We start from the raw sequence: 144,179 nt of genomic DNA on the forward strand, positions 1-144,179 counted from the left end.
ACTGTGATGTTGTCTATCATCACCGCTATTAGGACCGTTGACATCGGGAGTCCTCAACGCCTTTTAATAAATTGGTTGAAATATGTCGTGGCTTTGGATTGATTTGGGACGATTTTTGGGGACATCATCGATTGGTTGAAATCTTTCGCTATTGCTTTGCAATCGGTGGAATACTCGCTGTTTTCTCCCGATCTTGGGATTCTTGATGGAATAGATGAAGCAAATTATCATTGTTGTCTATCATACTTGCTTCCCTTCATCTATTTGTTTCGCAAGTCCGCATTATGCTCCTTTTCCTTCTAAGTTTGTTCTGTGAGCTTTCGAGTCATTTCTTCATCACCGCGGTATGTCGTTATCATTTTGGATCTGCAACCATATTTTCATCTCAGATCCGGATCCGGATCTCGGATGCGCATCCTGGCGAATTAGTATCATTAGAGGAGAAGATATCGGAGCCCTGTGACCTTGGAAATTTAGATCCGCTTACCGCCTTTGGCACCGAAGCAACAAAGGTGGAGCTTGTTGGTTTGATGCAACTTGATCGACACGAACTTGACATTTTGTTGATTGTTTCCCCTCGATGGTTGTGCTTTTGCCTCGCTTGTTTGCTAGAGATCTTGTTATAGTAGCCATTAACAAAGATCGAGAGAGAGATCGTGGAAGAGAACGCGTTAACAAGAACCATGAGACGGGCGCCCAATTATGTTTGGGTAAGAATTCACCCGCACACACCATATGAATCTGCAAGGGGAGATGTTGTATAAAGAATGAAGGCGTGCCTTAATGGCTGCCTATTATCCGGAATATGTATCCGTAATCAAGTCTCTAAAAACGTAGTTCTTTGTTAAGTGGAGAGTCCTATTTATAGAGAAAATAAGAGTCCCCGACAAAGACAAGGACTCTTTACTAGATAGGACGGGTTAACTGAACATGTGACCGCTCAAGTGTGGGATGGGCCGTCCGATGTCTACTTCTTCATGCGAGCCGCCCAAGTAGCTAACTAAAGCGTGAGCCGTCCGGTGGCTAAGTGGACATATGAGCCATCCAAGTGGCTAAGTGGACATGTGAGCCGTCCAGGTAGCCGAGGATCGGTCACTTAGACTTACTATAAAGACTAAGTCCCTAATGAGTTCGTTAGCCAGGGTACGAATGTGGACGTACGTACAATCATATCGAGCTCTAAGTTATTGGCTCATTACTAGAGGAACCAGACAATCTTCAACAAGTTCAACATTGGCAAAATGATTTCCACCAACATGTGTGTTACCCAATACTTTTTTCACTCTCTCAGGATTTGCTTGAGTTCTCAGTGGCATAATAAGAAAGCACTGACGAGCTCCTAAATGCAGGAGGACAATATTAAATCTTGAAACAAATAGGTATCCAACAAAGGGCATGCTCATCCACTTATTTAAAGGTGCGTAACCTTCTTCATGTAGGATTATTTTCATCACATAAACAACCTCATTTTGAGTGTACAAAGTACAATAAAGGGGGAGGTGGTTAATAAGCCCTTGGTACAAGTCCTTTCTTATCTGTGGCAAGTCTTCTTGACTTCTTCCTAATGTAATGCACAAAGCTCTATAACCGCAGTTTTGCCATCGCATGCGGGGGTCATCGACTCTAACAATGTATTTGTGCATTTTTCAGGAATATCTAACCCGTAATCGTTGGGACCCCTCGTCTTTCCAAAGTCTAACCCATCTTTCACATTTTGTGGTGTGGCTGTTTTAGGAGAAGCCTTATTTCTTGGTGTGGTTGTTTTTTTAGAAAACTTCTTTCTTAGTGTGATGTGGGTGTTTTGGGTTTGTATTTTTGGAGAAGGTTTCTTTCTTGGTGTGGTGTGGATGTTTTGGGTGGGCGTAGTGTTTGGTTGTGATGATATCCACTCCTCATGGTCACGTTGAGAATATTTAAAATGAGATGAATCTCGCTTTGAAGAGTTCTCATCTCAAGTTGGAAGCTTTCTCCTGCAGCTACTTTTCAGTCGACCTTTGGTTTTTGCTTCCTCACGAGGCGGTACTAGCCATGTACTTTATGGTACGGCAATCTCCATAAACTTCCTAATCATAACCGTCGCTTCTTCGTAAACAATTGCAAACCTTTTCATGAACAAGTCGATCGAAGGTGTAACATCGGGACCAACACCCACCGACACATTGGGAGAAGCAAACAATATTTTCCAAAGGGGGGTCGGCGGTAGTACCAAAGGAATGGACCACTCTTACTCTTCAAACTCAATTAATTCATGAACACATGACAATCCATGGCTCGCTCGTAACAAATAACACCAACACCGATCTCTCCATCTTTAACACGCTTTTACGAGGTATCTATTTCTTCATATAGTAAGTCCAAACACTTGCGTGAGACAAGACCTCTCGAAGTTCATGAAACAAAAGAATCTCGGTGGTGGTGAAGTTACAATCATACTCCTCTCTCGAGGTAGCTCTAATCTCGGACACATCGGATCTCTAAAATCGGGTGGATTAAGCTAAACATACTCAAAAAAATCATGGCAGTTTGCATTTTCTAGTACACACTTCACCGAAAGCATGAGACCCTTCAACTCTATTGGTCGTTGTACTCCCCCAAAGTGAATGTGTTGGTTAGTCCAACAACATATGAATCGATCCCCCGTGAGAAAACCAAGTCTCTCGCGAAATAACTAACACAATCGAGTACTCAATCCTCGTAATATTTTTCCAAAGCATCTCATCTATGCTGGAAAATAATCTCTGTATTCGATTTGACTACAGTGTTCCATGAGAACTGGGCCTTGTCTACACGTTCTGTGGTTGGAAAAATATCGTAACATTTGAAAGGACGCACGTAGCGATATGCCATCTACATAGATGTTTGTGTGCATTAGGAAAATCTTTGTCAGCGGCACTCATCAGGGCCAAGTTCCTGTCAGACACGATCACGGATGGACTTATGTTACCAAGCAAGCCACTAAACTGATGTAGGGCCCACTCATAGTCGACTATTGTTTCAGACTAAGGGGCCATTTGTTTTTGCCTCTTATAAGACATTGATGTCTTATAACCTCTTATAAGAGGGCATGATGATTTTGGCATTTTTTGTTTTGTTTTTGCCTCTTATAAGAGGCATTCTACTAGAAATGTCTTATAAGAGGCATGATTTCTGTAAGTACCAAAATTGGATCTACTACAATTTTGTAAGTCTTGTAAGCTGGAAAAAGACACAAACGCCCCAAACACACTACCCTTTGCCCTCGTTCTCTCTTCTGCCTTCTCTAAAAACTCATTTCTTCCCAACCCAAACCGCCACACCCATTGCCTCCATTTCTATTGTTTTTCGCTCCCGCGTATGCGTGGCTGTCTTCGCCATTTGCCTCCATTATCGGTGAGATATTTCAAGCATCATAATTTTTTAGTATTATATTTAGTAGTTCAGCACACTATATTATAAGAAGCAACAAGCTGATGGTTCTCGCTATTTTTTTCTGGAAAAATGTTAGAATTTCCCTATTTATTTGATTGATCTGATACTTACCGAACCCCTCAACAGATTTTCTTACTATTTTAAGAGATAGATTGATTGAATATTTTAGTATTTTCTGTTTTTGTCCTTGATTTGCTTTCTTATAACTCAGATACAAGTAAGGGGCTTTTCATTCCAGAACAACAAGATTTTAAGCGGGGCCTTTTGTGATAGCAAACAAACTAGGTCGATTCGCCACGTGTATGTAATAACAAAGTCCGGATAAGAATATCTTCTCGTACTATAATTAAAATTTACCCGAGTGTGGAAAACAGAATCAAGACATATCGCACACAATAGTAGTGTATATACTGACTTCTATTTTCACTTGCTTGTGTAGATTACACACTAATGGAAAGTCTAATGGAAGGTGTCAGGAATAATAAATCCTTAGTGGAGATGAATGTAAAATTGAAATCAGTATCCTTCACTTGTAGCTTTACTAATGGAGAATCAGAGAGTTGAACACTTTGGACTTTTTCTTCCATTGTATTTAATGAACCTCCGATCTTAATTATGCTAAAAGGAAACTATTTCCATGGTAAATCCCCACCAACTGTTATCCTTTTGGTCCCTTTTAGCTACTGGGATGTCAATCGTATTTTATAGAAATTGGTGTAGTTTGTATGTCACCCATTTTCTGGAAATGATTAGATTAGTAATTGATGTTAAGGAATTATTAGATTAGAAATTGGTGGAAAAGTATAATGTTAAGGAATTGACTTGTATAGTTTTATGTGATGGATACATTGAAATGGTTATTCTTTTTATATGTAGGTCTATATGGATTCTTTTAAGTTATCATTGTTGGTGAGTCTTATAGCATTAATAATATTGCTCAAACGTGCAAGAAGAAATACACTCCCAAGGAGAGTCCGTCAAAAGATGTGCATTTCCAAACGTAGTGGAGAAGATTTAGTTAGGGAGACTTTGAATGGTCCATCAAAACAAATTTTCCAATCATTTAGGATGGAAAAAGAATCTTTTCAAGCATTGTGTAGTCATTTTCGAGAGAGAGGGTACTTGGCCAATAGTAAACACCTACTTTTGGAAGAGAAGATGATGATGTTCTTGTTAACACTTAGTCATAACACTCGTATGACACATGTAAGTTGGTTATTCCAACATTCTGGAGAAACAATTCACAAGTACTTTCATGAAGTGTTGAAAGCTATGATTTTGTTTTCCAAAGAGATGATTGTACCACCATCTTGGGATGCCCCAGTTGGAGAACTTAGAAGTTATAAGGAACTTAGAGAAGGAGCATTCAAAGGGGCTGTTGGAGCATTAGATGGCACTCTCATTCATGCGCTTATTCCTCCTAGCAAACAAAGACCCTTACAGGAGGAAGAGGTGGAAAAGATTGTTGGCAAAATGTGTTGGCAATTTGTGACTTTGACATGAAATTCATATATCTTTGGGTTGGATGGGAGGGACTGCCCATGATGCTAGGGTGTTAACTACTTCAAAGTCGCGGAATCCACTTTGGGTTTCCATTACCTCCTCGAGGTAAATGTGTAGTCTTTGTTTTATTGTAATGTTATCTACAAAGTTATTACTTGTATATGTGTACTAAATTGTCATCTATTTCTATTGTATAGATACGTATTATCTATGTGACGCGGCTTACACGCATACCAGGGGCTTTATGGCTCCATATCGTGGTGTACGATATTGGCTTGTCGACTACGCGTCACGCCCCGGGAGTCTTTTAGGACAAAGGAGGAGAAGTTTAACCATAGCCATTCAAAACTAAGGAATGTGATTGAGAGGAGCTTTGGAGTTTTGAAAGCTAGGTTCCCTATTTTGAGCAAGATGTCAGGGTATAAGTTTCCAATTCAGAGGAACATAGTCATTGCTTGTATGGCTCTTCATAACTTCCTTCGTAGAGTTGCCCTCAACGATGTGTTATTCCAAGCATATGGTAATGAGGAACTTCTTGTGAATAATCATATTCCTGTAGACCCAGAAACAAATGATGGTGTTGAGCAAGTTTTCAGGCCACAAGATCAAGCTTATATGGTTAATTTACGATCTCAAGTTGCAGATATCCTTATGGCTAGGCCTAATAATCCCGAGTGATGTTTTTGTTAGTTGTGTTTTATGATGTTTAACTTCTTGTAAACTCTTGTTTGATTTGTTATATTTATGACTTGTAAACTTTATTTTTCTGACATATCATTGATATGAGAATGTTTAGACTTTTTTGCTTGGCGTTTGAGTTTATTATATTGTGACATGTAAACAGGTTGATTAACATGAGATATATAGGCGCGAAAGAAGATCATTTTGTTGAATAATGATTGGAAGTACAAGTTATGTAATGGTATGTAAAACAGGGTTATATTTGTCAAATAACCATCTATAAGATGTTGTGTGTTTGTTTTTTCTTTTTTTATAAGTCCTTATAAGAGGAACTTAAAATGAAAAACAAACCAGTTTATAAGACCCACTTATAAGACCCTCTTATAAGACCATGTCTTATAAGACCCTCTTATAACTTAAACCAAAAAAACAAATAGGCCCTAAAGCAACACCTGACACACGGTGAAAGACTTCCACGTTGAACTCACCCTAACACATTGTACGAAAAGCCACCGATACCTGTTAGTTTTGTAGGTATCGTCTAACATGAAAATTGTTGGAAAAGTCCGAGCCAACTTAACACCTTATGGATGGGCCTATAACAACCCCGTTATCTTCTCGGTATTTTCATCCTCTCTCAACTCCTCAAAATAATGTTCTTTTGCTAACAACTCACGCAATCTCTGTAATTGTGTGAGACTATTTATATCCAATCTCCTCACCTTCTGCCTTACAGTGTAGACTTAGGATATACTATATATGTTTTCATGATACCTATTCTTGATGGAATCCAGAATTTGTTTAGGCTTTATTCCACACTTACTCATCTCTGACAAGTACTCGAACTCTAGAATGGTCAGACGAGTAGCAAATGCATGTCCTTCAAGGGTCTTCGCCAATATATGGTTGTGAATATCATTTCTAACTTCTATTTTCCAACTATCGACAATGCCGCGTTCGAAAACATCTTTTAATTTAAATGGACATCTCAATTTCTTGGTTCCCGCCCTTCTCTTATTAGCCCTCCCTTCGTCTTCCTTCTTGTGTGACCGATACACACCCGAGCACTCGCAAGCCAAATTCAATCTTGCTACTCGGTTTCCCTTAGCATACTCCGACTTTTCAATAACCACAACCACATTAACTTGTTTTTCTCTAGCGGTTGCCCAACCAATTGCCTCGCTACGTGTATGAAAGACCTAAACACATAAAAAATAACAACTATTATTAATACATTAATAAAATTACATTTAGAAAATAAAAAAAATGAAATCAATGCCTACTCCATCATACCTCTTCTTTATTATATCACTTAAAATCGATTGACAATCCACGTTATTCGAGTTTGCAGAGGATTGGTTCTCGGATAGCGACAAAGGATTCTACATATAGAATAAAACAAGAGTCTAAAACAATTTGTGTAATGAGGGATTTCAAAATCACAAAATAAAAATGAACTTCTCACTAAATTTAGTCAAAACTACCCAGTCATGTAGTTCCATAAAGGGTCCAAACGACCCAACTATGTAGTTCCATAGTGGGTCCAAACGACCCATCCATGTAGTTCCAACCCAGCCATATATGTAGTTCCATAGAGGGTCCAAACGATCCAGCCATGTAGTTCCATAGTGTCCCCAAACGACCCAGCCATGTAGTTTTGTAGTGTCCCCAAACGACCCAGGTTGTTTGGGCTTGGGTTTTGAATTCATTCAATCAATCAAGTGATTTGCATTCATTATAATCAATGCTCTCTTGTAGATTCATTCATTCAATCAATCAAGTGTTTTGTATTCATTCTAATCAAGTGTTACCTCATTATTTAGGTTTACTTGTCTTAGCTTTGTCGTTGACGATTTCTCGGCATCTCATTTGCTCGACTAGTCGCATCTTCTATTTCTTCAACTTCTTCACCTTCACCTTCACCTTCAACATTTTGTGCCACTTCTTTACTTTCAATATTTCTTCTATTTTCTCCTTCTCTAATTTGTTGTTGCACCTCAAGCATTACCTCAAATGCTTCTTCTTCATCTTCGTGTTACATTTAGGATTTTGATTGGGTATTCTATGTAGAGAAACTTGAGTATTTTATGTAAAGAGTAAGGATTTTGATAAAAAAAAGAGTAAGAAGTAAATGAGAAACTTAAGTATTATATGTAGAGATATTTGAAATTTTAATATATTTCGAATAATTGAGTGAAATATGTTTGTAAACTCTAAACCCTAAACCCCCAAACTAGTTTATTATTCACAATTGAAAAAAAAAATGGAAAATAACAAGTTTAGATATAAAACAAATTATTGTTTTAGATTTAGATAATTGAGTGAAATATGTTTGAAATTAAATGTTTTTTATGTCGATACGAAATTTGTAAACCCTAAATCCTAAACCTTAAACCCCAAACCCCAAACTAGTTTATGAATCACAATTTGAAAAAGAAAATGAAAAATAACAAGTTTAGAGATAAAACAAATTATTATTTCGAATAATTAAGTGAAATATATTGGTACGAAATTTGTAAACCATAAATCCTGAACCCTAAACCTTAAACCCCAAACCCCAAACTGGTGTATGATTCACAATTTGAAAATAAAAATAAAAAATAACAAGTTTAGATATAAAACAAATTATTGTTTTGAATAATTAAGTGAAATATGTTGGTATGAAATTTGTAAACCCTAAACCCTAAACCCCAAACCCCAAACTAGTTTATGATTCACAATTGAAAAAAAATAAATAAATAACAAGTTTAGATATAAAAGAAATTATTATTTTAGATTTTGGCATGTTTGATTACATGTTTTAACTTTGTTATATAGATACTATGTCATAACAGATAAAGAGTGTTGAGTGCATGTAATTGTGTTGGTGCAACTAATTGTGTTGTTCCTAACCCAATTTTTTAAATCGTATCTCAATTTTGCTAATTCAATTGGGATGTGTTGATCATTGATTATTACTAATTCAATTTTGCAGATCATTGTTTAAATAAATTATTATACAATTATGATCGATTAATGATTTTGTATTATAAGAAAAGTGTTCGGTGTTTATGTATAAGAAAAATGTAATTAGTGTTTATGTAATCAATTTTTATTAGTTAATCGGACTAATTAATTATTTTAGTCCAAACGACTCACACAAGTTACCCCATAGTAGCCCCAAACGACCGAGTCATACCGCTTGCATGTGATACTAAACGATATAATGGTATCGTTATAGTGTATACGCAAACAACATTGAGGTATCGTTTGATTGTATACCCAAACGACATGACACTATCGTTTGAGTGTATACTCAAAAGACATGATGAGGTCGTTATGGTGAGACCGGTTGAATTAGTTGTTAGGCCCGGACTTTGATGGCAAATTTGTATAATATGGCAAATTTGTAATTTTTTTTTTTTTTTGGGTTGCCCAGTCCAATTTGAGTACCCAATTAAACTACCTTAAGAATTTGAAGATCTTAAGACACTAATGCTGTCCATTTGGGTGTTATGGATCCGTTTTTTTTCGTTAGTGAGGCCTGTCATGGATTGACTCTTTTGTTAGTTGTTACCACTTACCACAACAGTAGCCCAATAAAGCTCATTTCTTACTGCAACCACATATATCGAAGGTCACCCAATCCAAGCCCAACGACACAAGACACGAAGTAAAGTCCCGAAATGTGGCTAAACGTAAACCATGTAACCACTGAAAGCAAGATGAGTGTTGGAATATTTGATATGCCGATAAATTAGCCATTGAGGATAGGACACGTACACGAACTGCAAACCACATCCACTCCCTCTAAATTCATTAATTTATTTTTTCCCTCCTCACTTTTGTTTACCATTTTTCATTCAAGGTACGTTAGTCATTCTTTTTCCTATTTTCTAATCAATATTATTCAGTTGTTAGTTATTTTGATTTCCTATTCGTTGTTTGAATTGATGAATTATTAAAACTAGTTGTTAATTTTCTTGTGTTTTTAGAGGATAGATGGCAGTTGCAAACAGTTTATCTGCCTGCAGTAGTAAACATATTTATGGAAGAAATATATCACTTCCCTCACTGGGAAAGGTGTTGAAACCAGGAAAAGTGTTGTTGGATCAGAAACAGCATCAAGGAAGAAGAGGGTTTTTAAAACTATGGCTAGGAAATGTAGGACTTGCAGCTACTGGAAATGCTTATGCAGATGATCAAGGTGTTTCGTCTTCAAGGATGTCTTACTCGAGGTTTTTGGAGTACTTGGACAAGGACAGGGTTACAAAAGTGGATCTCTACGAGAATGGTACCATAGCTATAGTTGAGGCTGTGTCTCCCGAGTTGGGTAACCGACTTCAGCGAGTAAGAGTGCAACTCCCAGGCCTAAGTCAGGAACTTCTTCAGAAGTTTAGAGAGAAGAACATTGATTTTGCAGCACACAATGGTCAAGAGGACTCGGGCTCTGTTTTTGCTAACTTGGTTGGAAACCTGGCTTTCCCTCTACTTCTTATTGGAGGTCTGTTTCTTCTATCAAGGCGTTCATCTGGAGGCATGGGTGGTCCTGGAGGTCCAGGGTTCCCCTTTCCTTTGGCCAATCCAAGGCCAAGTTCCAAATGGAGCCCAACACTGGAGTAACTTTTGATGATGTTGCTGGAGTAGACGAAGCAAAGCAGGATTTCATGGAAGTGGTGGAATTTCTGAAAAAACCTGAGAGGTTCACAGCAGTCGGTGCACGCATTCCTAAAGGTGTTCTACTTATTGGACCTCCTGGTACTGGAAAAACTTTGTTAGCCAAGGCAATTGCAGGGGAAGCTGGTGTCCCTTTTTTCTCTATTTCAGGGTCCGAGTTTGTGGAAATGTTTGTAGGTGTGGGTGCTTCTCGAGTTCGTGATCTTTTCAAGAAGGCTAAAGAGAATGCGCCCTGCATTGTATTTGTTGATGAAATTGATGCTGTTGGTAGGCAAAGAGGAACAGGTATTGGTGGTGGAAATGATGAAAGGGAACAGACCCTTAATCAGCTTTTGACTGAAATGGATGGATTTGAGGGAAACACTGGTGTCATTGTGGTTGCAGCAACTAACCGTCCTGATATTCTTGACTCTGCTTTGTTGAGACCTGGGCGTTTTGACAGACAGGTTGGTGTTCTTCTATATTACTGGTAGCATATGTTGTTCTTACACAGATAAGATTAGGCCCAGTCAAGCTCCATGTACCTTTCTTCTGTTCTTTTATCTCTTCCCCTCGTCCCTCGTCCCTCGTCCCTTGTCTAACAACCCCTTACTTAATGTACAACACTTTCACAGGTATCTGTTGACGTTCCTGATGTACGTGGAAGAACGGAGATCTTGAAGGTGCACGCTGGTAACAAAAAGTTTGAAGGGGATGTTTCTCTTGAGGTGATAGCCATGAGAACCCCTGGTTTTAGTGGAGCAGATCTTGCGAATCTCTTAAATGAGGCAGCAATATTGGCTGGTCGTCGTGGAAGGACAGCGATATCATCAAAAGAAATTGATGATTCTATTGATAGGATTGTTGCTGGAATGGAGGGAACAGTTATGACAGATGGGAAGAGCAAAAGCTTGGTAGCATATCATGAAGTAGGTCATGCGATCTGCGGGTAAGAAATTGTTGATTCTAATTATTTTTAATTTTGTTTTCTAGAATTTTTTTGGACATGAGTCTTTCTGTACTGCCTTTGCTGGCTGTTTGTGTTGCTAACATTTGTTTCAATTTTCGCATTCTTATGTCACCAAACGAATATCTATCATTCTTATCGTAGGAGGTTTCCGTAGTGCATGTCTGGTTTGATGTTATTGATTTGATAGAAAATGATTATCAGATTATGTACTGCAAAAAAGAATTCTTATTCCTGCATGGGGTTAAAGCTTCGATAACCCTTCTTTTGCAATCAGTAAATCAGTTCTTGATTTCATCCATTTTAGTTTCTGTTATCTCTTGTTTTGCATATGGATTTGAAAACAACTATTACAATTCTTGAGGATATTAAAACATTCTAAATCTGAGGCACTGAAAGCCCTGCCCTCATCTATGTGGATTTAGAAGAAAAATTATCCTTAAATATGCAGAGACTAGTCTGCTCTATTAATTACAGAGGGACTGCTTGGCTGTATGAATTGCTGTTTTCTTTATTAGCCTGCGTTACTGCTCTGTACTCAGTCATGGTTTTGGATGCGTAGCTTTAAAAATAAGACACCTTTTGATATATAGTTATATAGAAGGCTGTCACTAGTTCAACTTCAGACCTTTTAGGCAAATTGTATACTTCAACTCCTTCAAGAAGCTAGTTCGTTCTTTTTATGTATTGCCCTAGATCTGAAAGATGATTTTGTGGACTTCTCAAGGTTTCTTTCCAAATTAAAAGTTTACATCCTGAACCCTTCGTTAACATTTTTTTTGTGGGATTAATAAGACTTCTTGAACCCGTCAGATATTATCAATTTATCATTTCTTGTGAGAAAGAAGTTGGTAGTCTTTCTGGTTTTGTTTATAATCAAGTAGCTATTGGAACTTCTATTATTTCTGCCAATAAGGGTGAAATTTTTGAAATAAAGTATCTAATATAAAAAAAAGTAATCTGAACTCTTTTTATTGATGTTTTTATTTGTTTTCTTGTAGGACCTTGACTCCAGGACATGATGCTGTTCAAAAGGTGACACTAATTCCTCGTGGCCAAGCACGTGGTTTAACATGGTTCATTCCTACTGATGACCCAACCCTGATCTCTAAGCAACAACTCTTTGCAAGAATAGTTGGTGGGCTCGGAGGCAGAGCTGCTGAGGAAGTTATCTTTGGTGAGCCTGAGGTTACCACTGGTGCTGTTGGTGACTTGCAACAAATAACTGGTTTGGCCAAACAGGTAACTGAACAACTTCTCGCATCTCTTTCATTAACTTTACTTACTTCTGGCCTTCAGGTTCTTGTGTCATATCCAGGACAGTTTATCTTAATCTTTGCTCTAAGCATCTTAGTTTTCATCTCCTTTGTTTATCGAAATAATACTTTGTGTCAAGATGTGTTGATCAATACACTCATGCTTTGCAGATGGTAACAACATTTGGAATGTCTGACATTGGCCCATGGAATCTGATGGACTCATCAGCCCAAAGTGGAGACATGATCATGAGAATGATGGCCAGGAATTCAATGTCGGAAAAACTTGCTGAGGACATTGATGCTGCTGTTAAACGGCTCACAGACAGTGCATATGAGATTGCATTGAGCCACATAAAGAACAATCGCGAGGCAATGGACAAGATCGTGGACGTTCTCCTCGAAAAGGAAACTATGAGCGGGGATGAGTTCAGAGCTATTCTTTCAGAATTTGTGGAAATTCCTGCAGAAAACAGGGTGGCTCCAGCAGTACCTACTCCAGTCACTGTATAGATTATAGAGGTCAAATTGAGAATGTCTTTAGAGCCATTCATACACTATAAATTGTTTTAAATAGATCCATTGTTCATACGTGAGATGCGTGGATTTACTGTATAATATGTATTATCTTTTTGCCAGTTTAGGTCAGATGTAAGTGCATACCACTAATTTAAATGCAAATGCTGCTTCGTTTATTGAATCGTCGCTATTGCTTCAACATTTTGATAATGCAGAAATACTGATAGAGGTAGTAGTTAGTTCTTATTTTTATTAGCTAGAGTTTCAAAGATCTAATGAAAATTGATGTGGAAAAGGAATATGAAGTTTAGAACTTCGAGATTATGCTTTTTCGAAGTATTTAAAATTTTATTTTATTTTATTTTGAACGTTGTGTATTTTAGATTGAGGGTTGAGGAAGATCCTAATCTGTAAAGATGAATCAAGATCTTGAAGGAGGAACACTAATCAGAGGAAGTTCTGAGGAATTGAAAGAACCAAAATATAGACTCTGTAAACCCTATTACTGCTTCCTATAAATTTTTTTTTTTTTTATTGGCAATGCAAATTTTTTTTGGCTTGGCAGTGCAAATTTACCAAGTAGTTGGTATTGTATTTCAGAATTCAGATTACATTCATAAATTTAATATTAAAATTCTATAAAGTACCAAGTGTATACGTAACATGTGTCTTTGTTTTTATAAAACTGAAAATATCTTGCAAGTTGCAACAGACATTTGGCTGATTTGTTGGCCCTATCACAATAGGAGTTGCTTACTTTTCCATAAACGGTGGTCGCACCTAAAAAGAACAAACACAATTGTTTCAGATGACAGGAACAAACACAATTGTTTCAGATGACAGTGACTAGTATTTGATTAGGAGGGAGGCACTGGTGCAGCCGTGCAGTGCTCTTAGATACAAAACTTACATTGCTTGGTAGCATCTCCGTTGTGCCAATATGTAGTTATATAGGATAAAAATGAGTTGCTTACTCGATCAAGCATTCACCTCATAGAATAAAAATGAATGGAGAAAGTGTTGACCCTAAAGACTAGGTATGGATGTAGTCCCATTTATGTCTCCCAAAACTCATAATATATTAATAGAATTGTCTCTTCACATAAATTCAAATTTATAGAAAAATTGACAATTTAACATAATATAATTGAAAATGTCTCGTCTTTCATCCTGTGTATTTTCAACATGTGACCCCAAAGACTAGGTGTAACTGTGGTTCCACTTATGTCTCCCAAAACTCTTATAATATATTAATAGAATTGACCATTCACATAAGTTTACATAAATTTGGGCCTAAAGAGAAATTAATAATTTAACAAAATAAACCTTAATTATACATATTATGCTAATTCTCAGACTTTTAATTTTAAGTTTCAACTCTCTGCAGCAAGCATTTTTTATTCCAAATGTTATAACTAGAGCAAACAACTTTATAGGACAACTACAAAAGGCAGACCATTGCACATATATAACAAATGAACATTCTACGAGTAGCAAGTGTGGTCTCAAAATTACCGCCCCTAGCAATGGAAGAAATAACCAACAAGATCAGCCCCAGGTTAACTTGAACCAACAAAATATACGCAGTCAAAACCACAAGCTTTAGTCAACAGGAGTTCTTTCCTCATAAGCAGTTCTTGCTTCAAGCACATCCACACAATAGCGTTTCGAGAGAACATCCACTTGGTCTGCAAATGATTTGTTCCTATGCTCACCCAAATGGTTAACCATTCTACACCAACGTTTCCTACACATATCTCCAGGCCTGAGGGAAACATAACCAAAAGTCAAAATAAATAAAACAAAGTGCACAACATCCAAAAGTCAAAATAAAATAAAACAAAGTGCACAACATCTACTCATAAATAGGACTAAATTTTTTAATAGACTTGTGAATAGTATTAAGAATTTGAAATGAAATAGCAAACCAACTATGGAACTTTCCTTGCTAATAAATTGGCAATTCATTCATGCTATATATGGGTATTTGTCATATTACTGAATAGGCCTTCTACACTTCCGAATGGTTTAATGATTCGGAAAAAATTGTGGTTTTTTTAGGCCAAAAGTTCAAACGAAGATCTCCTTATAGAGAAAGAAGGGATGGAAAAGACCCATGGAGAAAAGGAAAAACTGAAATCTCTTTGTTTGCATGAAATCACAAACGGTGATTGCAGATCTGAGACTACAACGTGAAAAGAAGATTAACAAACTGGAACCACAGTTGTAGATTTGTGATCTTGTTGATAGACGATAAACACAAAGACGCGTTTAGAATGTGACTCGAGCTTTTTCTGAGACCCCCTTGCAATTTGGGCTAAAACAAAAGCTTTGGACGATGAGTAAAATGTATATAATGAATTAGGTCAATTTTAGAGGCAAATATTTAAAAGTGATCTGGCATTATCCAACATGGAGAAAACGTTTTGTGAGAGGTCAAGACTGAAAAAGAACACACAAGAGCTTCTAGCTCAATTGGTTGTGTACCCCTCTCCTCATGGGAGAGGTTGCAAGTTCGAATCCCACCAAGTGTTGGTTGGGATTTATTTCTTATGTAATTATGTGATGGGGAGAGGTTGCAAGTTCGAATCCCACCAAGTGTTGGTTGGGATTTATTTCTTATGTAATTATGTGATGGGCCTTTGGATCAAGTGAGCCTTCGGGCTAGGTTCCCTTCGGGGTTGATAACCCTTCGGGCAATGTAAGCGTTCAATGTAACCGGTGTGGGTTTGCCTTAACCTTCTAAATATTTCAAAAAAAAAAACTGAAAAAGAGAAAAAGAAAAACACGCTTCTTTCATCTATCTATTAAAGATTATAACTGAGAATTTATAACAAACATAACGTAATAAGTATCAGCTTTATTAAAATTTACCTATGGTCAAGAAGATCGTCTCCGATCCACCTCTTCTAGTGAACTAAAATCCTTTGTAAGAAGTCTGCAGTAGCAGTACATGGAATTATTTCACAATGAAGAGCAAAGAAAAAGTTATAGAAAAGGATGCAAATTGATACTAAAGTATGCAGTTTTAAAATAAAAATAATCTTCACGGGAATCACGGGATTTGTAAATTGTAATGATTTGGTGGTGGAAACACCCACCAAGTCCTTGACTCATATCCCCTTTTCAAATTAACTGGAAAAATTTCCAAACTTGCAGGGATAACACAGCTTATTTATGTAAATTAGAAATTGCGAGTTGTCATTATTTAGAGAATTGAGAATCAGAGTTGTTTCATATCGGCATTTCCTATTTCGAATCAAACTATATCAAAATTCACTAAAGAAACAGCTTTTATGCTTTCAACATGCATATTGGGTGCAGGTGCCGACTAGCAAAGTCGGTAAAACCTTTGGGTGATAATACTAGAGGTCTGGGGCTCGAACCCCGCCAACATCAAAGAGTTACTGATCTCATTTAAAACAGGCTACCAATCAAAAAATAAATAAATAAATAAATAAAAACATGCATATTGGGTCAAAAGTCATGATGGAAAAACTAGGCTGTCTAGTCTTTCTTCGAACCCAAATGATCTCCTTCGTCCAAGCCATGAGTACCGTATCTGATGTAGAACATGAAGTCGTTGTTGTGAAGTTAAGGGTGTGCGCCCTTGTTTTCAATTGATATTAAGGGCGTGCGCCACTTGTTTCAATCCAAGCCCACAAGTTGCTTATGTGGCCCTTTTATGTTTTCTTTTAGTTGGTTGTGACACGTGTTGTGTTACTATTGGTTTATGATTTCTAGGTTTAGTATAAATATAAAGGCTTGTAATTAGGGTTCGTCAGTGTTGAAGTTTATGAGTTGTGAGATTCAATAAAAGAGTTGTCTTTTGTTTGATTAATTCAAGTGTAGATTGTTAAACTGAAGCTTCCGCCAGTAAAATCTACATCAGTATCCATGCATCATCATGTGCAAAAATGGCACCTCCCCCCCCTCACACACTACGTGTACACACAGCTTAAGAAAAATGAGGAGGCAGAAAAAGGAGGAAATCGAGTAGCAGTATACTCCTTTTGTCAAAAAAGGATTAAAAACAGGAGAAAAGGGAAGAGCCTTACTCATCCAGCAACCGTATGTCATCTGAACTAGCCCATTTATCTTCCCTTACCAACCGTGACTCCAGTTGTTCATACCTGAAAAGTATAAGAAAGCATCCAGATAACAATCATAAACTACAATCAAAATTCTACAGGACCTTTACCAAACAAAATACCAATCTTTATGAAAATAAACGCTTGAATTTCAACCAAATTGTACCACAAGGATTCATTAGCAAGCGTGACTTGTTTTTAAGTTAGGAAATCAAAGGATCAAATATAGATGGAATCAAAGAGAATGTTTCTTGAAGGGGATGCTGTGTTTAGTATCTACCTTCTATTGGATGTTGTATACAAAAAACTTTTTTTAGCCTTCATACTAGTATTGCCTCATATATATAAAACACATCTTAAAATTGCAGAATGCTTCAGCAATTACTTAATGTCGTCGATTGCTTGCTCCCATATTCTTTGAATTTAACTGAATTGAGTTACTCTTGAAATGACCATCTAGGTCACTAAAAGACCACAATTTGCACAAGAAGAAAAAGAGAGTTGAAAGGCTTCAATCTATGGCTTTGTGTTTGATAGGGAATTCATAGTGTTAAGGTGACTAGTTATGCACCCTGTGAACTGTGCTGATACACTTTCCTCTATTTTCTTTATTTTTCTCATTTTATCGGACAATTGTAGGCCCATTTACTTTCTATTTACATGGCTCCACTCTTAGTATATTTTTTTTCCCTATACAAAGAGTGTGTTGTGGGAAAGGAGGGGGTTTGTTCTGTGATAGCTATGGGTACATGCTATGCCATGGACAATTGAATTGCCCACCAAATGCATCTTATTCAAGGATATTCTTACAAACCTACAAAAAGATAAAACGATACGAAAAGCAATACGGGAATTAAGAAGATGCATAAACTCCAAGATGAAGAAGAACTTATATACCATTTCCTGCAGCAAGCCATAAAATGATCGAGTGGACAATTTGGAACTAATTGCTCCCCAAGCAATATTATCTCGTAACTGTCCAGTGAGATTTAAGACAAAATTAGAATATTACAATGAATAGCACACAAGAGATAAGTAGTAATATATACAAATCAATGGTGGGCAGCACACCATACAAGACCCTCTCACCAAACCCGCTAAACACAGATCAGAACGTGCATCCTCTCAAGAACTACCACTCTGGTACCATGTTAACTACCACTTCACTCCAAGAACCCGAGGTGCCCAAGGCAAATATAGCAAGGAAGTGGTCTTCAGTATAAGACAGGGTAGGCAAACACCTAATAACAAGCTAACAACCCATACGGTGGGAATACTCCAACAAAAAATATAATACCTAAAATTATTACAGAAGAGGAGAGCCGCAATCCCAAATCAAAGTACGTACACAGAAGAATATACTCACCATGCCATGCTTGGATTTCTTTTCCTCAGAAATTTTCATCCGCAAATCCATATTTACCAAATCAAATAACTGTTGGTACTCATCCTGAGACCAGCGCCCTAGATCAGAGAGAGATGCAAGTGAAATACACCATTTAGACAAGAAAATACAACTTAATTTTTTTCTTTTAAAAATGAACTATCACTAATTGTAAGTTTGGATGCCATCCATGTCCAAGGAAATCCTAGCAAATGTGTTAATTTCGATGTAATAGACAAAACGAACCAAAGGGAGTTACGTAACCTAAACAAAAGAAAAAGAAAAAAGGATCCGAAATTGAAACCCTGGTTACTATACAATAGATAAATTTTTGAGTTGGGTAAGTATGTATGTCAAGTTTATCAAATATAGTCTCTTCATTACCCATCCAAGCAAATCACAAACAAAGTCCACTTTCTCTTTGTGACTCCCTCTATCACACATTTTTTCAAAAAAAAGGAAAAAAAAATCTTCAATCTGAGTGGAGCAAAAGAACCCGTATATATAATCAGAAATCACCCAATTGAGGTAAACTCAGAAATGTTCTGAGTAGTCCACTTCTAGAACTATTTGATGGCCTCCTCCCTTAAATATACATGGCAATCATATTTAAAACTCGAACACTAGTAGAATACCTTTTTTCACGTTGGGTAGGCACATCCTGCGCCATGCATCCTTCACATGAATCCTATACTTGCCAAGTTCATCAGCCAGTATTCTCCAATCTGGTCCATTCTTTGCATGGGACCTAAAGTTTACAGAACCCCAAATACTCAGAAATATGCACATAACTAATTGAATTCCTGTATCTTACAAATAGATGTAGCTACTTACCTATGTTGGGTAGGGATGGGCAGATGGCAATGGGGGTTTTACATTTGTACATATCAGGTCGAGTCAATTGAAAATTTGCCAAATGGTAAACCCAAACCCATCCCATTGTCATCCCTAAAATGGGGAGGCAATATACTTGCAAGGAGTTTGGTTTCAATTTTCAACGAATACACAATCCAGAAACTACATTGGTCGACCAAAGTCAAGTAGGAACCAGTCATGTTTATGGCATATCAGCAATGAGAGGCAGGCTGTGTTTGGCTAAGCTGAAACTATAAAATGCAATATGGATAAACCACCTTACATTAATTTGTGCTACTTAAGAGGTCAGGCTTATGTAACTTTCCGTCCTTGTAAGCTATAGCAGAAACAGTCCCCGAAAGCCAAAAGCAGTTCCCAAAGTTATGTCTCTAAACTCAGTGATAAAACTAATATGCTATAGTGTCTACAAGGGAAGTAATAATTTCAGCTCCAGTCTGGCCTGACCTTGGGCTAACAGGCTCGACATCCTAAAATTTGAGTTATATACAGCGACAAGACAACTAAAGTATTGCAAAGGTAATAGACACAATTTCGGCCTGACTTTGTCTAGGCACACCTCATTATAAAACTGGATGAAGATACTGGGTCATGATACCAAGTGATATAGGGTCCAAACTCTAGAAACCCTTTTCCTAGTAACTCTACTCTAGATACCCAATTAAGAATTAATTGAAAAAGCAACATCTAATAGTTAAAATTCAGTAGCAAAGAACAAACTTTTTGATAGTTTCTAACTCTTCAGGAGTCCATTTACGTTTCCCATCGCTTTCGAACAGAAGATGTGCTCGGTTATATATGCTCTCTTTCGTTCTCCAAGGCATGGAAGTACCTGCAATAGAAGCAACATACAATTAGAACATATGCAATTTTGTAATATGAGTATCCACATCATGCTTTTGCAAAACAGGTTCTCATAAAAAAAAATTAAAAAATTAAAAATAAATAGAAAAAAAGGACTCCGGAAAATCAATTGGCAATAATCCTTAAATATGAGCATTTGCCCATGAAAACCTCTCCAACCATTTCGTACACATTAAGATTCACTTCGGCTGCAAATTATTTTCAAATGCAGTGAAATGTTGAATAAAGATAATACCAGTGGAGAACTGCACAAGCATACTGAGCCAACTACACTGTTCGGGTGTCAGGCATTGCATACTCTCATATATGTAGTAGAATTGTTGGATATGATAGAAGGCAGTCTGAAAACATACTCATGGCATACAATAAAACAGGGAAGACAGAATTCATTTGCAGATATGGATGCTTACTTATCTCCACCCAACAGTTTCTGGTTTCTGGATAATTCTTACAGCGCAGAACCATTTCTATCCCATCATCACCCAAATCATGTTCCTAAAGACACAATACAGTGAACCAATTTCAGGGAATGCTAGAACTTAACTAGAAATTAATGGAGGGTAACAAATGTAAGCATTTACAATAAAGAAATAAATGGAAAAAGTAGTGACACGTTACCTCACAAAATCTAATCAGTTTCAACATATGCAAATTAATGTATACAATTGGTCCACAAAGCATGGCAGACTACAGCTTAATTAAGACAAGATAATTCGTTCCTGTATGGGGGTTCATCAATTCATCTTTAAAACAAATTATTCAACACATCCAAATGGCAAAGTTTTTTCTAGATTAAAAAAAAAATGAGAGCAAACCATTACCCCACCCCATGGGTGTGTGTAAGGAGGGGTCAGGGGGTGTCGAAGGGGATTAATTTGTGACCATTGCGAAAAACATAGTGCATATTTGTAAATCTAGATTGTCTTAAAACCATATTCTAAATTTTCACAGAACCATTTACCTTTATAAACTTAAAAACAGCATCTTTTATGATCACGTCTTCTTCTAGTGAGAACCGCTTACCGCGCACCAAACCCTTTTCCTTATTTTCCTTCTCAATATCGGTGACATCAAGTAAAGGGAAAACTTCTACTTTCTCTGAAAATTTCACCCTCTTAGATGATTTTCTAGTTTCTGTATTTTCAGCACCATCAGCACTTCCAGTCTTTTTCTTTCTTCTGGTTTCTCCTTTATTAATATTTTTTCCCGGAAGCGCTTCCTTCTCCCGACTCCTCTTCCTCTTCCTCTTAGCAACTGAACCAGAATGACCTTCATTGGAATTGGGATCATTATCACAAAGTGGGGTTTTTTCTATATCCGATGAATTTTCAAGGATTTCTCTTGGAAAGTTCTTTTTCTTCTTCTTTTTCTTTTTCTTTTTCTCCGTGTCTAAAGTATTCCCCTCCTCAACCTCCACATCAACAGATCTATCGTCCTTTTCATTGCTTTCCTTGGCAGAGAGATTGTTAGAATTGTTCATCATAAGAGGTTCAATATCGCCGCCCTTCTTCTTTTTCTTCTTCTTGTCCTTTCCCTTTCTCTCCTCAAGCGAAGTATATCCCTTATCAGAAGAATTACCTTCCTCTCTATTGCTCTCAGTAACTAAATTGTTTTCCTTCTCTTCATCGTTTAGTATTTCTTCCGAAGACAAAGTCATACTCCCGTCTTTACTTTTGTCTCTTTTCTCCTTCTTCCTCTTCTTGTCCTTTTTAACTTCCAACTCAACATCATGATCTGATTCCCTCTCATCCTTGCTCAAACCCAAACTCTCCTTGTCCTTATGACTCTTTTTGCCGTGGACTCCATCATTACTTTTGCTCCGTTTCTTCTTCTTCTTCTTCTTTTCCTTCCCCTCAACGTCTACAGAATTATTTTCCTCCTCTTTACTTTTGTTCCTCTTCTTCTCCTTTTGTACCTCTTTACCATCACAACCTTTCTTCTCTTCCCCGTTGACTACCTCCTTAGATTTATGTTTCCTCTTTTTCTCCTCTTTTCGTCCAACAGCATCGTTCTTGCTTACTAACATCTCTCCCTTATTTTTCTTATCTTCCTTCTTCGACTTCACTTCAACTTGTCCAGCATTTTCATTCTTACTCTTTTTCTCCCTCGTCTTCCTTTTCTGCCAAGCCCGTCGTCACAAAACCTGTAAATAGTCAATAAAATTCAAAGAGTTTGAAGTAGAAATTTATTGAAACATCTATCTAACGTGATGTATATGTTAGAGATGAACTAATAAGAAAAACTTATGAATTGAAATTGAAAATTTACTAGTTGGGAAATCTGTTAATTTATTACGCCGTCTTTTAATATTTTCCCCAAGTACAACCACCTCCACTCTCATCGTTTCAAGCTTCCCTACTATTTTTCTTTTTTCTTTTTCTATTTCACTGTCAAATTACGTAAATGTCTTTATATATCTTTAATATATAGAAAAACTAGCCTCATGCACGTACTCGCGCACGTTGTATTAAACAGACAGAGATACTACCAAACAAAATAGGGACCCAACAAAATAAGATCCAAATAATGGGAATTGGATCATTACTGCATTTCTTCCTCAAGATAGCGAAGGAGGCCTAGCAAATTTTATGTACCGTTTCTTCTAAAATTCTAGCATAATTCTTTGGCCATTGCACGCAATCACGCTCACACTCAACTTCGTATTAATAATCAAACTTTCAAAAGATTTTATTTATAATGCATCCCTTGCTTCGTCTTTTCTTACTAAATTTGGTGCCAATGCTTATGCTTGAATCATGTAAGCATATCTTTACTTTATAGAAAAATATAGGAGTCGGTGAACAGTAGATTAACATACGTCACAGTGGGTATGCTTGAATCACGCAAGCATATTTGATACATAGCAATCATGTGTCATGGAGTTAGTATGAGATAACGGCTAGAATGTTCATCCATACACTATAATGATGTGAATGCTATTGTTGACAAACTTCAAGGTTTTACTTGTTGATAAATTAACTAATTGGAGGAGTGCTATCCGCCATCTCAATGAGTTGCATAGATTTCACCTGAGTAAAAACAACACTTTTCATCAAGAGATTCCAATAAATTACCTAGTATTTCGAATTTCAAGACAAAAAGTGTCATTTACTTTAGGTATGTATCTCACAATGTGGGTTGTCCAAGTTTTCTAGGACGCTTGTCAACAAAAAGTTTAAGCAAGACTAAGATTTCTAACTTAACTATATACTTAGGAAGAAGCTCATTAATTTCTTGCACCTATTAACACGTACAACCCTTATTTTCTAACTGAATTTTTAATGGTGGCTGGGAATTCAGTACTATACACATAACGACAAAAAGAAAAAGAAAAATAAATATAATAACAATTGAACATTTGAAACATAGCAATAAATATAAGAACCAAAAAGCCTTATTGTGGGCAAGTTTAACTGCAAGAATGGTACAATTAGGAATCCCCGTTAAACTAAGGTAGCAATAAGTTCAAGTCAACTAAAGTCTAAAACAACTTATTAGAAGCGATGGATGACAATGATGAAATCATTTAAATCTATTAACGAAGGCACCCCAAATATACTTTAGACAACCAGGATGTACTTTGAAATATATCAATTATTTGCTTGCAAAAAATTATCTAGGACTTTTAGTTATATTTGTTTTAACTATCAAATCTTAAAGAGAACTTATACAAACCCCAAAAGCTTCTCCAATTCGAGCAAGATTTATTCCACGCCCTTGCTCCTTGAATTTTACATATCTCTGGTGGTTCAAGATAAGTATATAAAAACAAATGGAAGATAAGCATATCTCAGTACCGGAAAAGCCTTTGCAACAAATCTTATTCCTATGTATACGTAAAATGGTAAAGTTTTCGGGTCGTAGGAGTTACTCACTCCAGGGCATCACACTTTGCACCTTTACTACAATAACACACTAAAACAGAATTTACAATAAAATAAATAACAAACAATGGAATGCAGATCGAATAATATCCTTACGCCACAAAATAGGTTGGTGACTCAAGAAACATATATAACTCTACTTCGTAAGATCTAATGCACAACTCGGTATGTTAAAATATTAAATTAGCTAACTGGCTTAGGTCCGCTGAGTTAGATATACGGATACCCACAAATGTTGTCAAGTTGCATACTTTAGGCTCTTTTGGGATAAACTATTTAGCGGAAAGGGCCAAAATTCAATATCATATATTCATAAAAGTCCATTAAGGATATGCATATAGGCTAATCTAGTTCTCCCATGACAATTCATACGTGCTAGGACAATTCTAGTGAACTGTACTTCTCCAACTTATCTTTAACATGAAACCAAAGTTGCAACTTAATTACAACAATCATTGACTTTTTTGCATACAAACAATATAAGGAAATTCTAAATTGAAGAAGTGCATCTAACCGATAGTTACCGTTCACGCCTTTGAAATTGGAATGCTAAGACAATATGGTTCTTTCTATCTTGGAAATGATTCGCAATCAAAGACACCTAGAACCAACCCAAAAAAAAAAAAAAACATTATTAGCTTATCAATGATCACATATGCTAAAAAAAAACTTTGGATCCTAAATTGAAAAGGTGTAAAAGCTTATGTTCAAGTAAGTAAGTACCCCGCTGGCACATGAATCCAAGTAAAAAAATGTTGAAATGCAAACTAATTCACTCGTAAAAAACAAATAGATAAATGCAAGCTGAACTTGAAATGCAAGCCAATTCACTCGCCCTAATTAACAGTTCTTACTTCTTAGTATGACGGGGCTGATTGACTACCCATTCCAATTGATTAACCAAAAACTTTGATTGCTAGTAGGTCACATGCATGTTAGTATGGGGATGGAGAAAAAATGACCTTGCATGACTTGTGGATTCAATGGTGTGCAAAAAAGAATTCAGCAAAGCGGTATCATTTGGTTCTGCTAGTAAATCTCCTACTCATAAGACAAAATGAAAAAAATCAGTCAAGCTATTCCATGTTTGTCAACACCCTTATGCAATTTTATTATTGTTTATTTTCATTGTTCTATAATTTATAGATCACAAAGATTCTACACATAGATATCTAGACCAAACTAATACCATAAAAAGTAGATGAACTGCCAATTCTTTTAATAACTGAATTAAATAGAACTTCATTGCTGCAATTGCCTAGAAAATATCACTCCATGACATAACTACAAACAACAAAAACTGAGTAATTGAACCATACATACTACAGGTTTCACTTTGTTGCTCTAGCCCTATCCAACGGGGTAACATAGCATATTACAACTATTTCATAGAAAGAGGATTGCTAGAGTTCCTGAAAACACCAAATCAGATTAACCATTGAAATATACTTGGGTTCCTAAGGAAGAAGAAGTGAAATATAAATGGAAAGAACATAAGAAATTCGTATTTTTACCCAATTACTTTCAGCGAATATATGGAGAAGGAAAAAAAATGGTACCTGATGTTTCAAGATCGAGCTTGGCAATGTGTCAATTTTGTCTCGCCCAATGCTTATTTGAATTGGCGTTACTAATAATAGCAAAAATAGAAACATCTTGGAAGCTAGGTAGTGAAGAACTATAGAGTCGATCGAAGAAAAAAATACAAATGGCTATTAGAGCAGATTGATAGAGATGGCGAGGAAAATTTGAAGCTTTAGAGAGAGGGGAGACGAAGAGAGACTGAATAACAGTGTTTTGGTGTACGTCCTAGGGGTAATTTGGTAATTTTCATATTTTTTGTTTTTTTAGGAGTAAAATAGTAACTTAACGTTTATAATTTTTTTTTAAACTCAGTGGAGCCCACGTGGGTACCACATTCGTCTTTTATAATATATCAATTTCAATTAAAGAATTTGCACTAAATAAGTTAGTGGATATAGTTAATTGACTGTGAGATAGTTAAATTAGTCAAAATTAATTTGTTGTTAAGTTATTAGAGACAAACTATATGTTGAAATTAGTAAATTTGTTGAGATTATAGAACATGATGTTAAGCAATACAAAATTGTTTAAAGTGATTAACTCAGTGGGATGATAGAAAGCTTTAAGATATTTTGAAGTTTTGAGGATAAAAAGGTTTCATATTTGTTATCGTTTGAAATATATGTTATGTGGATCATTCGAGATTTCGTATAATTATAACATTTTTTTTTTAGATTCCTATTACGGCCAGACCCCATATTGTGTTGGGCAGACCCCGAGTCGAGCGGGGGTCTGCCCATTGTGTTGGGCGCAACTTCGAATTATACACCCCCCAACCAAATACCCAAGAAACCGAAAACCATTTACCACCCTTCGTCCTTCAAACCCTCGATTTCTACTCGACCTAAAACCCACAAAATCAAACTCTCGATCTCGATTCTTTGTTTCAATTCTTTGTTTCCATCAAACTCTCGATTCTTTATCTCGATCTCGATCAAACCCACCCAATTACTACTCGATCTCGATTCTAATTCATCGATCAACTAAACAGTGTTTTACTAAAACCACCATTAGTAAGTTCGGTGAGTATCTGAAACCACCTCAAGCTCTTCTATTTGGTTCCTCACATGTAAACACGCTTCAACACCAATTTCAAAGTGAGTTTTTTGCTTTCAAAGTGAGTTTTTTTATGCATTGTAGTTTGTAAAATGTTAAGTTTGTATGAAGTGTATGTAAATTGTATTAAGTTTGTATAAAGTGTTGTGATCTTTGTGCGACATTGTTGCTTGTAATTTGCTAGACTAATTTGACGTTATAGATTGTGTTTCTATTAATATCTTTGTGCGGCATTATTGGGCGTTAATTGAATTGAGTTAATATTTGTATCGGGTTAATCATTAATTGATGATATATTAGGTGGAAGTTTTTCTTGTGGTTTCCCATTGACATTAATTGAATGTGCATTATTAAGTCCTAGATTATGTGTAATGCTTCCATTTAAGAGTTGAGTTTGAATTTTGAATAGTGCGGCATTGTTGGCTTATTTTGGTATATATGTTGAGAAATGACCTTGTACTAATTTTGAGAGCTAAGTTGAGTTATTGTTATTTTATCTCGAGACGTTATACTAAGTTCTTTATCTCGAGATGTTATACTAATGTAGTTTTTCGTTTTAATTTTGATAGCACCCCATGGTCGATGAAATTTCTCGCTTGCTCAATCAAGGCATGCAATTGGGTGGGACTGTGATTCCAGACGATGCACAGAACGAGTTCATGGAGGCATACAATTTGACCCGGTGCAAGTTCATTGGTGGATGATATCGTGAAGGAGCATAAGTGAATAAGCAGCTTGAGCATTGATCTCAACTTTGGAGTTCTAGTAGTATAGGGCTGTTTAGATTGCTTTTGTTGTAAATAGTGATGTTGTGATATCTGTACCCAAATACTTGATTTTGTCGTATGTTATTTCAAAATATTATTTGATGTTATGTGAATTTGGTTTTGATGTTATGCGATTCTATTTTATGTGTTTGCGATTCCATTTTATTTCAAAATACTTGAATTTGATGTTGCGATTCCATTTTATGTGTTTGGTTTTGAATTTGGAAGTGTTAGAATTGTTGGAAGTTGAATATGAAAGTTAAGAAAAAAAAATCGAGGTTCGGCAAATTTCAGTCCCAAACGACATGGCCACACCGGTCAAGAGGCAAAAAAACAGAAGTTTGGGATTTTTCAAAGTTCAAATCCCAAACGACATGGCCACACTGTTGGGGACTTAGTCCAAACGGTGTGGCCATGTCGTTTGGCCTAAGTCCCAAACGGTGTGGCCATGTCATTTGGGATTTGAACTTTGAAAAATCCCAAACTTTTGTTTTTTGCCTCTTGACTGGTGTGGCCACACCGTTTGGCCTAAGTCCCAAACGACACTGTTTGGGACTTAGTCCAAATAGTGTGGCCAAGTCGTTTGGGATTTGAACTTGGAACAACATAGAGTTATGTTTTTTTGCCTCTTGATCGGTGTGGCCACACCGTTTGGACAAAGTTCCAAACGACATGGCCACGCCACACCGTTTGGACAAAGTTCCAAACGACATGGCCACGCCACACCGTTTGGACTAAGTTCCAAACGACATGGCCTTACACCGTTTAGGCCCAAACGGTGTGGCCATGTCGTTTGGAACTTAGTCCAAACAGTGTGGCGTGGCCATGTCGTTTGGAACTTAGTCCAAACGGTGTGGCCAAGTCGTTTGGGATTTGAACTTGTTCTACATTTTCTTCTTGAATGGGATCACTTGGAACTTGTTCTACATTTTTTTCTTAAATGGGATCACTTGTAACTTGTTCTACATTTTCTTCTTGAATGGGGTCACTTGGAACTTGTTCTACATTTTCTTCTTGAATGGGGTCATAATGTATTACATTTTCTTCTTCATCTTCATGTTCTAAAATGGGGTTGGGCTCTTCCATTAGTGTTTAGTGTTAATGTTAGGATATAGTTTTCTTGAGGGTTTAAGGGTTTAAGGGTTTAAGGGTTTAAGGTTCTTTATTGTGGAAGAGAAGAGATCGAATAGAAGAGAAGGGTTGAAAAGGTTGCAACAAGTCAAATTCACTTTGGTTTGGGAGGCTCCCAACATAAAACAACTTTTGGGGCCAATGACACATTTGTAATAATTGTTTTTATTTTTGGGGTCTGCCCAACACAATATGGGGTCCGGCAGTAACAAACACCTTTTTTTAATGGAGTAATCTAAATTGGTTGAACTTGTGTAGTATTAACGAAACAATGCTGGATAGACATTTTTTTTTAATATTTTTTTAATAGAGGTTACACAATGTTGGATGTATAGTTAGATGAACCTGTTGTTAGGAGTACATCAATTCTCTTGGAAGATGTGGATCTTGTCCATGGCTGAATGCATGTTTGTAAGTCTGGGACAACGTATTGGGCTTACTGTATTTGGGAGTTTTTCTTTGTCATAAAGGTATCCAAAGGAAAACAAAAATTGAAAGTCCCATTCGAGTTGAAAAGGCAACAACAATGTTGAAAAAACAATAAAATTATATTCCTCTATTTTTTGGAAAAAAACGAAACAAAAATGTATAGCTTGGTAGATTTTGCATAAGATCTATTGAAATTCAGTGCCGGTGCTGATGTAGTGAGGCTATATGGAGTAAAAATCAATTCAATAACCGGGTTGCTTACCATTTATGACCGTTAATGTAAAGGTCAGTATGTAACAGCTTTAATTGAATGAGGTACAGTAGAAGTATGATGAGCAATAACTTTTGAAAGTGTACAATGAGGAAACCATATTTTGTGCAAGAGAGGTCTTCAAGATCCATTTCAATTGCGCTAGTTTAAAAATAATTTGAATGAGAATATGTGAGTGGCAACGTCTGAATTATAAAGTGTAGATTATATTATCCCCACGACAGCAAGTATCAAAACCTTACGAAAAGAAGCACTTTAAAAAATCAAATGGGAACTCTCATAGCCCTTTTTGTTTAATAAAAATATGAAGACCAGCTCAAGAGCACGCTAATTAACACCTTATAAGGGAGTAAATAGTTGTGGTTGGGTTTTTTTGCTGTCGTTGAATATATATCGAGTAACCTTGAAATGCATGTTTGGGATTGCAGAGCCCACATGGAATACAACAACTAAGTTGTCTCTTTTTTTTTGTTATATATCAAGTTCTTTTTTATAAGTGCTGACTATTATTTATAAGAGCTTGCTATTTATAAGTTTATGTAAGTAAAGCTTTGCTACTTACACTTGTGATACTTATAAATAGTAAATATCTATCATAAAAAGGGTCTGCCACGTAAATATAAGTTGCTGGAAAAAAAAAACCAAAAATAGTAGTCAACCACTTACAATTAGAATAAGTAATCAGCACTGACAAATACGCCATAATCCTGCATGTCCTAACTTATAGTCTATCAAACTGGAGTTGTTAAATTTAATATAAAGATTTTTTGGAACAAATTCAATAATAACTCAGAATTTCATCAGTTTACACGTCGAGAAAAATGGGTCAACATAATAGTAACGTCCATTTTACAATAGCATTAATAATGTAAGATGCATGATAAGTTGTCACTTATTTTTCACCTTTTCTTTTTGTTATTATACATCCATACTTTGAAAACATGTTTCTTAACTCCAATTTCCCAACAAAACTGACTAAGAGTAGTATCATCACATTTATGTGTTCGATCTCCAACCTAATATATAAGCAAACTGTATCATTCTATTCTGCTGCATCTTTGTAAACTTTGTTCTAAACCGTTTGCTCTTCACACTATTATAATCACCACTCCCACCGAATTCTTATAACATTTGATCATCAAGTTCTTCTAACAGTGGTGCTTGATTACTTCCAACTGGACCAGAGAGCTCTTGACGGTGAAAATTCCTATGGCACCCACACACGGTACATTTAAGATAAAAATCTCTATTTTCAACAATACGACCACCATGACTTATAGGTATGTAGTGACCACATCCATCTTTAGCATGCCCGCCAATTGAAGCAGCATGATTTCTCATGCACTCTTTATAACTCACAACCTTGTGTTCTGATGTAACGAACGATCCACTGTTGTTTGACGCAGTTGTTGTATTCGTGAACGAAACTATGCTTAATTCTAGAACCCCCTCTTTCATGATCTTCAAAGATAAATGAAATTTTTTTGATGGGGAAAAAAAGTGTCTATGATGAAATGAAATATCCTCATTTTATAGCCATAACATGGTAGGGTTTTAAAAGCTGAACCCACATTACTTTATTATAGTGATATATCTACCAACAATTCTAATTATTTGTATACATCAACGATCTAATTTTTTTAACACAAAAACGTCAATCTGTCAAATAAATATTTTATTTTCATGAGGCACATAAAGGGAAACTTTTGTCTATAGCCTTTAAGTGCTAGGTATAGGTCCCATTTTGTCAATTGCTGGAGAAAAAAACTACATTGAGTGTTTCACTTTTTCCCTTATATGGGCCCCATTGTACGCTTACTTGAGCCCAACACAATCCTATCTCTAGTCTAACGGAATGAAGTTGAAGTTTCTTTCCTTGCGTCAGATAACATTGAAACCCAAATTTCAAATAATGAAATATGTATTATTGTTTAAGTAAATTATGTTAACTTAATTAATGTTACATGAGAAAAGTAAATAATAATTAATAGTTAATAGTAATTATATAATAACAAAATAAAATATCCTCTTCATTATGACATGTTTTTTTTGGGTTGGTTTAATATAGAATTTGGATGTAGAGAATTGAATGTGTGCATCCGTTAAAAAATGTCATGGGTCAGAGACTCATGGTTCCATTTTATTAAAATATTTTGGTCCCTCGGGGTGACATAGTGGTCATAGGTATTAAATACACTTTCACGCCGTAACCTTTTTAAATTCCGCCAAAGACATTCAACATTCTTCTCACCTTAAAAATAGCTTTCTACTCTAGCTAGCATCTGCCGATCGAGTTCCATCTATTAGAACAATATATTCTTCCAACTATTCTACATAATTAAGTATATTTTTTTAAATCTTTTGATAATCAAAAAAATTAGGTGATTATATATTTTGTTTTCAAAGTCTTAATGCAAGAGATGGGATGATACACTATTTTGATATGCTACTGTGATGTTGGCTAAGTTCAGTCAAACATGGCATATATCAATGTATGGAGAAAAATGATATAGTTATTCTGATTGAGCCGCGTCAATATCTTGGTAATCTTTCTTCACAAACCTTTTTTTTTTCTTGGAAATGTAATTTGAAAAATATAACGCGATAATTTGTAAGTTAGTTGAAAGCTGAATCACATTGACGTAGAAATATGACGTGGTTTTATAGTAACTAACACGTACGATTCCATGAGAGCTTTAATTATTTATGACATGCGTTGAACGAATGGATGTTAACATGTAAGTTTTAAAGAGGATCTTTTCTCCGAAATCATGCACTATACTGTAACAACAAATGAATATAAACTACATCACAAATGCAATAATCCAATTATTATTCATTTGTCTTTTGCAAATGACTTGATGACTTTCATGCAGGGGGATGCCCAAACAGCCACAAAGCTCAAAGAAAATTTGAATACTTTCAAAGCTTGCACCGGATTAGAAGTGAATGTACAAAAAAGCCAGATATTTTTTGCTGGAGTGGACAGCACATGTACAGAGATTGAGGGGATACTACAATTCCCAAAAGGAGAGTTGCCAGTGAAATATTTGGGACTCCCCTTAATTACGACAAGATTGAGATCACCAGATTGTAGTCCTTTACTCACAAAGGTTACAAACAGGATACAGAGCTGGAAGGGAAAGGCTTTGTCATATGCAGGGAGATTGCAGTTGGTTAAAGCAGTTTTTAACAACCTGAGTGTATACTGGTTTGCACCGTTTATTATGCCACAGAAGATCATTGATGGTATAAATAGGTTGTGTAAAAACTTCTTATGGACAGGGCTGACTGTCACCAAGCACATGCTTTAATTGGATGGGAGGATTTGTGCTACCCATATGAGGAGGGAGGGCTAGGATTGAGGAATTTGGCAAAGGTGAATCAAGCAGCTAACATGAAGCATATATGGAAAGTAGTAACAAAGGCAGATACACTATGGGTGGATTGGGTACACAGGAACTTGATCAAAGGCAGGAACTTCTGGCAGATCAAAGTACCAAATGACTGTTCTTGGAGTTGACGAAATCTGTTAAAGGAGAGAAAGGAAGCAACTCAGGTGGCTATACACCAAATAGGAGACGGAAGCAACACAAATTTCTGGCTCGATCCTTGGCATCTGAGTGGAATACTGAAAGATAAGTTCCGCAAGTATTTACTTATGACTCCACATGCCACATAAATGCTAAGGTAGCTAAATTCATTGTACAAGGAGAATGGCACTTCCCAGATCATATAAAGGTTCACATAAGAGAGATAGTGGAGCAAATTGATTATGAAACAGAAATAATGGGGGGAAGAGATAGGTTGGTATGGACTGCATCTATTAATGGAGACTATAGCTTGAGAGACACCTATGAAGGATTGAGAGGGATAAAACAACTAGTGTCATGGCATCAGCTGATCTGGTTTTCAAATCGAATTCCGAGACATTCCTTTATCAGTTGGATGGCAATAAAAGGAGGACTCAAAACACTAGAGAAGATGAAGGAATGGAAGAAAGTCACTAATGATACATGCATATTGTGTTGGAAAGAGGTGGAGACGGCAGAAGACCTTTTTCATGGCTGTGATTTCTCAAAGGAAGTTTGGCGGATGATGCTAGAGAAAATGGGATACAACAGAGTACAGGCAAATACATGGCAAACAGAAATTGAATAGGTACAGAGGAAGTCAGTGAGGAAAGGGCCGAAACAAGATGCAATTAGATTAGGATGGAATGGGTACATCTACTGGATATGGCGATCACGAAATGAAAAGATTTTTGAGAACAAGCAGACACTAGCAACTCAGGTGGTGTGTAGAATTCTTAGTGATGTCAGAACGAAGTTGCAAGCAATGGATATAAAGATGGATGACGGCCCTAAGAAGCAGCAGTTAAGAGAAAGGTGGAATGTGGTGTGAGTTCAAACTTAAAGAAGACGAAGTACTGCAAGTGGGATAAAGCAGATGAGGGAATCCAAAACTTAAACGCGGACGGTACTCTACAGGGGCCTTTAGCTGGATGGGACACGGATATAAGAAATAAATAGGGCCAAGTAACAGTAGCAAGTAAAAGGAGGTCCAACAAGCAGACTATAGCTTTAATAGAACTACAAGATGTCGAACAAGGGATGAAAATGGCTATTTCGCAGGGAATCAGGAAGCTCAGGGTGCAAACAGACTCAGCAAATGTTATATCTTTTTTCAAGATAGAAAAGCAATACCCATGGCAAGCAGAACAGATGATGAAGAATATCACCCAGATAAGAGAGAAACTAGAAATGTTCACCATCACTCATGTATATCGAGAAGCTAACAAACTTGCAGATGCATTGGCAAGTAATATTCCAACATCTAGCTATGTAGAATTAGTACCTAGTTCTTTCTCGGAGGATATAAAGAAAATAATATATGACGATGCAGTAGGCAAACTTTATATCTTATTGTAGATGTTATGTTTACTGGACAATGACTTGATGATCTGATTGGTAGGGAATGGCTGCACTCTTCTTGGGATAAGAGTTGCCTACGTATCAAGTTTCTTAGGGTAAACTTGAATCAAGTCTTACGTAGTTCATCTCTCTCTATTTATAGATGTTTGAGCCGACCTTCCATACTTGCTTTGGACCGTTATGAAGTGTAGATCCACCTTGTGTGCTATCTTGATGATTCGCCATTATTATGCTGTTACAAAGTTAATGTCTCCTTGATTGTGGCGTTGATTGAGCTCCGAGGTTGTGCTAGTGGATTTGCTTCCATAAATGCCTGTAACTAATGCTGTGGATGACCTGGGTGTTGGGTCGTGGATACGATCTGATGGTGTGAGATGAGCTGAAGGTGGACGACCTGATATATAGACACGTGCACTGTAGTGTGGAACGGAGGGTACTTACACCGATTGTAACAAGCTAATCATAATTTCTTTTTATTAATGAAAAGGGGTAGGGGACCTCTATAAAAACCTCGCTTTCCCATAAAAAAAAAGTTTTAAAGAGGCGTTTTACAGTAGTTGCAATAAGTTAGTAAGCAAAATGTTTATATCCACAGAATAATATAAGAAAATTATCAATAATAATAAAAAAAAAAAAAAATTAACTAAATCTATTAACATGATACAATTTATGTATTTAAAAAAAAATTAAAACAAAATCGACGTTCGTTGAACATTTACATACATTTATTTAGGTCTAGACACCTAATGTTACCTTCCATAATAGTAAAACAACACAAATAAATATAGTTAATATGACGACCCTTTTTGCATCTTCGATCTCCTTTGCATAATAAATATCAACTTCGTAGCACATGGTTGATGTTAACTATTTATTTAAATAGTTACCAATATAAAATCATTAATGTGTCTAATTGTTCACATAAAAAAAACAAATAAAAAAATAAAAAAATCACACAATACAACAAATAAAGGAACAACATAATAATCTTGTATAATAAGCACTCAGGATTGGAATCAAAGGAATTACTTTAAACAATTGGGAAAATAAAAATAAAACAACTTATTCATTTTTTTTAGCAACTATGAAGACCTACAATATCCAAATTTGTTATATATATATTGGAGGTCTCTTAAAAATGATATATACCAGAAATATTGTTTTTTATTGGAAATATCCATATTTATTGGTTACCAATGCAGATATATTTTTGCACTAACATTTATTAGAAGATATTTTATATATTGCAACATTATATTGTCATAGTCCAAAATTATCATAAATACTCCAAAAAAAATAGTTCAAGTTAAACGATATATATTGAAAACTTGATATATATAATGGATTTGAAATGATTTAATATTCAGCACTGATTTAACGCATTTATTCATATTAGGTAGATGATTTTCCTATATATACTAAGTATATTAATAAGAGCAAGTCCAATGGGGGCAATATGGGCTGCTAAAGGCAAATATAGCACCCCAACCACAAAAATATTATTCTAATGGGGCTGCTAAAAGGGTATTAAATTTGGAAGGAGTCAAAAACCCAGCCAAAGTTAAGACATTCGCCAACAGCTGCTACAATAAGTTTGGGAGACAAACGACATAGTTTCTGCCGTCCGTGTATTAAATTTCAACAGATGGCAGAAACTGTGCCGTCCGTTCAAAAAAAATTCAAAAATAATGGACGGACGGCATAAACTATGTCGTCCGTATCATTTTAGCACTTCAAAATAGAAAACGTAGTTGGATTGGTTTTTTTTATTTTTGGGTGCCAAATTTGGTTGGGCAAGCTAAAAAGCCTATGTGGTGCCTAAGTGACACCTTTTAGCAGCTCTCCATTGGACTTGCTCTAAGTAGTTAAAGAAATTACATTTAACATTTGGAACAAACTAAAACATACGACTCATTATTACTATTGTTTTTCATTTGTTTGTTTGTTTGTTTGTTTGTTTGTTTTGTTTGTTTGTTTTTTTTTTTTAATTGTTTTTGTAACTATAAAGGCTTAAAATATCTAAATTCAAATTAGCCCAAAATGGGAAATATATAAATAAGACAAAAGAGTGAAAAGAATGATACATAAACTGAGAAAAATTAGATCATGAAGGAGAAGTAAACAATAACCTGATGGGGCTGACGGTTGCTTGTAGTCGAAGAGATGCAAGAAATAAACCTAGTTGTTCAGGAGCTTTTGAAGAAAATCAGGAATTGGAGAGAGCATCTGAGCAGAGATGGGAGGGAGAGAACAGGCGTAGAAGACAAAGCAGATAATACATTTTTCTTTAGGTGTTATTGGGCCTTCTTATGTTTTGCCTATAATCAACTTAAATATTTTAGATTTAACTTTTGCAATTAACTTAACCATTTAAGAGTTTAAGCTAGCTTTTATTTTGAACAAAAAAAAAACATTTGTAATCATTCACTGTTAAATTCAATAAATATATGAAATGTTAGATGTATCTCATTGCATCAAAATTTTCTTAACATTAAGGTATATATCCCAACTAATTATATATGAAAATAATCCAGCTTTATGAAGTTGTTTTTGTTGGTTTATCTTTTTTGAAAGAATAAACTTAACTAACTGCGAAAGATGTAAGGGTCAAATGCAAATCCACTGTTGTTGTAATGAAAGCTCTATAGATGTGTAATAAACACCATATGTCTTTTCCAATTGTCTAGAATTGAAGCAGAGAAATCAATTGTATAAAGCTCAACTTACCATTTTTTTAACGGATATAATCAATTGTTTTCAATAAACTAACAAAATTAGAATTTTGGATAAGTAAAAAAAAAATGGTGGTGTAATTAAAAAATGTAAAATAATAACATAATATTCAATTTTGTCAATTAACTTATTACTTTTGGTTTTTGGATATGGAAAAGAAAAATGCCAAGACATAAAAAATAAATTTAACTCATAAACTTAATAGGTTGTACAATTGTTAATGGGTGGCAAAATTCTTTGAATAATTACTGGTAAAAAGCGAGTTTTTTTCTAGAAGGGATGCTTTTCCAACTTCGATTTTCATTACCGTCTTAATGAGCAAAGGAACAGAGTCATTTGTATGTTTAACACCGCTTTTCATGGTTGCCACATTCGAAACTCCAAACTCATGATAAAAAAGAATGATGGGTTTTATAAAGTTGAGTGTTTGATGAAGGGGTGGTGGAAAAAAATATTGGGTGGGGGGGAAGGATAGATCCAAGGATACATGTGGGGTTGCTGTGAATAGGATATGCTAATTATGTTTCAAATGTTGAGAGTGGAAGGAAATATGCACTTGGTTGTGACCGAATATAATATGGTTTTTCTTGAATTATTTGCTAACTTTGTATATAAAGAGTAATGCAAGAAGACAGACATTTGTAACCGAGACCAATCGATAAGTTCTGCAGCAACACTATTTTCAGTCACATGTCGTGTATTCTATACACAACGCAAAGTCAAAGATAATAATAACTATTTAACACACTATTTTGCACAGGGCTTAGGGGTTGATTTTTGTATATTAATTAAAATTTAACAAATTGAACTAAATTAGTCAGTATAAATAGTTGGTTGATTATAAGACGGTTAAGTGTATCGAGAGATGGTTTTTTTTTAATAGAGTCCCTTTTTTTTGTTTAATATTTACTTTCACTTGGATGACGTAGGAAATTTGATACCGCACGATAATGTGTTTTGAATTTTAAATGATCAACATATTTGATGTGTTTGAGGTAGTGGGGAGGCAGAATTAGTTAGGTGTGTAATTGATGTTAATGATAAAATCTATCAGAATCAAAGAACTTTAAACAGTTGTCCGACCGAATTGGCTATTAAAGTAAATATAGAATGTTAAAATCAAAAGTGATATATATAAATGTTTTGTTAAGAAATTGTTGGGGCCAAACACTATTTGCCTATATTTTATTTATTTAATAATAACACAGTTGGGTATCCTTTTCATTCCGAAGGATGGTTCACATATTATTTATATGTGTTGTGCGTCAGGAAAATTGTATTATTTTTGAGTTGCCTTGGTAGTTCTAAAATGGATCTTCCTGATGTAGTCAGGTCAGTTTCTCTTGACAACGATGAAGTTATGGGTAATGTTGGTGCGCTGGCTGATGACACTGTTATTGTTCAAACCGATGCAGTAACATCTGCTGTTACGGAGAAAGACAAGTGTAAATATATTGATAAGTCTAAGAAGCGAAAGGCCATTGAAGAGGTTCTCACATGTTTTCAGTGTACCTGCGTCGGTAGTAGGTGTGGTCAAAGTAGTATATCTGCTTTGGAATCAAACATCAATCAAGAGAGGATGTTATTTACTAATGGAGTTGGTGTGGGGCATGGAGCAAGCGCTGATAATGTTATTTTGAAATTTGTTGATGCTCTTAGTGGATTAAGCCTTGTAAGTTTAATTTAAATGTCTATTTTTTTTTTAAATATTTTTCTGATGAGAAATGATTTTATTTTCCGTTGATTACCAATTTTATTTAGGTGCAACTGATTCTTCATGGTGTGGATCGTCTTTATAAAGAATCGTCAGATTTTCGGAGTGACTGGCTTGTTAGTTTAAAGACTGAAAACAAAATGTTGGATGTCAAAACCAATGTTTGTAGCACCATTACGAAAGAAACTGAAGAAACGGCCACGAAAGATTCCAAAGAAGAGGCAACACTGATGGTTGAAGATGCTGATTTGGAGGAGATAAATCGTCGCATGGCTAAGTTAGAGGAAGCACTAGCTCATCATCACATGCGTGTGGAGGAGATGGAAGAAGTTTTGACGACTATGAAAGCTGAGACTGAGGCACATGAGTATGATCTCAGATGGTATGATGGATATCACTCACGGGGCGAAGAGCAGATTCATAAATTGGAGTCAGAGATAGGGTGGTTAGAGGCTGAGATAGTCCACCATATCTTAAGGGATAGTATGATCTCTCAGTTGCTCGGCTGGGGAACAAAGATATCGAGGTTGTTACAGGCTTGAAGCAATTGGAAAAATTAAAGGCAAGCAGGAATCGTACCATTGTGACATACAAACACTATTTGAGTTGTACCGGAAAAATATGGGGATGGATCTAGACGGTTTTGCCCCAATTATTGTTAATGGCAAAAACGATCAATGACTATTTGTTAACAGTTAACATGATGTTTTTGTACAAAGGGAAGCACTGAACTAATATATATATATATATATATATATATATATATATATATATATATATATATATATATATATATATATATATATATATATATATATATATCTTGATATATAGAAATTTTATTGGTTCTAACTCAATCCACATGGAAACCAAGATTTTGACAATAAAATTCCAAACTTATAATATGATAAAAATATGTGACTAACAATAACCATATAATATCATGTATCCATCTAATACGTTGAGATGTATGACTTTGATAATTTTTTAAAGCATAATGTGCAATGTTTGAAGCGCTTTTCATTCAAAAATATATATTGTATAAGTCTGTATCATAATCATGTGTGTTTGTGTTTTAAATTTGGGCACCGTAATAGTGGTGTCTTGTACTATAGCTAATAAGGAAGATTTGTCAACTATCCAAAGAGCAAATAGTAGTTAAAATATTTCATTCTAAAAAATATACTTTATCATTTGTGTTACAATTCAACTTTGTCAACACACTGTTCATTTGGTTGCAAACTATTGTCACGTGGGGTTATGATGCGACGTTTGTAAATTCTATATTGTTAAACCTAACATTCACTTTATAGAAATTGTATTTATGTTATGGTTACTTTAGTTGAATTATATATTGATTGCTATTAAGATAATACTTAAGTATGGCAATTGTTTAGATTATAGCCAAAATTACCTTATGAAGTTCTACAAATTGGAGATAACTTTTATTTTTGAACAACTTATAATAGGGCATAATACAATTTAACGGCAATGAAAATACAGTACATTGGAAGGATGATTTATGTTTGTGTAGCCAACAGTTGGGCATAATATTATTTTACAGTTCAAAAACCATATTCTAGTTGCGCACAATAGCAGCATTGTTGGTTGATGATATCTATCACTTTGCGGTCTAAAGATATGAAATCTCGTTTTCGTTCGGTGTAGACTCAAGTCCTTACTCACGTATTCGTGCGTTTAGCTTGAGTAGGGATTTGAACCAACCTAAATTCTAGGACAGCATACAACTTTCTTATACTCTAAGTAGGGAAACTAGTTAGTAAGATTCATTTTGGATTACTAGCTAAGTTTAGTTTTGTTATTTAAATCCTAACAGACGCTTAAACATGCGAAATACAACAAAAACGGTAAAAATCTAAGATTTTTCCTAAGATATTCAAAGAGAAAAAAAAAATGGAAGATCATTCTACTCATGCGAGGTCTTATTAACTTCTCTTGAAATCGGATTACTACATTTTCTAAGATGTTTAGGGTTCATTATCAAACCCGAATTGGCTTGAGCGTCGATCCCTAGCGAAATGGACTCATCTCTAAGTCCAATTCCCTAGCATAAGAAGTTGAATTGGAATTTCATCTCTAAAACTCCATCTCAACTCCTAGACTCACACAACATATTCCTATCAAGTATGGAAACAAGGAGTTAAATAAGACGCACACGCGCGCCTATCCCAGGCATAAAAAAGGAGGCGCACGCGAGTCCTTCTTCACTTCCAGACCTCAAGTTTGGCCGGACACTACCATTTTGGGGTAGTATGTTACATGTGTCCTTAAGTCTGGGCAGTGACTCCTACTTCCGATCTAAGAAATTATACGAATCCTCTCATGAGCTTCATTAATCCTCCACCTTGGAGGATTTTAGGTCATGATCCTTGAATTGTTTCAAGGCTACAAGGTATATAAGTTAAAGAGAAATAGAAAGAAGAAAGGAATGAAAAACAACCTGATTTACCCAAGGAAGAAAGAAGATTTTATTTAAGACTAGTAAGTTTTCCACCATTAAAATGTTACAAGCTTTCTTACATAAAACTCCAAACTAACTAACTAATCAACAAGGAATGGAAAAAGGAAATTAAAAGTCAAGGGAGTAAATGGAGTGAATGCCCTTGTTTTGTTTTCTTGCTCTATATCAGAGCATTCTCCTCCCATCCCACGTGAAACACACACACCATTTATTTCTTTCTTATCTTCACAATTAAAACAAAGTGACACCTTGCTTTCTTTTTACTATTAGCACCTAATCCTATCTAACCTCATCAATTACATGCAAGGTGTCACTTTTGCACCAATTATTTGCTCCTTTTGTCTTTTCTTGCATGATAACTCGTCAACTCTTGTGGGTCCATGTGCTGTGTCTAGTGGCGATTCGGTCTTTTGATATTTTTGCAACTTCCTGCCTATGCGTAGAGTTCATTGTACTGATTGTCTGAGCAGCTCACTTGTCACATTCAGAGTCCTGGTTCAAGAGATATGAGCTTCGGCAGTTTGATGCTTCTGTGCACGTAATCCCGTTTCTGACTGGATTCTGTACTGTTTGAGTCTTTGGGCTTTAGTCCGGATTTGGTGGGCTTCACATGGGCTTGATCGGAAAGCTTATGTATACTCCCTATTCCGTGCTTAAATGCTGGCCTTATCATTATTTTTACGTTAATTGCTCCAACCTGCAAAAGCACGAAAATGCGATTATTTCATGATTATTAAACACAAAATTAACCAAAATGTTACGTCTCTATAGGGTTTTATAATACAGTTTTGGGTGCTTATCAGTCGACGCCTTGCTTTATTGGCAGATTCTCCTTTGATGCATCCATAACGTATCATTTCTGCTTATGGGAAAAATGGTATATTAGGAATTTGGTTAGTGGCAAAAATGAAATATGTATTACACATACCAAGTGGCTCAATTGTGTCAGATTAATTTGATTTTCCATCATCAAATGCCGATGTGTTTTTGGATCCATATGAGGATGGCTGCACAGTGCTCTGAAAGTTTTACATATATAAGTGTTAGATTACATAAAAGTTTAGAAAATTAGGATTAATTTGGAACTTACGTTTTCAACCTCGGGCAACACTTTTGAAAGTTAGGTATTTGTTTTTCTGTCGTTTGTTGAAGTCTGTGACTTTGATTTGAAATGTAGCTTTATATCCTACTATTTTGTCAAAAACTTGTAACACTTTTTTTGTACCATTTTCCTGCACGTGTGATGCACGTCTTAACAATACATCCACAACAATAAAAATCTTAACAATATAGGCGTTAAGATTAACTCTGTAGCAATAGAAAATAAAAAGTAATCTTGTTAAACTTCTTGACAGTTCATCAATATTGTTTACTCACAAAAAATGGAAGAGGGAAAAGTCAGGAAATTAACTAAGGTAGGGGACAACAACTCAGTAGAAGCACACTTTACACACAAAGATTGTACTGCATATCAAAAGTGAGAAAAAAGAAGTCATATATTGCTCTTCACAACAGCAAGAACACATTACCCTCTTGAACCTCAAAGATTAGGAGGGAACAAAAATAAATTACACGTGAAGTTCTAAATTACAAATCTAGATTAGGACCTTGCAACAAAATCTATCATTTAATATATGGTTCAAACTAACAAAACTTATCCTGTTTGGGCAATGGTCATATCCATTCCACTTTCTATCAACTCCATACACAAACTCTACATTTATCTTCGACATAAAATTTAGACAGCAGAATTGGCATCTGTGCATACATTCTTGCTGGGGCTTATTGAAAAATCTATTGCGGGTGCTACCAACTATCTATGGGTAGTGAACTGAAAACCACAATTGCGAACATATGTGAAATTGCATTATGATGTTTCTATAAGCATATGAAATCAATCGAGAAAAGTACATAATTTTAAGATTATAGAAAATTATCTTAGCTCTGTCTCCCAATAGTGTTAGTTTGCTCAATCAAGGGAATACGGTGTAAAAAGACCGGAGCACTCGCAAAACTACCAATAAAAATTTCTGCAACTTCCCTGTAGGTCCTCTAAGCTAAAAACATTACTAATTTTTCCTTTTTAGCTTGCTTGACGTTGCTAGAGGCTCGAGCATATGCAATCCCCTGATCATTCCGAAGAAAAGAATTATCAGTGTTTACATTGCAAAATAAATATATTAAATTTTGTTGCCTCCAAAAGTCCTTTTTTACATCACATGACACATACGTACAAAAACTTATACCTACAACAATTCATGCATGGAGGCATAAGTATTTCCAATGTCAACTTCCACTTTAGGCGATTTCTTTGTTTTCTGGGTGAGCAAACAGAAATTTCACATATTAGTAATTCTCATTATAAACATAATCTTAGCAATCGTTTTTAAGTTTCTTATACTCCGAGAATTATTTTCTATTACATGGATTTGCAGATATAATTTCCTTACCTTGGAAATGTTTTGTAGTTGGGCATATATCCATAGCCCACCGAGGACAGGAAGTGCGGCATCACGAGTAAAAAGAAAAACAGAAGTATCTGCGCATAGTATTTGGTACATAGGCGTCAAACTTATGCAGAGAATCAGATTGGCATTTAAAAAAAATGAATCCCCTCAGCTGACTATGATGTGTATAAACATAGTAAATCGGTTGGAGGTGCTAGCAAAGGAAGACTGACCTACCTATTAAGACAACAAAGACTGCTAGTCTCAGAAGGAAATAATTTTATTTCGCAGTGATGGCACGTCTTGAAATTTTGGAGTTGAAAGGGTTCAAAGTAAGAAGTGTCCAAAAAATCCCTCGCATAGTTGTGGTATGAACACAACATAGTCTTTTTTATTTTGGAGTTAGATCTTGTCCCAACAATGGATGAAGCTCTATCACGATTTTGTTCAGTTGTTAGAAATATAATAAATGATTAGACAAAAAAAAAATCAATGAGAAGAAGGCGTGTTGATCATACAAATTCATAAGATACTTGTACCTGTAGGTGTAGGTATCTCTGGGGTAGGAATGTAATCACTGTTCTTCAGACATGTATTGCGTCAGTTTCTTTCTCGCCATTGATGTTCCCGACAAATGTCGTTGCTATCATCAACTATAGTAGAGTCCGGTAGGGAAGTATCATCCATGATCGACATCTTGAAATAATTGGTGGTCGAGCAAGAGATCGAATACATACAATTAGAAATTAGAACACTCTCCGGTAGGGAAGAGTCGTCCATGATCAACATCTTGAATTAATCGGTGGGCAATAGAATCCGTACAATTAGAAATTAGAACAGTAAAAACACACACACAATTGAATAATTAAATAATTAAACAATCAACTACACACTTAAAACAAATGGATGCATGGGTAATATAATGAAAAAATACGAATAGTTATTAACAACATCAAAACAATGAACAGTTTAAATAACTCAAAAATTCACTGTGTTGTTTGTCAGAGTTCTGGGTGTTCATGAAACAAATGCAATACCACTGCCCAGGTATAATTACATCGATACAATTATTTAAGATTCCACTTCAAAACTACAAATTCTATTAAGCGTTGTCCATGATTGGCAAGAGAATGCTCCAATTATATTAGTTACAATTACATACTTAAGTAAATTAATGAGTAAGTATAAATAAAACGAAATGGAACCTTGTGAACAGTTGACGAAGTATAAACAATTTTATAGAGAGATTCACACTGTTGAGCACCAGAGTTTTGGATATCCAATTCTATTTCAAGATTCACATGAAAAAACCACAATTCCACTAAAAAAACGAGAATAAGCTGAGAGAGAGAGAGAGAAAGGGTGGGAGACTCGAAGCTTGAGAAGAGAGGCGAAATGAGGAGACCAGGAGTGAGAGAAACCGAGAGGAAAAATCGAGAAATGTGTAGAAATTTTTTTAAGTGACGAATTGACGATTATGCCCCTGTGACGGACACAAATGTGACACCAAATCACTGTTACACATACCCCATATTTTTCTAATATATATATATATATATATATATATATATATATATAGTTGTTTAATTGATGGAGGAGTATAAATTATGCATTGGAAGCATATGAAAAAATGATTGTACCTCCAAATCTATATTAATCAGTTCTTGCGCGAGTAGTTGCAATAGTAATGTTGCCTCTCGATCCAGTGCAATAACGCGTGCAAACATGTATCATCTTCTATTTCCATCATTAGTTGATACCTACACACATTATATAATTTAAAATCTGTAAGTTAACTTGTCAAGAAATATTTGGTCTGTAACAGATTTAACCTTTTATTTGGGTCGACAGCGCCGTGTTTTGCACATTCGTAGTTGTTCTCCTCGGTTATTTTTCTTTGGCAATGTGGACATGCATCGTAGTACCACCCATAGTCATGAAGCACGATGGAAATTGTTGCTTTGCAAGTAAACTTAATCACCTGTAAGTATACATACGTGAAAGTTACATGTAGGGTGTTCAATAATTGAGATGGAAGAGCTGGAAATAATTTTTTAAAAAAACATTATACTTGTGAGGAAATTTCGTTTGTTGCCGCAAGAATTTCAGACAAACTTTTCCTATTTATGTCTGACACTTCTTCAATGCTTTGCAGGTCCCTTTCTGTGGCATCTCGTAATCTAATTGCATTTTGAATTGGACTGTTGATAAAAAAATCGTTATTAACAATGTTTGTTGTTTCACATATTTGGATGTTTTTGTACAACTTTTTTTTCGTTGAGTGTTACTGTTTCGGCAATAAACTGCTTCAACACAACGAGAGCAATGGTGACGAACGCACTAAGAAACAGAGGATTTTGATGTTGGGGGAGATGAAACTGAACCAAATAATGGCTGCCTACGTACCCAAGATCTATTCTCTAGGGATCAAGTTTCCACGTAGTTCATTGTTGTCCTGCGTGATGACGCATAAGAAAATGAAGCAATGGAGCGGCCGTAGAAGAAGCCAGAATGTTTTTTATGAATTGGTATTTATATAGGTAGAGTAAAGAGTCCTTGTAGCTCAAGTAATCTTGTATCTTGAGTAATTGTGATAGAGTATAACTGTCAACTGATAACTATCTCTTTGATAAGAAATGAATATGGACATAAATCAATGTATATTTGAGTTAATGGGCCTGTACATTGATCCATGATATTGCGAATTGGGCTTTAGCCCTGTTGATTAAATGAATAAAATAGAGACCCCTACTAATGGACGTTTGCCACGTAGGTGGGGGTCGAAACAGTTACCTGTTTAGAACATCCAACACTTCTAGAATTTGAAGATTTAGATAAATTCTTGTAGCAGCTGTCGATGAAATTGTGTCTTCAACTGTAGCGTAGTTTTTTTTTTAATTATTATATTGAAAATGGTTCAAACATAAGGAATAATGTCAAATTTTTTTTTCTTAAATAATCATATACCATTAAAACTTTTGACAGTTGCAGACGTCACGATGAGGACTGTCTTGTTGACATAATTGTTGATCGTTTGGTCATCGAATTGTATCACACAATTTCTCCATAAGGTCACTTTCAGGACGTAGCCCCTATAAAATTTCGAAAATCAATTGCGTATATCAAAAGTAAGGGCATTTAAAAATAAGTGGTATATTTTAACTCACTCTTCATCTTGGAGCTCCATTTATCTTAATTCAGTTTCTTTTCCGTTTTTCTTCATTACATTTCGTAGTTTGCTACATGCGTAGAGACGCCCGACGACATCTAGGAAACAATATTTACAAAAGACAAACAAACGTATGTAAAAGGATTTGAAATAAGAGTTAATGAATTCTTTGTAAACAGTCGAGTATGTTGTTACCTGTGAGGTACTTGTTATCGACTCTCGTTGACAATTGACTGGAATTGGTAAATGAAAATCCAAATTTTGGAAATTTGATGCATCCGAATTCTACAATTTTTAGCATTGTGCTCCATTATTTGAAGTAAATGATATAGCCATGAGATGTTAGGCCATATATTCCTTTAAATTTGGATGGAGAAAATCGTTCAATTTGATAAATCTTCATCTCTACTAACTGCCGACTGAATTTTGATATCAATTGTTTAGGCACTCTTGCATGTATTTGATGTCCCTATTATACACAACAATCTTAGTGACTAAAAAATTGTTATGAATCATCTAAGAACTACAAAAGTTTTGTGATATGCGATATATATTGATGTGTTGGTCGATGAGTAACATGTCTAAAGACTTTAATTCATCTGTGGAGTAATTAGTTACTTCCCATATTCTACTTACCCTAACAATAATTTTCCAACTTCCATCAATGGCAGTAATGTTGTTAATACAATGTCGTGGAACCGTTGCCATTTGTGCGGTCACTTGAGGTTTATACCGTCTGTATAAGCGTGGGGGAAATGTGCTGAAATTGTAGAAATGATGATATGTAATTGTTTAAATAGATAGTAAGAGTCATTGGAAGGCTGAATCTTTTCCATAGAAGAAGTTTTTTTATATTTACCACTTTGACCCTCTTATTTTTTATTAAATTATACAACATAAATCACAAATAGACTAATTTAATTCAATTAATTAAGAGTCCTATTACTGACAGACCCTATATTGTGTTGGGCAGACCCAAAAAAAAACAATTATTACAAGTGTGTCATTGGTCCCAAAAAGTCCAAAAAAACAAATATTACAAGTGTGCCATTGGTCCCAAAAAATTGAATTTGAAAATCTCAAACTTAAACGACCCGGCTAGGTCGTTCATTGTGCAAACCCAACGATGTGGCCACACCGTTTGGACTGAGTCCCCAACGATGTGGCCACATCGTTTGGACTAAGTCCCAAACGACTTGGCCACATCGTTTGAAACTTAGTCCAAACAAAGTGTGGCCACACCTGTCAAGAGGCCAAAAAACAGAACTTTATATTTTTTCAAAGTTCAAATAAACAGTGTGGCCATATCGTTGGGGACTTAGTCCAAACGGTGTGGCCATATCGTTGGGGACTTAGTTCAAATAGTGTGGCCACACCGTTTGGGATTTGAACTTTGAAAAAATATAAAATTCTATTTCTTGGCGTCTTGACCGGCATGGTATATCATTTGGACTAAGTCCCAAACGGTGTGGCCACACCGTTTGGACTAAGTCCCCAACGATGTGGTCACACTGTTTGAGACTTAGTCCAAACGGTGTGGCCATATCGTTGGGGACTCAGTCCAAACGGTGTGACCACATCGTTGGGTTTGCACAATGAACAACCTAGCCGGGTCGTTTAAGCTTGGGGTTTTCGAATTCAATTTTTTGGGACCAATGACACACTTGTAATATTTGTTTTTTTTGGACTTTTTGGGACCAATGGCACACTTGTAATAATTGTTTTTTTTTTGTCTGCCCAACACAATATAGGATCTGTCAATAACAATTACCTTAATTAATGGCAAGGTCAAAAAAAAAAAAAATCTCACAATTGACTTCTTAAACTATCCCCAGCCAAATATGCAAATAGTCATCTAAGAAATATTATGTTTTCCAAAGTCAATTTCATTATTAAATCTAAAAACCCCACTAACACCAAAGGCACAACATTAAATTGCATTTAAAAAATGGAGACATAGGCAACACGACTCAACTGGGTGTGATCATCAAAAGGAGAAAAAGTAGTCTTCAAAATTTGCTATTTTAATTTTTATGAATATATGTGTGTTAAAAGCTAAAGAAATGAAAAACAAGTGGACAAAAAATAAACACTTCTTTCGATGTTATCTAATTCTCTTGTTTCTCAATCTGGTTGTTTCTCACTATGCTCTCATTAACCACTTTATTTATGTCAGCATCTTTTGCGTTCGTAGAAGCCATAATCCATAAATGGAATTTGTTTCAATAATTGCATAAGGGATTAAACCTAAAAAACAAAATTTGCAAGTTCTAAAATGAGGTTTTGCATACCTTTAATTATTTATAAAATGATATGGAAATCTTGCTTTTTGAATTATATGGAAACCTTGGTAGGAGGGATAAGGCAGTATTTATAGCCGGATAAAACTGCAGCGAGAAATCGAGTTGGAAAGAGTGGGGTCTAATATGGAAGATGTTCCAAATGACACCGGGCGACTTCTGTCTTCTTCCCTGTCAACTACTCTGCAAGTGGGAACAGAGTAATTGAAAAGTTTATCTTCTCCCTATAGTATGTAAAATCAGGAAGCCTATGCACCTTTCTTTTCACTACCGATTGTTCTGCCCTAAAGTCTAATATGGACCATGTTCCAAATGACATAGGGGACCCTATCTTCTTTCCTATCAACCACTCTCCAAGTGGGAACAAAGCAATTTAAAAAATTATCTTCTCCATATACAATGCAATATCATATCAAAAAGCCTGTGCGCTTTTCTTTGTACAATCTATTGTTCTCCTGGACAACTATCATTGCAGAAAAATGAGGGCACTACGTGTTTAACTTATAATTAATCTCAAACACATTTGTGGCTCTCAACTAATATTCAATTTGCTATTTATATAGTTAACTAAATTTTGTCATCCGAAGATTTGAATTACTTTCTTTGTAAATGTTGAGTTTGCCAGACAATGAGTTATTTCATAACAGTGTCATTTTTTTTTTATGTGTATTGATTTGTACTATTTTCTTTTCATATCAATAGTGGGCACAACTTTTCATACAGTTAGTTTGACTATTAACTTTAGAATTTGAATTCTTTTGATGTTTTCTAATTCTCTTGTTTCTCGATCTGGTTGCTTCTAACTATTCTCTCATTAACCACTTTATATATGTCAGCGTCTTTTCTGTTCATAGAAATGGTAATCCATACATGATATTGGTTTCAATTATTGCAGAAGCAATTAAACCTAAAAAGCAAAACTCGCAAGTTCTAAAATGGGGTTTTGCATACCTTCAATTAATTATAAAATGATATGGAAATCTTGGTTTTTGAATTATATGGGAACCTTGGTAGGAGGGATAAGGCAGTATTTGTAGCAATGCAAAACTGCAGCGAGAAATCAAGTTAAAAAGAGTTGGGTCTAATATGAAAGATGTTCCAAATGACATAGGATGTCTTATTTCGTCTTTCCTGTCAACCACTATCCAAGTGGGAACACAATAATTGAAAAGATTATCTTCTCCCTATACAATGTAATATCAGGAAGCCTGTGCACATTTCTTTTCACTACCGATTGTTCTCCCGTACAGTTTGGACCATGTTCCAAATGACGTAGGACACCCCCTATCTTATTTACTGTGAAGAACTCTCCAAGTGGGAACAAAGCAATTCTAAAAATTATCGCCTCCGTATACAATGAAATATCAAGAAGACTATTCGCTTTTCTTTGCACAATCTATTGTTCTCCCCGACCACTATCATTGCAGGAAAATGAAAGCACTATATATGTGTTTAAGTTATAATTAATCTCAAACACATTTGTGTTTCTCAACTAATATTGAAGTTGCTATTTCTATAGTTAACCAAGTTTTGTCATTCGAAGAATTCGATGGGTTTGTTTGTAAATTTTGAGTTTGTTAGACAATGGGTTATATCATAACAGGGTTAGTTGTTTTTAATGTGTATTGATTTGTACTATTTTCTTTTAATATCATTATTAAGCGTAACTTTTTTGTACAGTTAGTTTGACTATTAACTTTAGAATTTGAATTTATTGATAATCGAAAAAAAGTGGCGGGGTAGTAAACAAAATTCATTGTATATAAATCTCAAACACATTGGTGTATCTCAACTAATATTCAATATACTATTTATATAGTAAACCAAGCTTTGTCATTTGAAGAATTGAATGGACTTCTTTGTAAATATTGAGTTTAGTCAGATAATGGGTTATATCATAACAATGTCAATTGTTTTTCATGCGTATTGATTTGTATTTTTTTTATATATCAATAGTGAGTGCAACTTTTTCGTACAGTTAGTTTGACTATTAAATTTAGATGTTGAATTTTTTGATAACCGAAAAAAAGTGGTGGGGTAGTCAACAAAATACATTGTATATAAAGGCTTTCTTGTGTATTGTTCTGTACTCTTTTCTTTTAATTTGATATCAATAGTGAACATAACTTTTCCGTACAGTTAGTTTGACTATTAACTTTAGAATTTGAATTTATTGATAACCGAAACAAAGTGGTAGAGTCGTAAAGAAAATTCGTTGTATATAAAGGCAATAGTATACATACTTATGGTGGGGTTGGATGAACGACGATGACAAAATTTCAAATGCCTTCTACAGAGAAAGGTTGTATAATTTTATTTTATTTTGCATCTTATCCTCAATTATTTGGTCGAGCATATGAGTATGAGAATAAGATATACATTTTTCGGATTGTACTGGGTAACTTGGGTGGTGTTATTTATTTTGGAAGAGAGAGGCTCAAGAAAATTATCGGGATGACATGAGAAAAATGGGTTGGTGTTAGGCTTTCGGGAGTTAGAGAATTGTCAGTCCTGGTTGGCTCGTTGTGAATTTCATTTTTGATTTCTTTAATATACAAAGTGTTGATTTGAAGATTGTTAACCTGAAAATAGTTTGAAAATTGAAGAAAGTGAAAATGGCATTAGAAGACGTGCCCAGAAAAAGTTAAGCATTGTAGTCCTATCAGGGCATAGTGCAAGCATTGATTAATGCGACAACCAATATGTTGTAGTTCTTACTCAAAGACCAGAGGTTCAAGAAACAAAGTAGGCCTAGTTACTTTGCAAGTGAGAAACTAATAATAATTTTAGATGAATAGATACTCATTTCGAGAAACAACGTTAGCTTGAAAAACAATCTAAGGACACATGTAGGAATTCACTTATTTTGTTTGGGAGTTTGTACATTTTCTTAAAGCAGGTTGTTGTGTTTTTTGTTTTTTTCCTCAACAATAATTGGATATCAGAAGTCCACTTGAAACATTAGGCCTAGCAGTCCATACTGCAAGAAAGCCATAATTGATTTGAAGATTGTTGACCTGAAAATAGTTTGAAAATTGAAGAAAGCGAAAATAACATTAAAAGACGTGCCCAGAAAACATTAAGCATTGTAGTCCTATCAGGGCATAGTGCAAGCATTGATTAATGCGACAACCAATATGATGTAGTTCTTACTCAAAGACCAGATGTTCAAGAAACAAAGTAGGCCTACTTTGCAAGTAAGAAATTAATAATAATTTTAGATGAATAGATACTCATTTTGAGAAACAACGTTAGCTTGAGAAACAATCTAAGGACACATGTAGGAATTCACTTTTTTTGCTTGGGAGTTTGTACATTTTCTTAAAGCAGGTTGTTTTGTTTTTTGTTTTGCTCCTCAACAATAATGGGATATCATAAGTCCACTTGAAAAATTAGGCCTAGCATTTCGTATTGCAAGAAAACCATAGTTGTTTAATTGACCGGTGTAAAAAGACGGTACGGACAGATTTATTTTAACGTTGAAGACTGGAAAACAGTTTTAAAACTTTAACAAAGCTTTAGAAGGGGCGCAAAGGAAACGTCAAGCACATTTATTTATGTTTTAAAATGTAAATATATTTAACATCATGCCAAATTACAAAGAGCTCAAGCATTTTAAAAAAACATGACCATAAGAAATTATTTAAGCACATCTATTCGATTTGTTATACATGCAATTATATTTAACAATCATGTATGTTTAATCGGAAGATTTATCAGTTGACTCTGTTCATGAACGAACAACAAAAGTATAACGCTCACAACATTCAAAGTACAATATTTCCCTAAAGTTGTCACATATACAATATAATTTTCCTTTGTAATAAATGTGCATGTTCATCCAACGGTCAAAAAATGTTTGCCGTTGGGGGTTGTCTCAGTTGTTGTACTATAAGAGTTCAATCAAAAAATTTATTATTGAATAAGTTTCTTTGTACATGTACCTTCCAAACTTGTTTATCACTTAAGCAAAAATGGGTGGAGCTTCTGTCCGAACATTTGTAGCACCAAAGGTAATAGAAAAACTTAATTCCAAAATCGATCATAGGAAAAAAACTAAGTCATACCAAACCCAAATTTACCCATTTAAAGGAAAAGATTCATCCTTAATGATGATATTATGACATGTACTGATTTGTAACATTTTCTCAACGTGCTTTTCTTTTACAACGTGCTTTTCTCGACGTGCTTTTCTTTTACAGATTTGTCAGCTATGTGAGCAAGAAGGACACACATGTCTAACTTGTCCCTACCTTAATCGAAGATGTAGGGAGGAAAATTGCAGAGGCATTATGTATTTGGTCAAAGTTTGGGATCGATCAGGCAAAGTAGTTGAAATGTGGCTCAAATGCGATTGGGTTGGATGTTTTAGTAAGGAAATGCAATATACTGATTGCAACCAACATATGCTTCCTAATGAGAAGAAGATCACACTTGTCCTAGATTGTTGTCTGTATGGTAATGAATGTTGTTGTGTTGTTAACTATCTTAAGTGAAGTTTTATATGTCTTAGGGGTGATGTCAATGCTAAATGTATTGTTGTCAACGTGAGGTAGGTGCGAAATAAAAGTTATTAGTACTCACATAAAGATCACATACAACAATTGAAAGTTTAAATTTATGTCATAAAAATATGACACCACTTCGAAATTGCATAACTAACAGTAACTTTGCAATAGGCAGTTGTCAATTTTTAACTTGACGCAGAATCAGATGATGAAGGAGCTCGTGGACAATGATGACGGGTAGTTTAATTTGAAGAATCAAAGTAGTCACAATAGCTTGTAGTTCATCGATATATTGTAGCACCTGCTGCGAAGGTCTCCCTGGTTCTCAAAAATTTGTCTCTGGTTCCCGACAATCTGGGTGTGGTTTTCTAAAACATGGGCTTGATTATGCAAGAACTGTAACTGTTCTTCACCATACACCTCCACATGATCTTGCAAATTCATCAATTGTGCATGAATGAAGCCCTGGCGTTCGTATATTGCTCTCATAACCTGGTAAAGAAAACGGATACCAACTGTAGGATTAACTATGTCCCTCAATGCATTTTCAGCAAAGTAATCTACTTGGGTTGGAGGTGAGTCCTCTTGCTCATGTTGAGTATTTCGCATCTCACCAGGAGTCTAAAAACCCGCAGCGCAAGTTCTGTAGCTACCGACGTTGCTTGACTTTGAAATTTTGAGCCTAGAAAAACCAATATAAAAACCCCAGCATAACATGATTTTTGTGATTAAAGTTGGTAGGGGAGCAGAATTCTTTCGAGCCTGTGTAATTGTGTCCAAAGAAACTGCACCATACAAAATTCGTCTTTTGTGTTCTGCAAAACCCATAGTAGGTGCAGTATGGTCTTTGTAATGTCACATGCTTTTGATGTACCGACTACATTGTGAGCCAACCACTGTGTCACTGCTAGTTGGTTTCGCCTTAGGGAGCTTTGGTAAACACAACGTGATCCTTGGTTGAATTCGCCATTAATGACGGTGTCAATCATCAATGTTTTGATAGTATCGTATTGTGACTTTTGGAGTGTTAGTACATTGTCCTTCATTGCAATGTGTGTACTCTCGGAAACCAATTGCTGAGTGAACTCAAACTCGCGTTCATTCGAAAACAACCGTTTTCGAATCTACCATTATTGTAAAACATTAAAACTAATTCCGGTGAATATGCAGCATCGGGGTGATGTAAAAGAGGTAACCAACCTCTACGTTGTAGTTCGATATAAAAAAAAAAGGTTGGAACAGGCCTTGATTGTAATTGTGTAAAAAATTTTGCTCAGGAACAATTCCTCTGTTTTAGGCCATTGATAAGTTAGGTTTCTGATAAGAAAGAGAAATGAGCATGGATGTAGGAAAATAAATATTGTTTTAGGGCGTAAAACTCCTGGGGGTGGATGTGTGTGTGTATAAGTGATTGGAGTTTCTTTTAGAGAGGGAGAGAGATAAGAAAATGGGGGGTTTTTTTTTATATTGTTACAAATTGCTCGCAAACCCTTTTGGTATAATAGGGAGGGTTTGTCTAAAATCACCTCCAAGAACAACAGTTATTCCATCGAATGGATTTAGATTATCCCTGATATCTCGAAGTGTCCTTTCGACAGCTTCCACACAATGTCTATGTTGCATCGGCACTTCATCCCAAATTATTAAGCTTGTCTCTTTGAAAAGATCAGCATGTATTGAGTTCTTGGTAAAACTGCAGAATGTTTCATCCATCACATTTAAAGGATTTTAAAAGTCGAATGTCCCGTTCTTCCGCTAGACAACAACAATACTGCAATTCCAGATGAAGCAACCGTTATTACTATATGGCCAAGACTGCGGCAAGTTGCAGCAATTGTGTTGTACACAAATGTTTTACCACTCCCTGCTGCTCCATCCAAGAAAAAAACTTCTCCCCGGTTGTTTACCACTGAATCTGTTACCTTGGTATGGGCGTCACACTGTTCGTCATTCAGCCGCAAGACATTCGAGGTGGCCTCTGCGTGGAGCCCATCATGCTGGAGCTGTCTTTGCTTCCAAATGAGTTTGTTATCTGTAACTTCATCCCAGTTTCTTTTGGGTTTAGGCATGTCTAGGAAATCATATAATGTTCTTCCTGCTTCAAAAAGCAATTGGTTCAACAAATATAACCCATAATCAGCTACTTGTTCTTCGGTTGGGTCAGGAATTGGGAAGGTGTTACGTATTTTCATTGCAAGGTCATCACATATACTTGTTGCAAATTCATTCCACAATAGTACAAGACTTGTGGGGGAATATTCCAAAAGCATAATGCTGAACAACCTTTGCAGTTGATAGCCAATGTTGATTATAGGCGCCTCTTGTAGACATTGCCTCCATTCATCGTCATCTTCTAACAAACCACATGCAACACATGCCGCTTTAAATGTACTATATTCAGATCCGTTGACAATACGAAGATCTGAAAGGGATGTAGGACCTCTGACCACTGTCAAGAGTAAGCGGAGGTAGAAATGTTCTCCAACATTTGGATTTACAAAGTGCATTCTCCCAATAGCGCAACACTGATCTCGCTTCTTCCAAAAAAAAATTGTTTTTTTTCCACACATAGTGTTGTAGGAATTCCTGATAAGTAAATGCACATGCCTCTACATCTCGAGCACACTGTTGTTCAAAAAAAGCTGTTAGAGTTGATTTCTGCTCTAGCAACAACTGCAGCCCTGGTGTCTCTTGCATTGAAAATGGCATGATGCATTCCTTCAAGATGAACTGCTAATCTTTCAACTTTTGGGTACTCTCTGTGCAAAGGAAATTCAAGCAAACGCCATGCTGCCTCTGGTGCTCCCACATACCTTGCATCAATGTACTGTTGGATCTCGTCATCAGTGCCAAGTATCACCATATTTGCCTTGTCGTGACCTTTGTAGATGTATTTAACGGCATAGATTGATGAACATACTTCAATGTTTATATGGCAATCAAATATTTTTTATAAGAAGCGGTTGTAAGGCACTACATCCCTGTTATCAACTTTATAATCCCGAACTTCGTACTCCTTACCAGTATTGCGCCTACGGTAAATAGGATACCCAACTTGATCCACTGTTGTTTCATCGATGAATGCACGTGGATAATAGTTCGTACACTTTCCATTCTCCATGCATGGGGCCTGCCGATTCTTGGCGCCACAGGGTTCGTGAACCATACACCACTTTACAGTTTCAAAAAGTGTTGGTTGGGAGACAAGGTCGGGGAATTCTGTGCACACTATCTTATCCACCTATTTTGCGTTGCATACCTTATTAGGCTGTTTGAGAAAGATGAGGGCATGCATGTGTAGCAAACCTCATTTCTGGAATTCAATTGTATATGCATGTGCAACTGCTTCACCGAACACACCATTTCTGAGTATTTTTTCCATAATGGCTTTCCTTTTCAACTCGAATACACGTGCGACCACGGGGGGATGGTGCGAGGCGGTTTAGTCTTTGCTTGAGTGCTCTTCTAATCTCTGGCCAGTTTGGGTTTGCCGTAGCAGTAAGAAACACATCCGATGTTTATTGTAACGCGTTATGGCCATGGAGTCCAGGTAAAATTTGTACATTTGTCTTGGTCTCCCTGTATGACTCGACGGGAGAATGTAACGATGGCTGATATCTTCTAGAGGCAATCCTTTCATGGAAATGTCTGTCAAACACTTATACAAATCCGCACAAATGTTGTCTTGATTCATCCGAACATAATGTAAACTATTCTGTTCAGTTGCAGCCCAGGCATCCACTATCCACTGTTGAAATAGAGAACCTTCCCTTAAAAAGTTAAAATAGATGAGTATTATGTGGGCCGATCAAATAAACGATAAGCATAATATTGTACTTGAGTCAAACGGGCTTCACCTATACAATTTTTAGCAATATCCCATTGACGCAGATCTGGTGCCCAACCAAGGTCTTCTCTAGGGAAAAGTAGCACATAATGTATAGGTGAATATGCTGGGTGACACTCACTTATCCTTTCCAGTCCACCTTCTTTATAATGCAGAATGATGTCTCGTAACATATCACACTTACTTTCATCCCCAGGCAACACAACGGCAATTTCAGAAGTCGATGGAAGATTGTACCGACGTCGATCAGTACCCGGCGTGTATTGTATGTATGCTAGAATATTATTGTCTGCAGTTGCATTTGACCTTAAGGTGTCATTTGCATTTTTTTAAAACTTGGACCATGCATTCACTTGAATAAGCACCCCCTGAATAATACTTAACACCTCTGTTAACAAATGTGGATTGCATTGCCTTCTATATTCCAGAGCGGCACTTGCATCGTAAATGTATAGTTGTGTGTATTTCGGGTCAGCATTACCATTTGGTAATATAATAGTGATCTAATTTTATGGCACAATTCTCCATGTATAGTAAATGATTTTGGACCACGGCCTGTGAGGACACAATCATTTGCTTTAACACCCAGGCTTGTAAAAGCATTGCATGTGTTGTACCCTCGAATGTTTTTACGGAAATCTTTTGCTAGCCAATCACCACCTTCGAATAGTGATTCAAGGGGTCAGGGTAAAGGTCGAAGGCAAAGGACTTTTATTTTTCCTTGTAGACAACACGACCTAAATAAAGGTTTCTTCTTCGTAGACCTAGTCAATTGCTCAGCTCTCCAATGGAGGGCAGAGGAAGACTGACATTGGACGTTCATTCACCAAGATCATGGTGTACATATAGAACAACAGGCAGAGCCTCAAATGGGTTCCCAAGCTCAAATACATCATAATCTTCTTCGTTGGACGTTTATGCGTCGCCTTCAGAGGTTTGGTTAAAGTCCACCTCCTTTTGAGAATGTATTAAGTCTATATCAGACATACTCATAAGAGTAGTATCAACTGATCTGAAATTCAAAATATAACCAATCAGATTTTACTGACCACAAGATACCAAAACAAAAAGTTTCCAATAGTAAATATATATCAGACTTATTGGCCATTATGCAATGAAGAAGATCCAAGTTGGAAAGCAGAAGCGAGATTACGTGTAGAACGCGGAGAATGGCGAAACATATTTTCGGTGCCAGAATGTGATGCAAACAATTGTCTGACAAATTGCCTATCATTTGGACGTTGTAAAATCGGTGTTTCATCATCAACAACATTTTTACCTTTGTCGCTTTGTCGAGACGGGGTCAATATAGAATGTTAGGAACCTCTGAAAACATTGTCTATAGTGGATGAAGAAATAACACTTGGCACTTGAGAAACGCTCTGCAATCGTAAAGTTCTTTCCCTCTCTCTATGCGCACATTGAGCCAGTGCATATCGATTGGGTTGTTCAATTATGTTTGAACGATTGACCATCACGACTTGATGTAGGCCTTGATGGTTTTCATCACAATTCATATCTTTTTGAGAATGTAAGTCTATCTTAGACGTACTCACAAGAGTAGTATTAACTAATCTGAAATTCAAAATAGAGGTACTAATGAGGTTTTAATCACCATAGAATGACAATATGAAAAGTTTATAGGAGTAATATTAGACTTACTGGATGCTTTGCAAGGGAGATGATCCAAGTTGGAGGCCGAAGGTAAAACTACGTGTCGATACTGGAGAAGTGTGGTGCAAGTCTTCGCAAGGAGAATGTAATGGTGACAATTGATTGCCAAATTGCATATCATTTGGACACTGTGATATCAGCATGGGATCATGTGTGGAACCTCCTAAAACATAGTTTGTAACTAACGAAGGAACAAAAGTTCCAACTGGATAAGTGAGCTGCAATCGCAAAGCTCATTCCCTTTCTCTACGTGCACGTTGAGCTAGTTCATATCGATTTGGTCGTTCAATAATAAAAGCATGATTTACGGTGACAACCTCAAGTGGCAGTGGATGTTCTGTTGTTGGGCGTAATGTTGGAGTTACAATCTTCTCTGCTCTTTGACGTCATATTTGCAATTGGGGTGTTTGATAAAACATAAAATGATATAGTTTTCCTACGAAATGAACGATGAACTCAAAACGTAAGTAAACTAAAACTATCTATGTGTCTATTATTTTATCAAAGTTTCTACTCTCAATTCTATCGAAATAGAGTGGAGTAACAAATTCGTTCCACTCCTAGTGCTCTAACATGGAATGTTTTCTAGTCTAATTAGTCGGTCTTAAGTCTAATGAGAGTTTTACGAGGGGGAATTATACTACGATGCAATATGAAATTGATTATTTGAATTTAAACTACGAATGCTATAGAAATATGATTGTTTTTGAATCTAGATAAGAATTAGAGGGGAATTGAATCCACCTCGAATCCAACTTAATAACCTAGCATAGATTGTTGTATCTCGATTCTTACGTTCTTACGGCAAGAGTTTCGAGTTCTAATCCCTAGTGTTCATGGCATTTCTACCAAGTACTAACTAGCATGTGAGGTCGTTCACCCATTCTCATGGCGAATCACGACTTTCTAGAGTGGAATAGATTCTACAATGCTTCTACACTATACAACTAAGTTTTCATCAAGGCTTAATCAACCCCTCTAATGGAGGTTTTAGCCTTGATTCATCAAACTAACATTTCCCATTGAATCTAAACTAAACATAATGTAAAGAATTGAAATTTACTTAATTAAACAATAATGAAATCTAATTTAATTACTAAAATGAAATAAGGACAGGAATTGAAATTAGATCTAGAAATGGAAATGACAAAAATCGAAATTGATAAAAATACTACTTTATTGATCTAATCAAAATGAAGAACAAGATTCAAAGGTTTAATCTAATACAATAATTGAAATGGAACTAAACTTAATTAATCTATATGAAAAACTAGATCTAGAATTCATTAATGGAGGCTAACTAATCTAAATCTAATCTAGGTCTAACTATCTACCATTAACAAAGAGTGAAGCTTTGGTTTTTATACATTCAGATCCAAAAATCGTGCATGGGCTTGGAGCCATGTTTTGGGCCAGAGAATCAGGCCCAAAACCCAATTCTTTCAGTCCAAAAACGCCTCTTCAGCTGCAGTTGGCTTCAACAGACTTTTCGTTCACGTCTGCTCCTCTGATTGGGTCAAGGCTTAGACCATTGGAAAGCTCTTTCTGAGCCGGTCGTTTTGACATAAGGTAGGCCCCATTCCGAGGTCTGAATCCAAAGATACGGCCTTCGAAAGTTCTCACGACTTGTGTCTTTGTTTACGCCCGGCGTCGACTTTTCAGCTTTTGACCGGGCTTTAGAAAGGCTTTATCTTCTTGAATCTTGGCCTTTAATCACGGAACTCCTTAGTAACCGACCTTTGCTCCTTTATCTCGCTAAAGTGGCATATTTCTGCACATAATGGACTTTGAAGCCTGAAATGCATAAAAACACGTAATCAGTGTTAACTCTTAATTATTACTCACATAATTGGTCTAAAAGTATGATTATTAAGGGGTTAAAACTACAGTTTTGGGCTCTTATCAGTGTTCTTCGATGACAAAGTTACTATGAAATAGAACCATGAAGAATCTATAGTAGCAGTAGCTTTAAAATCAGTATGATTTTATTTCACCTGAATTGAAGGTATACAAAGGAAAACTAAGTTTTGATAGTGGGTTGACCTCAACTTGTGCTGATGTTTGCGTTCGAATGTACTCTTGCACTATTTCTCGATTCACTGGCGCTAGTGCTTCACAATCCATGTTTAACTTATGGAGTAAATTTGAATCAATTTGTGTTATTGTTTGAATCAGCATACTGAAAGCTAATATAAGGTTATATTAGATATACATTGGAAGTTAGACTGTATGTTGAGACAAAAACAATAAGGATTAACTCTTGAATGAACATTGAGTCAGGGAATCTTACCACCGCACGGCCGACTGTTTGTGGTACCTTATACCTGAAACTCAATAAAGTTGTTATCTTGAAACTAAAAAACCAAGCAAGGGAAAACATCGTGATATACTAAATCCGTTAAATCCATTCTGTCTGAACTCAAAACATGCTTAAAAAAAAACTAACCTTGTATCTTCAATGGAAGACATCATCACAAAACAACACTGACCATTGTTGAGGCAATCAATTTTTTTTTTGTTTCTTTATGTATTTTTTTCCCAATGAAAATTGACATGTCATGCTGAAAATTGAGGCGAGGAGTAACAGAAAATAGTTTTGTAAAGTAATGAATTACATACCAACAACGAAAGGAGCAATTAGAGGAGAGAATATGTACACAAAAAAGGTGGGGTTGAATTTTTTTCCCAATGGACTATGGTGGTTGAGGTATACAATTTGAGGTAGGGACTATGGTGGGGTATACAATTTGAATAGAGACACAGAAAAAAGTCCGACTTATGTAAATAGTTTTTCTACTAACTTTCATTTTTGGAACTATGCATTGTTTATAGAATGCACGAAATGTGGCTCAAAACAGAATCATGTGCATTGAAGAGCTATTATTTGTTTTTATTTTAGGTTTCTTTACTGGTAGGAACATGGTGTTCGTGGAGTTGATACGAAACATCTGTGAAATAATTTCTTTATACATTAGTGACTGTTGGATGATCTGACATTTATTGCATAGTACTTTCTTTATAGATTAGTAATTGTGGCATGATCTGACATCTGTGAAATAATTTATTTATACATTAGTGACTATTGGATGATCTGACATTTGTTGCATAGTACTTTCTTTATAGATTAGTAACTGTGGCATGATCTGACATATGTTGTACAGTGAAAATCATGATGTGTTTTATTATATAGATAGATGGGGTGGGGAATTCTCCATTCGGCTATTAGTTAATAAAAAAAACCTGGAAGTCACTTATAGTAACGTCTGTGTAACTTTAAAACTCAAATGTCACTTCAACTCACGTTTGAAATTTTATTTTTCTATTTGCGACGGTCTAAGTCTGTCGCTTAGTGAATTATAACTCCCCTTCCCTTTTTTTTTTCCAAAGATTGGTTTTTCATCGCTTAGCGCTTGTGCTGAGGAAGAGAGTGTTCCTTCATAGCTGCTCTAGCAAGCACCCTTTTAGGAAGCTCAATTTGCCCTAAAATGTTTAGCTAAACCTGCATGCTTTTTAGTCCTTTCTTGAGGCAATCCCTAAATGAAATGAGCTCTCTCGGTGAAGTTGGAAGGTTCAATGAGCTACGTGAAGGGAAGATCGTTGAATCTTTAGTCTTATATTGATTCTAAAAAAAGTCATTGTGAAACTGTACCCGACTAGGGATGGACGTAAACTCGTATGCTACCGAGAGTAGGGATACCGATGAACCATTTCAATAGTATAAGTGTTGCCGTGCCACGAGGCACGACCATGGAAGTAATGAAAAAGAATAAGTTCATTTTCTCTACCCCTTCTTACCCTGAAAAAGCAAGGTCTCGCTTAAATATTCATGATAATCCCCCTAAAACCAAATGCCCCTCTCTGATATGGAAAGATACATAAAAACTAAATTTCCCTAAGTCCCATGTCTCGTAGACCCACACACAATCAATATGGGAGACCCGCATGTACGTACGGTTTTTAGGGGGATCTGGCCGAAAGACAGAACACGGACGTTGTTTTAAGTGTCGTATGAAAGTGAACCATTATTTGTTTTAAGCCTTTGCGGCGGACCAAACCCGTCATTTTTTATTATTTTGAATGGTCTATGACAGTTTAAGTCCGTTGTTATCTCTTTTTACACATTTGCCCCCACCTACCATTAGAATAACCACAAATAGTAAATATATACTTTATACATTTAAGAGTTAGATAGTGTATAATCCTAATGACGCCTGTGTAGAGGTGGATTTTTACACTCTCCATTGAAAATGCCATAATAGTAATCTATATAACAAATTAGGGAAGGGTGGGCCCCCAAAAACAATCTCTAACCTTTAGATCTACTTATGACGTGGCGGATCTAAAGGCTTATGGGGTGTGGATCTACTTATGATGTGGCGGATCTAAAGACTTACCGGGTGTGGACAAGATAATAAGAGGCAACAAGAGTACGTAGTGGATCATTACTGAAGTCAACAAAGGCTGCTGGATTTTTGGTGGGCAGTTGGGCTTTTTTAGTCGGGCTTCTGCTGGGTGGGCTTTGGTTAGGCTAGGGGGGAGTGTCGTACGGCACGGGCAAAATCTAGTGTAATAATTTCGATTTTAGGACAAAACTTCATTAATAATTTCGGCTCAAGGACAAACCAGGCTAACGTCATCATATGTCAATATAAAATTACACATTTTTTTTTTACCCTATGTAAATTTACACATTATTTTACATATGACAATTTACATTTACAAGTGGAAATTTAGTTTTACACAATATTTTTTGCAATTGAAAAAGTCTATAAAATTATATTTACATAGTTGTCTTGTGTAAATTTAAATTTTCATATGTAAATATAAATTTATATTCTGAGTCATCCTATGTTTTTGCCTTAAATCCGTAATTAAAATTCAGGATGGACTTGAGGCGAAAAAAAATTGGAAAATTGGGCTCTCATCCCAATTACTTGTACATCAACCAATGGTAGGCCCAATTTCAAATTAAAACAATTCTATATGGCAAACTTTTTTGGGAACCACCCAGAAAACCATATCCAATATTAGAATAGCCCACTAAACCATATTTCAAATAAAAATAGCCCACCAAGAATATAGAGGAGCAACTTTTACATGGTGTAACAACCAACAAGGATGCAAAAGAGTACTTAAACAACTTGATTGAGGTCTGTGTAATTCTTCATGGCGAAGTTTATTTCCAAATGCACATGTTACTCACGTACCTACATTGGATTTGGATCATAAGGTATTGCTATTAGATTGTGCTCCACAACTTCGAAAATTTTGAAAACCTTTTCGATTCGAAATCATGTGGCTTTCAGATCCAACCTGCACTGATGTAGTAAAGGACGCAATGCAATCAAATTTTCATGGATCTCCTTCTTATACACTGTGCAGAACTTTGGCCAATTGTAGGAAAAAGTTACAGACATGGAATTCCAAGCATTTTGGTAACATACATCATCAAATATCATAACTAAGAGTACAAATTCATAAGTTACAGGAGCAACAGTAGTTGGCAGCCAATTCCACTCAAATGGCTAATTATTTCCTTCAACAAGAGGACATTTTACTCACAAGATATAATGTCTTATCAAAGAGAATTCATGTACACTGGGCTCAAAAAGCAAGAGTAGCCAAATTGCTCTATAATGAGTTGAATACCAAGTACTTTCATGCAACTGTCGCGAGAAGGAGACACCGAACATATATTAGTAAAATCTTCGATTCTCAGGGCAACTTACTACAATCTCAAGATTCTATCAGAGCTCACATGGTACATTATTTCCAAAACTTGTTGTCTACTTCGCAACCGACAATGGATGATGACATTCTAGAATTAATTCCTTCTAAGGTCCTCCTACTGAGAATGATAGTCTCATAGCCCCAGTAACTGATGGCGAAATATGGGATGCAATGAAAAGTATTGGTTCCTTCAAATCACCGATGGGTTCCAATCTATTTTTTATAAAAAAATTCTGGAAGAAAGCTGGCCCAAAGGTAATTTATATGGCGAAAGAATTATTTTTGTATAGATCATTTACAAAGGAGATCAATCAGACATATATTATTTTGATTTGAAAGAATGGCAACCCAACTGAAGCAGGACATTTTAGACCCATCGGTCTTACAAATGTCACCTACAAAATCATTTCTAAGATTATGGTGAACATAATACGACCTATATTGCAAGTTCTTAATAGTCCAAATCAAAATGCATTTCTACCGAGAAGATTAATACATGACAACATCCTGCTTGCTCATGAGGCTTTCCATCATATTAGAGCTAAGTCGAATAGAAATCATCATTATTATGCTCTAAAATTTGACATGTAAAAAGCCTATGATCGACTGGAATGAAATTTCATCAAAGAAGTTTTAGTAAGATTTGGCTTCCATGCTCAATGGGTACAACGGATTATGTTCTGTATTAGCACTCCTTGTGCGGTTCTGATTAATGGTACATCATCGGGTTTCTTCACACCCAGTTGTGGCATTCGACAGGGTGATCCTTTATCGCCCTATCTTTTTATCCTATGCGCTGAAGTGCTATCGTTGAAATTACATTAGCTAATGACCATAAAAAAGGTGAGAGGACTCAAATTCACGGCAAATTGTGATCCTTTAAGCTACTTACTGTATGCAAAATGATCTATTAAATTTTGCTAAAGCTAACCTCCAAGAGGCATATGAGATTGATACAACTATTCAATCATATTGCAATATCTCTGGCCAGAAGATTAATAGATCAAAGTCTCAACTCATACATCACAAAAGCCATGCCACGAACTTTGATGCTACAACTACGTGGTCTGCATATATAAGGTGCCTTGTACTACAAAGTTCCCAAATTATTTGGGAGTGCCATCCATTATGGGAAGAGCTTCTATGGATCATTTTGTTCCTTTAGTCAACGTTTTCAATCTCGACTTGCTGGGTGGAAATCATCACTTCTATCAAAGGGAGGTAGACTTACATTAATCAACTCGGTTTTATCTGCTTTACCGACTCATGTGATGTCTTGTATTCGTCTACCAGTGTATATTATTGAAGAATTGGATAGGTACATAAAATGTTTCTTTTGGAATTATGATAGAAAACATCGCAAAATGCACTATTTTTCATGGAATCTGGCATGCAGGCCTACTACCCAAGGTGGTTTGGGCATTAAGGATATTGAAGTTCAAAATGTTGTGCTCTTAGGGAAACAAGCATGGTCTCTTCTACAATCTAAATCTATGTGGGCCACATACATGCAGGCCAAATATTCTCCAAATACAAACTTTCTCAGAGCTCGCTGTCCTAAAAGTGCCTCACTTGTGTGGAAATCCATATATAAATTGAGGCATTTGTTGGCTCATGACATTCGCTAGCAGATTGTGGATGGACTGAAAGTATGAGCATGGGTTAATTCATGGGTACCTGATACCCCAATTCCATTACCCCTTTTATCTCAACCACCTGGATGCAATCTTGATCGAGTTGCTGATTTTATTGATCCAGCTCGTCGTTGTTGGAACCATGAGTTGATTGTAAATCACTGGCCTGAAAACTATGCACGTAGAATCCTATCTCTCCCACTCAGATTTCAACCACACGAAGATACGCGTTTTTGGGCACCTGATAAGCATGGAGTATACACTATCAAGAGCTCATATGCCATTGTCATGAAGTCTATTCGAATTGATGATGTTCATCATGCTTCTTTCTACAAGAGAATTTGGTCCATGAAGGTACCTTATAAGCTTCGTTTCTTCATTTGGCAAGGTACTCAAAATGTTATTCCCACTGCAGATTTTTTGGCAACAAAATTTTTTGTTGTTAATCCTATGTGCTATCTTTGTGCTCAACATGATGAATTACTATTCCATTTATTTGCCGATTGTCCTTTCACTCGAGCGATCTGGTATGGAGCAAATTTATCACAAGCCATCAATTCAGCTCAAAGAGATCAGTTTAAGTCTTGGTTGTTTGATATATACCAATGTGTAAGCCACACAAATGAGGCAGAGTACCTACAAACTCTTTTCACTTCGATTCTATGGTTCATCTGGTTAGAGAGAAACAAATATAGCTTCCAACCCACTTCGAAACCGCCTAATCCACTTGAACTGATTCACATAGCAAAGAAGTTTACAAATGAGCTCATTGGGTTGCATTCACCTGCCACATCAACTATTGCTATTTCTTGGCAATCACCCCCTCCCCCGTTTCTAAAATTTAATGTGGATGGATCATCTTATGGTAATCCGGGACCTTTGGGTGCAGGCGGTGTTCTAAGGAATATTGATGGTGCTTTTCTAGCTACTTGGTTTTGCTACACCAATTTGTAGAGGATCAACCCTACTTGTTGAAACAACCGCTTTGAGAATTGGTTTATACTTACCCCACAAGTTAAATATGTCGAATGTGATTTTTGAAATTGATTCACAATATTTGTACAATTGCATTGTGAAAAATTCTAGGCTCATTCCTTGGGATGTTCAATCAGTAATCACAAATATCAAGGAGCTACTAGCAGCAAACACAAGTTTTAAACTTCACTAGAGCTATAGATTTGGGAGGGATTACCCGAAGCTTTGTCTCCACTGTCTCTGGGATATACATCGTTATGGTGCAATACATCACCTATCACTGTGTCTACTTTATTGCTTAAGGATATAACTATTGTATGCATAATTCGTGTTTAATACCCGTTTTATACATGTTTTATATATTTTTACGTGTAATATGAATAATAAGGCGAACGTTTCAAACCTAGGGATTAATACACAAATTCTATGATCCAGGCTTATAATTGCCGAGTAATAAGGTCCGTATTTTTTAAATGAAAAAAAAAAAAACGTATTATAAAAAGTATGATGCAACTTCAAAATAGAAGGTTTTGAAAATCCACTTAAGTTAGAACCTTCCATACCTAAATAATATCAAAGAACTAAAGTGTTAGCAAGTAAATATAAATGAAAAATTAAGTTATACATATGTAGTTAATAAGCAATTCTGACAAATTATTACATTCTAAACTTGTAATGCGACAAAATATATCCGATTTTTTCCGTATAAAAGATGAATTGTATGTTTGGCGTTTTTTTTTGTCGAATTTTTAAATGTATTATTATTCAAAATTTCCAATTTTTTGCGCATAATTTCCGTATCGATTTTTTGCCATCCACGAATTTATAGTTATGACTGTATTTACATTTAGAACCATAAGATAAATAAATTGCAGTTACTAAATAATAATAATAATAATAATAATAGCCCACCAGGACAAATAATGTTTGACTGTGACTTTTCTTTTTTTTAAGTCCCAATTTACCCTTATATTTTCAAAATTAGAAATATTCACATAACAGTGCGCGATGAGAGATAATAATAATAGGAAGTGGTCGGTGTGCAAAGTGTAAAAGGGGTGGGAAAAGGGTGATTCTCTAAAGATGTTCTTCCACATAGTGTTGGAACGAAATATGCAATTGCATCCTCGCCATTTCGGCCCCAATTTGCGCGAAAAGCTTGTTGCTAAGCTTATGAAAGATGTGGAAGGCACTTGCAGGTATTATTATTATAATTACTACACTAAGCACTAATTGATGCGTAGTAGTTATTGGAAAAGAATAACTTTTTTTTTCTGTATGTGTTTAAAGTGGTCGGCATGGATTTGTGGTAGCGATTACTGGTGTGGATAGCATCGGGAAAGGGCTAATTCGTGATGGAACGGGGTTCGTCACGTTCCCTGTCAAGTACCAATGTGTGGTTTTTCGACCTTTTAAAGGAGAGATTTTGGAAGCTGTGGTTACCATGGTTAATAAGGTACATTCTTTCGTTATTTTCAGTCAAAATTCAGTTTGTATGTTTTTTTGTGTATCACGGTAATTTGTGTATATCTTGAATACTTGCAGATGGGTTTTTTCGCTGAAGCTGGGCCAGTCCAGATATTTGTATCTAATCACGTGAGTGATTTAACAAAGATCATCATTTTTAATAGTTTAACATGTTTATAGTTAAAATGTCCAAGATGTTAAGGAAAGATAATATCATGAAGTATAATTTTATAAAGTTTGGTATTAGATGACAACCAAGATTGGAGGTAGATGTCTAGCTTGCTAGTTTCCCTGTAACGGATGAGCTTAGCAGTTTAGAATGAGTTATGTCCGGCAACCAAAAAAGAAGAAGAAACAGTTAGACTATCTACTGAGGATATTCTGCTCTCCAATCATCATCGCTACTCACCTTGACTATCAACATTATTTTCGAAGTCTCCAAACAACTACAAGCATAGATAGTCTTACTGCATCCTTGGCTACCCTGCAACGTATGAAAACTTGAATCTATTTAATATAAGGACTGGGATACACATAAATACCAAAGATTGTATGCATGATGATGTGTACCATATATGTGGGTGTAATACTTATTTTGTTTCCATTTGTACGTTTTCATTTTTTAGTTGATACCTGACGATATGGAGTTCCAGTCTGGTGATATTCCTAATTACACAACATCAGATGGATCGGTAAGTCTTACTTTTGATATCATTACACAGTTTAATACGTTGTAGTGTACACTGTGCCACTGGAGTTTATCTTTTGGGCTGATTGCAGGTTAAGATACAGAAAGAGAGCGAGGTGCGTTTGAAGATAATTGGAACTCGAGTCGATGCCACAGAAATTGTATGCCTTCAAACACTTTTTCTTTTAGCATGAAATTGCAACTGATGAGTCCAAACCTACTTAGAGTTATACAATGCATGCTGAACCTATGGTCTTTGCTCTACATTTTTGATTGCTTTCGTACTCGCCTCTACATGATCCCTATGATAGAAATTTATTGAAAATACTCTAGATCATTATAACTTGTTTTTTGACATGCCATTTAGAAACTAGATTAGTTATTTAGACGTTCATTATGTCTATTATTCATGTCATTTAGGTATTGGATTGGTGATACAGTAAAAAAGTTCCAATAAAATAAATTAAGTGAAGGTTGTTATCCATATACATTATGATTTCATGATTATTTTTGCTTGAATCTATGTAGATCTGTAGCTGTGTTTACTTGTTTTGCGTAGTAGTAGTATGTCCTGAAGACATTAAGAGGCTAGTTATGGAACTAGAAGTCTGGAAACTGTTTTCAGCTGTAAGGACTATAAGACTATTTAAAGCACATTAGGCCGAGATGGGAATTTTCTTGATTGTGTAGAAAGGACTTCTCACCATTAAACTTTCACTCAAAGATCTTTTGTGACATAAGAGTTGGATGACTTCTCCAACTTTTCATATCCTTCTTCAATATTTTCATATAGTATTGTTTTTTGTTTAATGTATTGCATTGTGTTGCTTGGGAATTGTCTTGATTGTGCTGTACTGTTGTTAGTCATTTTTCACTAATGGTGTAACCTTATAAAAAATAGATACCTGATCAGACTTGGCTACCCGCAATGGACATGCCTGATTCTAATATTTGCAGAGTTCAAACTTTGGTGTACACAATGGAAATCAACGTATTTAGAAGTGAAACTAAGATATCCATCCATTTGTAATTAAGTCGGCTAGATTACAGTTGAAAATTAGTTTCATAAATCATAATATAATAATTATGTTGATTGTGGGTTGAGTTCCTTAATACATATTCTATGTGCCTTGAATTGATTCGGCTTAGTGAGTTCCTTTTAATCTTATGGTGGAATAATCTTGCACGCCGCAGGCACTTATCCGGCTTAGTGAGTTCCTTGTAATGCGCACACCCAATATGCTCTTTATATTATACGGTCACCGTATGTTCAAGTTTCAGGTGAACTTTTGTGATAAGTGAATAAAGAACACACGTTTAGATATCCCTTACCCATAGGTATATTCGTCTCAATATAATCACATAAAAGTGAGAGTGGCGAACCCACGGGTTATTACTAGTTTAAAACATTATGCAAACCTACGTTCCATGATATGAATTCCTTTGATCTAACCGTGCAAATTGCAAACTGTGAGGTTTTCCTTTAAGCTCTGATAGGCCAACTATATATCATATATTTAATTACTCCAGGAGGCAATTATTGCGGTAGGATGGAGCTTAAGTGTTGGTAACGTTTAGACTCCATCCAACCAAACATTGATCTTCTGGTTACCTTCAGCATCTGTGGTCATGAACATGGTTGTTGGCGAAAGTGCTCCCTCGAGGAGTTACTTTCTCCTTTGGTTTGTTCTATATATCATATATTTACAATTTTTATAATTGAATCCTTTTGATTATCATCTGACATTTTGTTATGCCCTTGCAGTTCTGCATTGGTACCATAAAGGATGATTTCTTGGGTGTCATCAATGATCCCGGAGCAGCTGCATAGTGGATCTTTTGGTCAGCCTTTTTTATGTTGCATGGAGTGACAAACTGGCAGGCGTATCTTGTTCCCTAATTTGTATCTTGTACAGTCTCTGAAAAAACAGGCTCCGTCCATTTAGACTTCTTTCCTTTTCCTATCCAAGTGAAATGATGTCGTTGCTCGGTTATATGTTCTGTTAATGGCTATTCAGAAATTGAAACAACTATTTTTTAGCATGTTGACTGAATTCGCTTTAATTTGTTGCTGTTGTGACTTTCCGAATTTGATTTCCTCGTGCCCATACGCTTCATATAGTCAGAACCTTTGTTAACATTATGATTATTTTCAGGAGATACTATACTTAAAATTATTTACACAAACCTTGGTCTGACCGTATTAAGTGTCCATAAGGATTTGTCCGTTTTGATTGATTAGTGATGTGGAAACGGTGGTTGTGTTGATATTGCTGGTAATGCAGTCTATCGAACAATTTACAATAGCACTTGATAAAGTGAGAGATTCAATAGTTCAATGTATACCTTTTTCATTACAACGTACGGCTGTAGTGATTGTTTAGGAAAGCTTCTACGGCATTCTTGTTAATAAAATGTCATTAACCATTCAACAGAAAATTTCATAGATCTGGATTTCGAGATTTAGTTGTTTTAAACGAGGTCGATCTATTGTTTTTGTTTTGATTTCCTGGAATAGATGTGGATCTGATATTGATGCAGTTTTATGTTGTAGATGTGTTTGTATAATCCTATATTTTGGAACTTTGTTAATTAGGTATTGTGTAAATATTGATGATTCATTTGTGTTAGTAATTTTTTTTATGTGATTTATTCCATGGATGGATATTTAATTGCTAACTTTATTTTATTTTTATTATTGTTAGAGGTAACATGATTGAACGAATAATCGTAATATTGACCATTGTAGTAAGATTAGAGATTAAATCTTGTAATAAAAGCGTGGTTTAACGAGGAAATAACTATCGATAACCGGTTTAGACAAGCATGTTTTGGAAATACAAGTGTTTTGAGATATAATAGATTTTGGTTGTGTATTGTAAATGTAGTCGGTAAACCATGTGCAATGCAGCTATGAATTGTATTATTTTGGTAAAAGATTAAATAGTTAGGTACGATTAATGTTTAGTTTATCTTCCCCTCATTTTTGTTTGATTCATGTCTAATGAATTTCTGTGTTGGAATGATAATTGTGAACATAGGGTAATAATTAATGTTGTCGTGTATGCCGATTGGATAAACTTTTGGGCAAGTTAGGATGGGAGGAGGATTTAGAGTTTTGCATTTGGTTAGACCGTTTTTGTCATTTCTGCCAGAGGTTCAGAGTGCTGACCGGAAGGTACCCTTTAGAGAGAAGGTTATATTACTTATATATACTGTGATCTCTCTTTTCATTTTCCTTGTATGCAGTCAGCTACCTCTGTATGGCATACTCTCGACAATGGGTGCAGATCCATTCTATTGGATGCGTGTCATTCTTGCATCCAATTGTGGTACTGTTATGGAACTTGGGATCACTCCTATTGTGACTTCTGGACTTGTTATGCAACTTTTGGCTGGATCAAAAATCATTGAGGTGGACAACAGTTTACATCTTCAGTATACGGTCTGCTGCATTATAGTGTTCAAGTTTGACATTTGCGTATGGTCCTCCAGGAATGGAGCTCAGAAATTGTTGGGAATTTTGATAGCTGTTGGTGAGGCCATCGCCTATGTTCTGTCTGGAATGTATGGCAGTGTCAACCAACTCGGAGTTGGGAATGCTATTCTCATCATTGTTCCGCTTTGCTTTGCCGGTATCATTGTGATTTGTCTTGATGAACTTTTGCAGAAAGGTTATGGCCTTGGTTCTGGTATTTAACTATTTATAGCAACCAATATCTGGTAAGCAATTCTATTTTCCTTATAGCTTTTATGTTTACAAACCTTTGAAGGTTGAGGGTCTCATGTTTTATGATGCTCCTTGTAGTGAAAGCATCATTTGGAAGGCATTCTGCCCGACAACCATAAACAGTGGGAGAGGTGCTGAATTTGAAGGTGCTGTTATTGTTTTGTTCCACCTCCTTATTACTCGGACAGATAAGGTTTGGGTTCTTTGGGATGCTTTCTATCGACAAAACCTTCCAAACGTGACGAATTTGCTTGCCACAGTCTTGATATTTCTGATTGTTATATACTTCCAAGGGTTCCGTGTTGTTTTGCCTGTGAGGTTGAAGAATGCACGTGGACAACAAGGTTCATATCCTATCAAATTGTTCTACACTTCCAACATGCCCATCATTCTACAGTCTGCACTTGTGTCCAATCTATACTTCATTTCCCAGGTATGCAGTTTCGAAACTTGAAGGTAAAATTTCATATTTCCTAAATAGCACAAAATGTTTGATATCATGTTTGTTTGTGCAGCTACTATACAGGAGGTATAGTGGAAATTTCCTTGTTAATCTTCTTGGTAAGTGGAAGGAGTCTGAATATTCAGGTGGCCAGTTCATCCCTGTTGGTGGTATTGCATACTACATAACTGCACCATCTAGGTAACTGAACTCCCCCCCATTCCCTCTCCTGTTTTTTTTTAAATGTTATCCTGTCCTTTAGATGGAAGACGTATGTGCTTATCATCCCGGTTTGGTGGTTGATCTTTTTTATGTTTTTACTCTTCAGCTGGCGGATATGGCAGCAAATCCTTTCCATGTGCTCTTTTTTCTTGTTTTCATGCTGTTAGCTTGTGCTCTGTTCTCAAAAACTTGGTTTGAAGTGTCAGGTTCCTCTGATGTAGCTAATAAGCAGCTCAAGGTATTTTTTTTTCTTAGGTTTCTTACATCCCATTTTTGTTATTTGATATTTTCTGGCACTCTAATGTATGATGTATTTGCTCTACCATAACTTATCAACCGAATTAAAGTTCTAGACAAGGGATCTTCTGTTTGACAAACATCATGTGGTGGTTGGTGAGATATGTTTTGAGAAATAGTTGCTCTTGTAATGTGCAAAGACAGTAGTAATTTGCATCTTCCATGTTGAGTACTGTTTACTTAGTTTGAACATCTTTTTACAGGACTTAGCTATATGAAATTGTTTTATAATATGTATTATGATATGTAAATTATTGATTCTGTCATCCTCCAGTACATGTGTCTGTGTGTGTGTTATGCAAAAGTTTGGATGTAAAGCTTATATTTGTGTATTTGCTTGCTTAAGTTTTTTCCCCAAGGCTTTCTTAGTTATTGAAAGTATGTCCTCAAAACACATTTTTATTATCATCAAAATAAAATTGGTTTGAATTTTTAACATTTTTGGCTGTTGTCTTATTTCCTCCTTTGTTTATCTGCAGGAGCAACAAATGGTGATGCCTGGACACCGAGAGTCAAATTTGCAGAAGGAATTGAACCACTACATACCCACAGCAGCAGCTTTTGGAGGTATGTGTATTGGCGCCTTGACCGTCTTGGCAGACTTCATGGGAGCAATAGGTTCTGGCACAGGAATCCTGCTTGCTGTCACAATCATCTATCAGTGCTTTGAGACATTTGAGAAGGAGAGAGCAAGTGAGACTGTTTATGTGGAACTTTTGATAATGTCAAGCAGCTACCTGGCAGTTTTCGTGAGCTGAGAGGTGTACGTAGATTCCCCATTTAGCACTAATCGTTGGAGATTGCAGGGTAGTTAGCCTTCTTGTGTTTTTGTTCTAGTTCACTTTCTTTTACGGAATTTGGATATGGTAGGAACACTTGGAAACTGATGTGTAGCAGTTTCGGTGAGGAAAAAAAGAAGAAAATTCTATATGATGTTACTTTTTAAGTGTATCTTGAGTTCTAATGCCACGGCTCCATGGTAAATAGGATTGCTTCCCCAATTTGTTATTTTCTTTTTCTACTCAATTAACCAACACCGTGAGTTAAGATTGATGACTTACACTGTGATTCCTTTAATCAGCAAACATTGAAAAACTCATAGCCATGAGCCCACGGTCAATATACTTGTTCGTTAGTCCATGTAATGAGTTTAGTATGTGGCTCTAACTGTAGTCGATGATCTCAAAGAGAGTAAAATATTTGATATGGGATCGGTCTTGCAGTCTTGCTTACTTATCTCAAGACAGAGTAGTAGACACAGACATGTGCAATGGTGATTCCAAACTTGGTTCCTCTGTGCGGACAAATGATAATGCCAGAATTTTGGATAAGTGCGGACAAACGAACTGCGTATAATAGTGTTCTAAAAAAAGCTAGGTGGTAGTCGGGTGGTGGGAGAGCGTCCTAGTGCCTAGATGGGCTAGGTGTTAGGCATTTTTTTCTCCTAATATATTTTATAATATATATAATAATACACACCTATACTACAAGAAATAAAGAAAATTATTTATTATAACTCAAAAAATAAACACAAACAAAAATACTTATTACAAAAATGCGTAATAGTTGAAGTATATCGACTTCATATAAAAACATACTCTTTCTTATAGTAACATATAATTTACATTAGATTTTAGTAATTTAAACTCATTCAAATCTTATGTCTACACGTGCTTTTAATTTTCGACATTTAAAAAAAAGTTTGATTGGACCGCCTAGAGACCGATTAGTCCGCCTAGCCCGCTTAATCGGTCCACCGATTTTTTAAACGAATTAAGCCTAGGCGAGTCAGTTGGACACATCCTAGCGCCTAGACACTGCATACGTGGTATACAAGTGTATAACAGAGTCGATAGAGTGGCCATTGTTAACCATGGGATTTTCTCAAGTCTGAAACTCACAATAAACACACTAAAAAGCACATTTGATGAGAACTGAGAAGCCCAATCCTAGGCTAATCCAGAATGTTCCAGAGTGTTTCCCTCACAAAAATAGATCTGTTTCTTCCGCTACAAGAAACAGTAAAAACCTTTTTACCTTTTCACAAAGAAGAGATAAAAAAACACGGATTGTGATAAAACGCTCGAATTAAAATGCGGAAAGACAACAATGCTCAAATGGAAATGGACGACAAGAATCTTCAATTGAATGACGACCAGATTAACCCCGAATTCTCCATTAATGGTATTTTTTTTCCCCTTGAGTTCGAAGTTTTCATTTTGCTTTTGATTTGACTGGATATTTTTTTCTTTAGTATTTCAATTGTTGAAATCTGCTCAGATGCAGCATGGCTTACGTTCGCGGAGATTATACTCGCTACCGGTATATGATTTACTCGTACATTCTACTTTTCTCAGGAATTTAATAATCTATAAAACGTTACATATTTTCGCTTTTGTAGGAGATATTGCACGGGGCGATTGAGAAGATTGTATAAATCGTTGAAGTTTACTCATGGTCGTGGGAAATATAAACGCAAGGCCATAACGGAGTCGACGATCATTGAAGTGAGGTATATGTTTTTAAGTCTGTGTCATTCCGTGTTCACGAAGTTTTCTCATCACACATTTAAGCTTAGGTGTCGTTTGTTTTACTGAGCCTTATTATTAATGCTGTACTCATAAAAACATGTATGTTTTCTGTCAGAATGACCACCTGATAGGGGTGCAATCGTTTGTTTGGATACTGAGCCTTATTATTAATAGGGCTGGTCAAGTCTAAATCTCAAATCTCGAAAAACAGGGCTTTTGACCTATATATTTTCTTTTTTTTCTGTCATTTATAATGAAAACCTGACCTCCGAATTGAAGGCAATGAATATAAATCATTTAAATTGAAATCATAGACAAATAATTATATTATCATTTTTATTACAAAATTTACATATCTATTAAAACTCAAAGTTCAACCAATGCACATCCATAATCTAATGAATCAAGAACATCGAGAGTTCGAATTTGTTTTTCCTTTACATTTAACATTGAAATACCGTGGAAGTTGTTAAACTATTTGTAATATCATAAATTATTTCTATAATAGATTCAAACAAATATAATATTACCTTTCTTCTAATTTAAATTTTGTATATGGAAATGAAAATATTGGCTTTTGAACAAGTGATGGAGAAAGGTTTGAGATTACAAATGTCAAAAGGGGGTGTTTTTGTTTCTATGTTACAAATGTCTCGTATTTTGCTTTAATGGTGTGGAAGGAAACCTTTAGTTTTAGACTTGGCTTGGATGTGAATAAAAATATAATTTATGAAATAAAGAAAAGAAATTGAGAATAATAAGTTATGGACTTTGATTTGATCAAAGGAATAAAGTCTTATTTTTATTAGGCTAGTGCTTTGTTTTTAAGTTGACAAGTTTTTGTTATATAAAACAAGTTATTTGATAAATTACAAAGGACGATGTTATTTTAATTGAAAATATTTAACAAAAAAAGAGTTGGACAATTATGGTATGTGTATTTATAGTGAAAGATTATGAAACATGGCCGGTTAGGGCTTGGTTAAAGAATCTTAGCCCTAGCCACCGCCCTAAAGGCATTAGTCATGGCAATAGGCCCGACCCTAAGGTCATGAGGGCCATGAGGGCTTTATAGAATCTGAATAGGGGGGTAGGGTTAGGGTCGTTAGGGCCAAATTAAATGACCTCCGAATCAAGGTTTGAATATAAATCATTTAGACATTTTTACCTTTACAATCTATTTTAAACACTAACTTGATTATTTGTAAAACAAAAGAGTTAAAAATAGATTTGACAAAGTTTCTTTTGTTTATTCAACATTTTGACACCTAAAAGACTCAGTATAGTAATATAAGATTTTAAAAAAAATTACTAAAAATATAAACATAAATAATAGTTCAATAACCATAAGGTCATCCATAGAATCTGAATACCAAGTTAAATGACATTACAAGTAACTCCAAAGTGCAGCTTTTGTAAACTTGATCATATATGTCCACTAAACAATTGTTTCGCAATTTGATCACGCAAGTTGACCATGTACTCATGTGCCTCATGTCCAAACAGGGGCGGAGTCAGGAATTCTATCGAGGGGGGCCAAAAATCCCAGTAGTTTACAATATAAAGTAAACAAAAAAAATGTTAATATAGCCAAACCCAAAATCTGTTATTAGCCCAACAGTTTAGATATTACTTACTACAAGCCCAACATGTTTCAGGCCTAAGAAATGAAGATGGATCTGGGCGACCCAAACACTATCATCTCTACCCGCTTGCAAACATCCATCTCCTTCTTTACACTACTATATTTTTTTATCAAAATTTAAGGGGGGGCAGTGGCTCCTGCTCGCCCCCCCTGGGTCCAAATGTGTGATTTATACTTGGTGGTGCTTCTGGTCTGTCAGAGTTAATTGAAGACCTTCCATATCAATAGTAAGGAGAATCTTTGGCATGCGAGTTTGTTTGTTGTTGTTGTTTTTTTTTTTGGGTAAGGTGATAAGTGCTCAAAAAGTATAGTTTAACCATCAGTTATATCTCTTGTTTAGCCATTACTACACCAGAACTGCCATTTTCTAATGGTGCTATTTTTACATTAGTAACGATTATATTTGTTACTAAATCTATCACAAAAATATTCGTTAGTAAATGAAGCAATTGTTAGAAAATATCGTGAATAATAATTTTAATAATTTTGAATAACTTCGTCACGGTTAGTGTGATATTGTATAACGTTTGTATCTATGAGTAAAGTAAAAAACCAATAAAAGAAATAGCAAAACAATATTAAAATAAAAAATAAGAAAAAGAAAATGAAAGAAAAGAATGAAGGCACGCCCATCTCCCCCTTTTGACTCTCTCTCTCTCTCTCTCTCTCAATTGACGGAGATTCGCAATCGAAGCAACCAGTTCCAATTTAACCCCAATTGCAGCAGCATATTAGGTATTAGAGGAGGAAGAATTAATTGAAGACCCCATTGGAATAGTCACATTTTCTTTTTCATATCGCTTGAACAATCGATCATCATCATCAATGGCCACGCAACAGAAAAAATTGTGTAACGCCATGCATGCTTCAACAATTTGAACTCGTGTGCGAAAACTATATGGAGCCATTTTCTTCAATATCTTGAATCTTGCTTTCAAGACACCAAATATTTTCTCAATTACATTTCTTAGTGAAAAATGTGTCTGATTAAATTTTTCTTCTTTGTTTTTAGGACGACCACCGCAATTAAAATCTGCCAACCAATACCTAACATTCCTATAAGGACACATAAAACCCCTAGTATGTGTGTATGCAGCATCACACAAGTAATATATTTTTTCAATAACAAAACACATAAATAAGTATGTAAACCAAAAATATATAGAGGCTTCAGGAGGCAATGGAAATCCATTTTTTTTCAGGCCACCTTAATGTCTTGTTTAATACACGAGCATCATGTGTAATCCCTTCACATCCAACCATCACATAAGTAAATTTAATATAAAAATCACACACACCAAGAACATTTTGGAAACAATCCTTACATTCTCTTCCTCGAAAAGGAATTTACTTATCAAGTAGAATGTGTGCATCTACTAGTGTACCATCCAAAGCTCCAACTGTTCCTTTAAATGACCCTCTCTTAAGATGGCGTTGGTAACGAGATCCTCATTTATGAATAACCCCGTCAAACGGCGGATCAATTATCATCTCTTTTGAGAAATGGAGCATTGCCACTAGCACCTCATGAAAACACTTGCTAATGGTTTGTGTTGAATGTTGAAATCGATCCGCTATTGTTCGATTTCGCTTATTGTGACCAATAGTCATTAAAAACATAGTCATTTTTACCTCTACATCAATATATTTACTATCATGAAGCCACTCCTTTTGCCGAAAGGGATCACATAGCATAATGAAGGCAGACTTCTTCAACCTTAGCATGTTAAACATATGTGTGTTCCATGTAGAAGCTCTTGTACGTATATTTTCCCAGTAAGCGCGGATATGCATATCTTCTGCCTTATACGCTTACGCTTTGTCGAAAGCCTTGTGAATATTATGATATTAAATACACTAATAACTATTGTCGGGGTGTCATTTTCTCTGGAAAAAAAAAAATCAAATGTTAACCTCAAAGTAACAAGTTTAAAGCAATCATAAGCAATCAAGTCAACAAAAATACTCATAAATGTTGAGTCATAATAACCATAATATGACAATAATCCATGTCAAAAAAATGTAAATACGATAGTCATCCAATTAATTAACGCATATTATTTGCAAAGATTATGTCATCCTAGAAGTAATATTATTCAGGAATTGAATCTTAAGCCTATTTTCTTGAAGATTAAGAAGATTCTTGTTATGAGAAGGGTGGAGAGAAAGAGTTTCCAAGGAGTTAAGATAAATAGAATCATCCAGCAAACCCAAAATATATAACTCTTGCACCTGCGCATCATATTCATCCACAAGCTTCTTGTCTTCTATGGTTTCAGTCTTCAGTTCTTCACCATCTCCACAAGCTCCCCAATACTCTTAACAAGAGGATCTGCTGGCTCAATCGAATCTCTCTTATATTCTGTGCATATGTAGGAGATTCTTCGTTATCAGATGGAATATCATAAGAAGGATTATATTGTGTGTCATCCATGGGTACATCCTGTGATGTGTAGGGATCATAGTCCCTACAAATTATGACTAGGGTTGGAAATGGAGCGGTTTTGGGTTGGATTCTCACTCAAAACTCTTTACCATATTTGGATCCATTCGGATTCGGGTCGGATTTCGGATATCCATATCCATTAAAAAACACAAAAAAATACACTATTTTAATGATTTTTATATATAAATTAATTTTTAGGCATCAAAATATAAATCTTGTTAAAATGATTCGGGTTTTCGGATATTTGGGTCGGATTCTAGTCACAAACAATAGAAACCATATCCATTAAAATGGATTCGGATATGGTCGGATTCGGGTTGAATCCCATACCATTTCCAACCCTAATTGTGACGTTAGGGGAAGTAATCAGCTCCATGAATCTGGTTATCCTCATCTCCATCACTTTAAAATATTCTGAACATTTGCAACATGATCATTGGGGGGATTCGTCATTGGAATTGGATGCTTGTGATTAAACATTTCATCGCCAGAAGCTAGGGTGGGCTCAAACAAGGATTCTAACAACTCCGTATTCACCAATGGAGCATGCCTGAATTGACCCGTCAACGGATATTTCTGTTTATAGCAAGAAAAACAATCAAAGTAAACAAATAAAATAATATGCATGTGCTTATATAACTTGTATGAACAAAAAAATGTGGGTTTCTACCTCAATTAAGTTGTCCTAAACTTCATCCGGGAATTCAAAGACACCTCCAACAAAATCGACTCCGTGTCCTATCCGTTTTGATGGTAACCTCCATACCACATATTGCTTTCGGAAATAATCTCATTGGTTCTTGAGTTGCCTTTGTGTGTATGGGACATTGTAATTCTTGCTCATTTTTTCATTAATCTTAGTCCATGACTTTAATTTTAATGAAGTTCCACTAAAACCTTTATTATTAACCTCGTCCAAACACATTTCGATGAAACATTTTTTCCACGTAACATCGGTCTTTAACCTAGGATTTGGAGCAGATTTCTCAACCACTTCATGAGTTGCTTTTTTCTCTTTCTTAACTCTTGGAGTTGATTTTTCCTTCCGGCGACCCATGCCTAATGTCACTCATTAGCTATGTAAATGAATTTAAAGTAATGCACTAATAAAATTAAAAAATACATAAAAAAGACTAATTCATCGAGTCCATTTCCTGATTATGATGCCTTCACCATCTGTTGAATAATAAAAGAAGGACCCAACAGTGAATTGCTAACTGATCTGATCTTTAAACTGTTGGGGACATGTAACTAGCATGTAGGTAGACGAAGAAGGGGGCTGCATAATCGATCCAAAGGATTCAGTTAGTATAGGGTATGGATGTTTATGAATATGAGCGTCCTTGGAGTTAACCAAGTAAGGTCAGAAATGTTTTTAACACTACAGCAGTCATATGAAGTCTGACTTAAGCTTGTATTAAGTTGCAATCATCCTAACAATATTACTGGTACTAACTTCATAACCAGAAATCCTCTAGTCTCCAAACAAAGGGGAAAGCAAACCACTATCCTACCAATAACATTTCAAAATATAATAGTTTCAGGTTCTTCACGACATCACAAGTATTCTTACTATGCAAAAACAATGATAATAACAAACCATCGGTATAAAATAAATCTCACCTCTCTCATGAATCTAATATGAAAATGTAGAAATAGAAAAAAACCTTCCTAATCCATTTTCAAGTGTCTTCTTGGACGTGGGAAATTTTTTGCTTCCTCGTGGTCTGCTCTTTTTATTTTCTTAAGAAATCACTAATTCAATATCTATGTATAGAAGGTAGATGCAAAAAGGATCCAAAGATGCATTTTGAAGCTGACATGACTACTGGAAAAAAAAATCGTCTATGTTCGAAAATGTGACATACACTACCTATACTATATGTTGTTTTTGAACTGAAAAGTCAGATTTTGAAGAGATTCACTCCCCCACATTATGGGTTATGGACACCCGAGTTTGTACTTGAGTTTTATTGCATGTATACAATTCAAGGATGTGAATCTTAACATGAAATTGATATATTGTCATATGAATTTGATGGATGCAAAAGATCCATCCATAAGTAACCATAAACAAAAACCAGAAGGTCATTTTATACAAGTTCTAATACAACATGAAGGATGAAGGACTTTGCCCATTCAGTACGTAAAGCTTTTTACTTTATGATCTATGCTTAACTAGCTAGGTAGTCTTATATAAATAACACTCAACTTTGTACTAGCTGTATGCATCATTCAAAACATGTTGATTAACTAATACATATTCCAATGAAGAAATTGTTTCCAACGCATTCAAATATCTTTGCCAATCAAAATAACAACAAAAACACAAAAACAAACAGATATATAAACGGTACACACAACACATATTAAGAATGGATCAAAGATAAATAGAGTAGAGAAATCGGTATTTGCTGGGAAAAAAATGATAAAACACGACTTTTACGTACCTAGTTATTATAGCGCAGCAACCAAAAGTGGGAGAAGATGAGTTACATTGTGGAAGGGTTATGGAAGGGTAGAGGTGGAAACCTGACTTGAGCGACTCTTTCTTCAGTGTTCAGTGAGAAAAGAAATGCGGAATACTGAAGTCGGTTTGGTATCTTTGAATGTTGAAGACCAATAAAAACAAACAACATACCTTTTGCTGAAGGCTGAAAACTTAGTTAGTTTTCAGTGGTGCAGAATGCTTAAAAATAAAAAAACAAACAACCCCTTAATGTACTTAATCTTTTGAGTTTTGAAATAGGTATCTCCATGTGGTTCTTTATATGGCTGAGAGGGCTTGGAGTCATGCCATGGAGAAAAGACAGTTGCCAGATGGGCCAAATGCACGCCAGTAAAGTGGGCCACTCTTTTTGCGCAGTTGTGTGGCGCCAAAGGGGATTCTAGAACAGCGCTAGAAGCTGAGGTGTTGTGATTCTTCATTTGGTTTTATTTAGCTGCAAACATAGTGATGATTTATAAATGCTTGTGTTTTCCACTTCTAGAGAAGTCGTTATTTTTTAGATATTCAAACACTTTTGGTGGATTAGTTGGTATCTGAACTGGAGAGTTGTTTAGTAAGATAGTGACTTAAGGACTTTATATTAATTATGCAGGCGTATGCGTCCTATATGAAGGGGAGTTTGCTGTTTGAACTAGATGAAAATTGGGACACTGCATTAGATAATTTCAAAAGTGCCAGGTGCTCTATTTACTTATTTGTTTGTTTTTTGTATATCATGAATACATTTGTTACAGTTTACTGAATTGCAAAGCAATTGTCTCTTTACGATCTCTAAAGTGTTGTGCTTTGTAGAACTTACAGCCTTTTATCGTGAGACATCTCTCTGTACCTCTTATTTGCTTAGTTGGGTTGTTAAGATCTACTTTGTAGCTGTTTGACGCATGGTTATAACAGCTGTTAGAGGCATAATGGTGTCTGTGTTGCTCATGGGAGTCGTAGCTGCCTTTTGAAGCACAAAGCTGGCCTTTATGCATTATTGTATTCTCTATTGTATTGGGCGTAGGAGTTGTGTAATGGTTCTACGGTTCTACCAGTAACACCCACTGGGGCGTCGCTGTGATACTGTCTAACTGACCCTTGAAACCATGCAGTTGTCATCAGTTCACCACCATTTAAACATTTTTCTTTTTGAAACCAGATATGATATATTTAGAATCTTTCAGTTCATATTTCTTATCTGATTTAATTCGTATAATAGCTGGATAACACTTTTTAGATTTGTAGGGCTGTCTATGAGGAACTTGGGAAAGATGGAGACATGGAAAATCAAGTTTTGTGCCGTGAGCGAGTTGAAGAGCTGGAACCAAGCATTCGATACTGCCTCCACAAAGTTGGTGAACCAAATCTACAACCTTCCCTCCACAAAGTTGGTGAAACAAATCTACAAACTTCCCTCCACAAAGTTGGTGAACCAAACGTACAAACTGCAGAGCTTTTAGATATTGGTAAAATGGAAGGACTGGCCGTGGACCTATTTGAAGCTAAACTGGAGGTGAAATTGGTTGCTCATTAAGATTAAAAACAAGTGATGATGTGAAAGCATCTATTTGCATTGTTGCAGCGGTTTTTTTATCCGAATTCCTAAATATATCTACTATCTATATACTAAAGTAGAGACCTCTCATGGAGAATTTTTTTTCTCCTATGTGGCACTCTAATATGAGAGTTAGTTTTTTTCTCACCTATGTGGCACTATAATATGAAAGATAATATTTTCTAATAGCCTACAATCCCACGTACATGAAACCTCTTTGGAATTTTCTCTCCTATGACACTCTAATAATATGAGAGTTAGCTTTTTCTATCCTATGTGGCAATGTAATATAAAAGATAGTATTTTCTAATAGCTTTACAATCGTCGCATATATAAACTCTTTGAAGAGTTTGAATGTATTTATAATTCTTATATTTGGAGAGTTTAAGTATATTTTCAATTCTTATATATTTGATTAAATAAAAAAAAATTGCTAAAAAATTAGATGATTTGTATAAGATAATTTCTTATTATGAATAAAACACTTTTAGTGTTCCAATTTTTATTTATTTGATCAAATAAAAAAAATTGCTAAAAAATTGGTGATTTATACAAACTAATTCCCTATTATAAATCATACAATTTTAGTGTCTATAATAAAGCACCAACTTATTTCGAATATATCATTAACACGGCCTCAAAACATAGTTAAAAACAATTATATAAAAAATAACATCACAAAATATATAATAGAAAATAAAAATAAAAAAATAAAAAAATAACGGCAAAGCAATAATGACAAATATTTTAAAATATGTATAATACTAAATGAAACTAACATAAAAAAACAATTAATGGGGAACCAAAAATTGGATGCAAATGTATCAAACTAACCTCAAATAATATTTAACGGAAAATCAGAAACAGGATGCAAATGCAAGCATTAAACTAATCTTAAAAAGTAATTAATAGAAAATTGAAATATGGATACAACTGCATTAAACTAACCTTAAAGAATAATTAACGGAAAATCAAAACTTGGATGCAAATACATCAAACTAACATTAAAAAAATAATTGTCAGAAAATCGAAAACTGGATGCAAATGCATTGAGCTAACCCTCAAAGATTAAATTAACGGGAAATCGGAAACTGGATACAACTGCATTGAACTAACCTAAAAGAAAAATTAATTATAAATTTGAAACATAATACAAATGCGTAGAACTAATCTTAAAAAATAATTAACGGGAAATCGGAAACCGGATGCACCTGCACTGAACTAATCTCAAAAAATACACTGGATGCAAACCCTCAAGAAGTAATTAACGGGAAATCGGAAACTAGTTGCAAATTCATGGAACTAACCTCAAACAATAATTTGCATTTCTTGAATTTGGATTAATATAATAATTAACTGGATGCAAATGCATTGAGGCCCGACCTCGAAGAACAATTACTAGGAAATTAAAAATTGGATGCAAATATATATATTGAACTAACCGAAAAGAATAATTAACGAGAAATCATAAATTTGATGCAACTGCATTGAACTAATCTCAAAAAACAAATAACGGAAATTGGAAATTGGATGCAACTGCATTGAATTAACATCAAAATATAAATAACGAAAAATCATAAATTGGATGCAAATGCATTGAACTAACCTCAAAACATAGTTAGGTTATATGTTGTGGAAATGTCTCGATAAGTATAGTTTTGCATTTAAAATGGCGTTTATCTTATTTCTTTCCGTATGATTGGGATCTCTTTGCTATTCAAGTAGTTTCAATATATATGAATTTCGCCTTATTAGGTAATCTTTTTTTTTTCGATAAAGGCTTATTAGGTAATCTCACAAAACTTCAATCAAACTTATATTATTAAACAACAAAATGAAATTGAAAGGTTTTATCAAAGATGAGTTTTTTTTTTAATGGAAAGTGAGGTTTTCACGTTATAAGAAATTTGGTTGAGTGATCAATATAATTAATATTAATATATAATAGTTCTGCATATTTGCAAATATTTTTCAGAATAATTAATATAACAATACATGTTCGTAGATAATCTTTGAAGATTCCACATAGTGAGCCATGCATAATTTAAATAATAATTAACAGAAAATGGGGAACTGGACAATCTTCGATGATCCCACATAGTAAATTAAGCATAATTTAATTTTTATGCCATGTTTGCAATGTCACTACAGATGGATTAGTAGAAGTTGGTATTACACACCACATTGGATAATTATAAGGAAATCGAAAACTGGATTTAAATACATAACTGAGCTCAAAGAGTAATTAACGGGAAATCGGAAACTTTATGCAAATGCAATAAACTAAACTCAAAAAGTAATTAACTAGAAATCGGAAACTGGCCGGATGCAATTGCATTAAACTAACGTCAGATAATAACTAACGGGAAATTAGAAATTGGATGCAAATCCTTGAAAAATATTTAACGAGAAATCGAAAACGGTATACAAATACATCAAACAAACCTCAAATAATAATTAATGGGAAACCGAAAATTGGATACGAATGCATTGAACTTAACTCAAAAAATAATTAACAGAAAATTAAAAACCGAATGCAACTACATTGAACTAACCTCATAGAATAATTAGTGGGAAATCGGAAACTAAATACAAATGCATTGAAATAACCTCAAATAATAGTTAACTTAAAATAAAAAACCGGATATAATTGTATCGAACTAACCTCAAAGCATAAATAATCAGAAACTAGATGCATATGTATTGAACTAACCTTAAAAAATTATTAACAGGAAATCGAAAACTAGATCCAAATGCAATGAACTAATCTCAAAGACTAATTAATGAAACATTGAAAAATGGATGAAACTACATTGAACTAACCTAAATGAATAATTAACGGAAAATTATAAATTTGATGTAATCGCATTGAACTAACCTCAAAAAAAATAATTAACGGAAAATCGAAACTTGATGCAAATGCATTAATTAAACTAACCTCAAAGAATAATTAACATAAAATCGGAAATTTGATGCAACTACATTGAACTAATCTCAAAGAATAATTAACGGAAAACTAAAAATTGGATGCAACTGCATTAAACTAAAATCAGATATTAACTAACGGAAAATCATAAATTGGATGCAAATACATTGAAATAACCTCAAAAAATAGTTAACTAGAAATCGGAAGTCAGATGTAACTGCATCGCACTGACCTCAAAGTATAAATGTCCACTTTTTTAGCCTTCTCACATGAGTAATTACGAGTAATTAGGAACCCAAAATGAAAGTGAGTTTATAAAAACAGACTCTTACATGTATATAAACTGTATAGAAATTATAAACTATCGAACTAACATAAAAAAATAATTAACAAAAAATCAGAAACTGGATGCATATATATTGAACTAACCTCAAAGAGTAATTAATGGAAGATTGGAACCTGGATGCAAATGCAATGAACTAATATCAAAGACTAATTAATGAAGCATCGAAAACTGGATGCACCTGTACTGAATTAACCTTAATGAATAACTAAAGGGAAATCATAAAGTGGATGTAATTACACTGAACTAACCTCAAATAATAATTAACGGGAAATAAAAAATTTATGCAACTGCATTGAACTAACCTCAAATAATAATTAATGAAAAACTAGAAACTAGATGCAACGTACTACATTAAACTAACCTCAAAGAATAATTAATGAAAAATCAGAAACTTGATGCAAATGCATTGAACTAATAACCCTAAAATATATTTGTATTATATATAGGGAGAATAAATATCTCGAAAAATATAGTTTTGCATTTTAAATAGTGTTTATTATAATTCTTATTTATTGTGATTAGAATGCTTTGCTATTCAAAGAAAGCTTTAATATTATCTTCGCCACATTGGGCATTCTCACAAAACTTCAATCAAACTTCTATTACTAAACCTAACCTAAAAAAAATAAAGTCGATGAGTTTTATCAAGGTTTGGTGCTTCCTTTTATAGAGAGTGGTGCAAGAAATTTAAATGAGTAATTAATATAATTTTCTTATCTCATAGTTATGCATAGTTCTAATATTTTTTTAGAATAATTTAATATAATGGCACCCGTCAGTAGGACACGTTCATGTGATAAATCTTTTCAAAGTGGGAGTAGTGTATTCTTTGAGGATATGGAAACAATCAATCTATTTTAGTTATTTGTACACATTAGTACGTAAGTTTTAGCGGTGATGATTTACCGCTAAATCATTATAAATCTAATAAAACTATTATACAAGCTAGATCGAGTTTAAGATAATTCTATTTAAAAATTACAGATTAATATCCTAAACCACAAAGTGAAGAGTCTATCTCAATTTTATCCCTTAGTTTCCAAGTACTTATACATCATAATCGCTGGTCATTAACGTATTTCGGTTTATTTTCAATAAAAATATATTCTGATTCGAAAATTTGTATAAGACATTTTGTAAAACCTTTTTAGCACACAAAATATTTAATAGATCCCGGGCGTATGCCCGGGTCCAAAATCTAGTTTCCTCTATTTGCCTAAATTTTGCATATTGGTGGTTTCTTATGGAGGCTGTCATGGATGAGGCAAGATCCCAGCAGGCAGCATCAACGACCGAATCTCACTGGCTTGGTCCGAGATTTCTTATTTCTAAATCTAAGACCCGAGTGGCCTTTCTTTTATTATTAGTTTTTACTATTTTGTGTGTGCATTTTTGTACATCCAGTTAAATTCAGGAGAATAGCAAGACAAATGCTTTATGGCAGTAACTTGGAGAGGTCAGATATGGCCATACGGGGATGAAAGTCTTCTGGTGTTCTGGTGCCTTTGCGTTCTCGCAGTGTCTGCTCAATGTCATTTTACTTGTCCACAGATTTAAGTTGGATGACTTTTAATCTTCAATTCTACGTTTGTGTTTATATTATTAATTTTTCTTATAGAAGGTGTTTTTTTTTCTACCATACAAATTGGTGATAGGGTCTCCCCAGAGTCCAAACAACAAAGGTATTATTGCAACAGCACGAGTTAAGTTTGATTACTTGGCTGACTTGGCCTGTGAATCCCATGTTGGCCTGTATGTTGTGGTCCCTCACCATGTGCTCGCACAACCCTGGTTCAGTTTATACAAAGGGCGCACGCCCCAATGCCGTGCACAGTTAGAAGTTCGGTTTTTAGCAGTCAAACGCAAGGCCCAAAATATCGATATCGATCAATATATCGGTGTACCCAAAAACCGATATATATCGGATATATCGGATATTTCGGATATATCCATTTTTTTGGTAACCAGTCCAAACTATTTAAAATATCGGAAATATCGGAAATATAATATCGGAAATATCGGATATATATCGGAAATATATTGGAAATATCGGATTTATATTTTAAAATGGTCAAAAAGTCAACCGATATATATCGATTATATCGGAAATATCGATTATATCGGCGATATAAAGTTTCATATCGGAAATTCCGATATATATCGGAAAAAAAAGAGTTCTATATTCGGTGGATATATGTCGGAAATATCGATGTCGGTGTACCAAAATACCGATATATATCGGCGATATATCGGATATATCGGCGATATTTTGGTCCATGGTCAAACGGAGTTGATATGGAATTTCATTTCACACTGAAATTTTGGAATCCGATATATATATGAATTTCATTTCACACTGAAATTTTGGAATCCGATATCTAAAACCATTATTGCAGTGGGCGAAAATGCTCATCTGCGATTTCAGGAGACCACATCAGCATAATTTTTAAGTAGGTATCCAAAGTTAATTAAAAGTAAGGACAGTATTTTAATTATTTACAATTCAGTCTTTACTAAAAATTATACCAAACGTTGGATTTGCTCGAGATTGGTTATATGTTTTCGAGATCCATAAAATCATGAGAAAACAATTACATGCCCATCAAAATTATGATTCGTGATATATCTACGGAACATTAAAACACACAAAATGATTCAAAAAAAAAAAACCCTATCTCCTCAAACTACGAATCCTCACAAAACGAAAAACCTCCAGCTGAAAATAGAAAACCCTTCCCATCGCCAAGTGTCTTAGTGAATCCGACTGTGTTAAGGTAACACCCCTTTTGTTTCTATAACCAAACAGCTTATTTAGTTGATGAAAATTTGGTATGTTATTGTAGGTTGAAAACAAATCATATAGGGAGTGTTCTGGTGAAAATACGCCATCCATATCCAATATGTTTCCTTTTCCCATTCTTTTGGAGATTTCGGTCGATGGCAAATTCCCATTTTGTTCATTTGTTTCTCATTTACACATATTTACAATGAAGAGACAAAAAACCAATGATGTGGCTCATGTATAAGTTTTACGGCCGTATGTTTGCCACTACAGACAGTTGAAGTAGGCAAAGAGTGACTTTGAGAACTCTTGCTATAAGGATGTCACTGAAATGTTGACTATGAGTGCTTTGTGATTGTATTCATCTGTAATTAGAGGCAGGAGTTTCGAATTTGACAAAGTACATTGTGTGTTTTCATCTATAATCATAAACTAGATATTTAAAAGTTTGTTCGTGGTCGTTGGCCAACCATTTTTACTTCTAGGACTACGTTGGTCACTAATATTTAGATCTAATTTTATTTTATTTTTATAATTTAATCTTTTTCTTTTCTGTTGATTTATAAATAATCGATTGTTGGTTTGCAGATATGGCAGGATTAGCACCGAAGGATCTCATTCGATGGTCGTCGATATGATTCGAAGATGAATGATTTGTATGTTTTACTGGATTTATATATTTGAGCTTTTATTATTGTATGTGGAATATGATATTGTATTTTTGGGTTTTTGATTGGATGTGTGTAGACTCACTGCTGACGGGTTTTGATGCAATGAATTTGCAAGAGAACCTTCTCATGGGAATTTATGCTTATGGTAAGTATCAGTTGCGCCTTTCAATTTTTCATAAGCATGTGAGATATTTTCTTTGGGAGTTTGAGAAATATTCAAATAATATTTTTTTAGCTAGGTACTGGTTGAATTTACAAGGAAAATCGAGTTTGTTGGGTTTTTTGTTGAGTGATTATTTGGCGGTATGTGTTGCATAAGCTGCCTGCTCTCATTGTGTTGGATTATCTGTTGTAAATAGGTGTTTTGCATATTGTACTGCATCATGAGTAGCTCTTGGTTCTCCTAGAAATAAGAATTCCATGTGATTTACTTTTCTTTTTGTTTTTGTAGGTTTTGAGAAGCACTCTGCTATTCAGCAAAGGGGGATTGTACCCTTCTGCAGGGGGCTTGATGTGATCCAACAAGCACAGTCTAGAACAGGAAAGACTGCAGCTCCCTCCGCCCTGATAGCATCAAGATGTTTGTACTGGATGAGGCTGATGAAATGCTCTCCAGTACAAATCCACCAAAGTCCTGTACTATTGTCCATAATTTGAGTAGTATATTAAGTAAGATTCGTCAGTGGTTTTTAACGGATATTATGTAGTTATTATTCCTTTAGATTGTTGAAATGTGAGGTTCGACTGATTTATTTTTTTTATATTTTTTTCAAAAAAATTTCAGATTTCCTTTTTTCTTCATTTTTTAAGCTATAAAGGTTCTCCAATGATCTATCATTCCATCTCACTGTTTTTCTTCCCGTTTTTTACATCCCCATGTCGCCAAAATGGACTAAGCCAGTTAAGTATAGTTGACTCTAATAATTTTATAAAAATTAAGCCTAAAATACAGATAAATCCAAACGTTTAAAGCATACAATGAAACAATCCCGGCATGGCCAGGTGAAATGCTAGTATATATATGAAGTTGGAGTTGTTTACCCATAAATCATACAAGATATACAAGAGAGAAAACCAATTTTGAGAGATAAAACTTATAAAGAGATATTAGTTAAGAGAGATCTAGTAAGTTTGGAGAGACTTGAGAAGAGTAATTATAATTTTCTTTTCCACACTTACAAAAATATTGACTCTTGTGGAAGTAGACATTATTGGTTGGACCACGTTATATCTTGTGTCTCATTGTGGTAAGTTTTGCTTTATATTGCTATTGTTTGTTTGTGATAATTAATTTCATAGCTTAGGTTTGTGGTTGTTGGTTGTAGTGAAAGTTTAGATTTTTCAATTATAATTTAAAGTATTTATATTCAAACTATTTTAGTGGAGATCGATTAGTATCGTTTCCCAACACGGGTTTGATCAGATACAACCTATTTATATAGTGTATATGAGTGCAACTTATTTGCATAATTACCACTGGGTAATCTTAAATACACTCTCCATTTCTAAGAGGGCACTCTCCAACCCGAAATTTGTTATTACATTTGTGTCCCAACTTAAAACCCATGTTTTCTAAGAGGGCACTCCCCCATCAAAAATAGTGGTAACCTCCTATTGCCATTAACTAACTAATTTGCACTGTGCAACTCTATATATTATCAAAATACACTATTTTTCTCCAATTATCTACATCCAATTCAATTTTTCTTGACTCAACTCAACTCAATTTTCTTTGACTCAACTCAACTCAATTTTTCTCTACTTCTCAACTCTCAATACCTCTATATTTTAACTCTCAAATGAAATATGTATCATTATCCAACTCTCAAATGAACGATTTATCGCAATACAAATACCCACATCTCAATGTCGAATAAATTGAAGATTATATGATGTTAGAAGAATCAATTGAACATGAAAAATAAATAAATTTGAGATTAATGTAATTGAAATTGCCTAATAGAATTGAAACTAAATGAATTATGATAGTTTGAATGTTAGATTTCAAAATAAATTTTGTGTAATCTTGATGTATGTGCTATTTTGATGAACGGTAACACATTGTCGTAAAATACCATAAACCACGGTAACGGGTTGTTGAAACAGAACCATAAATTACAGTGTCGGGTTACCATTTACCAAGTAAAGATACAACAAATAGACACCGAAAATTCTTAAACCATTCGGTATCTTGTTGTTGTATTGTCAAATTCCAATATTTAAATATTTCATCATCTATTTGATAATAATTTGATTAATAATTAGCATATTTTAACTTATTTGTAGTTGTTTTAGGTGATAACTTAGTTCCCACAAGTAGAAAACATTTAGGTTATAATTTTTTATTTTTGAATTGGTAGCAATTGTACATGTCTCTAGGGTTTGAATAAATATAGTTCTAACTAGACTTTGAATCTAATATCTAAATTTTTACCAACAAATTAAAATTGAATTATATAATATAATTTAAACCCATTCTCCAATTTACAATAAAATGTTTAGGTTATAATTTTTTTTATTTCGGAAAAAGTTTGAATTAGTACAGTTCTAACTATACTTTAAATCTAATATCTAAATTTTTACCTACATATTAAAATTGGATTAGACGATATAATTATTTAAATTAACCCGTTATCCAATCTATAATAAAACGTTTGGGTTGCAATTTTTTATTTTAGAATTAGTAGCAACTTTACTTATGTTTAGGATTTAAGGTTTGAAACAGTACAGTTCTAACTAGGGGTGGCAATGGGTCGTACGTGTTGGGTCGGGTTTGTGTTGTGTCATATCTGGGTCACGTGTTAGGAGAGCAAACCCAAATCCGACCCAATTATTAATCGTGTCGAGTTTGTTAAACCCAAACCCAACCCGCCTATATAACAGGTTACCCAACAGATGACCCGCTAAGCCAACGGGTCAATTTCAAATCAGTTTCGGATCGGATTCACAGACAACCTATATGCAAAATATTTAGTATTTCACGATTTTATTTATCAAAAAATAATATATATATATATATATATATATATATATATATATATATATATATATATATATATATATATATATATATATTAATTATCAAAAATCATTTATAATTCAATTACATATCAATGAAAATTGAATAACGAAACATATATTTATTGAATGAATCAATATGACGGCTAATCCTTCTCATTTTAGTCGTTTATTTTAAGTTGTTGTGATAGTGAGATTTTAAAAAATAATTCACTTATCTTAAAACAGGTTATACATATCATGGGTTGATGACCCGACCCATTAGACCCGATAACTAATTGGGTCTACCAACAGGTAACTCGAGTTAACATATGTGACCCTAACCCAACCCGTTTATTTGAATCGATTTAACATCTAAATTTTTACTAACAAATTAATGTTTGATTAAATGATATAATTAAACCCATTTTCCATTCCATAATAAAACATTTTGGTTATTATTTATGATTTCAGAATTGATATGTAGCAACTAACCCAACTGTACATGTGTTTGTGGTTTAACCAATACAGTTCTAACAATAATATAACTATATTTCGAAAAAAAAATCAATACAGTTCTAACTATATTTTGAATCTAGTATCTAACATCTAATACATTTTGAAGTTAATATTCATTATCTAATATAATACCTATTTTATTATTATTTTTTCAATTTGTAATGGTATCAAAATTTGAGATTCCTCGATATTCCCAATTTAGAGTTTAGGGTTTAGGGTTTAAGGTTAAACATCTCGATATTTTAATATTTCAATTATTTCGATATCTCAACATCTGAAATTGAGTTTTCATTTCGACCAATTATTTCAATATTTCAAAACAATTTCGATATTTCGACCCATTATTCAATAATTCAATACAATTTCAATATTTTGCCCAATTGTTTTTATGAAATTTTGAAATCAATTTATTCTCTTTTTAGGTTGATTTGAATCTCCCTCTCAAAATCAAACTCAAAACTCATTTTCAACTTTTTTGCTTCCCCCTCAAATTCAAACTGAAATTCAAACCCAAATTTTATCCTTTTTTCTACTCTCTTTCTTTCCCCACCCTCAAATCTACTTCTCTTTAAACACTTCTTCTCTATTCCTAATATAGAAACTTACAAAAACTCAAAACTATAAGAGAAAACTCACCCAATCTACACACTTACAAGGTAATTTGTTTGACTTCTCTTCTCCACTTCAATTATTTTATTTAAGTTGGGTATATGTCTAACTATTTCCTTTTTGTTGAATTTAAGTCTAATTTAAGCATATTGAAAGCTTACATTGGAATTGGAAGTGGAGGTTGACAACATATGTCATGGGTTTGGGACAAAAGTTATTGTGAAAGGGAAGAGAAAAAAAGAGGAATTGTAGAATGTAGAATGTTGTAATCTTCCCAATCTTATGTTAATTTCGGTAACTGGTTACTACTTTATAAATACAATTTTCAGCAACTGAACACCAAAAGTTTGAGAAATTTTCAGCAACTAGATACCATTTATCAAATTAGAATTTGGATACGAAATTGAGTTTTAATTTCGTGGCGGTTACCACTTTACTATTACAATTTTCAAAGAATTGAACACCAAAATTTTGAGCAATTTTTCAAATTAGGAGACCGAAATTGAGTTTTAGTAACTCGGGTTACCGCTTTTACAAATACAATTTTCAGCAACTGAACACCAAAATTTTGAGAAATTTTCAGTAACTAGATATCATTTGTCAAATTAGCAACTGGATACCGAAATTGAGTTTTAATTTCGGTAACTGGTTACCATTTTACTATTACAATTTTCAGCAATTGAACACCAAAATTTTGAGCAATTTTCTCAAATTAGGGAGACCGAAATTGCGTTTTAGTAACTGGTTACCGTTTTACAAATACAAGTTTCAGCAACTAAACACCAAAATTTTGAGCAATTTTGAGCAACTAGATACCATTTGTCAAATTAGCAACTGGATACCGAAATTGAGTTTTAATTTTGGTAACTGGTTACCATTTTACTATTACAATTTTCAGCAATTGAATACCAAAATTTTGAGCAATTTTCTCAAATTAGGGAGACCGAAATTGAGTTTTAGTAACTGGTTACCGTTTTACAAATACAATTTTCAGCAACTGAACACCAAAATTTTGAGAAATTTTCAGCAACTAGATACCATTTGTGAAATTAGTAACTGGATACCGAAATTGAGTTTTAATTTCGGTAACTGGTTACCATTTACTATTACAATTTTCAGCAATTGAATACCAAAATTTTGAGCAACTAAATACCAACATTTTGAGTAATTGTCAGCAACTAAATACCACTTTACTATGCTTTGAACAGTAAATACAATGTCTTCAATTTAGAATCCTTCTTTGCAAATTGAGCTTTCCTTCTTTGCAACCTCTTCTGGTGTCTCTCCTTTATGAATAATCTTAATTGCAACACTCTGGATTTTACTCTTCTATTTGTAGTTAATGTTTAGAATCTCTTCTATTTGTGTGTATCGATCAAGTATTTCTAGGGCGCTTTAATCAAACAAACATATCGCCTGCATAAACCATTTCAAATATGATGAATTACACAACGACTATTTTGTTACTATCAAGTAGGAGAAACTTCCACATAGTTGAATGATTAATTAACTTTCCCATATAACATAATTTTAATAACAGCTGAATCCAAGTTCTTATAACATACATCCATATATCCCACCACATTCAGCAGCAATGATTCCTGTCTTCCACCACCCCCAAAATTTTAAATGCCAATGTTTCTAGATTCCCACCACCCACAGATTCTTGTGAGCACATTAAAGACCAGACTACTTGGTATTTGCTTCTTAGTTCGTCGTACAGGCGACACAAGCCCAACAATGCTAAAAATTTACTGAACTGACCATGGAAGTTTGTATCAAGCAAATAACACATCACACAAAAAAAACCATGACAGAAGTTCTAGGCACCCAAATATCACCTATTAGCTCAAGACAACAAAGTTGGATCCAGTTTCTTACTTCATTGCTTAGGGGTTACACATCCCCATATAGCAATACTAAAACTTGTATGATGAACTAACCAGGGACATTCTGTATTAAGCATATAACACGGAAACTAATACCATCCGTGTCAGAAGTTCCATTTCACACATATTATTTCTCTATCAAGACAACAAAGCTGGAACCGTTGACCTTTTTAATCTTCGAAATTTTCTTTAAAATGTCAGCAAATGCTGCTTTGTCCTGCAATAGTCAAAATATTGAGTGATAATTAAGAAATATCCTGTATACACACTAAGAAAATGTAGAACCAGAGAAGCAGATAGCACTTAGGAGCAACAAATATTTTTTTATGAACAGGCTAAATGTAAAATCAACTTGCCACCTCAAAATTGGGTAAGTTCAAGTTTAAGTACGTACCATCATCAATATTTTGATTGCGTCAGTGCTAAAGCCCTCTGAAAGTACTCCCGCTTTTCCGGAGAAATTTCACCTCCTCCAGAAGACATACCGACTTCTAATAGACGACCAATTTCATTGACAATAGCATTCTGCAAAACATAAATCAAAGTCACTTCTAACCTTAAAATAATCTCAAACAAAAAATAAAATCAAAATTAGTTCAACTACATTTGAACTTACCCAATCACAAGGAGGTGGTCTATATAGGGTAATGTAAGGAGGAGGATCACGAGGGTTAAAGTTCACAAGGTAAGGATGACTGATCGCGTTATACCACTCCAAGTACGTATCCACACAATCCCATGGAGTTTGAGAAAGAGGTACTCTATTATGCATTGGTATAATATAATGATCCCGACACTCCCAGTATTGGGTCACAATTCCCGTACTAATTTTTCCAGTTTTGTTTTTTGATGACAGAGATGGAGACAGTGCTGACGGTATACATTGTTGGATTCCAAATTGACGCAACACCCTTTCTCCAAAATATACCTCGCCTATGTCAAAAAAGCATATACCCCCATTGTAAAATGTAATATCCTCCAACGGGTAGACGTCTCGAACGTTTCCGTATGGATTCCAAATTATCTATCAAGTTCAAAATTAAAATTAACAAACAAGATTTCAAAAACTATGTGTATATAAATAAACTAACAGACTATGCTTACATCATGACGTGTCATCTTATCCATCATCAACCTAAAATGCTTCAATGCCCCCAACGGATCGAGATAGGTTGACATGCCATTTGCCTATCGCATAACACACAGCAATGTATTCACATAATTCATGTTCGGGGGAGGGCTAAACATTGGGAAATGCTCATATATCCATGCCTATAGTTATTGCAAAAAAATTATAGTTTTAGTACACACTTGTGAATGCAAAAACAAATTAACAAAGTAAAAATAAAATAAATATTAATTACCTGCAAAAGAGTCATAAACACTGTACTCTGTCTTTTCTTAGCTTTTGTCGCAGCCCCCAAGGTTCTTGTATATATATGCCAACACTGCTGCGCCCCAAGCAAAATCTCATATATCCTTGAACTGCTTTTCAAAATCCATTGCTACTTTTTTGTTCTTCCTTCGGTTTGAAGCAGTCGGGGGCTTTCTTTTATTTTTTAAAAGCTCTTCATTACTAACCAATTTTAATTTCATCTAATCATTATCTTGTCTGCTGGTTATCTTTGTCATTGCCATTGCTACCAATTCTATAAAATAGCACTAAAAATTAGCAGCATGGTAAAAAATTATTCATATGACTTCAAAAGTGAGAACCACATTTCCACACATTGAGATTAACATAAGCGCTCTTATGCAAAATCGTAATTTAGCAGGACCAAATACAAAATTTAGCTCACATTATTAGTGGACTAAGAAGAAATGTACATACCTTGACAGAGTTCTCTTTTCCTCGGCAAATAACTTCCCTGAAACGAAATGAAACAAGTGAGTGATCAAACACCAAAAAAAAAAAAAAAAAAAAAAAACAAAGTACTCTTGTTTCAGTACTTCTTACAACAAGTTAAAATAGTGAGCACCAACTCAAATTTTGAAATGTACGAGAGTAACATATAGAAATGTATCCATCCATCCTTTTCTTTTGTCTATAATTAGCCAAGTCAAAATGTATCCAGCATATAGAAATGGAAAACATATGAGAATACACAAGCAATTAATTGTGCAAAGTTAGGATTCACGCAGAAACAAGTTAAACAAATGAAACCCTAAATTCCAAACCATTAATCAAGTTAATTAATTGGTTTTTTTTATATCAAGTTCGAAATTTTAATGGGAATGAAGTTCAAACCATTAGCAAACAAATTACTTGAGAAGATGGGTTTGGTGATTGGTGATGTGAAAGAGAAGAAAGTATCGCCTTTTTTTGAGAGAGAGAGGTTACATAATCAAGACAAGAGGAAAATGTGGAAGGAGAGATACAGATCCAAGTTTGTTTGCGAGTTACGATTGTTTTTTTTTTTTTTTTTTTTTTTCCGCGTTGCTATAGATGAGTTACGACTGTTGGTAACCGAGGAAAGAAGTCGCCCAGTTACAAGGAGCGTGCCCTCTAATTTTTTAGTGAACCGGATGTATTTTCTGGTAACAGGAACCGGTTCTGGGTTGGAGAGTGCCCTCTTAGGAACCCTCTTAGGAACCGGGGCGTGTATTTAACAGGACCCTTACCACTTTGCATTAGTGGGCCAAACACCAGTAAATAGGTTGTATCTGATCAAACAAAGCATACAATATGAAATGTTAGGATTATTATTATGACTCTTGGTTAGTGGGCTAAAAACTTTAGTTCTGTCACCAACAACAAATTCTTTCATCCCCTATTAAGACGCTAGAATGGGCCAAGAAAGACGTTTGGGCTTTTCTAAAAGAGGAAAGCCCACTAATTCAGTATAGAAAAAGTAAAAAGTAAAAGGTGTGTAATGTCTTTTAAACCCTAGTAGCCCAATTCTAATTTATTTTTTGTTTAAGCGCTCCAAGGAATCAATAAATGGGGAAAGAAAACAACAATGTGTCAACCCAAATGGAAATCGACGACACAAATATACAAATCACTGATCAGATTAACAACCCCAAATTCTCCATCCATGGTTTTTTTTTTTTTTACGAAATGTATTTTGATTTGATTTTGTTTTTCTTTACAGTTTTGCAATTGCTGAAATCTGCTCAGATGCAGCATGGTTTACGTCACGGGGATTATACTCGTTACAGGTATATGATTTATTACTACATTGTGTTTTTTTTTTGTGACTGAATTATATATTTGTAATTTTATTTAATTTGTAGGAGGTATTGTACGGCTCGATTGAGGAGATTGTATAAATCATTGAAATTTACACATGGTCGTGGGAAATATACAAAGAAGGCTATAACCGAATCGACAATTACCGAAGTGAGGTATATGCTGTGTATCTTTATTTGTGAAATTGGCTTTATGACCGGAATGTAATTTTATTATGGATCATGGAACATAGAGTTAATATTCGTTGGCAATACTTGACATTGATGTAATTAATCTTTTGAGTTTTGAAATAGGTATCTCCATGTCGTTCTTTATATGGCAGAGAGGGCTTGGAGTCATGCCATGGAGAAAAGACAGTTGCCAGATGGGCCAAATGCACGCCAACGCATCTACCTCATTGGTAGACTGAGGAAGGCAGTCAAGTGGGCTACTCTTTTTGCTGATTTGTGTGGTACCAAGGGGGATTCTAGAACATCACTAGAAGCTGAGGTCTGTTGATTCTTCATTTGGGTTTTTTAGATGTACTTGTAGTGTTTATTCTCATTACTAGAAATGGTTCTTACGTAGGACGGTGGAGTAGATGGTATCTGAATTGGAAGGTTATTTAATAAGAGACTAATTTGAGGTCTTTAAAATTAAAATATGCAGGCGTATGCATCTTATATGAAGGGGAGTTTGCTGTTTGAACTAGATAAAAATTGGGAAACTGCGTTAAGGAATTTCCAGAATGCCAGGTGCTCTATTTACTTATTTGTTTCTTTTTAGTACTCATGAATACATGTGTCACGGTCTACAGAACTGCAATGCAATTGACTCTTGATGATCTCTTAAGTGTTTTGGTTCATGGAACTTGCAGCTATGTATTGTGAGATATCTCTTATCTGTATCCCTTATTTGCTAAGTTGAGTTGTTGAGATTTACTTTCAGCTGTTTGACACATTGTTTTAGAGAAGGCCGTTTTGGAACCGTTATAACAGCTGCTATAGGCATAATAGTGGCTGCATTACATCATCCCCCTAAGGCCTAAAATGTCCATTTCTTTTGTACTGCTCGTAGCTTCTCTTTTGAAGCACAAAGATGGCCTTAACGCATTGTGGCGGGTGGTGTCTAAAGACCATCCGTTATAATGGTTCTACCAGTAACACCCAATGGGCGTTGCCTTGAACTGTTTAACTGACCAACCATAGGCTTGATCATCACTATTTAAACAGTTACTTTATGAAACCAGAGATGCTCTATTGAGAATCTTTAGTCCATTTTCTATCTGATTTAATTTGTATATTAGCTGGCTAACATATGTTAGATTTTTAGGAATGTTTATGAGGAACTTGGGAAATATGGAGACTTGGAAAATCAAGTTTTGTGCCGTGAGCGTGTTGAAGAGCTGGAACCAAGCGTTCGATACTGCCTCCACAAAGTTGGTGAAAAAAACATAAAAACTTTGGAGCTTTTAGATATTGGTAAAATGGAAGGACCGGCACTGGACCTATTTAAAGCTAAACTGGAGGTGAGATCGGTTGCTCATTGATGTAAAAAAAAAGTGACATTGTGAAATCTTCTATTTACATTGTTGCAGCCGGTTTTGTAGTATATTTTTTGGTGTCAAAATTTTCATACTTGTGGTCTCATATGCAGGCTGTCATGGATGAGGCAAGATCCCAGCAGGCGGCATCTGTGACTGAATTCCGCTGGCTTGGTCATAGATTTCCTATTTCTAATGCTAAGACCCGAGTGACCATTTTAAAAGGTGTGGTACCCTCCCCCCCTATTCTTTTTGTTGTTTTCTTTTAAATGGAAGTTCATAATTTGGTACTACTTTCTGTTAAATCATGATAAAAGAAAACCGCATAGGGAAAGGGTAGTACTCAATTTTAGTTGAGTTTTCTAATACCATTACCATTATTCATCAAAACAAAAATGAGAAATCGCCGATCTAACAACCCAGAGAATTAAGAGACAACCCATGTAAAGAAGGGAAAATATTGAGTTTCAGTATAGCGCGCACATTGAATGGTGGGTGTTGTTGATATGCATGGGGTTTTCTGTTCTAGTTTGCTAACATATTTAAATAATTGAAACTGTGAAAACTTGTCCCTATTTTCTATGTTTAAATCTTGTCTCACTTGTCTAGGGTTAGATCTTATCCAATTTGACTGATTCGGATGCCTTAAATCATGACAAGTACCTCCTTTGAGGTATCTAGATTAAAAGTTTTTTCTGTCTAAAATAGGATGTATGGGGGGGTCTAAACTTCATAGAGAAGTGGAGTCTTCCAACAGAGATTTTCAACTCAGACGGAAAGTGACACCATGATTAGCTAGGCAATAAGAAAATGTTTAATTCTCCAAGTGGCAGTTATGACCATTGGTTCAAGGACTCAAGGATCCGCAGCCATCTGCTTCCCATGACCCAAGGCACATACTTGCTACTAAAAGACTGAACACACTTGCTCTTTTCTCCATCATGTTAAATTTCATTTACTTTGTTGTTTCTTTTCACACCGTATCTCTCTATGTAGTTTGATAGCTTCTCTAAATTTTGTGGGACTGCAACTTGCAAGGAACAGGCCTGTGATATTGTACCATATATGAGTAATTTTAAATATTTCTAGGACGAGTTGTGAATATCATATTCAAGATTGCAGTTTTGAGCTGAGTCTAACACCATTAAATTGGAGAGGGAGAAGGACGAATTGCAAAACTTTTAAGTTTATATACTACATAAATTTCTTATTGAAATTGACGTTCGGTTCCTTGATTTTGAATTGTGAGATTTGTCCTATATGTTATATCTTGTTTTATTGTGTATCCATCCGTAGACTCCGGTGTGTACTCTTTATAATAAACTGTTTTCGTTGTTATGATCTTTATTTCTTACTTATGATATTGGATCAGCTCAGGAGCTGGAGAAAGAGGTACATGGTTCGGCTGCGGATTCACTTCCTGCGGAGAAAAAGCTTGTTATTTTTGATAAGATTTTTGCTGCATATCATGACGCTAGGAGCTGCATCCGGACAGACTTGGTGAGCACAGTAATATTTGAATGCTGTAATTGGCAATTGTATTATGTGCGGTTTCACTTAGCTGAATTTTGTTAGATTATGGTCTCTTTACTATGTCTTTTACTCTTATATTCTGGTAGAACACTGGCACTGTCTTGTTTTTGACTGGCTGTCTATTTTAGGTCACTGCAGGTAATGCTGAAAACGTAAAGGATGACTTAAACGGTCTTGATAAAGCTGTTAGTGCTGTCTTAGGGCAGCGCACAATAGAAAGGAACCAGCTGCTTGTTAGTATTGCAAAAAGTAAAATTAGTAGGCAACTCGATGACAGGGCAGCTAAAGGCACAAAACCTGAGGGGCTAGTTCGTTTATATGATCTTTTGATTCAGGTATACAATTGTTAGTCTTGCCTTTCTATATCTCTGAACACAGACAGCTTTCGCCCTCTTGCTTTCTCTCTGAAAGTTACCAGACCATTGTTCAGTTTTACTCTAAAAATTGCCATTGAAGAATTTTCCCAGCCTCATTAGTAGACCTGAATACCATTTTATGTGTCTATTATTATTTCTTATAATTGTCTCTTCTAATCCGAGCTTTACATTTATCTTTCCAGAATACAACTGATCTGACGGATTTAGTTAGTTCCGGGCGGGATAGAAAATCCGAAGAAGTGGCATTTGCTGAGGAATATGCTCTTAGGGGTTTGGTTTTTCAGGCAGAAAGGTTTACTTTTACTCCAATCCTGCTTATCTTGAGTAAAATCTCTTTTATTATTTGTTTTACATTTTCAGTTTTTTGTGTCGGTTACGGAAAAAAATAAATGAAAATGAAAAATATTTACAAGTCTGTATATTAAGTGGCATAATGACATTTCGCAACTCTCTAGAGAAGAGGAGTAGGTTTAGAAAACATGAATTGCAGTTAAAAGAAAACAAGGTAAAAATTTACGAATTAGGTTAGACATAGTGGCTGGGTTTCGATTAACCAGGAACCTTTGCAGCAACAAATTTCTACTTCTAAGGTAGTACTTGTGTATAAGCGTCCAGTAGAATCAATTAATATTTTAGCAGTCATATTCAACCTATATTGAACCTTAATAAACTTTAAACTATTAGATATGTTAGTGGTGACCTGTGGGTCGGGGCACGCCACTCCTGACATTCCGGAACGTGTATACCTTTTAAGGTTTTATGTGTTTCAGCTTTGAGTTTCAGTTTTTTTTTCCTTTGTTTTCTTTTCTTTTGTCTTTTTCTTCATTTTCTTTTATTTGTGCATCATGTTATTGCATCTTAACTAAACATCAAGCACTAACAAATTAAGCTAGAAACTTTATTCTGCTTTAATATATGAGCCGGGTTGCATAAAGATTTGGGATTTTCCCTCCAAAACGACCATTTTTTTTTTAGACTTTCTGTAACCTGTGCGTACACCCCACTAATAACATTACCTGTGCCTATATCATGAATGTGACATTACTGAAATCTTTATTCTAATTTGGCTGCACATATCATGAAAGTGGGCACCTCGACTAGGGCCCTCCACGAATTACTTAACTATATACCAGAAATTATCCTGAAACACTATTGAACTTTTATTGATATTTCAACTTATTATGATTGAAAATCTTGTCCAAATTTATTCAGGTGCTTCTACTTGGCAAAATCCTATAGCTTGGCTGGAAAGAGGACGGAGGCTTATGCTTTATACTGTCGTGCTCGAACTATTGTTGATGATGCCCTACAAAAGCTTAAATCCATTAGTAAGCCTGACAAGGTCTGTACATCCTTGAGTATTCTCATTATATTCCCAAGTCATTTTGACTTATCATTATTTCCATGCATAGATCCTTAGGTCTATTGGGTGTCATGGGTTTTTGGTTCTTTACTGAAATTATAAGCATTGATGTAGTTTGTGTAATTATATCAGTATGTTGCGTTTTACTATAAAAAACGGAAGAAGTGATTTATGAGAGTGTAGTATCTTAGGAACATATTTATTGTTACAATCATTGTAGATTTGTTTCTTACCCTTAATAAGTTTAACAGGTCATGATCCAAGAGTTGAAGGTGTTGAACAACAAGTGCAGATCAAACATTTGTATAGAGCATGCAGCAGGAATAATGGAGGAGGTGAAAGCTCCAGAGAAGCTATCAGAAGGAGTCTCTAATATATCCTTGAGTGGAGCTGCTAGGAAGGTCAAATTTACTCTCTTATGGTTAATAATTTGTCTGTCCAGGGTCCCATATCTCTACTGCTCTTAAAGAGCAAACCCGGAGTTGCAACAGTTAATGACTTTCACTCTACTGCCTTTTTTAAAATTATGTCAAAGTTATCACCGAGTCTGGTTTACTATACGACCTTTACGCAAGAAATAACTTTCTTTCTTGATCCTTAAAAGTTAAAATGCAAGCATCTTAAAGAGGATTGTTAACGAGCTTAATGCTATATGCCTATATATAACATGTATGTACAATAATTTGTAAAGACAAACAGTTAAAGGTTGACTTGGGACCCATTACATCTATCCTTCTTTTGTTTACCTAAATTTTAAAAATAAGTTAATAAATGTTAAATGAGAAATAAATCCATAATAGAAGAAAAAGAAGACGAGCGAAGTAGCTTCTTCATTTACTAAGTAGAGATCTAAGTTACACTGATACGGCTAGGTGTGTCCGTCTCTGACACGGATACGAAGAGTCAGAATTGGTGAAATATCAAAACTTGAGGTGTATGATATGTGTCCAACATGGACATGTGGATACGTATCACGGACACGTGATATGTATCCAACATGGATTATTTTTGAAATATGGCGTGTCCATGTTACATAGCTTGAGATCTCTAATAACTTAAAAATCGCAGCCTGAGTTATAGCACAGTGAAAAAATAATTTTTTATGTGAGACTCTTGGTCACTTTTTTCATGACTGTTTTGCCCCTATCAAATAATTTAATCTCCAACAATAATAAACTATATAAAAATGGCAATACAATTTGATATAGGGGCAAATATGTAATTGAGTCAGGTGAGCTGTCAAATCACATCTAGTTTTAATAAACATTCTTTGACAATTTTGCCTGTCCTTTTTTATATATTGACAATTTTACCCCACTTTTTTTTATTACTATTTTGCCCCTCACTTTTTATGACTGTTTTATCCCCTTTTTTTTTACTATATTGACGATTTTACCCCTATTTTTATATTAAAAAAAACGCACAACTTGCGTGCTTCCATCTAGTATATTTAATGGATACTATGTACTTAAAAATACATAATTCAAATTTTATGTTGCTTTGTTATTTGGAGAATCACGTATATGTCCGCCGGTTGACAAAGAAATGAAAATTGTTCTTACATGTGTAAAATTAAGTCGAAACTTTGCGTAAAGAACAGGGGTAATGACCCGTGCACACAACACTAGTGTAGAATAATGTGAATATTATGGGAAAATAGGAAACAGTGTCTTCTTAACTCGAAAATTTAAATATAGTCGAAGCTTTGATGAGAGCCTACTAATGTCATAACGGCTCTAGCCTATAGGGGTCATTGTGGCCCGCTTTTCTTCGATGTTATTGTTGTTTTTCCCCTATTCCCCTATAAGTACCTATATTGAGTTATCTTTTGGTTTTAAATTGTTGCAGCCGGAGAAGTTCCTTCTTGATAAACTTGATGTCTATGAGTCTGCAGTTGGCGACACCAACACAAGAGCAGGTCCTCAGATTGATGCCTTCCCTCCGCCTTTTCAGTCAGTTCCTAACAATCCCATTATTCTGGATCTTGCCTTCGACACGATTGAGTTTCCATCCCTTGAGAACAGGATGAAAAAAGAGAAGAAAGGTTTCATGAGCAGATTCTTTTAGTAGTATTTAGATTTGGAGTTTCCATCCCTTGTCTGACAAAATTTTGTAATCTTTTGAAACAGTTTTTTTTTTTTTTTGATTGGCAAGTTTGTTTTAAATGAGATCAATAACTCTTTGATACTGGCAGAGTTCGAGTCCCAGACCTCTAGTATTATCACCTAAAGGTTTTACCGACTTTGCTAGTCGGCACATACAAACAATATTTTCTTTCTCTACCTTCCCCTTCTAGAGTGTACGGGAAAAAAAAAGTTGTTTATAATGTTTCATTTTATTGGAAAATGCTCTTTCTATTTTGTGGGAGGAAATGTGTATTTCGGAATTCTGGACAAGTTCTCTGTGACAGAGGGACAGACCTGCCTGCATGACATTATTGTCATACACTTCAAAACCCAAATAACCAAGGTATTCGATTTCTATTTTTCAATAGAATATCCCTATAGGGATGAGTGTTCCGAAACCGTTGGATCCGAAATCCAACGGTCTGAAAATCAAAAACAAAAAGAAAGAGAGAGAATATAGATTTGTTTTTTATTTTCAGACCGTTGGATCTCGGATCCAACGGTCTCGGCTGGCGTCCCTAACTCCAAATTTTTTCCCTTGCAAATGTTGACGAGATTGCGAAGTCTGACATGGTATGTGTTCCGAGGGTTAAACCAATAAAAGTTACCAGATTTGTTAAGTAAATGGAAAAGTTACCAGCATTATGAAGTAAGACTCGAAGGACTTTTTGTATTCTCTGTGAGATGTCAGAAGTGCTTCCCAGTTCACTCATTACTCCATTAGGACAATTAGGTTAGGTTATAGTAATAGTCAAATGTGCCCTGAATACGGACTCTTTTATAAAAGGTCAAGTCATTTCTTATGATTTCCTGACACTTTGGTGGATGCCAATGCATTTGTCCGGAATGTCTTCAAAATTCAAATCATAATTTTGGATTCAATACTTTCTGATGGACATTCATGGCAGGAGAAACTAAGAAAAAAGCTGACAGCCATGGATTCCGAATCTCAAAAGCTTGTCTCATCACATCACTCTCTGGCTTTTGAGGGAATAGCCTATCGTCGACAATAGCCGCACCTACAAGTAAGTAGAGTGACAACAACTTGTGATCCTTCGAATGGTTCTAGTCTACTGGCCTGCAGTTTCGGTCTGAAAGCACTTAAACAGTAAACACCAGCAAACGTAATTAACAGAAGTATTTTTCATCAACAACTTAATTCCTTTAGCAATAAATAAAAAATAAAAAACGTATTTGGGAATTAATACTTTTGTAAAAAACGGCAATGTGCTATATATCCCTTCAAATTTAAACTAAATAAATAAAGAGCCTTCGGGCCAGTTCAGAGCGTAGAAGTTAGAACTTAGACATGGACACATGCTTACCAATGTTGTTCATCTGTGAAAATGACAGAATTTAGACATGGAAATGACAGAATTAAATTGCAAACGGTCATTTCCAAATTACATTGGAAAAATCACAAGGTATTTCGCTCATGTAGACTCGTATAGACGTATAGTTGTGTTTCAGAAGTGGATATGCCATTGTTAAATCGTTGTCAACATTTCATTTTTATTGTAAAGACAAATAGCTTCCTGAAGCTAATTCACGTGTGATTTAGGTACGAGAATCTTCTGGACGGCAAATTCAGTCCAATTTTTGGTGGAAGATGAGCCAAAAAATTGGCTTTCTCGTAAAAGTTACACTCTGCTCTTCTAACTTCCAAGTCGAATTCAGAATCTACTCGACGAGGGAACAAATCACATCGATAAGCATGTGTGGATCAATGCTCATAAATACGTTGGTTCGCAATGCAACTATAAATATCAATACAGTAATGATGTCTGGAGTTATAGGTTATAAAACTTATAATCAGCTTGTTATGACTTATGATAAGATATGTTACTAATTACAATTGTACCTGCAAATTTGTTGATTATATTCTAATCATTACAGATTTACAGAAAACTAATACGTCAAGTCACCAATGTGAGGACTGGCTGTATAATTGCAAGTTTGCAATTCAGTAAAGTGTGATCAGGCCATTTACCATTCGATAGCATGCATCACGGTTGGTTATAGGTTTATAGCCTTATATGATATTCGTAATTGTTGGTCTATAAACATTAGTAATCCTTCTTTCTAGTCTAATCTGTACATATACATTATGATTTTGAGCTTCTTACCCCAAAATACCAACCCACAGGTGAGTGGTGACACAAGTGACAAGCCCTTCAGTGCAACCCTTACCCGGTTAAAATCTGGCTGGATAATAAGATGGACTAGTTTTTTTTTTTTTTTTTTTTTTGGTGCAAAGATGGACTAGTTATGGTGTCATGCTCAGTAGTCAATTAGTCATCGTCGTTTTAATATTCGTCTTACACGTTTGCATAGGTGACAGACTGACAGTCTCAAGATTTTTTTGGTTGCCTAATTTGTTCGCAGGCGTCGTGATACATCTTCACTTTTGTGGCCTACGCAAGGTCTTCCTCTGACTTTTGGAGCTCGTTTTGGACGCCAATCCTAAGTAGTCCTATTACTTTATTTATTTATTTATTTTTATTTTTTTTTATAAAGTGACCATATTACAAAACTTTCGTGCCGTGAATAAATGATATTTTGTTGTAAGTTTTTTTAATGCATAGGAACTTATAATTCAAAATTTTTGCAGATTCATAACTCAAAAGTAGCAGCCAAAGTTTAGCCGAACAACCAAATGACATTCCACCATTTTTAAAGAAAATTAAACAATTTATATATTAATTTTTTGATTATTTGTGACAATGTTTAAAATAGTTAGGAGATTATATCTACAAAATATTAGTCTAATCTAAAACTTATAAATGCTCTTACGATTTTGAGTTTGTTTACATGTCAATGTCAAGATAAAATATGTCCCTAAAACCCCTCCTATATATATGGTTTACAAGGGATAAAAAAATGTTTTAACGCCCAACTCATTTTGAGGAGAATGCTTTAAATTAAGGCTAAATCTATGGTGCGCGAGATGTATGGTGCGCCATTACATCTCGGCCACTCATACCAAAGAGTGCGTGTGTATTTAATGACAAAGTACTGATCCAAAAGCCCAATATTACCTGCGCACCATACAACCTGCGCACTGAAGACATGCTCTTAAATTAAAAGCATTTGTGGGTGGATACCAGGGGCGTTTGGCTTGAGCAATTTTATGATTCCGCCTAGTCAAAATTATAAGTATATTTGTTAACACCAGATTAGTCGCTTAATTGGAATCAGTCTTTTACTTGAGTGGGCAGCAGTTTTAATTTGCTTTCGACTTTGAATAAATAAAAAAGAGCAAAAAACCTAGCCAGACCTTTGAAAAAAACACATAACGAGCCTGATACTTTTTTCTCCACTTTTCTTCGTCTTTTCGAAAACATATGTATTAGACTTAATCCAATGGCTCCCTATCCCCTTAAAAGTAAAGCTAAAGTCAACAAATTTTACTCTATATCTTCATTTTACTCTGTATATATACAAATGATTTTACTCTCTATCCTCTTTGACTTTGAATAAATAAAAAAGAGCAAAAAACCTAGCCAGACCTTTGAAAAAAAAACATAACGAGCCCGATACTCTTTTCTCCACTCTCCTTCGTCTTCTCGAAAACATCTGTATTAGGCTTAATCCAATGGCTCCCTATCTCCTTAAAAGTAAAGTTAAAGTCAACAAATTTTACTCTCTATCTTCATTTTACTCTGTATATATACAAAGGATTTTACTCTCTATCCTTATAACACCCCGTATTGTATTTTATTTTTCCTATAATAATAATAAAGATAATAATAATAAAAATAGATAAAACAGATATAGGATATCCAACAGTTACGGATAAAAGCCCGTAAATAAGTAGATAAGTTTCAACCCTTGTTTTTCGGAGGAGGTTTTAAAAACTAGAAAATAGAGTATTCTCACGTAGAGTTTTGAAAAAGAAAAAAAAAACCCCAGCGAGAGTTTTAGAAAAAAAAAGGAGGAGTTTTACTGAAAGAAGAAAGGGTTTTGAACGAGGAAGATCGTCATTTCGCGCAACAATCGACTTTGGTATTTCGGGATTTTTCTTGCTGTTCGGTTTATAAAATGTGAGTAGTACGGAGAAATTCTTTTACATTCTCGTTAACTGCTAATCATATCCGAAATAGTGTTTTCATATTAGATATCTTGTAAACTGCTAATCATATCTGCCGGCTGTTAGATCAAATTCTGAAGTACTACAGTTGTATAAAAATTCTGACAAAAATCTAAATTCATGATTGTTATGCTGTGATGAGGATGAGAATATGTATTAGTAAATACCAACTTCATTGTTTAATTTGATTTGAATAGAATTTTATTACTAGGGTTTTGTTTTACTGCTATTGTTGGTCTGTAGGATTTGGATGGTGATTAGAAGTGTTTTGTGGTAAGGGGATGATCTATATAGGTTGTGTGGGTTGTCGGGGAATGATGGGTAGTGAATGATTGTTGTTTGAGGGCTGTGAAGCTCTGACAGAGTATTAATGGCCGTCAAAACGCGATGGTAAGGAGTGGGGGAAAAAGCAAGTTGATTACACAATATTGTTGGGGTTTTAGTTGGGGATGGAAACCGAGTGGTTTCGGTGTGGTTGGCTAGTGTTTGAATGATGGTGAAGTTGTCACAGGAGCGTTAATGGCGTGAGATGCGATTTTTGAAGTGTGAGGGAATTGAGATTGGAGGGTATTGACATATGGGGTTTTTTGTGAGGGTCAAAACCGAGTGGTTCATTAGTGGTGGCGAGTGGCTGATTGGTGGTGGCTGGAGGTGGTGACGCTGGTGGAGGCGTTGGTGATGAAGATGAACAGTGAAGTTAAATTTTTGTTTTGTTGGGCTTGGGCCCGAATTTCGTGGGTGGGCTTATGTTTAAAATTTTAGATTTTATTTTTTGAATTAAGTTTAGACTATGGGCCTTAGGCTTTGGGCTTTTGGGTTAGATGAGTTTAGGCTTGGTTGACCAATGTTGACTGTTGACCAGAGTTGACTGTTGACCAGGGTTGACTTTGACTAGTTGACCAAAATTTGACTTTTTCCTAAAATTATGATTCGGTCTATTAGGATAAGTCTAGGACTATTAGCATGTTTGACTTAGGCTAAGACCTTTCTAAATATACTTGTGTACGTGTATTTACTGCTTTGTGATTTTTCAGTATTTTACGATACACAACGTTATGACACTTATACATCCCTGAAATTAATAACGCGTAAACCAAAAATAATTGAATCAAGATATTCCTTCATTCTCTGAACTAATATATGCAATAAAGTTCAATAATGCGTAAACAAAATTTACCGCACCCTTTTAGAACTCTCCACGCCTAAAGTTTTGGAATTGAGTTTTATAACTGAAGATGTCATATGATAGGTGGGCATTTATTGAATGTGTCATAAATGGCCCGTTAGCATTATATATGGGTATTCATTGAATGTGTCATGAATGACCCGGGTATTCATTGAATGTGCCATAATGACCAGATTGTTTGGACTGCCCTAACAAGGAACTAAGGTATTCGCTTTGCGGGTTAGTTGTATTCCTTGAGTGTACGAGAATGTAGGATTGGGTATTCCTTGAATGTGGCAGGAATGACCCAGGGCATTCATTGAATGTGCCATGAATGGCCCGTCGATGATATGATAGGTATTCCTTGAATGTGGCGCGGGAATGACCTAAGGTATTCATTGAATGTGCCATGAATGACCCGAGTTTTGTGCCCAATGAGTCGTGAAATCACGTGTATGAAAGCCGAGGTGACTATGATATTGTGGTATTCGGTGGGAGAGAGGCACACATGAATGTGTGATTTGGCAAATGTGTGGAGTGCAAATCGTGGAGTAGGTACTAAAGGGTGGGTGTATAAGAAAAGTAATTGATTAATTGATAAGAGAAATTGATTTGATTATGCGAGTGTGTTTGGGCTTACTTTTGAATACATATAGGATATTTACATATGTTATATACAAGTTATAACTTTCTTTTGCAGGAAGGTAGGACTTAATAATATTTTGTGCAGGTTAAAACGAGTTGTTAGAATGAGTTAATATAATGGAAGTTTTGCTTGGGAAGAAACTATGCCGGTTGAGATGACGGAACTACCTTTCTTCCAAGCTGAGAATGATTAGGTTATGATAGAGTTAAAGTGTTAGTTGGATAAGAAAAAATTTGAAATGTTTAAATGTGGTTAGTCTACTCATTCCAGCAAATTTCATTTTTTGCTAACCCATATATGTTTGCTTGTTTTGGCAACGTGGGTGTGTTCTTGAGAACATAGGTGGAAGGCAGTGGAACCGCGGCGTGTGATTGAGATTCTTGTCTAGAGCAGTCCGTTAGTTTTCTTTTAGGTCTGATTCTTATTGGAAGGATGTAATAACGTAGTTTACTTTTTGCATGACATGAGAACATAGTAGTAAGGACTATTATTCAGAGAGTCTGTTTGATGTTTTGTTTGGACGGGATGATATCTTAATAAAGCAATGGCGGATAATTATTGGGATTCTTTTAATTTAAGTTGATTCTTTTATGACATGGCTGTTAGGGTTTTGTATGTGTAGTATCCCCCGTCATAGTCTGGGTTTTTAAACAAGTGAACCTAGTGATGTTTGAGATATTTATATTTCAAATATTCACTTTGTTATTGTTTAGAAATTCGGGCTGTGACAATCCTCTTCGACTTTGAATAAATAAAAAAGAGCAAAAAACCTAGCCTGACCTTTGAAAAAAAAAACATAACGAGCCCGATACTTTTTTCTCCACTCTCTTTCATCTTCTTGAAAACATCTGTATTAGGCTGAGTCCAATGGTTCCCTATCCCCTTAAAAGTAAAATTAAAGTCAACAAATTTTACTTTCTATCCTCATTTTACTCTGTATATATACAAAGGATTTTACTCTCTATTCTCATTTTACTCTCTATATATAGAGAATAAAATGAAGCTAGAGAGTAAAATCTTTTGTATATATTAATGATATAGAGTAAAATTTGTTGACTTTAACTCTAGTTTTAAGAAGAAATTAATGATAGAGAGTAAAATCTGTTGGCTTTAACTCTATTTTTAAGAAGAAATTAATGATAGAGAGTAAAATCTGTTAATTTTAACTCTATTTTTAAGAGGATAGAGAGCCATTGGACACAGCATTAACAAATAGTTGTTAGTTGCAAATTTGCATTATTTGTAGATATGGCACACCACTTCAACTAGTGCTTTGTACACAATGCACGCCAGTTGGCATACGGGTAGGGCCACTTCAATTGTCGCTACCCTCTAACTCCCCTCTAAGTGGTGCGGGTGTAGGGCTCCTAGTTCATATGTGACTAATATTTATTATCACCTAGAGTCCTAGAGATGGCCCTGTTTGATCACAAAAACAAATTGTTACTACTCTAATTGGGCAAACTTGTTTCACCTAAAAATTCCAAAATTGTTACAACCACGGACCGATATCGATATTTCCCATATATCCCTTTTTTTTTTTAAAACTCTAAAACTTTAAAAGATATAATCGATATAGAATGCAACGCTCCAACCCAATATGTTTCGTTTTACCTAATGCACCTGAATCGATATTTTAAGTTTGGAATAGTGTTTGGATATACGATATTGTCCCGGTTTTGGATACACCGATAATACACCAACATGGGCAACAACCAGAGATAACATAAAAGAGTTGCGTCATATACTCATATCTCCGCTAAGTTTTTAGCTGTTTCCTAAATCCTAAGACGGTCCTAAAACACTTGGAATCTTTCGTACCAAGTCCAAAAACATCAAGAAGATTACAAATGAGCTTCTGATTTTATCGTGAAACACGAACCTATGAACGAATAGCTTAGCTGTGTTTCGTTCTTTTCTTCGTCCTTTTTATTCCATTCCTTCTTTTGTATGTGGGAGTAAAAAGGGGTTGTTTCTTAGCAACGCCAGTACATCATAACGCACCGGGACTTGAACGTAATTGAAACGAAAATCTAAGACCGAAACAGTCATAGAAAAGAGATTACATTTTATATTCCCAATGTCTGCTCTTATTTTTCTCTGTCTCTGTGGGCATTTCGTCTCTTCTTCCCGCTCTAGCACAGTATCATACTCTTTTCTCCACCACCTCTGTATCTCTTAAAAATGACAAGCTAAAAACACACCCTTCTTCAAAAACGCGTTGTTAAGGGTCACTATCTGGTACTTAAATGATGTTTAGTTAAGTAGTGGTCAAACGGTGGAAACTTAAAAGCTTGTGTTTCCATTTAGAGAAACATACAGCTACTCGACTCATAAGTTTAGAACGTTTCCAACTTTGTCGACGTTGCTTTTTTTGTTCTTTTTTCTATGTTAGCAAATGGTTTCTTCTTAAGGTAAGTTAAACTTGTTGTTATATCATTTTCTACTTCATTTCACAACACCCCTTTGTTTGTAGACTACTTGTTTCTTTTCTTCTTTGTATCTTCCAAGCCCAAAAGTTTCATTCTTTTCTAAAAAAAATTTGGATGATGTCTTCATTGTCAACGTGACAACGTTTGTGGATGGGCATGTAAGGAGAGTGAAGGTAATATCATGAAAAAGGGTTTTTTGAGTGGAAATAAGATATTTTTATTACTTCTGTTGAAGTTTTGGAGCAAGAAAAACTTTGGTTCTGATTCTTTTTTGTTTTTTTTTATTAAAATTTATGTTCTTGTCTTCTTTATTCAAGTTTTGAAGTTATTATTCACTGTTTGGTTGAGTTGCAGAAACAGTAGAGGCTAGATAGTCATTGAAGTGGGTTTCTTGAGTTTTACGCCAAACTAAAAAAAATGAAGAAAATGGAAGTGGAAATCGTGATTGCTACTGCTTCTCCTCTGTGTTGAAGGTACGATCATTAAATGGTGATTAATAATGTAATAATTACTGTTAATTTCTTACACAAGCGTTTTTTGGTTTAATTAGTAGAGATGATTAGATAGTACTGGTAGCTAATAATGTACGTGCTACGTGCCGTACACGTACCCCCACCGAATTATCCGGTGGTTTCATTTATCCCAGTTCAAATATTAGTGGGGTTTGGGGGCATAGCTGTAATTATATTGAAACGTTTTTTACGTGTCATGTACTTGGTCCACCAGTTGAACCAAATTTGTTATTTCGCTGCTCCGGGACTAGATATCTATCATAGTCCCTCTCTCAATGACACCATGTCCAAGTGATCAATGGTCACGAAGTTATGCAAGTTTTAAGGTTACAGGAGAATAGCTGAATAGAATACAGCAGGATATCCTGGACTTCTCATATGATACTGACGGATGCTTTGTACATATTAGCTATTCTAGACTGTGTATGTATTAAATGGGTTAGCAGTACAGGAAACTATGCTGCCCATACCTTAGCCAAACAGGGGAGATCTTTACCTATTAATAGAATGGATTACTTACCCACCATAAAACATTCTGGATAGGGAAAGATTTTATGTAAATTTTGCTTTCTAATCTATATATATAATATGCTGATTACCAAAAAAAAAAAAGCTGAATAGGACTCTCACAAACAGCTCCTAGCTGAATTAGTTAAGGTCTCAAGTTTCAGTCTCCTTGGGTGGATCCTAGGTTATTAGGAGATGCATGCATAGTGAGTCCGGTGCGGATTTGTACAGATTAAAGGCCGGTTCCAGCACCTGGGATCGTATCCCCAAGTAGTGTTGCAAGCTAAAAATTGCGTTGCCTGAGGATTTAGCGGACCTCAGAATTAAGACCATCTGATTATTTAATTCAGTGAGTATAGACAGTCTCTGTGCTGTATGGTAAATCACCAACAAAGTGTTGGAGGTGTTATTCTCATTTCATCTGTACCTGGGATAATAATCGTTTTGGTTGTCACTTGTCACGGTGCAGCTATTCTGTTCTCTTGATTTTCTGTTGGACCACATCATTTATTCTCAAGTATACTCCCAATCATCTATTCCGTCCAAAGTATCTGATCAGATTATGTATGTGTCGTATTTTGGTGGTGAATGATCTTATTAATCAGTGCATGGGTCCATGAAGTTTGATGCTACAAATTAATTATACGTAAAGCATTTAGAAAGAGGGTCCATGTATTTGAAGGTTTAGATTATTTATACCCAAAGCATGGAGAAAAGAGACCCGTCGACTTGATTGGATCGGATTAGATTAATTATAGCAAAAGTATAGGGGAGTTGGACAAACAATGTATCATTACATATGAAATGTACGATAAATCTATCTTAAGACAGAATAATGCCATGGGTTTTGCTATAAACAGAATAAATATATTTGTTGCAACGCGTATTTTGTCCTCTAGTATTTCTTTATTCTTTTCTACCACCACTCATTGATTTATTCTTTTCAGTCTTCGAAATTTTAAAAAAAAAAAGCTATGTTCCATCTCCACTCTCATTGATTTATGTGTTAAAAGCATTGCTCTTTTGAATTTCGCACATACTTGAGGTAAAATTTTACAAAGAGGTTACTCTTACAGTAAGCCAAGTAAACTTGAGGTGACATAAGATGTTTTGGAGTCAGGCAATAGTAAATGAGGAACTAGATTCGTCCAATTGATTGGAGAGTTATTTTGATTTTATTCTTGTTATGTTTGTTTTGGTGTTTCATTGCGATTCTTACGAACAACTGATTATGAAATTTTTTCTTTTTGCTTTTATAATCATAATATATTACCAAACAAATCTGTAATTGTGATCAATTATAACAAATCAAATATACATATATAACAATATCACCAAATTATTGCTAAGATGTGTTTCTTGTCAGGCAAAAAGAATTTATTTATGTTAAATCGTTGACAAGTTATGGCCATCCAGTGGTCATTTAGGAGTGCTATAAATTTACTTGTATAATGATCCATTATTTAAAACAAAAAATATAAAAAAATGTAAGAATCCTGGTCATTATTGTGTACTTCATTAACGGTCCATTTTCAAATCTTCTTGAAGACCCCTAACATAAGCACATTCTTTTCTTCTCCTTTAGATGGAATCAGTCAAGCCCGCAATCTCATCCAGTTTCAGCGGAAAAATCCGCAGTTTCTCTAAGGTTCTTCGGTTTAGACCTGCTGGAGTTGCTCCAGACGAAAGTATCCGCAATGCTAAGGTTCAAGGAAAGTTAGAAGATGATCATTCTGGTCTTGTTGAAGATGACGAAAAGTTTCAGCGCAGAATGGCAGTCGAAGCACTGCTTGCAAAAGTTTTTACAAGCCTTTCATCAGTTAAAGCTGCATATGCACAGCTACAAATTGCTCAGTCTCCATATGATGTTGAAGGGATTCAGTATGCTGATGATGTTGTGATTAATGAGTTGAAGCGTCTCTCAGAATTAAAACAATGTTATGTGAAGAACCAGATTGATCCAGCTCCTCCTGAAACACAGTTGCTGGCTGAAATTCAAGAACAGAAAAATCTCTTGAAGACATATGAGATAATTGGAAAGAAATTGGAGACTCAGCTCAAGCTCAAAGACTCTGAGATTGACTTTCTAAGGGTAAAGGCAGAGGAGTCTAACAAAGAGATTAGATTACTGGAAAAGAGATTTTATCAGGATGCAACTTTGTCTGCTTTCAACAATCTTCATATTTCAGGTTTGAATCCCACTCATTTTGTTGCAGTTCAAAGGCATGCCGTTAAGTCAATTCAGAGTTTTGTTAAGTTAATGACCAGTGGGATGGAGGCCTCGGGGTGGAATATTGATGCTGCAGCCAGTTTGATTGACCCCCATGTTGTTTATTCGAAACCAAAGCACCATTATTTTGTATTTCAGTCCTTTGTGTGTCGAGAGATGTTCAGTGGATTTCAGTATCCCAAATTTTCTCTTCACAAGGAGTCTTTGCCTGATGGAAAGCAAAGCAGAAGACATTTCTTTGACCAGTTCATAAAGCTGAAATCTATAAAACCAAAGGAATTTTTCTCCAGAAATTCCCCATCGATATCATTTGCAAAATTCTGTCGTGCCAAGTACCTACGGCTGGTGCACCCAAAAATGGAGTTGTCCCTGTCTGGTGATCTAAATCAGAGAAATGTAGTGAACTCTGGTGGATACCCTGAGACCAGCTTCTTCGATGCATTTTCTGAAATGGCAAGACGGATTTGGTTGTTACATCACTTAGCCTTCTCATTTGATCCTGAAGCCTCAATTTTCCAGGTGAAAAAGGGTTGTCGATTCTCTGAAGTATACATGGAAAGTGTGACCGAGGATGCTTTCTTATCCATGGAAAATCCTCAAGTAAGTTTCACAGTTGTACCTGGATTCCAGATAGGTAAGATAGTCACACAGGCCCAAGTGTACCTCTCTACCTCATGACCCTCCTCGTCATGTCAAGTGTTTGGTTGGATTCTCTGCCAGCCAATATATGTGGCATATTCAAAGCCAAGTCATCAGTTCCTACTTCCTACAATTAGAAGTTGGGATGACACATGCTGATTAGGAATTTGAATTATAGAGGACAAGGGGGTGATGAGCATGTGGAAGGTTGTGGACTGCTGGGGTACGACTAAGTATTTACTTGCACACAACATTGTCTTTGTTTTGTGAATGACAGAAGGGAAAGCGAGTGGAATGATGTTAGAATATATATGTTAATGTAGTTGTTCTCCATAATGGAGATTTTGTTGTTTATAGTTTCAAAATGACAGAATTGGAACTAGCAAAGAAAAGCGAACTATGTAGTTTCGTGTCGCAGACTATTTTTGTTTGTATATGTATATACAAAGCATGTTATGGCGGGGGGGGGGGCGGTTGTTATTATAATCTGACAGATGGCTTAGTTTGAAGCTTGTTGTGATTAGCTTTTGTGATTAATCCAAACCACTAATTTATTATTGCACGCTTTCACAAGTTTGCCCAGGACATGAACATTTTAATTAACTTTGTTGCTGTATGCTTTCTAAGTAGGTGCAAAATTGTCTGCTATTGCTAGTGTGAGATTGTGAAATCAATAGGTGAGTCCTCAACTTGTTCAACGTCGTATACCATTAAAAGCTGAGAAGTACCCGTCGGTTGAATCAAAAGATTTGATGATCTTGATACTTGCCTATCGGTTGTGAACATTTATACCCTGAAAAATTTCTAGTGCAATGAGTTTAAAATCAATAATTACATTTTAATATTGCAGTATAGGTTCATATAATTTTGAAGTGGGCATTATGTACGTGTAGGGACTGAGTGTTAGTCTTTGACCGACCTATCGAGTGCGGTGTCGGGGTGGAGGAGATGGGCAATTGATATGCTTCTGGTCCTGTCGTGGGGCCTTCTTGTTTGAGGACTAGAGGGAATGCTTGTTGTCATTTACCAATGTTTAGCTGTGAGTTTCATGTCTGTCATGTTTGTGCTATGCAGTATTAATGCCTCAGCGTCGATTCCAAAGGGTAATGGGGTATGCCTTTAGCGCCTATCGGCTCACAGCTAACACTCTCGTCGAGAGTGTGAAATCCTACCGCCGCATCAATAGTAATCACGAACCCATAAATTCTCACAGATGACAGATCCATGTGCTTGCTGCAACTTATGACAGGAAGAATCCAACAGTTTTGGAGTAAAAAAATGCTGCTCACAGAGTACGAGCTCTTACGGGACCAACAACATCTGGTTCTCTAACATGCTTTGGTCACCTAGCCATAAAATACATTCAAAGAACGCGGCTAGTCGCAAGAAATAATTAGTTAGTTCTTGGATTCATCCTTACTGGATATTCAAAAGCCGCGAACATCCTGGCCATCCAAAATATATATCCTAGTTTCCAAAGCATTTTTTATGCAACACTTTACTCAATGACATCTGTGGTTCTGTGCTATTAAATACACAAGTCTCGAGAACTTTATTCCGTAATATAATGCAACAAACAGTAAAGAAAATGAATATTTGAAAAGCTCTAGCGAAATTTAGTTTACTGTGCTGCTTCATATAAGTTCGAAAACTAACACCATGTCCGAAAATGTTACTTATCTGTGTGTATTATCAACAAATAAATATCGTCATACAGTCCATTACTCCATTTACACCATCAATATTCACGTCCTTTTTGTGTATTGATAATTGAAAATTTGAAATCCATGAATCTATTCGTACTGTTTCAGAAAGGGCATTTCTAGCAATCGAAACAAAAGCCTTCGTGTTGAAGCAGTTTACAACTTTATAGCAAGTCTATCTTAAATGAGATTAGTAACTTTTTGATGCTGGTGGAATCCGATATCATCACCTAAAATTTTTACAGACTTCCTAGTCGGCACCTGCCATCATCACATGATATTTGAGCTCCATCAATCACTTAATCCATTTATGATTTCTCCATCAAGGTAAGACTTAAATGAATTCATGGCCCATAGGCCGAATTTCCCAGATATGTACCTACCAAGCACAACCTGAAACACGGCCCAAATTAAACAAAGGGGATTGGTGTTTGATTTTCCAAAATTGAGCACCATAATCCTTTTGCTAATCCTTAAATTTGAGACATAACAAGGTTTAGATAACAAACAACTGAAACAACTCGATGAAAATTTTCACACTAGTAATCCATTGTATCTCATGGTGGAAATATACCCAATGAAATCAGCTTAGAAGTTCGACTCAACCCGCCTAAAACACTCAATAGTCCACTCAAATTGCTTTTTCCTTTACATGGCTAGCTACAGATGAACCCCATCTACATCCCACAATACCTATCATTAACAATTTTACTCAAGTCATATACATTTTGCACATGAGAAGAATCTCATCTGAAAAAAACTTCGCGCAATATCAACATAGAAGTCGACCCTGCAAAAACTCAAAAACTGACATTATCAGCAACCCCAGCTGGACTAGTTTTGGCTCCTCAGGTAGGCTAATCGGAATATAACAGACCTCAACCCGTAGTAGATATATCCACATCAAGAAATGAAATGGAACGCCATCCACCATTCGCGTAGCAGTACCTACCCCTTACTAGTAAATTAATCATATAACTAACTCCACTAATTTACTTACTAATTGTTTATATTAACCAAACGATCATCAAACTCTGTAGGAAATACAGTCAGTGCACAATAGTCAACTCCTTGGCAACCTTGGACTCTCTAACCCTGACAGATAAAGACTCCACCACATACTGTTGCACCCCCCACAATAATCCTTATCTATTTGATTATCAGGACTCTGAAGTTGAAGGGAGAAATCCGACCAGAGAAGATATGGAAACTGACAACCAATAAGATGAAATGTGTGGGAACTGGGAACCTTCAGAAAACCCCACACATACCACAAGAGTCAAATGCAGGACCACTACACCGTCTTGTCTTAATAGTTAGAAAGTATTGGAAAAGAACATGAACAAGCAATCAATGTGTGGGAAAGCGACACCGCCCTCTGTATGGCCAAGGAACTAAGCATTTGTAAGCTTACTGTTTATTCGAAATATAATCCTCTCCTGCTGAGTCGAAGGAGAGAATGGGACATCAAGGGCCACTTCCTAGTCAAGACAAACAAAGAAAGTATAGTTGATTGTTTAATGCAACAATCAGTCAGAACAAATATCTAATATGCAGTAAACGGAAGCATGCAGATAGAAATAGACAAGTTAACAACACTTACGTCCAAATACATGCATAATAATAAAGATCTATTCTTAAGCTCAAGCACGCATACACCATGATGAAATCATAACTTCATACAATTGATTGAGCCAGGGCCATGTTAATTTCTCCATCAAGTCATAAGAAAGAAAATTCGGTAATGTTCATCGCTGCTCTCTGCAAAGTGTTGGTAAAGGAAACAGTTGACATGAAATAAGTACCAAAACAATAATTATGTGCTCATCATTCTGGATTTACGGAACTGCTAGGGAACTTAATCTTTAATCCATTTTGAACAAATAAGAAACAGGCTTAAGCTTGCTTTCTGCACATAAGCTCAGTTCTATCCTATATGATTTGCATTTAAATTTGAGAAGACATGTCAACAATAGAATAATTAAAAATTCACAAATTTGATTATTCAATCGACTGGACTTCTAAACAAACCATAAGATTTCACTCGAGAAACGAAAAAGATGAAACTGTATTATCAATGTTGTTTGGCAGGATAGCCCGTGACTGGCTGACTGCCAATGTTATTACTGCCTGATCTCTAAGTTTCCAACATACAGAAGTAACTTACCTGGCAAATGAAAGAGATACATGCCATCTTCATTCTGTTAAGGTACCTAATCACAGTGCTCATTTCTTGAGCCTAAAGTTTCCTCTGGCAAGCAATGTAGCCTAAGCATCTATGAAGAGAAATTAAAGGCAGTTCATTCAGATCTGAATCACCATTAACGAATAAGTTCTGTAACTTCTTTAGTCACTTCAACTGTTTCAGCCAATGCAGCCAACTTTTGTTTCATCAGAGTAAACTCCATGTGCAGATTGTAAAACATTACTTTTTATTCACAAAGAATTCCAAGTTGTCGGTGTTTTGAGTTTCTCAGTCAACCATTCAAGCCATATGCCACAAATAGATCACTTCCAATCTCAGCAGCATGAGTGCTACACTCCTTTGTGTAGTTTCATTTTTTTTCCTCCGGACTTGGCTAACCGGATAAAAAAAAAAATTTACATGGAGGCAGTAGGCCTGATGGAAGATTTCACGGGGTGTTGTCACTTCCTACTTCATTTGCAAGTGATGAAGGATTGGAGGCTTCAGCAAGTGCTTCAAGCATAGTAATGACCTCGGTTGTGTCATCCAAATAATACTTTGCCTTGCTTGGCTTCTGACCAACCGTGCAAGCAAACACTGAAGTGTTGGGGGACAGAATGCCTCTATTCAATGCATTTCCGATGATTTCAAACATGTCCTCGTCCGATCTATCATCACCAATACACAGAACGAAATCAGCTTGCTTCCCACTCTCGGCCATTGATGTAAAAATCTTTTCTGCAACAAGGCCTTTGCTGACTCCCTAAAAACCGAGAGGTGAAAAGGTATTAGTGATCCATCACCAATGAAAATGATTTACTTCAATTGGAATATATTTGGTTTTCAACTTTATCACAAGGACATTCATCTGTATTAGGAAAGTACAAAACCTGGAAGGCTACATTCAAAACCAATGGCAAGCACAATAAATGTGAAACATAAACTACCAAGGACCTTCTTATTCTTTGTTATTAACGAAACCACAATTTCTTAAAACAAATTCTAGAATACAGGAAACAGAATGGTCTAATAAGAAGCGTATTAAGGAAAATAAGTAATGACTGCTGAAAACTATCTTACACAGATACACTTAAATCAGGTGATGGCCTGATGAGTGTGTTAGATCTTTAAGGTGTAAATGGGTTATCAAAAAATTTCTACAACGCATGACCCTGAAAATTAATATATGCAAGGCATACCTGAGGTTTAACTTCTACAATGAATTGACCTCTCTTCACTGCAACAGGTTCATTTGCCAGTACACTTTCTAGATGGTCCAACATCTCCTTTGCTTGAGTTGATCCAAAACCTGGGTCGGCATCCTGATGGTGCCATACCAAGGCACTCTCCTTGGTTTCAATGGAAGAACCATCCGTAGCTTCTGTATACAATTTCATCACAGGCTCAGCCATTTGTATCCACCCAAAATCACTACCATGTCCACACGTTTCCCATTCTTCATTGCCTGACCACCTGAAGTATTATGGCAATAGATACAGGTGAATAAATTTCAACATAGCATGAAAGATGAAAAAAATCAATACAAGTACATCAAATTAATTCAATATAGATAAAAGAACAGGAATACCTCAAGAAGTAGCCATGTTCTGCAGCGATCCCAAGTTTCTTGCATGGAGAGAACCACTTCCCTAAGCTCCCCTTCCCTCTACCACTGACGATAAAAACAGAATTTTTTGCATCATCGCATAGGGTATTTATGATTGAAATAACCTCTTCACTTGGCGTCTTGTCGATTGATGTCTGGGGCATCACAGTGCCATCATAGTCCAACAATATGGCTCTATTCGTTGCGTTTTCATAAGCAGAAACAATGGTATCGATTGTCAGCTTTCTAAAATTAGGATCAAGCGCCACAACTCTGAAACCAAAGCCCAGCCCGATTCCCCAACACCTTCTCCTGAAATGATCTCTGCACGTTCTCTCCATGTCCTGCATGAAGCTCCGAGACCAGTAAGCCACATCATGGGTACTAACATACCTATAATGCTTCTCATGTCGCAACTGTTTCTCTGCTTCAGCCATTGAGATTGCCTCATTCAATGCCTCCGACTCAACATTCCAAGGATTAATCCGGATAGCGCCACTAAGTGAAGGAGAACAGCCAATGAACTCAGATACTACTAACATACTCTTTTTGGGAAGATTCGAATCTGAACTAGATTCAGAACCAGATACACCCTGTCGACACACAATGTATTCATAAGGAGTAAGATTCATCCCTTCCCTCACAGCTGTAACAACAACACATTCAGCAATGGCGTAGAAAGCCATTCTTTCACTTATCGAGACAGGCCTATCAGAAAGACTATCGGTTCATAACCAGGTTGTCCAAATTGTTCGTTGATCCTCTCGCAGCTGGCTTGTATCTCAGCCTGTATTGCATGAAGGTCTCGTCCTCTTCCTCTAGCAGGATTTGCAATCTGAACCAATACAGCCCTCCCCTGCCAGTTTGGGTACTGCCTAAGCATATGCTCCATTGCCAATAACTTCAAATTAATTCCTTTGAAGATATCCATGTCATCCACACCAAGCAACACTGTTTCCCCTTCAAATTGCTGTTTAAGCTCTTCTACCCTCCACTCCTTATCTGCGAGACTCAATACAGATTCAATCTGACCCATGTGAACCCCAACTGGCATGATCTTGATCCCAACCATTCTTCCGCAGTACTCTAATCCGATATAACCTCTCTTTGACTGATACTCCAAACCCAACATTCGACTGCAAACAAGAAAGGAAATGGCGTGCGTAATCAAAAGTGTGGAAACCAATCAAATCTGAATTCAAAAGTGCCTTGAGAATCTCCTCTCTGACAGGAAGAGTCCGATATATCTCAGACGAAGGAAACGGGCTGTGCAAGAAGAACCCCATTCGCAATCGAAGAAACCGCCTCCTCAAGAATGTGGGCAGTACCATAAGATGGTAGTCATGAATCCAAACAAAATCATCTTCCGGGTTAATCACCTCAATCACCTTCTGAGAAAACAACTTATTCGCAGATACATAAGCCTCCCAAAGAGACCTATCAAACCTCCCACCATGATCAGCCGAATACGGTAACATATAATGAAAAAGAGGCCAAAGCTGTTGCTTACAAAACCCATGATAAAATTTCGCCAAGATATCCGGAGGAAGAAAAGCCGGCACAGACTTAAACCTCTCCAACAAAATCTGCGCAACATCGTCTTGTTCACTGACATCAACATCCACTTTCAATGAGCCAACATATATCACCTCCATATCATCAGGTAAACCATCTTTAAGCTGCAATACCAAAGAGTCTTCATCCCAACTAAAACTCCACCCTTTATTATCAGCCCTTCTTTTGGCTTTAACCGGTAGTTGATTAGCAACGATAATAATTCGATCTTGACTAATAGATGACGGTACATCAGATGATACACTATTCGCTCTATCCTCATCATCTAGCTCAGACACTATACCTGGCACTGTCATTACCCTCGGCAATCTCCTTCTTTCCCTCCCCATTCCCATCGCTGGAAAATTCCCAGACGCTAGATCTAACAGATTCGTATATGATCTTGACAACATTTTTTTCCCAATCAACAATTTACCAGTGCTCAAATATAGATAAATCTAAATAATGGAAGCTTACCTTACCCCTTCCGTACAGATCTTGATCTGGTTGATGTTTGGTTTTTGTCTTCTCTCCTCACATTATAAAAAATAAATATCTCTCCCCCAGAAGAAAATATTATTAATTATTATTTAACAATCCTTAATTTTTGTAATTATATATATTTATTGATATTTCCAGGGACGATCATCCACTCATAATGTTTTCGGATATCGAAATATACTACGAATCCACAACACTATCCAGCTGATTTCTTGATATTTCAGGATATTGTACTGGTATTATCGAAAGTTTTATCATTGTTTTCTCAGAAAAAAAGTAATAAAGAAGAAAAGAGGATAAGGTTGGCCAGCCGACTACATGCAACTGCCAGTTGGCATCACGTAGACACCGAAAACACCAATCATCACGTGTTAACCGGCCACGTGGGACCTTGTAATCTAAATCACGCGTTTCATTGAGCTGTACCACGACAGCTATGCGTACGGCGGGACTAGGATATCAAATCTAGCCAGGTAGTAGTGTGGGGCCAGTTTATTAGGCTTGTGCCACGTGGAGAAACTTTAAAGCAAGTTTTGTGGATAAGGTTGAGGAGAAAGAAAGGAAGAGGATAACATGGAGGGCTTTTTGTATTACGTCATAGATGACGTGTATAGAAACTGGATATTTCTTGATTGGTCAGACTTGGTTGACCATCCTCCTTAGATTCTGATGGTCAGATCTGAGTCAATTACTTGATTTTGTGAAAATTCGAGGAAATTGGACGGGAAGAGATGAAGGATGTCGTTTTCAATCAGTTTATAAAATGGATGGATATCGTTTAGTTGGTCCAGTTGGTTTGAAGGTAGCACGCACGTGGTCCTTGTTGTCTAAGGTTTTATTTTAATTTTTTTTTTTGTACGGGTATAATGCAAGGTATATTCCACCCTTTGAATTGAATATTTGGTCACTAATAAAAACCAAACACCGTCAAGTGGGTAGTGTTACCTAATTTAGGTTTGGAGAGAGCGACCACTATTCATAGTGGGAATGCAACAGTGTTTGACGGCTCTTTTATAGCACATGCTTTTCTTTGCTAGCTATGACTTGAGGACTGCATTAAGCTAAGGTGTTGTCGAGTAGGCTGGTTACTAAATTAACACAACTCTTCCACTAAAAAAACAGCTATGTATATCAGTATATATGTATGCATTTTGAAGTGATTAATATTTTAAAATTTCGTTCTCTGTGTTCTTTGACTTCGCTCGCTTCAATGTGCCAAAGGTTAATGTTTTCCATTACTATCCAAGAGAAATTGTCTCTTAGATGTATTCAACAAAAATTTGTTAAATAGGGGAGTGATTGCTCAGATTTTTTTTTCTTGAGGGGTAAATAGGGGTGTAAACGGATAGGTTTGGATTCGGATATATCTGTATCCAAATCCGAAAATTTACACCGATATTCGAATCCGAATTCCACGATGGAAATATCGGATAATATCCGATCCGAAAATTAATATTAATTAAAATTTTATTTGTTTTGAATAATTCATTTTACCACTATAAAAACTATTATAAATATATATTTATTATTTTGTTATTATAGTTTTATATTATTAGTTTATGATTTTATATAATAATAAATAAATAAATAAATTAGAGCATCTCTACGTGGTAGTATAACCTGTCAAATCCTTCATATTTGAAGAAAAAATTCGGAATTTATTGGAATTTAATCTCTAGGTGGCCTCATTCATGGTCGTGATAACCGTCTGTCACGATTCTTGTTGCAGAAATCACGGAGGTTTGGATGCGGATGTGGAGCGATTAATAAGTAATAATGTCGCAACATACTAATGTAAGCCCAAGTTTTTTTTTTTTTTTGACTTTGACCAACACCACGCGCCCAAGAAATCTTGGGCGGCGCCATTACTAATGTCGCACATTTTTTTTTTTTTACTTTTTCGATTTGGTGCGGCGATGGGAATGTCGCGTGAGTTTTTTGAACTTGGGGCGATGTAAAGATTAATGCAAGCAGTGGTCATCTCTAATGAATTTTTCGACACCGCGAATTTGCGACTACCAGAGTTGGTGAAATTTCTTCAGAGATGCGTGTGATTTTTCAAATTTGAAGAGTATGCTACCACCACCTAGAGATGCTCTTATATATAATAACTATTAATTTTTTAAATTGGATCGGATATTTTCGGATGCGGATATGGCAGTATCCGAATCCATATTTGAAACTAGTTCGGACATAAAAAATTATCCGAATCCAATATCTAAAATTTTCGGATAATTATCCGATTTTTCGAATACGAATTCAAATCAGATTCGAATATTTGGATATCTACTTGCCCTGGTAAATAACTATTTGAGGAAAAAAGAAAGAGAAAATTATTGACTCTACTTAACTTTCAAATAAAGTCAGACCAGTTCAAGCTTACACAACATTTCATTTCATTTTACATGATATTTTTGGGTGCACTCTAGCACTTAATCGATAGGTCAAACTATGAAATTTGTTTTATTTTGTTATTAAAACCATATATATAAAGAAGAAGTTTGCAAAGAGACGTACAAGCATATATATACTCACTTGGTTGGAAGAAAATTTAACAAGAAACTTCAAAATAAAACAAAAATATCGAAGAAACATATATACTTTTCAAATCAGTTTATGCAAGTGACCATCAACCAAAATATTGATAATGCATCCATTTTGCATGGTTGCTATAGCTATAAGCCTCACTATCAATAAAAGTGGAGGAGAACGAAGATAATCCTTTGGCCTGTCCTACATTAATACTTTTCTGTCTCAATAAAAATCTGACTAAAGTTTATGCAGATCTTTTTATCGTCATTTATTTAATTATCAAAAAGAAATTGAAAGAAAGACATTATACACATATTCACTCTGTAACTCGACAACAGTAAATCAAGAGTATATCAGTAATTTAATTAAAGTTAATTAGTGTATATCAATTGCAGATACTGTTATCATTTTTATTAAGGTTGTCTTATTAAGGTGATTTTGTTTGGTTGGTCATTAATCATTATTGCTTCTGTTCAAAATTTCAGCAAAATGGCTCTTAGGATTTAGGAAAGCTGGATTGAATGGATTATAATGGAACAGAACATGCATTTCATCCACATAAGGATATGTTCTTTGAGCAGTCAGCATATCCCTTTCTTCTTTTCACAATACGACTCACATGTCTCTTATGTTTCTTTACAAATCTTGAAAACGATAGTTTAGAAAATTAATTAAAATCAAGACAAGAACGAAAACGACTATGGCTGATTAAGATATGTAATAGAATAGAATGGCTAAGCAGGAATGTGAATGGATGGACCTGTTTGGATCGGATTTGTCGCGATCCGTTAACCAAAGCCAGACATAAAGTCATATATATACCCCTAATACCCGTCTGATGGTTTAAATAAGTGTTCTGTCAATTTTAGAGAAACAATTTATCCATGCACATGATATCAAATCAATATTTTTTTCTTTCTTTCGCTAAGTATGATATCAAATCAATAATTATTCTCCTAGTGAGGTTTATAACTTTCATTCTTCCATCAATTATAGGTTTAAATTTCTTTGCATAACCAAGATTGTCTTCAAGCATATTCCACGGCTACATTCCTGTTCAAAATTTTGAAGTAGGCGAAATTGTAGAAGAGTGTTCGAACACACGCCCTAGGCTCAACAAAGGGCTTGGGCTGGAGAGCACTATGCACCACAAAGGTTCTTATATCATCGGTTATTTGGGTTAAACTAAACTTCGGTAGTCACAGATCACAATCACACGTCACCAAGAATTGGGCCTACTTTATTCCATCACAAGGCACACGTCCAATATGCCCGTCTTTCCCTTCCTTCTTCTTTTCCATGCTGAAGGGTTTTGGGGGCCTAGGCGAAAGTTGAATCGGGCCTTCAACCATGGGGGGGGTGGTTAGAATATAGTGATATGAGCCTACTTTGATAAGATTTGAGAGAACCTAAATGGTACACAGAAGTACATTTCATACTTCAAAGTTCACAGTAACATGATATTGTCATTGAAATATACGCCGTGCTTCAGGCTTCACAAATATTCATAGACAGTAGGCTATAAGAGACTCAGCACAAAGCCCCAAACCTTAAAGCCCATACATTTGTCGTTGCACTACAACAGAAATAACATACAATATCATGTGCCGGGTGCTATCACATATCTATGATAACATTTCCAGAATGCTAAGGCAAGCCATGCTATTTTAGGTCCGTCGAAAAGATAGCATTCTCGAGTGCTATTACTAAATAAGCCACAACAGTTATTTAGCGTTGTTATTGAGTACTTGTATCACTTTCTGAATACCACCATAGAATCTACTGATATAATTATAACAGAGTGCAATAATAGATGAGACAAAGATAACACTCTCCAGAAGCCATCATTGAATGCATAATTAATGACGTTCTTAGCATGCTCTATTATGTACTATTAGTGATTGCAAAATATAACCAAATTCTAAATGCTATCATATGCAATGCAATATTACCATTCACACTTTTAAATCTAAATAGCCGGATTTTTTCAACCAAGCCTAATGGTGTATATGAAGGAATCATGTTAAACCTGCAAGGCTGTAACAAACCTAGATGTACACAATAACACATTCACCAAAACATTCTTATAACATTTGAACAAGTTTCACAGATTGAACGAACGATCATCTAATACATGCACATATACACGTAGATCAGACACACTACCTTAACATTTCAACATTACATATAAGTTCCTTCTCTTCACAAAAATTACAAAATGATACATGAGTACATGACCTAATGATATATAGAAAAATTCAACTACCCACCAATGCTCCAAAATTGATAAGAGACGGAATGTAGTACCATCATCATCACCTGCAAGTTTATCAAAAAACTTGTTAGTTCTCCTTTGCAATGTCAACAAGAGGACTCTCATAAACTTGATGGGAATTATGGAAAGATATCAAATCACCTTAGGCCAAAATATAACCAAAGAAAAGTGTATATGTGCAATTCAACTCTCGATTATGCCTCTTGTTTAGCCATCTTAGTGGACTAATAGTATTTGTAAGTTATGTTTTATGATTCTACATGTGAAAGAGAGAGTTTTGTGGAATATTAGAAAAAAAGGGGTAAAACGGAGCAATTCGGAGTATTAAGGATCACATGGGAAGCCCGTGGACAATAATGGAGAAGGCCAAGGAATTGAAGCTATTAAAGATGCGACTTGGACCTATTTTAAAGCCTATTTGGAAGTCCAAGGCCAAAGGATTCGTTGCTTGGACCAAAGCCCGCAAAAGAGGATATAAGGATGGAGCAGAAGAGACAAAATAGGTTTACGCGTCTGGGACGCATGGATCGAGCGTCCAGACGCATTGATCGCGTTTGAGACGCATGGATCGTGCGTCTAGACGCATGGATCGACACTTTAGCCAATTGCTTCTCAGTTTTGGAGACGAAGTTGGACTCTAAAAGAAGTCTATTTGTATTAGGAAACAAATGACGGTTTGGAATGCTTCTAGAGCTCATTGTAACCTCTATAAATAGAGGACCTAAGTGCCTCATGTAATTTGCCAATTCACTTATACTCTTGTCTCCATAACTTGAGGCAGAGAGAGATTAATAATAAAAGATCGGTTTTAACTAGCTGAGTCTTAATAAATTAGTCTTTCTAGTCTTATGTTCTTCGACTCTTCTTCTTCTCGTTCTTCGTGTTCTTCCTTCTTTATGGAAGGCTAATCTTCTCTTTCAAGGGAGGAGATGAAGACGGTGCTTAGGGTTTGTTGATTCTTTTGGTTCATGGTATTCTCCAATCAGGTTAGTTCTTTATGTTTTTAGTTATTAGTTCCATTACCCACGCCAGGGGATGAAAGTATAGATTAAGGTTTTTATTTATTGCAATCGAATATCATGCTAGTTTAGGATTTTATTTATTGCAATTGAATATTTGCTAGTGACATGCTTTTATTTATTGCAATTGAATATAATGCTAGAATAGGGTTTTATTTATTGTAATTGAATGTTATACTATTATTATCTATTTTTCTTCTAGTTGTGTATTGTTTTAGAGTAAGGAAAGTATTCCTTGTGTTTGCCTTAGATGGTGATTTATTGAATAGTTGCCCAAGCTCACATAAAAGGAAAGAAGATACTAGTAACATGAACATAGGAACAACCTTAAGTAGAGTTATTCGTTAACGATGTTTTGTTTAAGAGAGCATCGGCACTCGCTCGATTGCCTAATTGTAGTCTACTTGTAAGAACAACCATGAAGCATAATGTCACATATCAAAAGTATTGGTGGATTCTAATATCTTGAATTCCCTTTCTTATAAATTCTCAATAGTTTAGTTTAGTTTAGCATTAGAATCTAAAATCTCTACAATAATAGTTTTTAATCCCTCAAACCCCCTTTCCAGTCATGTCCTTCATATAAACATACAATTAAAAGTGGAACGATACCCTACTCATCCTTTACTCATTGAGGGATAATTAGGTTTTGATACGCTTCTATTTTGTTCAACGACCATCATCTATCTACATCATCTATATACCATCTCACACACAAAAAGAGGCGATGTCAGACACACGAACAACTCATGTATCAAACAAGTTAGGGCATTTAGTTATGAACTAATATTCAAAAACTTAAACAAACACAATCAAACCAAAGATTAAAAAATATGACTTTAATGAAGGAAGAAAATAAATTTGGGAAGATTAGAACAAAAAAAAAACTCACCCAAATTGGGGAGAACATTCTTTGAGAAGCAAAGAAGCCCCAATTGCACAAATCTTCGAAGCAGGCAAGTATCTGAGTTTTAAATTTGTTAACAGAGATAGGGTTCGAAATTTTTGTTGGAAATAGTCAATAGTGCGAAGAAAGTGTAAGAAAAAATAGTTTCCACTTTTTATGACTAATATATATGGGGGTTTTGTTTGGCGGACAGAAGCAAACAAAATTGGGGTTTTTGGAGGGAAGAGAGGGTGGGTTTCTCAATTTTTACCAAAATACTTTTAGTGGGGGCAGCGGGATTGGGAGAATATACGATAACACATTAAAAGGAACGTGGTTTTTTATGTGAAATATTGCTGTGTTTGACTTGGTATTCAGGACGTTTCCTTACTAAAATATTTTGTTTTTTGATTACTGACTTCCTCATAAGCGTGACACCTAATATTGCGCTCATTTGCCAAATGCAATAACTCAAATTCTTTCACATCCTTTAAGGAAAAACACTATCATAGAACTGCTATCGTAGGACATTATTGTTGTAGTGGTAGCTATAAAAGACTGAGCCCAAACCTTAGCAACACCTTAAAAACCCACCCATTAATCTGATACTAAAATCAAAACCAACTTCGTCAACAAGTAAAAATGGGCTGAATTTGGGGTCCTTGGCTTGCCGGGGTTCTATGCAACTGCCTATTTTGCTATATGGTAGAGCTGGCCCTGCATGGGCTGCTTAAGAGTTGTTTCTTCTTCTTGCTTTTTTGTGATATACACTACACCATAATAGGATATTTGCAACACGCACCTTTTTTGATTTGCAACGCTTATTTAGCGTTAGTAAGTTTCCAACGTTAAATAAAGCGTTGGTAATGTTGTAAAGCGTTGCTTTATTTGGGTGAATTTCCGAATTAATTGCTTCTTAAAAGCGTTTTGTTACAAACTTAAAAATTTCGCTAAAAAATTTTAAATATAGGGAAACCAAAAATATAAATATAAAACATATTTTTTTTTCTCTCTCTCTCTCTCTCTTTGCCGCATTATCTAAAGATCCCTAATTTTCGTGACTCCTCCTCAATCAAAGAAAACAAGAAATGGATTGTTGACATGCATCCTCGACCCGAAATCATAATATTCTTTAGACCACATACTTGTAGTGGTGTCAAATGGGCGGGCGGGCTGGCCCCTCAAACAATGAAGCCCTCATGCTTTGAGGGCGGGCCTCTACCCTCATTTACTTCGGGGCGATCGGGTCGGGCCAATGCTTAAATCTCGAAGTTTTACCGCCCCTCAACCCTCCGAGAGGGCTTGAAGGGCGGGCTTGAGGCCAAACGTGAGGGCCGGATACTTATGTTATACATTTGATTTTACAAAATAAATTTAAAACATTAGTTAAAAATGATAAAATCGAATGCACTTCACAATTAAACCTTCAAACTACTAAAAAACTTGTTAAAGTTGTCAGATTAGTAATTAAGATCAATTAAATTCATTTCATAAAATATTATAATGAAATTATAAGGTTGACAAACTTAATAGATAAATGTTTTTAAGTAATTTTTAGCATATTAATGTTAAAATGAAATATATTGTAAATTTTTATTAAAATATATGTAATAAATGTTGAGGGCCTAATGAGGGGCGGGCTTAAGGGAGGGCTTAAGTTTCAAAGTCTAGGCCCTTACCTCCCTCAAAGGCTTGAGGGCGGGTCGCCCAAAAGCCAAGCCACGAATGTGTGAGGGCCTCATTTTGAGGGCTTTTTGGGCCCATGGGCCGGGTCGGGGCGGGCGGGCTAAGGGTTTGAGGGCCATTTTGACACCCCTACATACTTGACATCCAACTCATTTCCTCCATATGGTATCGCGGTGTTGTTGTACAACAGATCCAAAAACATAAAAAAACCTTCCAGATCCACAAAATTCGTCCTTAGTTGGTTTTTCGTCTCAACACATCCAAACAAACAAACCCCAAAGAAGCAAAACAGAAATTAACAACAGCTACAGGTAATTGCTTATTCTTTTGTTCTTCTTTGTTTCATTTGTGAATTGGCATGATATCGTTTTTCAAAAACCCAAATTGTTTTTGTGCGTTTTTTTATTAAATTGGGTTCGAAAATTGGCGAAAATCAATATTCTTTGAACTAATGTTCTGATTTTGTTATCTAATCACAATCAATTCCGGAATGTTACCAAAGGAATTTGGAATTGCTCTTAACTATTATTTAACTATTATTATAGCTTCTATAATAATAGAAGATGAAAATCAAGGGAAAGAAGAAGTAGCAATACCATACCCAGAAGAAGAAGAACAGAAAGTTGGAATGGTAGCTTTAACTCACCTGTAAATAATGCTGACTACATATAATTAAGCTTTTGTTCTGTTTAAGGAAAATGAAAGTTTGGATGTAGTTGCAGTATGCAAGTGATGGCGGGGGGCATTCATGAAGATTTATTTGCTGGCAAAACAGTGAAACACTTTTGAATTGTTCTCCTTTGATTTGATTGAAAATGACACTATCCTCCAAAAACTATATCTACACACACACACACGTTTGTAGAATGAAGTGTGGATATCAACGACCGTATCTCACACCATAGAAACAGTTTGGACAAAATTCATGACTCTAATTAACATAGAATCAGTGAAGTTAGCTTTGCTCCCAGTTTTGGTGGAATTGTGAAAAACATTATATGAATACTGGGACCTGCATTGTGATTGATATTTGGAAGTGATTGTAAGCGTAAATCCTGTTTCCAAATTTTCAGATAATAGAAGATGATCTAGTAGCAGCTAGGCAAGAAGATCGGAGCTTAGGCAATAATGACTTCAGCAGGTCAGTTATATTTCGGCATTAGTGATTTAGTGCAGCTCTTATTACTTTTGTTACTTTGTCATCTGAGGGTCTTGGATCATTTTATTTTCAGGTGGCTGACTATGGGCGATTGGTGTCAGCCAGCTTTGGTGAGACTTGTGTTTCAGAAATAAGACTAGCTTCATTTTTTCCCCCTTCAAATAATTGATTTTATATTTTTAAGGTACTTGGAACTTTAAATGTTAAAGAACTAAAGACAACTGAATCCCAATACTAGTTGGGGTTGTTAACATTGCTTCTTTAGGCTCTTGCTTTTCCTTGGGATTGCATTTATTTATGTAGTTATGACTTGTGAGTTATGACTGCTGCTGCACAAGATACTACAGCTAGTAGTGAAAGCTACCAATGTTTAGTACAGCGTTGTAAAGCGTTAGTTTATATAACATATAGATGTCTTGTTACATAAATATATATACCATCTCATATATTATTATTATTCTGTCAACTATTTATTTATTATTCTCTAGAGTAACTAGTTTTGTTCCTAATGCGCAATATGTTTGTCACCTGGTATTTAAAAGATCAATTCTACTGCAAATTATTTCCCTATTGCCCAATGATACTGGTACAAGTGTATTTGCCCTTCAACTTCTCAACACCCACATGGACAACAGACAAGGATCTGAAATTTCACTCTTGCTTGAATTTTATATTTCACATCCAATTACTTTACTTCCTGTCTTTTCAATATCAATTAAGCTCTGTTTTTTTCTTCTGACTTATGCCCTATGTGTTTGTCACAGACTCAATTCTGTTCCCAGAAGTTCCTATTGCACTTAGATTATCTAGCCACCTTCTGCTTGGTGTGGTTAGGATATATTCTCGTAAGGTGAATTATCTTTTCCATGATTGCAGTGAGGCTTTGCTTAAGGTCAAGCAGGCCTTTCGCTCTACTGCAGTTGATCTGCCACCTGAAGAATCTACTGCACCTTATCATTCCATTACCTTACCAGAAACTTTCGATCTGGATGATTTTGAGCTCCCAGATAGTGAACATTTTCAGGGGTCTGTTCTGATATACTTTAAACTTTATTATCTACTTTGAATACCATATTTTATTTTTTACACCTTATTGTTTATTCTTGCAAATGCAGTAACTATGTTGATCATCATGTGAGTACAAGAGAGCAGATTACTCTCCAAGATACAATGGATGGTGTAGTTTACTCCACATCACAGTTTGGACTGGATGGTTGGTATTAAATTTTGCATGTAGGGCTCAATAATATGCTTTACCGTTTAGGCATTAATTATGTTTTTTTTTTGCATGGGCTTGTATGCGTTTATCCAGAGAGGTTTGGAGATGGAGATACTTCTCAAATTGGCTTAGACCTAGATGAGGTAAATTAGTTGAGCATAAGACTGCTCTTTTTTGTTTTTAATAATTTCCTACTTTGTTTATTGGTTTATCAAGAAAATTCATCTGTGATTATATCATACCCTCGTGATCATTTATATCATTGTCCTTTGCAATGTAAGTGTGCTCTTTATTGATTAAAAAAATGGTGAGGGAAAGAACGTGACAACTGTATCCCTCTCAGTTATTTACACTATGAATATCTGAGACCACCACCTAAATGTATGTTTAAGCATTGTTAGGATTTTTCTTTTTCCAAGTTCTCTTCCAACTTACTTTTCTCTTAGATCGATTAGTAACTATTTCTTTTTTCGACATGGTCACCAAGCAGAGCTATTTTTGGATAAGCACAAGGCGGACCTCCGGTTCTTTTGGATTCACAAAAAGTGAGCTTTTTCTTTCTTCAATCAGTACCATATAATCATTTGAGAAAGCTACTTTTACACACAAATAATAACTACTAAAATATGTAGTTTAACTAATATCCTACGGTGGTTTTTTATGGTCATGCTATAGTCTATTATCTTAGTGATGACAATTTTAGATTCGTTAATCGAGATTCAAAGTTTATGTAACATATAGATGTCTTGTTACATAAATATATATACCATCTTATATATATATGTTGGAGTGTTGTAAAAGCGTTGGCAATGTTGTAAAGCGTTAGTTTATATAAATAAGCGTTGGCAATGTTGTAAAAGCGTTAGTTTATTTGAGTGAATTTCGAATTAATTGCTAGGCTTTAAAAGTGTTGGAGAAGTGTTACAAATTAAAAACTTAAAAATTTATTGTAATACATTGTTATGGAGAAGGTTTCTTGTTCATTCTTGTACTAGGTTAGTATTGATTCTACTATTTTGCCTTTGCTTGATGATTGTTAGTGGACTTATATGTATCAGTATTATATCTTGCAGCTTATTCACATGATAGGAAGTTTTTGGGCATTATTTCACATGATCAAATGTTGAAGGTATATGATGCTCTATCTTTCTGATAGTATGATACATATATTTATAACTAACGTTATATCGAAATTCAGTTTTGCACTCAATTGATGTAGTTGTTTAGTACAAATTTATGCATCTGTGTAGATAGATGACGTACTTGCGGTTACTACTAGAGATTTTTTTTTTTACTTTCTATTATAAATATTAATTGCTATAGCTTTTGATCCACTACTCGTTGGATATACTTATTTCTGTAAGAGAAGTGGAAAATCAATCAGTTCAAAGAACAAAACTTGTTTGAATAGTTTAATCCTATGTTACATGGACCGCCATATTTCAAAATAATCCATTGTCGGATATGTATCCACGATGTCAAGTATTTTTTTTGGATAAATAGATTTTATTAGAATGGACTTTGCACTATTGCACTATTTTTCTTTACTTTTTAACATCCTAGCTTGGTTGACACTTGCCGGTTGTGTTATGGTTTCGATTGTGTATGTCTTTGTTCGTTTTGCGGTTTAAATTGTTTATGAAAGGTGAAGTGCGATTTTTTTAATCACATGTCATGTCATTAGGTGAGAGTGCCGCTTCCGAGGTCGATATAAATGCTCTTGGTGGAATCATAGATACATTTGCCAACTTTGTATGGGAACCTGCTGTTGTTAAGGTATTCAATGTTCTTTCCCATGTTGCTTTGTTCGGTTTCTTTTTACCTACATTGGTGCGTGATTGCAAATGTCTCGGATAAATGCTTTAAATGTGACAACGAGGCAGCTTTTGCCTAATTCTAAGTGTGGGCGAGACCGTGAAGAACCCAAAGGTAAGGTTTTCTCCGGCTAGTTGTATGGCGTTTGTAGTGTTATCTATCAAACATGTTACACTTTCGGCCAAAAGTTCGGTGTCTTCATATCCCAAGAGTTGGTTGTTTAGCATACATTTATTTCTTTTTCATTCCCTTTGTGCCATCCTTGGTAGCCCGCGGTGTTTTTAATTTTTCCTTGCATTGTTATTTTCTAATGGCTATTCATTGTATTGATAATCCGGTCGGAGAGTGCAAAGGAGATGCTCTTTGCTAGAGGCGATGGGTTGAAGGCGGGGTTTTACGTAGCGTGGAAGGGAATGTGAAGGCGTTGAGCTTTTGGGTTTGAAGATGCAAGGACTTTTAGAGTGAAGGAAGATTTTGAAAGCAAAGGGTGGTTTGTTTAGGTGGGAAGTTTGCTTTCTGTCCTTAATTTTGTTTGCTTCAGTTTGGAGTGAGTTTGTAGCTATATATATATATATATATATTTGTCTAAACTATTCTTGTATTCATTGGATTCTTGTATTCATTGGTTATTGTAGGTTTAGCTGGTCTCGCTACAAAATATGAGAATTTTTTTTTTATTAGCAACCCATCAGCAACGGTTTCTAACCGTTACAAATGAATTTTAAATTTTTTTTAAAAATTAACTAACAACTTTGTAACGGTTACAAACCGTTGGTAAAAATTACAACAAATTACCAAGCGCTTAAAAGCGTTTGTGAAATAAAAAAACCGTTGCAAAGGTTTTAAACATGTGTCTGAAATAGTTATAATAAGCGTTGGAAATTTCATTTTAACGCTTTGAATTCTGTTGCAACGCTTTTTAAAGCGTTGAAATTTTGTTCTGCAAACACTTTTTAAAGCGTTGCAAATATTTCCAACACTTTACCGACGCCATATTTTGTAGTTTAAAAGCGTTGCGAAAATGATAAGAACGCTTTTGCCGTTACCAAATAGCACATTATGGTGTAGTGATATATATATATATATATATATATATATATATATATATATATATATATATATATATATATATATATATATATTTTTTTTGAAAGTCATATTTCTTGAACTATTGTCACACGTTACATTAGTTGCATGGTCCATTGTCTTCTTAGCATTGCTCAGAGTAAGAGTTATATTTCTTGAACTATTGTCATGTGTTACATTAGTTGCATGGTCCATTGTCTTCTTAGCATTGCTTAGAGTCAGAGTTAATCCCATTTTAATGACCTTTGAACAACCTATAGCAAGGTGATGGTAGCTGTTAGCATAGGTCGAATTGTCGAAAGCATTCATATAGACTATAAAGGAGCATTTTTCCCTTACATATATAGGTGGAAGAAGAAGGGGATTGGATTTGGGTTAGACCGAGCTCGCTAATTAGCGAGCTGCCTACGTATCTTCTCTTGATTCTGGGGCAGAGAAGAATCAGGTCTGACGTAGTTCATGTAGGTGGTATTTATAGGCACAAGAGAGTGTTGATCTTTGAGACACGTGTACTCCCTTATACATATATAGGGTGGAGATTACGAATGAGTGTTAGGTTGGTTATGGTAGGAAGGTGGTGATCATTGGGAGTGGGTGCAGTAGTTCATAATTCCCGGTAATTGGAAGTATAGATATGACTTTGGTAATGATTACCCTTGGATTAAGGAAAATGTTTTTATCCAAAGCGTTCCACTCTAGGTCGTTCAGTCTTCTTGGAACGTTCTTGGTTTTTGGAGTGTACCCACCTATATAAAGCGAAGCTTTCATGAAGTCGATCTTGGAGGACGGCGTCACGAATCTTGGCGATCTCTACTTATGCTTAACGCGTGCTTAATATTCTTTAATGAGGATATTACTCCCTTACACAGCCCCCTCTCAGTAGATTGTGCTGTTCATGAAAGCGATCTGCTGAGAGAAAATAGCCATACGTGTTGAGCATGAGTGGACGAGCGGCTAGTGTAGGTTGAGTAATTGGCACGCTGTAATATTCGATTTGGGTTGCATGGCGATTCGGTTGGAAAACAAAAGTTGTCACGTGGTTGGCATGTGACTGAATCATAGCAGTTGGTAGAGAAAACGTGTCGTCGCATTTCTCGGAATCGTGAAAAGACAGTTCCTTGAGCCACGTGTGTGGGCTAGGCCATAGGTTGTAATCATAACTCCTTGGTAACTGAACGGGCGGTTGCACAAAATCAAATTTGGGACAACTGCAAAGTTATCTTTTGTTTTCGTCTTCAGCAAAACCGCAAGCTAGGGTTTCTCGGTGAGTGTTTACAACATTTCTTTGTCTTTGTGTTTTTCATTTTCTTTCATCTTAGTCAAGCGTTATGTGTTTAGTAGATAGGTTGGTGTTTAGGCTTTAGTATTTAAGTTTGGGTAGTCGGTAAGAAGAAAACGTAAAAATGTCTGATTCTGACGATACTCAATCTGAAGAGGTTCGAGAGGTCTCTTTAAGCTGTGGTGAGTATGAGGATGACAAGGAAGAGTCAATGAGTCTTGGTAATCAATCTGATCATGGTGAGGAAGTTAGGGGAGATGAGGGTAGTGTTCGATCTGGCTCTGTTGGTGCTGTGGCTAGCACGTCAGGTCGTAGTGAGGGGTCGTCTTCAAGTGGGTTGCCCCCTAGGACGGTGGATCGTTGTGCAACGAGTGCGTTCCCCGAACTGAGGTAGCTTATGGAATAAATGTACCGGACCTGGAGATATACGAACTAAGGCTGAGTGAAAATGTGCGGAGTGAAGAATACAATCCGCCGAATGGTGGGGTAAAAATATGTGAGGGTCAGCTGAGAGCACATATGCAAATACCGTTCTCGAAGCTGGTTTGCGACTTTCTAGCTCATTGTTGGAAGTCCCCTTGTCAGTTTATTGGTAACACCTGGCGGCTGTTCAAGGTGTTCGACCTGCTGAATGCAAGTGGCGAGTACCACATAGGGGTGTCTGATATTACTGAGCATTTCGTTGTAAGGCGATCTGGTAATTTCAACTTTAGCTTGCAAACTATGACCACACGTTCTGGTGTGATCGACGGTGTGAGCAACGAGGCATGAACCAAGAGGCCGTTGGTGCTAGTTGGCAACTACTATGCTAGCGGGTGTAGGTTGCAAACTAGGATTTGCAATATCTCCTGTGGGTGGGAGTGTCTTGTACATGTCATTTTAATGGGTGAGTTGTTGCTATTCTAACTGATATGTGTCTTTGCTTGGCTTGTAGATTTTTCTGTCAAGACCCGAACTGATCGTGGGGAAATAGAGAGGTTCGCGCGGTTGAGTTGAGTGCTGAAGCAAGCGCAGCTGCCTGAAGTTGCTCATCTCTTTGTAGAGAAAAGGGGTCCAGCGATTTGGGAAAAAAGGAGAATTCAGAACAACCGAGCTCGAGGTCAAGCTAGGAGGGAAGTGATGGAGAAGCGCGCAAGTGACTTGGTAACCAGGGAGGATAGAAACCGGGGTCGCGTTAGCTACAGATGACCCTCAGGAGGTGCTGGTGCCTCAGGTGCAGGTGGGTCACGCTGGCGACATGAGGGTGGGTCGATTGATGCTCCTGTAGAGCTAGAGACGGTGGTCTTCAATCCTCGTGTAAGGAGCAGGTCGTCGAAGAGGAGAGCTGATGCGTCTGAGCAAGACGCTGTAAGGGTAGCTAAAGCTGCGAGGTATGCTTTGGGGGAGAGTTCCAGCATTGGGGGTGGTTTTGGTGTTGGTCGAATTGGTGGGACTGCCACTCGCAAAACTCGGGTGAGACCGGAGCAAGTTCTGGACCTGGCTACTTTTGGAACTAGGCCGAGCTCGTCTCCGGTGGTGCGAGAGCCTAGTCCGCCAGCGAAGGCGAAGAGTTCCCGTAAGGCAAGTGGGAAATCAACTATGGCTGCTGAGGACTTGGAGACCCAACTAGTGTATCTGGATGACAATGGGGTGCATCGTA

The 144,179-nt window shown here is 35.6% G+C and overlaps 9 protein-coding genes, 2 long non-coding RNA genes and 3 pseudogenes across 19 annotated transcripts; 8 read left to right on the plus strand and 6 right to left on the minus strand.

Annotated features, from left to right (window-relative positions):
- Nucleotides 1–9,297: 9,297 nt before the first annotated feature.
- LOC147518771 (ATP-dependent zinc metalloprotease FTSH 2, chloroplastic) lies at nt 9,298–13,150 on the plus strand. Its single transcript, XM_086590519.1, has 5 exons — nt 9,298–9,439; nt 9,567–10,694; nt 10,863–11,176; nt 12,196–12,436; nt 12,622–13,150. The coding sequence occupies exons 2-5, from the start codon at nt 10,173–10,175 to the stop codon at nt 12,961–12,963; spliced, it is 1,419 nt and encodes a 472-aa protein (XP_086446645.1). The 5' UTR covers nt 9,298–9,439; nt 9,567–10,172; the 3' UTR covers nt 12,964–13,150.
- A 961-nt stretch (nt 13,151–14,111) lies between these two features.
- On the minus strand, nt 14,112–25,853 carry LOC147518772 (uncharacterized). 4 transcript variants are annotated; one of them, XM_086590517.1, is made up of 12 exons: nt 25,625–25,852; nt 25,028–25,106; nt 24,590–24,666; nt 21,143–22,324; nt 20,592–20,676; nt 20,038–20,149; nt 19,080–19,192; nt 18,427–18,524; nt 17,958–18,035; nt 17,028–17,102; nt 15,844–15,907; nt 14,112–14,734 (listed from the first exon to the last, which is right to left on the minus strand). In XM_086590517.1, the coding sequence occupies exons 4-10, from the start codon at nt 22,205–22,207 to the stop codon at nt 17,097–17,099; spliced, it is 1,557 nt and encodes a 518-aa protein (XP_086446643.1). In that variant the 5' UTR covers nt 22,208–22,324; nt 24,590–24,666; nt 25,028–25,106; nt 25,625–25,852; the 3' UTR covers nt 14,112–14,734; nt 15,844–15,907; nt 17,028–17,096. The 4 variants fall into 4 exon arrangements, with proteins under 4 accessions (XP_086446643.1, XP_086446644.1, XP_086446641.1 ...); XM_086590518.1 differs by lacking the exon at nt 25,028–25,106; XM_086590515.1 differs by lacking the exon at nt 15,844–15,907 and having other exon boundaries at nt 14,599–14,734; nt 18,409–18,524; nt 25,625–25,853.
- A 4,349-nt stretch (nt 25,854–30,202) lies between these two features.
- LOC147518773 (zinc-finger homeodomain protein 2 pseudogene) lies at nt 30,203–30,761 on the minus strand (annotated as a pseudogene).
- Nucleotides 30,762–33,092: 2,331 nt separating this feature from the next.
- LOC147518774 (uncharacterized) lies at nt 33,093–33,464 on the plus strand. Its single transcript, XM_086594009.1, has one exon. It carries the CDS (start codon nt 33,093–33,095, stop codon nt 33,462–33,464), a length of 372 nt encoding a protein of 123 aa, XP_086450135.1.
- A 22,758-nt stretch (nt 33,465–56,222) lies between these two features.
- Nucleotides 56,223–56,711, minus strand: LOC147518775 (uncharacterized). The gene is made up of 2 exons (XM_086594010.1): nt 56,612–56,711; nt 56,223–56,509 (listed from the first exon to the last, which is right to left on the minus strand). The coding sequence occupies exons 1-2, from the start codon at nt 56,709–56,711 to the stop codon at nt 56,223–56,225; spliced, it is 387 nt and encodes a 128-aa protein (XP_086450136.1).
- Nucleotides 56,712–68,419: 11,708 nt separating this feature from the next.
- LOC147518776 (DNA-directed RNA polymerase II subunit RPB7) lies at nt 68,420–71,648 on the plus strand. 2 transcript variants are annotated; one of them, XM_086590520.1, is made up of 7 exons: nt 68,448–68,649; nt 68,741–68,906; nt 68,996–69,046; nt 69,544–69,609; nt 69,698–69,766; nt 70,800–70,886; nt 71,371–71,648. In XM_086590520.1, the coding sequence occupies exons 1-7, from the start codon at nt 68,534–68,536 to the stop codon at nt 71,434–71,436; spliced, it is 621 nt and encodes a 206-aa protein (XP_086446646.1). In that variant the 5' UTR covers nt 68,448–68,533; the 3' UTR covers nt 71,437–71,648. The 2 variants fall into 2 exon arrangements, with proteins under 2 accessions (XP_086446647.1, XP_086446646.1); XM_086590521.1 differs by lacking the exon at nt 70,800–70,886 and having other exon boundaries at nt 68,420–68,649.
- A 904-nt stretch (nt 71,649–72,552) lies between these two features.
- Nucleotides 72,553–75,280, plus strand: LOC147518777 (uncharacterized; annotated as a pseudogene). The gene is made up of 6 exons (XR_015211880.1): nt 72,553–73,043; nt 73,101–73,328; nt 73,414–73,768; nt 73,851–74,030; nt 74,106–74,237; nt 74,776–75,280. The product of XR_015211880.1 is annotated as an uncharacterized LOC147518777 (transcript).
- An 8,423-nt stretch (nt 75,281–83,703) lies between these two features.
- Nucleotides 83,704–89,853, plus strand: LOC147518778 (uncharacterized). The gene is made up of 4 exons (XM_086590522.1): nt 83,704–83,829; nt 84,020–84,105; nt 84,652–84,919; nt 89,483–89,853. The coding sequence occupies exons 2-4, from the start codon at nt 84,035–84,037 to the stop codon at nt 89,639–89,641; spliced, it is 498 nt and encodes a 165-aa protein (XP_086446648.1). The 5' UTR covers nt 83,704–83,829; nt 84,020–84,034; the 3' UTR covers nt 89,642–89,853.
- A 7,774-nt stretch (nt 89,854–97,627) lies between these two features.
- On the minus strand, nt 97,628–99,391 carry LOC147518779 (uncharacterized). Its single transcript, XR_015214125.1, has 4 exons — nt 99,065–99,391; nt 98,317–98,972; nt 98,095–98,225; nt 97,628–97,917 (listed from the first exon to the last, which is right to left on the minus strand). It is a non-coding gene; the product is annotated as an uncharacterized LOC147518779 (long non-coding RNA).
- Nucleotides 99,392–100,582: 1,191 nt separating this feature from the next.
- On the plus strand, nt 100,583–107,881 carry LOC147518780 (signal recognition particle-related / SRP-like protein). The gene is made up of 13 exons (XM_086590524.1): nt 100,583–100,741; nt 100,796–100,862; nt 100,938–101,048; nt 101,187–101,382; nt 101,542–101,627; nt 102,205–102,400; nt 102,529–102,640; nt 103,788–103,915; nt 104,077–104,283; nt 104,508–104,617; nt 105,538–105,667; nt 105,940–106,089; nt 107,537–107,881. Exons 1-13 carry the CDS (start codon nt 100,642–100,644, stop codon nt 107,753–107,755), a joined length of 1,812 nt encoding a protein of 603 aa, XP_086446650.1. The 5' UTR covers nt 100,583–100,641; the 3' UTR covers nt 107,756–107,881.
- A 7,526-nt stretch (nt 107,882–115,407) lies between these two features.
- LOC147518781 (protein GRAVITROPIC IN THE LIGHT 1-like) lies at nt 115,408–120,452 on the plus strand. Of its 4 annotated transcripts, none has more exons than XM_086590525.1 (3): nt 115,408–116,320; nt 116,502–116,620; nt 118,752–120,452. In XM_086590525.1, the coding sequence occupies exon 3, from the start codon at nt 118,752–118,754 to the stop codon at nt 120,072–120,074; it is 1,323 nt and encodes a 440-aa protein (XP_086446651.1). In that variant the 5' UTR covers nt 115,408–116,320; nt 116,502–116,620; the 3' UTR covers nt 120,075–120,452. The 4 variants fall into 4 exon arrangements, with proteins under 4 accessions (XP_086446651.1, XP_086446652.1, XP_086446653.1 ...); XM_086590526.1 differs by having other exon boundaries at nt 115,408–116,129; XM_086590527.1 differs by lacking the exon at nt 115,408–116,320 and having other exon boundaries at nt 116,328–116,620.
- A 3,264-nt stretch (nt 120,453–123,716) lies between these two features.
- Nucleotides 123,717–127,846, minus strand: LOC147518782 (putative alpha,alpha-trehalose-phosphate synthase [UDP-forming] 7). The gene is made up of 3 exons (XM_086590529.1): nt 125,512–127,846; nt 125,123–125,396; nt 123,717–124,686 (listed from the first exon to the last, which is right to left on the minus strand). Exons 1-3 carry the CDS (start codon nt 126,213–126,215, stop codon nt 124,372–124,374), a joined length of 1,293 nt encoding a protein of 430 aa, XP_086446655.1. The 5' UTR covers nt 126,216–127,846; the 3' UTR covers nt 123,717–124,371.
- On the minus strand, nt 126,552–127,439 carry LOC147518783 (putative alpha,alpha-trehalose-phosphate synthase [UDP-forming] 7 pseudogene; annotated as a pseudogene).
- Nucleotides 127,847–136,119: 8,273 nt separating the features above from the next.
- LOC147518784 (uncharacterized) lies at nt 136,120–138,509 on the plus strand. Its single transcript, XR_015214126.1, has 6 exons — nt 136,120–136,293; nt 137,056–137,123; nt 137,215–137,251; nt 137,906–138,167; nt 138,257–138,354; nt 138,454–138,509. It is a non-coding gene; the product is annotated as an uncharacterized LOC147518784 (long non-coding RNA).
- Nucleotides 138,510–144,179: the final 5,670 nt, after the last annotated feature.

Source organism: Coptis chinensis, chromosome 2, assembly GCF_015680905.1.
Source record: "Coptis chinensis isolate HL-2020 chromosome 2, ASM1568090v1, whole genome shotgun sequence".
NCBI lineage: Eukaryota > Viridiplantae > Streptophyta > Magnoliopsida > Ranunculales > Ranunculaceae > Coptis > Coptis chinensis.

Coding starts and splice junctions, on each gene's coding strand:
- LOC147518771 (XM_086590519.1), top strand. CDS start 10,173: ATGGAGCCCAACACTGGAGTAACTTTTGATGATGTTGCTGGAGTAGAC. Junction 10,695..10,862: donor CTGGGCGTTTTGACAGACAG/GTTGGTGTTCTT, acceptor ACACTTTCACAG/GTATCTGTTGACGTTCCTGA. Junction 12,437..12,621: donor TAACTGGTTTGGCCAAACAG/GTAACTGAACAA, acceptor CATGCTTTGCAG/ATGGTAACAACATTTGGAAT.
- LOC147518772 (XM_086590515.1), bottom strand. CDS start 22,207: ATGTTAGTAAGCAAGAACGATGCTGTTGGACGAAAAGAGGAGAAAAAG. Junction 19,193..20,037: donor GAGTTAGAAACTATCAAAAA/GTTTGTTCTTTG, acceptor TGTAAACTTTAG/GTCCCATGCAAAGAATGGAC. Junction 18,036..18,408: donor TGGTGAGTATATTCTTCTGT/GTACGTACTTTG, acceptor CTCACTGGACAG/TTACGAGATAATATTGCTTG.
- LOC147518774 (XM_086594009.1), top strand. CDS start 33,093: ATGGGGGGAAGAGATAGGTTGGTATGGACTGCATCTATTAATGGAGAC.
- LOC147518775 (XM_086594010.1), bottom strand. CDS start 56,711: ATGGAGAATGGAAAGTGTACGAACTATTATCCACGTGCATTCATCGAT. Junction 56,510..56,611: donor TTACCGTAGGCGCAATACTG/GTAAGGAGTACG, acceptor TAAACATTGAAG/TATGTTCATCAATCTATGCC.
- LOC147518776 (XM_086590520.1), top strand. CDS start 68,534: ATGTTCTTCCACATAGTGTTGGAACGAAATATGCAATTGCATCCTCGC. Junction 69,610..69,697: donor ACACAACATCAGATGGATCG/GTAAGTCTTACT, acceptor GGCTGATTGCAG/GTTAAGATACAGAAAGAGAG. Junction 69,767..70,799: donor GAGTCGATGCCACAGAAATT/GTATGCCTTCAA, acceptor TGCACGCCGCAG/GCACTTATCCGGCTTAGTGA.
- LOC147518778 (XM_086590522.1), top strand. CDS start 84,035: ATGAAGGGGAGTTTGCTGTTTGAACTAGATGAAAATTGGGACACTGCA. Junction 84,106..84,651: donor GATAATTTCAAAAGTGCCAG/GTGCTCTATTTA, acceptor TTAGATTTGTAG/GGCTGTCTATGAGGAACTTG. Junction 84,920..89,482: donor TATTTGAAGCTAAACTGGAG/GTGAAATTGGTT, acceptor TTTCTTATGGAG/GCTGTCATGGATGAGGCAAG.
- LOC147518780 (XM_086590524.1), top strand. CDS start 100,642: ATGGGGAAAGAAAACAACAATGTGTCAACCCAAATGGAAATCGACGAC. Junction 101,383..101,541: donor GAACATCACTAGAAGCTGAG/GTCTGTTGATTC, acceptor TAAAATATGCAG/GCGTATGCATCTTATATGAA. Junction 101,628..102,204: donor AGGAATTTCCAGAATGCCAG/GTGCTCTATTTA, acceptor TTAGATTTTTAG/GAATGTTTATGAGGAACTTG.
- LOC147518781 (XM_086590525.1), top strand. CDS start 118,752: ATGGAATCAGTCAAGCCCGCAATCTCATCCAGTTTCAGCGGAAAAATC.
- LOC147518782 (XM_086590529.1), bottom strand. CDS start 126,215: ATGGCTTTCTACGCCATTGCTGAATGTGTTGTTGTTACAGCTGTGAGG. Junction 125,397..125,511: donor GAACATGGCTACTTCTTGAG/GTATTCCTGTTC, acceptor ATAATACTTCAG/GTGGTCAGGCAATGAAGAAT. Junction 124,687..125,122: donor TTGTAGAAGTTAAACCTCAG/GTATGCCTTGCA, acceptor CTCGGTTTTTAG/GGAGTCAGCAAAGGCCTTGT.